Source organism: Ochotona princeps, chromosome 24 (genome assembly GCF_030435755.1).
Source record: "Ochotona princeps isolate mOchPri1 chromosome 24, mOchPri1.hap1, whole genome shotgun sequence".
In the NCBI taxonomy this organism is placed as follows: Eukaryota; Metazoa; Chordata; class Mammalia; order Lagomorpha; family Ochotonidae; genus Ochotona; species Ochotona princeps.
This window is the reverse complement of record NC_080855.1, coordinates 7,770,002-7,879,430: the sequence shown is the minus strand read 5'-3', so window position 1 is coordinate 7,879,430 and position 109,429 is coordinate 7,770,002. Positions and strand designations below refer to the sequence as shown.

The 109,429-nt window shown below is 57.6% G+C and overlaps 7 protein-coding genes and 1 non-coding gene across 15 annotated transcripts; 4 read left to right on the top strand and 4 right to left on the bottom strand.

The window, feature by feature from the left end:
* Positions 1-602: 602 nt before the first annotated feature.
* Positions 603-1,832, bottom strand: LOC101531846 (hemoglobin subunit zeta). Its single transcript, XM_004596585.2, has 3 exons — positions 1,599-1,832; positions 1,035-1,239; positions 603-935 (listed from the first exon to the last, which is right to left on the bottom strand). Exons 1-3 carry the CDS (start codon positions 1,691-1,693, stop codon positions 807-809), a joined length of 429 nt encoding a protein of 142 aa, XP_004596642.1. The 5' UTR covers positions 1,694-1,832; the 3' UTR covers positions 603-806.
* A 4,678-nt stretch (positions 1,833-6,510) lies between these two features.
* LOC118757811 (U6 spliceosomal RNA) lies at positions 6,511-6,617 on the bottom strand. The gene has a single exon (XR_004995376.2). It is a non-coding gene; the product is annotated as a U6 spliceosomal RNA (small nuclear RNA).
* A 3,149-nt stretch (positions 6,618-9,766) lies between these two features.
* NPRL3 (NPR3 like, GATOR1 complex subunit) lies at positions 9,767-37,867 on the top strand. 2 transcript variants are annotated; one of them, XM_004596583.3, is made up of 13 exons: positions 9,767-9,930; positions 12,613-12,682; positions 16,005-16,134; positions 18,195-18,269; positions 25,158-25,311; positions 26,514-26,595; positions 32,248-32,385; positions 32,712-32,868; positions 34,397-34,503; positions 34,842-34,971; positions 36,300-36,489; positions 36,917-37,109; positions 37,635-37,867. In XM_004596583.3, the coding sequence occupies exons 1-13, from the start codon at positions 9,813-9,815 to the stop codon at positions 37,798-37,800; spliced, it is 1,710 nt and encodes a 569-aa protein (XP_004596640.2). In that variant the 5' UTR covers positions 9,767-9,812; the 3' UTR covers positions 37,801-37,867. The 2 variants fall into 2 exon arrangements, with proteins under 2 accessions (XP_004596640.2, XP_058536408.1); XM_058680425.1 differs by lacking the exons at positions 9,767-9,930; positions 12,613-12,682 and adding an exon at positions 15,245-15,264.
* Positions 37,868-38,096: 229 nt separating this feature from the next.
* On the bottom strand, positions 38,097-43,472 carry MPG (N-methylpurine DNA glycosylase). Its single transcript, XM_058681042.1, has 5 exons — positions 43,228-43,472; positions 42,871-42,972; positions 39,582-40,044; positions 39,078-39,282; positions 38,097-38,529 (listed from the first exon to the last, which is right to left on the bottom strand). The coding sequence occupies exons 1-5, from the start codon at positions 43,470-43,472 to the stop codon at positions 38,147-38,149; spliced, it is 1,398 nt and encodes a 465-aa protein (XP_058537025.1). The 3' UTR covers positions 38,097-38,146.
* RHBDF1 (rhomboid 5 homolog 1) lies at positions 42,663-54,465 on the top strand. 6 transcript variants are annotated; one of them, XM_058680397.1, is made up of 19 exons: positions 42,663-43,304; positions 47,646-47,971; positions 48,041-48,168; positions 48,284-48,391; positions 48,694-48,907; positions 49,266-49,475; positions 49,551-49,673; positions 49,745-49,902; positions 50,173-50,430; positions 50,504-50,615; positions 50,691-50,765; positions 50,852-51,013; positions 52,551-52,651; positions 52,771-52,834; positions 53,076-53,170; positions 53,404-53,479; positions 53,550-53,669; positions 53,774-53,893; positions 53,973-54,465. In XM_058680397.1, exons 2-19 carry the CDS (start codon positions 47,861-47,863, stop codon positions 54,390-54,392), a joined length of 2,655 nt encoding a protein of 884 aa, XP_058536380.1. In that variant the 5' UTR covers positions 42,663-43,304; positions 47,646-47,860; the 3' UTR covers positions 54,393-54,465. The 6 variants fall into 6 exon arrangements, with proteins under 6 accessions (XP_058536380.1, XP_058536379.1, XP_058536377.1 ...); XM_058680396.1 differs by having other exon boundaries at positions 42,666-43,304; positions 48,287-48,391; positions 53,550-53,650; positions 53,740-53,893; XM_058680394.1 differs by having other exon boundaries at positions 42,666-43,304; positions 53,550-53,650; positions 53,740-53,893.
* Positions 54,466-54,826: 361 nt separating this feature from the next.
* SNRNP25 (small nuclear ribonucleoprotein U11/U12 subunit 25) lies at positions 54,827-56,551 on the bottom strand. Its single transcript, XM_004596581.2, has 5 exons — positions 56,233-56,551; positions 55,928-56,018; positions 55,660-55,765; positions 55,472-55,546; positions 54,827-55,337 (listed from the first exon to the last, which is right to left on the bottom strand). The coding sequence occupies exons 1-5, from the start codon at positions 56,536-56,538 to the stop codon at positions 55,280-55,282; spliced, it is 636 nt and encodes a 211-aa protein (XP_004596638.2). The 5' UTR covers positions 56,539-56,551; the 3' UTR covers positions 54,827-55,279.
* A 101-nt stretch (positions 56,552-56,652) lies between these two features.
* POLR3K (RNA polymerase III subunit K) lies at positions 56,653-59,725 on the top strand. The gene is made up of 3 exons (XM_004596580.3): positions 56,653-56,807; positions 57,076-57,163; positions 59,359-59,725. Exons 1-3 carry the CDS (start codon positions 56,697-56,699, stop codon positions 59,484-59,486), a joined length of 327 nt encoding a protein of 108 aa, XP_004596637.1. The 5' UTR covers positions 56,653-56,696; the 3' UTR covers positions 59,487-59,725.
* A 10,318-nt stretch (positions 59,726-70,043) lies between these two features.
* Positions 70,044-77,596, top strand: LOC101532241 (interleukin-9 receptor-like). Of its 2 annotated transcripts, XR_009247555.1 has the most exons (10): positions 70,044-70,514; positions 70,787-70,894; positions 71,118-71,316; positions 71,402-71,580; positions 71,916-72,061; positions 72,513-72,711; positions 73,154-73,259; positions 73,833-73,917; positions 75,396-76,185; positions 76,470-77,596. XR_009247555.1 is itself a non-coding variant. In XM_058680418.1 (9 exons), exons 1-9 carry the CDS (start codon positions 70,265-70,267, stop codon positions 75,876-75,878), a joined length of 1,755 nt encoding a protein of 584 aa, XP_058536401.1. In that variant the 5' UTR covers positions 70,044-70,264; the 3' UTR covers positions 75,879-76,216. The 2 variants fall into 2 exon arrangements, 1 of the variants encoding a protein (XP_058536401.1); XM_058680418.1 differs by lacking the exon at positions 76,470-77,596 and having other exon boundaries at positions 75,396-76,216.
* Positions 77,597-109,429: the final 31,833 nt, after the last annotated feature.

The window sequence follows — 109,429 nt, the reverse complement described above, 5'->3', positions numbered from 1 at the left end:
ACTCAGATTCAGGGTCCCAGGGTTTAGGGCCATCCTCTACTGCTTTCTCAGGCCACAGGCAGGGAGCTAGATGGGAAGTGGGGCTGCCCGAATTAGAACCAGCTGCCATATAGGATCCCAGTGCATGCAAGGGAAGGACTTTAGCCACTAGGCTACCGTGCCAGGCACCACCTGCCCACTCTTACACAGGGCAAATAAGGCAGGGACGAAGAGACCCTAACCTGAGTATAATAGTATCCCCCCAGGCACCCCAGGTTCGCACTTGCAGACGGCCTTCACCCTCCAGACCCCTTGTTCCTCTGCTGCTCACACAGTGGAGTGGACGCCCCATCTTGACTTTCCTGGGGCCTGGGAAGGTGCAGCTGGGGCCCCCATTCTGTTGGGGTAGAAGTGGAGAGCCACAGGGCTGGGGGTGCACCACAGCTGTCTAGATACAGAGAGGGAAGGGGTGGCCCCCACCCCTGCCTGGTGTCCCAGGTGCTGGGAGTGCCTGTTTCTGTCCAGCATGGGAGACTCCCAAGGCATGCAAGTGACCCCATGTGCCACCAAACCAAACGTTTCACAACCAGGCAGCTGCCAGCTGCGACTCTGATGGCTTAAGAGGTCAGAAGGTCCTCGGGCAAAATGGCGTGCCTTCAGACACAAGGCTGACTCCACCTAACCAAATCCCTCGCCATCCCCTTCCCTCAGCACAAAGAACTCAGGAGCCAGATCCTCCTTCCTGATCCGTTTATTGGGAAGCGCGGCCAGGGCCTGGGCTTCAGGGGCAGAGAAGGGGCCACGGGCTGTCCTGGGGCCTGCAGCACTCAGCGGTACTTCTCGGTCAACACGGCGGACACTTGGCACAGGAACTTGTCCCAGGCGGCGTGGGTCTCGGCGGTGAAGTCCGCGGGCAGGCGCACGGCCAGGCTGATGAGCAGGCAGTGGGACAGGAGCTGTGAGCAAGGAGCGGGAACAATGAGGGGCCAGGCCAGTCTTGCCCGCACGTGCTTCCCGCCCCGCCGCGCCGCGCCCACGCAGGCCCGCAAGCGCACCTTGAAGTTGACCGGGTCCACGCGCAGGACGTAGGCGTGCAGCTCGCTCAGCTTGGACAGGGCGCTGGGCAGGTTGTCCACGTTCCTGACTGCTTCGCCCACGGCGGCCGCCACCTTGGCGCCGTGGGCGCGCAGCTGCGCTGAGCCCGGGTGCAGGTCGAAGTGCGGGAAGTAGGTCTTGGTCTGCGGGTAGCTACTGAAGAGCCTGCAGGCCGGTGGCGTGGGGGGGGGGGGGCGGGGGGAAGCAGGGCGGGAGCCTGAGCTGGGCGCAGGAGCCCCCAGGCCCCGCCCTCAGGGTCAAGGACGCTTGCTTGCAACAGTCTGTGTGGACACTGAGGTGAGGGGGAATCCACAGGGAGCCCCGGTGGGATTTCAAGGAGACAGGGCAGGACAGGGGGTGGCGGGCCCAGCCTCCCTGCTCGACCTGGGCCTCCAGCTCCTTGTTCCTTGCACAGGGGCTGGGCAGCCCCATGTGCAGCAGCCTAGGCCTGGGAGGCACTGTGCCGTCCCGGGCTACTCTCCCAGCCTCTGGCCGGGCGCTGGGCTGTCCCAGGCCATACTCACCTCTCCAGAGCCTCCGTGCCAATGGCCTCGGTCTGCGAGGAGACCTTGTCCCACAGGGACATGATGATGGTCCTCTCACTCTTGGTCAGAGACATGGTGCTGGTCGTGCTGCTGGCTGCTCAGCGTGGCTGTGGTGCTGCTCAGCCTGTGGGGTCCCCTTATGTATCTGAGGCAGAAGCTAGGCAAGCCGGGCCAATCCCGGGAGGAGGGGAAGGGGCTGCAGGGTGGGGTCTGTTATCGGTTGCTGTGGCAGTGGACAGGCAGGGTCTGGTGGAAGGGGGCGGGTGAGGGGCTGTCAGTCTGGCGGGGCCTGAAGGGGCGTTGGCCGCAGCTCACCAGAGTCCGGCAGAGATAGGGGCCGGACCATCCCAGGGCTGTCCCAGCCTTGTGGTCAGCAGGCCTCTCCTTCCGATGCTGGGATGGGCCAACCCAGTGCAGGTGCTGTCAGAGTCTTCCCCATTAGTCTCTCTGACCCTGAGATTCCTCTAAGATTTTGGTTGCCATGCCAGGGCTGGGGCGAAATTGGCTTTCTTTGCCTGATGAGGCAGGCTGTGACCAAATCCTTGTTTTCACTTCATAGGGATCACACTCTCCCCTGGTATCAGTCATTGTAATGCTGGGCATTGTTCCTTTAATTTCTTAGAGATCATTTTCCTTTTTGGGAATAATATGTCAGAAGCCTGCAGTCGCCTCAGCTCGACCAGGATCAAACCAAGAACCTGGAAGGCTGTCTTTTTTTTTTTTTTTTTAAAGATTTATTTATTTATTTTTATTGGAAAGCCATATATACAGAGAGGAGGAGAGACAGAGGGAAGATCTTCCATCCGATGGCTCACTCCCCAAGTGACCACAATAACCAGAGCTGAGCCAATCCGAAGCCAGGAGCTCTTCTGGGTCTCCCACATGGGTGTAGGGTCCCAAGGCTTTGGGCCGTCCTCAACTGCTGTTCCAGGACACAAGCAGGGAGCTAGATGGGAAGCAGGGCCCCCGGGATTAGAACCGGTGACCATATGGGATCCCGGCGCATGCAAGGCGAGGACTTTAACCACTACGCTATGACGCCGGGCCCGAAGGCTGAGTCTTGTCTGCTGGAGTTGGGTTCTGGCTCCCTACTGAAGTACCTGGGGAAGCAGCAGGTGCTGCCCCAAATGTCATCACGTGGGAGGCCCCGATGCAAGCCCAAGGTTTAGGGTTCAGCCTGACCAGTGTCACATTGGGGCCATCTTGGAGGGAGCCCATTGATTGAAGATCTGTCTTGCTGTGTTTTCTGCCTTTCCTGTTAATGTACCTCTCCGTTGGCTGGTGGTGAGGAGTGTGTTTGCCTTTGCTTCTTAGCTCTGCATGTATCCTTTTTAGTGAAATATTTTTCCAGAGGATTCACTTATTTTAAAATTAACATTTTTTGATAAAAGGTGTATCTCTTTGAGAGCAGAATAGAGGAAGAGGGAAAGGGAGAGGGAGGGCGACATCTTGTATCTGCTAGTTCGCTCTCTGGGTAAGCTACACGTTGCTGTGCTGGTCAGATCAAATCCAGGATCCAGAAACTCCATCTGAGTCTCCCTCATGGGTGGCAGGGACCCATGTGTTTGGGACATTGTCTGCTGGCTTCGCAGAGATATTAGCAGGGAGCCGAGTTGCAAGCAAAGCATCTGGTATATGCGCAGGCGTTCCACTCTGAGGATCAGGCTTGTGCTGCTGCCTAAGCATAAACAGGAGGCAGGAAGCAGGATCAGACCTGGGGTTTGGTTCCAGCCTTGTCTGGGACGCCCATGCCAAGTGGCCTCCCATTTGCTGCTTCACAGCTCGGCCTCCTGCCACCAGGCCCCGGCATTCCAGCTAAAGCTAATCTTTTCATTTTTCATTGGATGATATTTCACAGAATGAAGAAGATATTTGTGAATCATATCTATGATAAAGAACTGTCCAAAAACATAAAGCAGACAGCAGAAAAACTAGGCAAATTGGAAATAGATCACAGTCTGAAGAAGAAGCACAGTGTCCAATAGGCCCTGACGTTCTCAGCGTCATCAGGGAAGGAGAGGCTCATTCTGTGTCACTGACCCTGATGTCCCAGCCCAGACAGCTGGGTCTGACTTCAGTTCTCGTCATTGCAGACCCTGGGGGACTATGGGGAGGTCTTCATGGTCGGGGTTCCTGTCTTCTAGTCCCTGATTTGGGCTTAGCCCAGCCCTGGCTGAGGCGAGCCTTTCGGGAGTGAAGCAGCAGGTGAGCCTCAGTCTGCCTGTCCCTCCCGCAAATCAATCAATCGATTGGTGTTTTTAGAAAACACACAGAGGAATATTATTTCAGAATACTGAGATGGTGTTGCCTAAAAAGAGACAGTAAAGGTGTTGGCAAGGCTGCAAAGGAACGGGCATCTGTCCACTGCAGTGGGAGGTAAAATGATGCCCAAGAGGCTGAACTTGGGGCTGGCATGGTGATCCCCAGGCAAAGATGTCACCTGTGACTGGCAACCCATCTGGGCACTAGTTTGAGTCCAGCTGCTCCACTTCCTTTTTGTTTGTTTTTAAAGATTTATTTATTTTTATTGCAAAGTCAGATGTACAGAGAGGAGGAGGGACAGAGAGGAAGATCTTCTGTCCGATGATTCACTCCCCAAGTGAGCCACAACGGCCGGTCTTCAGTGATCTGAAGCCGGGAACCTGGAATCTCTTCCGGGTCTCTCAAGTGGGTGCAGGGTCCCAAGGCTTTGGGCCGTCCTCGACTGCTTTCCCAGGCCACAAGCAGGGAGCTGGATGGGAAGCTGAGCTGCCAGGATTAGAACCGGTGCCCATATGGGATCCCGGGGCGTTCAAGGCAAGGACTTTAGCCGCTAGGCCACGCCGCCGGGCCCTCCACTGCTTTTTTGTTTGTTTTTAAAGATATATTTATTTTTATTGCAAAGTCAGATGCACAGAGAGGAGGAGAGACAGAGAGGAAGATCTTCCGTCCGATGATGATTCACTCCCCAAGTGACCACAATGACTGGAGCTGCACTGATCCGAAGCCAGGAGCCAGGAGCCTCTTTCACATCTCCCATGTGGGTGCAGGGTCCCAAGGCTTTGGACCATCCTCGATTACTTTCCCAGGCCACAAGCAGGGAGCTGGATGGGAAGTGGAGCTGTCAGGATTAGAACCAGTGCCCATATGGGATCCCGGTGTATTCAAGGCAAGGACTTTAGCCACTAGGCCACCGTTCCGGGCCCGTTGCTCCAGTTCTGATCCAGTTCCCTGCTAATGTGTCTGAGAAAGCAGGCAGGGAATGGAGTTGCCAACAGCCCCACAGCCCTGGGAGACACTGGACATGGGGACCCTGTGTGACCTGGCTGTGTGAGAGGCCAGCTACGTCAGAGGAAGCTGTGGCTGATCCGCTGTGCTGGTGGTGGGCAGCTGCCTTTTAGGAGATGGTGGATGGGGTTGTGCTTCACAGCTTGTGGTGCCCCTGCCTGCAGTTTTGCTGGGCAATGCCAGCCTGCCCCATGTCCTCCCATCTGTGCTGGACATGAGCTCTCTCCTTGGGCCTCTTAGTGTTGCTTTTTCTGGAGGGCATGTAGTTTCAGACAGGTTGCAGGGTCTGAGTTCAGATTCTCCTGCCTGGGCACTGGCCATGTGGATTTGCTCTTGGTGGGAGCATTCAGATCCTGGCCATGTTGCTGGGCATCTCCAAAAATCTTCTGGCTGTAGTTTCTTTGTATGTGTGTCTGTATTTCTCCCCTCTGTGTTTCCCTCTACCCTCTTAACCCTACCTGTGGTGGAGCAGATTTATCTATCTCTAATTTTTGTGTGCATTTGGGATGCAGGGCAGGTGTTTGGCTCAGCCATAGAGGTGTCAATTGGGTCCCTGGCACCCCCTCTTACAGTATCTCCTATGAGTCCTGTTTGCCTGTCTCTCTGAGTCCCTAGCATCCCTGGGGGCAGCTCATCTGGAATTCTGGGCTACCAGCTGCACCTGTTCTTGCCCTGCCTGTGGCAGATATCTAGGGAATAATCCAACGGGTGCAAGATTTCTGTCTGTCTGTCTTTCAAATTAAAAAAAAATAAAGTTTTTAAAAATCTGCTCTCTTGAGAGGCAGAGGGCCACAGCGATAGAGAGAGGTCCCACCTGCTGACTTCCTCTGTAAGTGTCTGAAATGGCTGAGCTGGGCCGGGCTAGGCTGACACTGAAGCCACTCCCAGGTGAGTGGCAGCAACCCTGTTACCTGAGCCATCACTGCTGCCCCCAGAAGCTGGCACCAGTAGCTAAACCCAGCTACACTGATGTACGACACAGGCATTATTCTTTAATTTGTTTATTTGAGAGAGGCAAGAGAGAAATTCCATTGACTCTACTCCCCAGATGGCTTTAATGATCAGGACTTGAAATACACACACACCCCCAGAGAGAGACAGAGACACACACAGAGACAGAGAGACACACAGACAGAAACACACACAGAGACAGACACATGGACATACATACATACATACACACCCAGAGAGAGAGACAGAAACGCACACAGAGACAGAGAGACACACACACACAGACACACACAAACACGCAGACACATAGAAGTTCCATCCATTGGTTGGTCCATCCACTCTCCAGATGGCCTCAATGATCAGGACTTGAAATACACACACACACACACACACACACATACACACACACACACACACACACACACACACACTGAGTGGGCTGCAGCTGCATCCGAACCTCCTATGTGTGTGGCAGGGGTCCAAACACTTGGGTCATCTTCCACTTCTTTTCCCAGGCTGTTAGCTGGGAGCTGGATCAGAAATGGCACAACCCAATAGGAACTGGTGCCTATATGGGATGCCAGTGTTGCAGGAAGTGGCTTAACGTGCTGTGCCACAGCTCCAGCCCCCAACACAGGCACCTTAACAAGCGTCTCAATGGCTGGGCTGCATGCTAACCCTAGAAGTCTACAATTTTTTGCGTGTCATCCTTGTGCAGGGGCCATGCTAATCTTCTCTGTATCATTCCAATTTTAGTATATGTGCTGCCGAAGCAAGCACTATATAATTTTCTAAAAAGACTTTTTTATTCATTTATTTGAAAGAGTTGCAGTGGCAGGGGAGGAGAGGAAGAGAAAGAAAAGAGAATCTTCTGTTTGCTTGGTCCCTTCCCTAAATGGCCACAGTGTCCAGAGCTGGGCCAGACCTAAGCCAGGAGGTTCTTTTCAGTTCCCCTTGTGGGTGCAGGAGCCCAAGCACTTGCGCCAGTTTTTGCTGTTTTCCCAGCCACTTTAGCAGGGAAGTGGAGCAGCTGGGGCTCGAGCCTGTACCCTTATAGGATATGGGCAATGTAGGCGGCACCTCAGGTCACTGCACTGCAACCCTGGCCCCAGAAGCATGTGATTTCAATGTAGTCAAACTAGTGATTCTTAGTTTTATTTCAAAATGTGTCCTATTCCCAAAGGGCCGACTGTGGAAACAACTCTGACGCCCGCGAGCGTCTCCACACAATGCGGCAGCTCTCGGTTCTGGGAGAGAAGTCCTCTGCCGTCATGTGGAGGGCAGTGTGGCAGCACTGGTGTGGTGACATTCTGTATGAGATCCTGTTCAAATCCTGGCAGTTCTGCTTCTGCTGCAGCTCCTTGCTGGGGCACCTGGGGAAGCAGCAGAAGACAGTCCCATCACCCACGTGGCCGGGGAGAGGAGGATGGAGCTCAAGGCCCCTGGCTCGGCCTGGACCAGTTCTGGCTGTTGTGGGCACTTGGGGAATGAGACAGTGGGTGGAAGATCTGTGTGTCTGACTTTCTCAGCCTTTCAAATAAAATGAAAATAAATAAGTAAAAAGGATTGCCATTTAAAGTTATCTTTATTAGAAACTTGAGGAGCCCATGCTGTGACATAGCAAGTAAAACTATTGCCTTTGGGGGCCCGGCGCGATAGCGTAGTGGTTAAAGTGCTCTCCTTGCACATGCTGGGATCCCATATGGTCGCCGGTTCTAATCCTGGCAGCCCTGCTTCCCATCCAGCTCCCTGCTTGTAACCTGGAAAAGCAGTCGAGGATGGCCCAAAGTCTTGGGACCCTACACCCACGTGGGAGACCCAGAAGAACTCCTGGCTCCTGGCTTCAGATTGGCTCAGCTCCAGCTGTTGCGGTCACTTGGGGAGTGAACCACCAGATGGAATATCTTCCTCTGTCTCTCCTCTATATATCCGACTTTCCAATAAATTAAGTAAATCTTTAAACACAAAAACAAAACAAAAAACTATTGCCTTTGGTGCTGGCATCTGGTTCGAGTCCTAGCTGTTCCACTTTCCATCCAGTTCCCTGTTACCCTATCTGGGAAAACAGTGAAGGATTGCCCGAGTGCTTGGGCTCTTGCACCCAAGTGGGAAACCCAGAATTAGCTCCTGGCTCCTGACTTTGGTCTGGGCCAGCTCCAGCCCTTGCACCCATCTGGGGAATGAGCAGGCAGATGGGGATCTCTGTGTCTCTCCCTAACTCTGCCTTTCAAATAAATCAATCCTTGAAATTATTCAAACGTTTCACATCTGAAATTTTCCTAGTAAATCACTCTGTACCACCTGCTCCCGCCACAACACAATCAATGTTTAAAGTAAAGTGCACTGAGGCAGATGCCGGACATCCAGTGCAGGGGTGGAGCGCAGGGTCCCGTTCCATGGAGGGAGAGCCCCTTGGGGTGATGCTGGCATCCCGTAGCCCCGATGGCTGCCTTTCAAGTGGGCCTTTCACATTATGTGTGTTTCACCTTGGTGTTGAAAGATGTCGTGTACAAACACAGCAGCTGAGAGACCAGGCAGCGGGTCCCCTGCTCGCACCCCGCCTGGCTGTGTGAGGCGTAGGTGAAGCTGTGCAGTCTGTGTGGTTTGTGCTGCACACCGTGCTGGACCCTCTCAGCCTCTGTAGGCGACAGCCTTTCTCTCATCACAGTTCTGCACTTTCTTGTCAGCTGATGAGGCATGGGAGGAGGGGAATCTGCCGTTGGGCCTGGTGACTGGCGGGAGGCTGGTCTCTCCTTTCTGGTGCTGGGAGCAGCTGACATGCAGCATGCTGGCTGTCGAGAGCCGGAAGCCCAGCAGGTCCCTCAGAGAAGCCATCCCTGAGCAGACCCAGTCTGGCCATCTTCACTTCAGTGATGGGAGCTGGAGCCACATCCACCTCAGGATTAGGATCTGTTGCTACAGGAGCCAGGCTGTGGTGACACAAGTTTAAGATGATTCCTGTGGGGCTGGGACGCTGTGCCAAGCAGGGCCCGATAGTGCCTGTGAACCCCACCCAGCCCTTGGCTGGCGGCTTGGGCCGATAAGGCTGACACCCAAGTGGCCTCCCACCCCACCCAAGGGAGATCCCAGTTGGGAAGAAGGGCAGAGCTTCAGGTTAATCCAGTGTCTAAATAAACAGATGACAAAAAGTTATTCAAACGTAGAATCAGGAGGTCTTAGCAGAAGAATCAGAGTGTGTGTGGGGAGGTGACCACTACTTTATCAGCAAATTCGGGGTCCCCACTCCTGTGACAGCAAACTCGGGGTCCCCACTGCTGTATTAGCCTCAGCCCGGTGCTCCACGTGCACCCTGTGAGCTCGGAGCATCACACACTGAGTGCTTTGCTCGTGGGGACACGGGGAGCTCCGTGTGCTCCTCCCAGGACCCCGAGAAGCGGCCTTGAGGCCCGCGGCCCCTCAGCTGCGCGACTTTGCTTGCAGCTCCCCGAGGAGCAGCACGGTCGTGCAAGGGCCCGTCCTCTCGGGAGACCCAAGCGGAGCTCCAGGGTCCCGAACCAGAGGAAGGAAGATCTGTGTGCGCGTCTCTTGCACTTTTTTTTTTTTTCAGACTCTTCTCGTCATTTTGCACTTTTTAGAATCCGAGCTTTGGACGCTCAGAACGTGCATCCCGCGCGGCGTCTTCCTCAGCGAGAGCTGCGCGTGCGCAGCCGCGCAAATGTGCCGAGGCCCCGCGCCTGCGCACGCGCGTTCCCTCAGCGCAGCTCCGTGGCTGGCTCGGGGAAATCTCGCGATGTCGGCGGCTGGCGCGAGGCCTGGGTGACTGTCGCGCTCGCTCGCCCCCCTGCTCCCCGGGACCCCCGACCCTGCTCCCCGTGACCTCTGACCCTGCTCCCGGGACCCCTGACCCCTCGGACAGCCCTGCTCCCCGGGACCCCGCGGACCCCCGACCCTGCTCCCCGGGACCTCTGACCCTGCTCCCCGGGACCCCACAAACACCCCCGGTCTCCCGGCGGCATGGGCGACAACACCAGCCCCCTCAGCGTGATTCTGGTGAGCTCGGGGAGCAGGGGCAACAAGCTGCTGTTCAGGTACCCCTTCCAGAGGAGCCAGGAGCACCCGGCGTCCCAGACGAGTAAGTGGGCCGGACGTCGCAGAGCACTCTTCCAGCCCCAACCGGCCCCAGGCGGGAGCAGCGGGGCTCGAACCGGGGGTGTGGGGCGTTGCTGCAGGCAGCTTCCGCACTGTGACACACACCTGTTCACTATCACAGATGGTACTTTGCAACTTGTGTACACAAAGGGGTCGGCGGGAGCACCTGCTGAGTCCAGCTGCCGCTCCCCCTGGCACAGTGTCCAGCCCTGGCCTGGCCCTTTGTGATGGACAATCTCTCCTCCTTTCTCTGTTGCTCTGCCTTTCAAATCAATAAATCTTAAAAAAAAAAAAAGTGTGTGTGTGTGAGGTTACAAGAACAAGGTTCCTCTGGTGGAGGATGCCTGGCCTGGTCCTTGGCCTTCCTCTTGGTTGCACGTCTGCCTCCCTGCCAGCGGATAACGCGGCAGCAGTGGGTTCTTCCTGTGTTGAGCATACTGGGAGGGAACATATTTTTCCCTTTTGTTGCCAGTTAGATTTCCTTTTCTGTGAATGACCCAATGCAACTTTTGCATATTTTCTTGGGTTGTTTGTTTTTTTTCCTTAAGGGGTTGAAGGAGCTGTTTACATGTTTGAGATTAAAACGGGGCTCTGTGGCAATGCTGCATGTACCTATTTTACTTGTGTGCACTTGTTGCCAGATAGGGTTTTGATGTATTTTTAAAACTATTTATTTATTTGGGGCCTGGTGTGTTAATGCAGTGACTAAATCCTCGCCTTGCATCTACTGAGATCCCATTGGGCGCCAGTTCGTGTCCTGGCTGCTCCACTTCCCATCCAGCTCCCTGCTTGTGGCCTGGGAAAGCAGTCGAGGACGGCCCTAAACCTTGGGACCCTGCACCCGCATGGGAGACCTGGGAGAAGCTCCTGGCTTCTGGCTTAGGATCAGCTCAGCTCCAGCTGTTGTGGCTACTTGGGCAGGGGAGTGAACCAGTGGATGGAAGATCTCTGTGTTTCCTTCTCTCTGTATCTCCTTTCTGTATATCTGCCTTTCCAATAAAAATAAAATAAATCTTAACAAAATATTTATTTATTTAAAAGGCAGAATGACGGAGAGAATCTTGCATGTGCTCGTTCACCCCTCAGATGGCTGTAATGGGTAGCGCCCTGCTGGATGGCAGCTGGGACCTGGAGCTCCATGTGGGTCCCCCAGCTGGGCAGCAGGATGCTGACCACTGGGCCTGTCCGCTGCGGCTGGGATGGCAGCACCGTGCCAGGGCGCTGCTACCATGCCTATGGGATGCTGGTGTCTCGGCGCTGACACACCCCCTGCAGCACGATGCTGCCCCGGGAGTTTTGATTTTTGAAGGGGGGAAGATTGAGCCTAACCTCGTGTTGTCTTACAGCATAGTCTGCAGTGGCAGTAGGAACTAGACAAGGCTCCTGGTGCTCTGTGCTGGCGATGCTGGCATCCCGTTGGCAGTGCTGGCTCAGGTCCCAGCTGCTCTGCCTCTGCTGCAGCTCCTGCCTTCAGCCTGTTGTGGTTTTTGGAGTCCCCCAGTCACTCTGTCGATGGATGGGCAGGAGTGTGGGCCTCAGTCCCCTGTGTGGGCAGGCAGTTGGCTACTTGAGTCATGCCTGCTGCGTCTCGAGAGGCTTGTTGGGAAGCTAGGATGGCAAATGGAGTCAGGACTTGAATCCCAGCATCTTGCTAGCACAGTGGGGTGCCGCACCAATGTCTGCCCTGCTTCTTGGCTTTCTGCTGTTATGTGTTGTGAACTAAAGGCTCTAAGCACTGGCTGAAGGGTTACTTGTGCACCCTGGGCTAGATGAAGACCAGGCCAGGGCCCTGGGCAAGTGGGCCAGTGTCTGCTGTCGACCCGGAGGTCGGATCAGAAGTGCAGAGTAGCTGAGACCTAGTTAGGTACTCGGGTGGGGTGCTGGTGGCAGTGTAATCCACTTCCCCAAGTTCCTTTATAAAAACAATTCCCGGTGCCTGGCGCCGTGGCCTAGCAGCTAAAGTCCTCGCCTTGAACGTGCCAGGATCCTGTATGGGCACTGGTTCTAATCCCGGCAGCCCCACTTCCCATCCAGCTCCCTGCTTGTGGCCTGGGAAAGCAGTCGAGGACGGCCCAAAGCCTTGGGACCCTGCACCAACGTGGGAGACCTGGAGGAAGTTCCTGACTCTTGGCTTTGGATCGGCATAGCCCTGGCCATTGTGGTTACTTGGGGAGTGAATCATCGGATGGAAGATCTTCCTCTCTGTCTCTCCTCTCTGTGATCTGACTTTGTAATAAAAATAAAATAAATAAATCTTTAGAGAAAAAGCAATTCTCCATGCTATTTCTTAGAAACCATCACCTTCTTTTTTTTTCTTTTGAAAATTTCAATTTGCCATTTCAGCTGTTATAAGGATAGAATTCAGGGATATTAATTATGCTTCTTTGTTAACCCATCAGTGGTATCTATTTCCAACACTTTTTTGTCCTCCAAATGGCTGTAACAGAGGCAATTCCATCCCCTGCTGATTTCTGTGCCAACATCTTGGTTGAATTTTGGGGTCTAGAAGTCCACTGAGGCTCAGCATGTCTCCTGGGGTATCTGACATGGCATTTGAGGGCGGAACCCCATTTGCTGTGTGGGTAGAACGGGCCTCTTGTGGCTCCGCAGGGCTCCCGAGAGACCCTGTGTTTTTAGCTGTTCTCTTCTCTCTTTTCCCTCTCAGGTCAGCCGCGGAGCAGGTATGCTGTCAACAACACCGGGGACCATGCTGACGATCAGGATGGGGACTCCAGGTTAGGACTCTGTTCCCCCAGCCTGGGCAAGGCCCTCCATCCCTGCTGACCCAAATGTGGTCTCTGGGAGACCCATGCGGTTGAGGGTCACCATGCTAGCCACATCTGCTCTGGCCGTAAATCTGAGAGAGGCTGCACAGTGTCCAGTAGGACACTTAACCTGGCCAGAGGATTGGGCACGTCTTCTGGCAGCTGTGGATGCTGAGCCACAGCAGATCTGTTCTCCCCGCTTTCCCAGGGAGTGCTATGGGGCAGAAGCTAACCTAGTGGCAACTTTTATCCAAGTCTGCTTTGCAGGCTCAGGGGGAGGAGGGAAAGTTGCAAATTACCCGCACTCAGAAGGGCCTGTGTGGGGTGAAGGGCTGGTTTTCCCTGTCCCTACAGGAAGTGTAAGGTGGTGACATCCCTTCAGTTCTCTGGGAACGCTGAGGTGTTTGTCTTGCTGTGAGAGGGGATGTGGGCCACTCTGGCATAACCAGTGACTCTCCAAGGGAAGGGGCTTGGCAGATCACCCAGCAGGTGGGGCTAAAGGGGGGTGGTGGTCAAAGTCATGGGGGGGAGGGGGCGACAGAAGCTTTTGTCCCTGTCCACTGGACAGCTGTGTCTTGTCAGCAGAGCAGGGCCGTCCCCACCCCACACATTCTCCTTCCTCTGGGATCCTTTGGACAGGCGGCTAGGGACAGGCTATGTGGGGCTTTCCTCGCCAGCACGGGGTCCCTGATGACATGAGTCTCATTGCGTGGAGAGGAGTTCTCTCTATCTCTTGTTGAGATCCACGTCATTTGAAAATCTGAACACACCTGTCGATGTTCTGCATAACACCATTTAATCTCACTGTCGATTTGCAGTTAGTTGCTCTTTGGTTTTTCCTTGTTAGAATGCTATCAGCGTGCATGCCTTTATGTTTTTTTCAGAAAGGGGTGTGTTTGGATAAAAGTTGAAGAAAATAAAATTCTCCACTGTCTAAAAAAAAAAGAAAGAAAATCTGAACACATCACAGCATGTGTCAATCCCATGCTGTCCTCAGTGCTCCATGCAGGATGTGTCGCGAAGGCATGGGCAGGGCTGTTGGCAGACATTGCAGGATGTAGAGCAGGTGTCAGCCCTGGAACTGGGGATCCTGTGGAAAACTCTGATGCTCTCGCACCTTGTTTCCGCGAGTTCTGGCCACTCTACTCCTCCTGCAGGCAGATCAGGTCCTTCCATAGTCCAGCTGGACAGGATGTTGCTGCCACAAGCTTGACATGCCTGCTGGTGACCTGGGCAGGGGCAGGGCCGGTTCCTGTGTAGGGTGGTGCTCAGAGGGAGCTGTGTTTTGGATTCTGGTCTTGGGAAGTCTATGGGTTGTCTTGGCTGTTTAATGTGAGGGTATTTCAAACACTTCATGGAAACTGTTTACAGTGCAAATTCATTCCTGTGCAGGAAATTCTGACATCTATGCACGGGTTTTCTGTGATTGGCATTTTTTTTTTTGGTTTTTCTATTTTTTAATTTTATTTCTGCCAATCTTTACATAGTTAATTAGGGCACAAAAATTCAAGGGCTACAGGAAAGTGGGTAAGACTATCATTTCCACATTTTTTTTCTATATCTGGGGTAAAGGGGGAGGTAAAGGGAGAAGCCCCACCCAGTCTCCCACCCATCCCAGGTCCCCGATGTGGGACATGCTCTGAGGGTCTTGCTCAAGTGTTTTTGATAGTTCAACAGTTCTGAATTGCTGTCAGTCTCGCCGTTCCAAGCACGATGAGGTCGCTGAGGAATCCTCTGATGGACACAGTCCACCTTAGACTCTCCATTTGCCCAGTTGCCATTGGCATCTTCCATGAACTTTCTGAAGGCCCCTGTGCTGGACTCACTACTTGACAGACTGAAGTTGGGGAGCCTGAGGGAGGTGGTTTCCCTTGTGAAGATCTGGGCAGTGTGTTTTTCTTAGACCTGTGGGAGCAGCAAGGGTAGGCATGAGCCCTGTGCGTGTAGCACAGTGGACAATGGGCATGGCAGGGCGCCCAGTCTGGGTTCAGACCTCCTTTCTGTTCCCCTGCCAGTCCCTAACAGGGGCTGTGAATTCCTAAACTCCTCTGAAGGAATCCCGGTCAGATGATGCAGAGGTCCCCAGAGTCCTGGCAGCACCAGACCTGGTGTCAAAGATAGATGATGCTGCATTCCCACAGGCTTCTGCCTGAAGGGCCACATGTGATTCTGAGCAGATGGCAGCCCTACTGTTGGAAAGATAGGGACCACGCCCAGGCTCGCCTTACCCAGCCAGCTGTGATGGGTCAGCCTGCTGTCAGTGGCATGGAGCCTCCTGCATGAGGCATGGAGCCTGCTGCTGCCAAGCCTGTGTGCTTTGAACAGGCTTATTCATGTATTGTTGTTTTGTTGAGAGAGAGAGAGAGCAAGTGCATTTTCTGTCTGTTGGTTTACTTTCCAAGGGCCCACAGTGGCTGCATCCAGGCTAGGCTGAAGCCAGGGAGCCAGGGCTGCATTCGCGACCCCCACACACATGTCAGAGCCATTCCTGCTGCCTGCCGGGGGCACGTGAGGAGGAGGCTGGATACGAAGTGGGAGTAATGCGATCCCAGGTACTCTTGCTCCTGCACCTGGCAGGAGCTGCTGTATTCACAGTGGGTCTCTATATCCCAAGTTTATTCCCAGTGAAAACTAAGACAGCGGATATGTCCAGGCTAAGGAGAGGGCTGGGCAGCTGGACAGCACACATTGCTCAGCACTGTGCCCTTGCCTTCTGTGGGCCTTGGGGTGGTTGGGAGTCTGGGGCTGAGGGGTGCAGCCCACAAACCCAAGTACAGTTGGGGAGCCCCTCCAGCTGATCCCCTTTCAGAAGAAAATGACAGCTGTTTTGTTCTTTTTTAAATTTTCTTAATTGTTGAATTTTGTGGAGCCTGGAGAATGGACAGCTTGTGCTGCTGGGTGTGCTGTACAGGCTGGTGATGTCATGGCCCTGACCTCCAGTGATGTCATTCCCCTACCTCTGGTGATGTTATGACCCTGACCTGTGGTGATGTTATTCCTCTGACCTGCAGTGATGTCACATCCTGGACCTGTGGTGACATCATGCCCTGACTTGTGCTGATGTCATGCCCCTGACCTGTGGATGCCCCTATAGCACGCATCCGAGCTATAGCGATGTCCCCCTTGACTGTGGAGCCTTCAGCAGGGACCTTCGGGAGGGACCCAGTGCAGACCTCGGTCAGCAGCCCAGAGCAGAGCAGGGGCTGAGCAGCTCCCCACCCTGGCCACCGTAGGCAGTGGTGTTACACTGCTTTGTGAACTTACTTCTGTTCTACCGTTTTTTGATTTAAAGGTTTTCAGATGTTATTCTGGCAACAATTCTGGCAACCAAATCTGAGATGTGTGGCCAAAAATTTGAGCTGAAGATTGATAATGTGCGATTTGTTGGGCATCCGACGCTGCTGCAGCATGCTCTGGGACAGGTATGGTCATCCTGGGTGGGCAGGCCTGGCTCCTTGTGGGTCTGGGGCCTTGAGACTGGCTGTGCTGTCTCTGGGAAAAGCATGTGCTCTGAGCTGTGTCTTCATACATCCTCAGGGTCCAGTAGAGAAAGAGACTTGTCTCCTTGCCCCCATGCATTGGCCCCTGCCCCCTCACTTCCAGGATGTGTCTGTTCCTAGGGTGCAGAGCCGAGCTAAGCAGTGTGTGTCAAACCCTGGGCTTACTTTTTCCTCAGTAGCCGGGGCCAGTGTCCTCCGGTATTTATATACATATACACGCTCACAGACACACACACATTGGCATTGTATTGAGCCTCTGTTCAGGTCTCTGTCTGTTTAAATGTATTTGAAAGAGATAAAGACACACAGAGAGGGCCCAGCACAGTACGTTAGTGACTAAAGTCCTCATCTTGTATGTGCCGGGATCCCATGTGGGCACCAGTTCTAATCCCGGCAGCTCCACTTCCCATCCAGCTCCCTGCTTGTGGCCTGGGAAAGCAGTCGAGGATGGCCCAAAGTTTTGGGACCCTGTGCCTATGTGGGAGAGCTGGAGGAGGCTCCTGTTCCCTGACCTTGGATCAGATCAGCCCCTAGCCATTGCAGCTGCTTGTGGAGTGAGCCAGCAGATGGAAGATCTTCCTCCCTATCTCCTCCTCTCTGTATATCTGCCTTTCCAATAAAAATAATTTTTTTTAAGATTTTAAAATTTTCCTTGCAAAGTCAGATATACAGAGAGTAGGAGAAACAGAGAGGAAGATCTTCCGTCCAATAATTCACCCCCCAAGTGAGTGCAACGGCCGGTGCTACGTCGATGCAAAGCCAGGAGCCAGGAACTTCCTCCAGGTCTCCCACGCGGGTGCAGGGTCCCAAGGCTTTGGGCCATCCTCGACTGCTTTCCCAGGTTACAAGCAGGGAGTTGGATGGGAAGTGGAGCTGCCGAGATTAGAACCAGTTCCCATATGGGATCCTGGCGCGTTCAAGGAGAGGACTTCAGCTGCTAGGCCACTGTGCTGAGCCTTTTTTTTTTTTTTTTTTTAAGACACAGAGAGTGACAGAGACAGAGAAAGAAAGATTTTCCTTCCACGTGTTCACTTCCCAAATGGCCATATTGGCTGGGCCTAGATCCAGTGGAAGCCAAAAGCCAGGAGCTTCATCCAGGTCTTCCATGAGGGTCAGTACTGAAGAGGAGTATCAGCAAGGTCCTGTTGGCTACCAAGGGCCCTGGCACCCAGATCCTGCCATTGCCTTATATTGGCACTGTCAGTGAGGGTTGTTACTCAGATTCTGAAAGGTACCATGAGACACATGGGATTGGGCCACCTGCATAGGGCCCAGAGACAACTTTCTCTTCCAGGGCAGAGGGAGGTCATGGGGCAGGGCTGGAACCTGAGTGACAGGTGGTGATGCTGGCTGGCTTTGAAGGGTTCCTAGGGTCCCTTCCACCATACATGCATCCTTTGAATGCTTTGGTGCTTTTAAGAGCTGAGGGACTTGGCTCTAGAGCGAGGCCAGCATCCTCCTCACCTGGGGCCTGTGCAGGCCTCTGTTGACTTCCTCACACGAGAGTCACATTGTCTGTGAGTTGTCCTTAGGACCTGCCATCTGTGGCTGACAGCCGGGGTGGATGCAGGCAGGCAGCAATTGGGCTGAGGGTCTGGGCCCCCTGCCACAGTAAACCCTTGATAGCCTGTCTACTCTGGAAATGGTCAGCTCCCCTCTGCCAAGCTGGATGGTGCTGTGATGCCACGTGTGTGAATGTGTGTATGAGTGTGTGTGAGAGCATGTATATGTGTGAACATGTGACTGTGAGTGTGTGATTTTATGCATGTGAGCATGTACATGTATATATTTTGTGTATGTGAATGTGAGCGTGAACATGTATAAGGTGGGGTATATGCATGTATAGGTGTGAGTGTGTGTGGGTGTGAGTCTGTACATGTGTGTGAGTGTGTTTGTGTATGTGTGTATATATGTGACTGGGTGTGGGGAGTCCATGCCGCAGGCCTCCTCAGATCTCTGTCATCCCCCTACCTCTGTTACAGATTTCCAAGACGGATCCATCCCCAAAGAGGGATGCCCCCACCATGATTCTCTTTAATGTGGTGTTTGCGCTGAAGGTAAGTATGGACATGCTTGGGTTTGAGGCAGTTGGGCGGAGTCAGTGAGTGTGCTGCGTAGTCAGCTCCCACCATCCCTGGGGCTGATGGAGCCTGTGTACTAGGCCCATGACACTGGTCCCATACACTGACCCCGTGCGCTGGTCCCATACACTGACCCCGTGTGCTGGCCCCCATGACTGGCCCCGTGTACTCAGACGGTGTTGGTCATCATCAGGTGCACAGCTGAGTGACATCTACTCTGGTCACAAGCACCATCCCTCCCGTCTTCTGTCTCTCTGCATCACTCACCACCATCTCGATCCAGCTGACGGTTGTTCTCTCGTATTCCAGCCTGTCACTGTGGCTGATCTTGCCTGTCTGGCATAGACAATGTCAGGCAGTGTGCGCTGCCGAGGTCTGACCCTGTGGGTGCACGTGTCAGCGCTGCATCTCCATGTGACGTCCAGTCACTTCCTGTGTGTGGATGGACACTGCAGCTGTTTCTGAGTTGGGACAGTTAAGAATCAGTGCCTCTGTGGGCGTTAGTGTGTGATGTTCTGGCACGTGCATGCTTTGTTGCTCTTGGATTCCTGCTGAGAGGGGAATTCTGGGCCCTGTGGCAGCTGTGTCCACCCTGCAAGAAAAGCCCAAAGCATGCTCCCCTGGGTCTACACTGTCCCTCATCTACCTCAGATTGAACATATCCTCATCAAAACTGCATAGGCTGTTTTTAAAAATGAAGTCATTGTTTTTAAAAGTTTTTTTTTTTTTAAAATATTATTTAGTTTTATTGGAAAGACAGATTTACAGAGAGGAGAGACAGAGAAAGATGTTCTGTCTGCTCTTTCACACCCCAAGCAGCCACAGCAGCTGGAGCTAAGCCAGTTTGAAACCAAGAGCCTAGAGCCTCATCTGAGTCTCCCACATGGGTGCAGGGCCCAAGGCTTTGGGTCATCCTCCACTTATTTCCCTGGCCACAAGCAGAGAGCAGGATGGGAAGTGGAGCAGCTGGGACATGAACTGGTGCCCATATGGGATCTGAGTGACTGAGCCACTGAGCCATCACACCGGGCCCTAAAAGATATTTCTTTTGACTTCTACTCTGGAGGTGCAAGGTCAAGGGCTGCCTCTTTTTTTTTTTTTTTTTTTTTTTTTTTTAGGATTGATTTTGTTTTCATTCCAAAGTTAGATACACAGAAAGCAGGAGAGACAGAGGAAGATCTTCTACCCACTGGTTCACTCCTCAAGTGGCAGCAATGGCCTGAGCTGCGATCCAAAGCCAGGAGCCCTGAGGCTCCTCTAGGTTTACTGCATGGGTGCAGGGTCTCAAGGCCTTGGGCCATCCTCCAGTGCTTTTCAAGGCCACAAGTAGGGAGCTGGATGGAAAGTGGAGCAGCTGGGATTCAAACTGCCACCCATATGGGATCCTTGCATGTAAGGTGAGGACTTTAGCCACTAGGTTACTGCACCAGGCCCTGGTGCTGCCTTCTTACTGGCAGGGGACATCATGCGGCAAGAGCCAGGAGGACTTTGTGTGTTCCCACAGGCATGTGTCTGTTCTAAGATTTTGTGTGTTTATTTATTTGAAAGGCAGAGTGACAGATAAAGGGGCAGGGCAGAAAGAGACTGCATCTGCTGGTTCACTTCCCAAGTGCCTGCAGGGCTGGGCTAGGGTGGGAGCCTAGAGCAGGGACTCTCATGTTCTGTGTTGGCAGGCAGCTGGGTTCAGCCTTGAGGGCTGTGATGGGCATGCAAGGAGCTTCATTCTCGGGCCAGATGGCTCCCCCTGGGAGGTTATTCCTTGTGGCAGTTCCCAGCTTTGTCTTAAACCTGACTTGTCATGATGTCTGTGAACCCCATCAGCCAGAACAGTTGCCCTGAGTAAGGGCTGGACTATATCATGGAAGGACCTTAACATTCCTGGGATTGGTGTGTGTATGACTGGCAGATAATGGAGTCCGCTGGAATCCTCCTCTGTATTCTGGGTGTTGGTGACCGCTACACTGGCTGGTTGTGGACATGCAGGACCGAGACAAGGTCTCAGGGCTGCCCTGAAGGGTCAAGTGCTGCTCAGCCTGGGTCAGAACTGCAGGAAGGTGATTTGGTGAGGAGACCACAAGGCTCCCTGGAAATGACTCAGAATGCAAACAGTTGTGGAGAACAGCTTGGTCTCCAACTGCCCAGGGATGGTGAAGCATTCCTGAGGCCTGTGGTTCTGGGGGTGCTGTACCCTCCTGTTGCACCTCATTACTGTCTGTATTCTTACATACCCTTGGGCTTTTATGTAATGTGAATGAGAACCAGCAAGTGAATTAGCAAACCCAGGATGAATGCTGTCCATCTGTGAGTCCTGGCCAGGCCCGGGATGGGCTCTGAGCAGCAGCTCCACCTCTCCCAGATGTTGTGAGCAGCTTCTCGGCTCATGGGTGCAGGGGGCCCTTCCCAGGTGCAGCTGGGACTCCGACTACACCCATATGAGATGCTGGTGCTGCGGCTGGCTGCTTTAGCATCTACACTACAGTGCCAGGCCCATGAAGAAACAAGGCTCAGTCTAGTTTCATTCCCCGAGTGCCTGTGTTTGACCACAGAAGAACAAGCCAGGGCTGCAGCTTGGACATAGGAACTCAGTCCATATTCCTCACACGGGCAGCAGGAGTCTGGCGGTCTGAGTCTTCACCACTGTTTCCCAGGTCTGCATTAGTGGGCAGCCGAGCCCACTGTGGGGTGTGGACACCCTGACAAGCAAGCCAAACATCTTATGATCACAGAATGTGGTGGCTCCACTGTGTGTGTGTGTGTGTGTGTGTGTGTGTGTGTGAGAGAGAGAGAGAGAGAGAGAGAGAAGGCCAGGGCCTGGATAGTGACCGGGCCAGGTAACAGGACACGGGGATACCCAGGGCCTTGGCTGCTGTGCTGCTGAGCGGGGTGAGGGGAGGGGCAATTGAGTCATGTGCAGTTAGCTCTAGGGTGGGCAGAGATTTTTGTTTTATTTTTTTGAAGAGGTATTTATTTAAAAGGTAGAATAATAAAGAGGCAGGGAGGGACGTGGACATCTTTCATCTACTGCTTCATTCCTCAAGTGGCCACAACAGACCAGAGCCAACTGCTGCTGCTGCTTTTTATTTTTTAAGATTAGTTTGTTCGGGCCCGGCACTGTGGCCTAGCAGCTAAAAGTCCTCGCCTTGAATGCGCCGGGATCCCATATGGGCGCCGGTTCTAATCCCAGCAGCTCCACTTCCCATCCAGCTCCCTGCTTGTGGCCTGGGAAAGCAGTCGAGGACGGCCCAATGCTTTGGGACCCTGCACCCGCGTGGGAGACCCGGAAGAGGTTCCTGGTTCCCGGCCTTGGATTGGCGCACACCGGCCCGTTGCTGCTCACTTGGGGAGTGAATCATCGGATGGAAGATCTTCCTCTCTGTCTCTCCTCCTCTCTGTATATCTGACTTTGTAATAAAATAAAATAAATCTTTTTTTTAAAAAAAAGATTAGTTTGTTCATTTCAGATGCAGTCAGAGAGGGAGGAGCAGGAGGAGATGGATTTCATTCCCAGTTAACTGCAGGACTGGGTCTGGGGCTAGAGGACCAAAGCCAGGAGTTTCAGCTGGGTCTCCCACGAGGGTGTCAGAGGCCCAATGACTTGGACCATCCTCCACTGCTTTCCTAGATACTGAGAGGGAACCGGATGGAAAATGAAGCAGCTAGGACTCAAACTGGTGACCTTATGGGATGCTGGCATCGCAGGTGGTGACTTAACCCATTGTGCCTCAGTGTTGGCCCTGCTTTTCTTCTTTCCAGCAGTTATTTTAAGTTTCACATGTTTTGGGGATCAGGTATTTAATGCAGTGGCTAAGGCCCCACTTGGGGTGCTGGCATTGAGTTTCAGGCTCCTGGCTCTGGCCTTGCCTAACCCTGGCTATTGCAGGTGTTTGGGGATTGCTCAGCAGGTGGAGAACACTTCTTTCTATCTGCCTTTCACACTTACAAACATTTTTGAAGAAGTTTTTCAATGTATATTTTTTCATATAACCTAAGAGAATAGTTGAGCCTCAGCGCTCTGAGGTCCCCAGTCATTACCTTTGCCCCCCGGCTCCACCTGTGTCCCGTCTGTCCACATTGCAGGGCAATAGGCTTTACAGGCCTTCCTGACTCATGCTCTGGAAGGTATGGTCCTCAAACGTGTGCCAGTGCTGGTGGAACAAGCTGGTATTGGCAACTCACCAGCTGTGGTCCCTGTCCAGGCTGGCATTGAGTCACTGGTTGGGGTGCAGCCCCTTACCACCTGTGGTGTTTCTCGGCTCTGCCAGTACCAAGCTGGTCCTCGCTCTGTCGTGTCACCTGTCCATTGTGTAGACAGTTTGTTCCTGTATTCCCTGAAGGGTCAGGTTTTGGGGTGACACCCTGGGCTTGATGCCATCTCGGAGAGTTTCACTAGGTACTCTTGTGGGGGCCCTCATCACTTTTTTTTCTTAAGATTTACTTATTTTTATTTGAGAGGCAGATTTACAAAGAGAAGAGACAGGTAAGTACTCCCATCTGCTGGTTCACTCCTCAGATGGCTACAATGGCCAGAGCTGAGGTGATCCAAAGCCAGGAGCTTTTTCCAGGTCTCCTTTTTGGGTGCAGGGGCTCCAGGGCTTTAGACTGTCCTCCACTAATTTCCCAGGCCTGAAGCAGGGAGCTGGACAGGAAGTGGAAAAGCTGGACATGAACCAGATGCCACCAGCACTGTATGTTGAGGATTAACTCGTTGAGCCACCATGGCTCTCTCTAACACCTCCTTCCCCCCAGGAAGCCCTGCATATAGCAGCATGTGGCCTCCCCTTGGAGAGACACCAGGTCCGTGCCCTGCAGGCTACTTTCTCCCTCCCTACCCACACCAGGTCTGTGCCCTGCAGGCTGCTGTCTGTCTCCCCCGCACCCCACCCCCGGGTCGTGCTCTGCAGGCTGCAGAACACCCTGCTTGTGCAAGTGGGCCTTGCCTGAGGCAGCACCAGCACATACACCTGGGAGGGTCAGGTGATGCAGTGTGGCTTGGTCACTTGAGAGTAATGGTCCAGGTCCACCATTATTGTCCTTCTCTGCTTTGGTGGCAGGAGTATTTTTACACAGATTCTTCTAAATGTGTAGTTTGGGGGCTCAGTATTGTGACATTGAGGTACTACTGCTGCTGTCTGCAGTGCAGGTGGTGTTTTATGTCCTGGTTTATATCTAGGATGCATAGGACATTAGGAACCTTCTGGCTGCTCTACTTCCCATGCAGCTCCCTGCTCCTGGCCCATCAAGGATGCACAAAACATGGATGGAGCTTCCGGCTACTGACTCTGGCCTGGCTCAGGCCTGCTTGTTGTGGCCACTTGAGCTCTCTCTCGCTCTCTCTCCCTCTCTGTCTGTGCCTGTCTCTATATATATAACTCTGACTTTCAAGTAAGTGATAAATTGTTTATAATGATTAGTAATTCACTGTATAGTTTGTAGGTGTCCTGCCAGCTGCCCTGCAGTCCCAGGGACCCTGTGGAGGGTGTATCTTCAGCTGCAGGGCACTGGTGGCAGAGCTTGCTATGCAGCTCACCCAGGATCCGCGCGTGAGTGACCACTGCATCTGCTGAGAGAACAGGAAAGCTTCAGTCCCAGGGGCATAATGTGCTCCACCCCCCAGGCCTGCATTCTGTTCAGATAAGCAGGAGGGTATCAGCTGCACCATTTGCCCTCTGCCCCTGAGGGTGAGTCAGCACCCTCTTGGCTTCCAAAAGCTCTGAGTCATGGTTGGTGCAATTATCAGCTCCCAGAGTCTCTGCAGCTGCACACTCCACTCATGGCCTGGGTGAAGGACCTGCTGGTTCCTGAGGGCCAGCTCCCTGGCTGCCCTGGGCCAGATGGACGGGTTCTAGGCCTGGAGCTGCAGGCTTCTCTTGTTAACAGGGTCTTTCTGCTCCAGAGCTTCGCAGCCCAAAGTTCAGAAAGTGCTTGGAGCTGCCCTGACACTGTGACATGTTGTTGCTGAACTCCCACTTGGAACCAGAGTAACCACACGCACTTCTGCTGGCTTTGCCCTGGTGCCTCCCTCAGGAGCATGTTCAAGTCTAACTCATTTCCTTTGCTCAGGTCTGTCCCGCACAGGGAGGGCCTCATCAGCCCTGCACGGCTCTGCCCCAAGTCCACACGTGATCTCCAGTTGGGGAGGAGGTTTGCTGGCCTGTGGCTTCAGGCCCCTCCAGGTCCCTCAAGCACACCTTGCCTCTGCACCTGTCCCTTGTGGAACGCATCAGCTGGCTGTCTGAGGCTGCTGCTGCTTGGTTTTCTAGGACCCCCACAGACCTCCCGTCCATATGAAGTGCAGCATCTCTCAGGCTCCCTGAGCCCTGTCAGCTCTCTGATAGTTCTGGCGTGTCCCCCACCATGGCACCTCCTGGGCCCATCCTGCAGGGATTGTGAGGGTCCTGGCAGCTGGCTTTACTGCTGGTGGACTGAGGAGACCAGAAGCCAGGTCCTCAGCGGCGAGGCCTTGAAGAGCGGCAGTTTCTCATAGCTGGAGTTTTGCTGTGCACACATGTGACCTCCTTTGAAACTGCACAACCACTTGTGGCCTGTGTGCCTGCCTTCTTTTTAAACAGTAGCTGCCTACTCTTTAAACTTGATTATTAATCATTTAGACGGCACAGCAACAGAGACTGACAGACTAGAGAGATCCCTCCCCGTGCCCACACCAAAACCGGAAGTCTGAAACTCAGTCTGGTCTCCCTTATGGGTAATGGAACATGGTACTTAGAGACAATGGTTGCCTCCCAGGGCTTGCTCTAGCAGGAGCTGAGGTTGCAGGGAATCTGGCATCCCATGTGCCGTCTGCAGCAGCTGAGCCAGACACGCGTTGCTGTGTGTACATGGGTCTCGGCATGCTCTCTGCTGCAGGCTAATGCTGACCCGTCAGTGATCGACTGTCTGCACAATCTGTCCCGGCGCATTGCTACGGTGCTGCAGCACGAGGAGCGCCGTTGCCAGTACCTCACGAGGGAGGCCAGGCTGATCCTGGCGCTGCAGGATGAGGTGTCCACTGTGGCAGACGGTAAGTGGGGCTGGGCTGGATCAGGCCTCCCTGTTTGAACAGCAGAGCAGCTGGCGTGGTGGTGACCTGGGCCCTGGTAATGGCGTCCCAGCAGCCCACAGGGCACACAGGTCTGGCACAAGAGCTGGAAGAGGGGCACAGCTGAGTGTCAGGCTGGTGGGGCCCTGGGCACACCCTCCTAGTGCCACTTGGGTGTTTTTTTCTTACAGATTTATTTATTTTTATTGGAAAGGCAGATAACAGAGAGGAGGAGAGACAGAGAGGAAGATCTTCCATCCGATGGTTCACTCCCCAAGTGACCACAATGGCTGGAGCTGAGCCAATCAGGAGCCAGGAGCTCTTCCAGGTCTCCCACGCGGGTACAGGGTCCCAAGGCTTTGGGCCATCCTCAACTGCTTTCCCAGGCCTCAAGCAGGGAGCTGGATGGGAAGTGGAGCCGCTGGGATTAGAACCCGTGCCCATATGGGATCCTGGAGCATTCAAGGCGAGGACCTTAACCACTATGCCATTGCGCCAGGCCCCACTTGGGTTTGTTTTTAAGTCAGAGAGAGAGAGACAAGAAAAGACAGATCTGGTTTACTCCCCAGATGACCACAGCAGCCTGGACTGGGCCATGGTAAAGTCGTGAGCTGGGAGCGTCTTCTGGGTCTCCCACACGGGTGCAGGGTCTCATGGCTTAGGGCTGTCCTCTGCTACTTTCCCAGGCCACAAGCAGGGAGCTGGAAGGGAAGTGGAGCAGCCAGGATACAAACTAGCACCTATATGAGAACCCAGTGCAAGCAAGGCAAGGACTTTAGCCACTAGGCTATTACACCAGGCCCCCTGAGTCTCATTTTTAAATGTTTGTTTCCATCTACTTGAAAGCCAGAGTGACAGAGGAGAGAGGGAGAGGGAGAGGGAGGGAGAGATCTTCCATCTTGAGACGAGTAGGCCATGCTGGAAGTGGGGGCCTGGGATTGCACATAGGTTGCTGTGTGCATGGTGGAGATCCACCCAGTCAAGCCATCACCCAGGAGGCACCAGCAGGAGGCAGCCCCTCTGATAGGTGGTGTGGATGGCCCACCCTGAGAATGATTTGTGTTCCAGTGGCAGCAGGGGGCTTTCTGCTGCTGGTTTAGAGGCCCTCACAGTTCTTCCTAGGGCAGACGTATTGAGAAATGTTGTGCCTTGTAGCTCCAAATCCCGCATTGTGGTTCTTGCAGCAGGTGAAAGTCCCCCGTCTCCGTTCCGTCACATTCTGCCCAAGTGCAAACTGGCCCGGGACCTGAAGGAGGCTTACGACAGGTAGGACAGTGTCTGGGGTCTCAGGGGCTCCTGGGTGGGTCCTGGCGAGAGAGCGTGGGTCAGGGCGGCTCTCTGACCATTTCTAGCATGCTAAGGACATCTCCAGAGTCGTTTTAAAGTGACCCTGAAGTCAGTGTCTGGAAGTCTAGTGGACTTTGGCTGAGGCATGCAATGACACACAGGCAGGTTCATGGCCTGCTAGGTGAGCGTCATCCATTCCTCTCCCGTGGAGAGGCCACAGCTCAGCAGCCCATGCTGCAGAGGCTGAGGTCTGGGCAACAGTTGAGTTGCACCAACTCTGCCAAGTATGGACAAGAAGGGGCATCCATCTGGGTGCTGGGCTGGAGCCTGGATCCAGCGCCAGCTGTGGACTGCCAGGGCTGCACCCCGCTAACTGCCCACCCCTCAGCAGCCTTGCCTGCGTGCTTGCCTGCCTGCTTGCCCCACTGCCCTCTGAAGCCCTGGAGAGGGGCACTCAGCTGGCAGCTGGTGCAGCTGGTGAAGCCTTTCCTAGGCACTCAGCAGCATGGGCCTGGCTGTCTGCCTACTTGCTCTCCACCATCCCTTCAGTTCAGCACCTCTTCCCAGGCCTCCCTCCTGGCCCTGGGCACTCCCAGCTGCAGGGAGGCCTGGCCTGGGGGCTCCATCTGCAGGGAGGCCTGGCGCTGGGCACTCCCAGCTGCAGGGAGGCCTGGCCTGGGGGCTCCAGCTGCAGGGAGGCCTGGCCTGGGGGCTCCAGCTGCAGGGAGGCCTGGCCTGGGGGCACCAGCATGCACACACATGGCTATGCATTTCCCCACACTGCTTGCTCATGAGGTATCTGGGGAATTTTTCCGAGTGTGAAGGAAGAAGGGAAACACATCCCTGTGATCACTTTAGCATTTTGGTAATTTACTTCAGTTATTTTTTTTTAAAGATGTATTTATTGGGCCCGGCGGCAGCGTGGCCTAGCAGCTGAAGTCCTCGCCTTGAACGCCCCGGGATCCCATATGGGCGCCGGTTCTAATCCCAGCAGCTCCACTTCCCATCCAGCTCCCTGCTTGTGGCCTGGGAAAGCAGTCGAGGACGGCCCAAAGCCCTGGGACCCTGCACCCGCTTGGGAGACCTGGAAGAGGTTCCTGGCTCCTGGCTTTGGATTGGCGCACACTGGCCGTTGCGCTCACTTGGGGAGTGAATCATCGGATGGAATATCTTCCTTTCTGTCTTTCCTCCTCTCTGTATATCTGACTTTGTAATAAAAATAATAAATAAATCTTAAAAAAAGAGATGTATTTATTTTTATTGGTAAGGCAGATAACAGAGAGGAGAAGAGACAGAGAGGAAGATCTTCCATCCGATGGTTCACTCCCCAAGTGACCACAATGGCTGGAGCTGAGCCAATCAGGAGCCAGGAGCTCTTCCAGGTCTCCCACGCGGGTGCAGGGTCCCAAGGCTTTGGGCCATCCTCAACTGCTTTCCCAGGCCTCAAGCAGGGAGCTAGATGGGAAGTGGGGCCGCTGGGATTAGAACCCGTGCCCATATGGGATCCTGGAGCATTCAAGGCGAGGACCTTAACCACTACACTATCGCGCCGGGCCCTACTTTGGTCATTTTAACTTCACTTTTTGAAAGGTCCCATATACATGCAGTCTGAAGATCAGTGTCCTTGGTGCAGGCAGCCCTGCTGTCCCTTGGGACAGTGTGTGCTTTGCCTGCCCTTTGTGTGAGTCAGCAGGGACTCATGCCCTGTGGCTCTGGCTGCTTCAGGCAGTCTGTGCTGCCCAGCACATTGCCCCTTTTTTCTCGGTGTGCCTGTGGTTCTGGGGGAAGTTTTTCACTGGCAGCTCCTGTCCCCTTGCTCGGCCTCCCTGGGGTTGGCGAACCATGCCAAGTGGTCACTTTGGTTGCTTGTCTCTCCTGCTTCAAGGGCCACCTTAGGCCTGACCCGGCCGGGACTTTGCAGTCTTTGTGGTGCAACCTTGCTGATGCCTCATGGCATCCTAGTGGCATTTTCTCTGTGGGAAGGTGACTGCACGCCTGTCTTGAGCTGTTGGCTGTCAGAAATTGTTGCCCTGTTGAGCCAGGACCTGCAGCCTTGACTAGGATTAGCCAGCAGGGAAATAAGCCAATGCCATTCATATTTCTGAATGAAATGGCTGGTGGTTTGCTGGGTTTGAGTCCCCTGAAAGTCGGGAGCATGCTGGGTGGCTCCAACAGGAGGCATGCCAGCGCCACCTGCTGGATGTGAGCTTCAGTGTCTGCAATCTGGGGTTTGGGCAAAGGTTTCCTGCTGTTGGCACTTGCTTGCTTCCTGAGCCCAGGATGGTGCTTCCCAGGCTGGAGGTCCAGCCCACCCGGCTTCCTGGCCGAGGAATGCTGGGAGCTGGGCTGCTCTGGCATGAAGCTAGGCAGCCCCACGCCCACACCCCTTCACTCCCCAGGAGCCTCTGGTTGCAGGCTCCTCTCTGCCCACCAATCCATGGTTGACGTGAGGGTCTGGCTCACCTCTGCCCCTGAGTGACAGGCCACAACTTTGTGCTGAGTGGGGGACACTGAACGTACCTATTGGCTAAGTGGCACAGAGCACAAGTGTGTGCCCGTGGCTTTCTGCTGGCCCTCAGTAGAGGGTGTCTCAGACTGAAAGAGCACAGTTGTGAGACTTAGCAAAGGAGATGTTCTGCATTGCTACCATATATATATTTGATGGAACTGGTACCATTGTGTAGCATGCTAATCCTCTATCTGTGGTGCCAACATCCCACATGGGTCCAATTTCAAGTCCTGGCTGCTTCACTTCCCATCCAGTTCCCTGCTTGTAACTTGAGAAAGCAGTAGAGGATGGCCCAAGGCCTTGGACCCTGCACCCATGTGGGAGAGCTTGAAGAAGCTCCTGGCTCCTGGCTTTGAACCAGCTCAGCTCTGGCCAGTATGGCCATTTGAGGAGTGGACCAGGGTGTGAGGCCTCGAGAAGCTACTGCAGCTCTCCAGCTGTCCTGGCAGCTTGTCCCTCCGGGGAGCCCATGGGTGACAGCTGCTCACTTATCCTGTGGTCATCAGGCTGTGTGCCCAGGAGGGCAAGGACATGGTTCCCTTTCTGCCAAGCCCTTGCGCTCAGTGTGGACAGGACATGACTCTGAGTTTCACAAGGCATGCCAGGCTCAGGCTCGGCTGCTGCTGAGTGTCCACTGAGGTGCTACCCCGTGTGCATACCAGCACCAGTGTCTGCAACATAGGGAGGACTTGGGTGCACAGGACACAGGTCTCCATCCCAGGAAGGAGAAGACCACTGAAGAGTGCAGAAAGGGAAGTCCCTGTTCCCAGCTTTCTCAGGAACCGGGAAGCAGGTGCATGGGGGAGATAAGGGTGGGAGCCGCCACTGCCCTTGCAGTCATGTCAGGGGGCTGAGCTGGGGGTGGGGAGCTGGAGGGGGAGCTATCTCAGGCTGCAGGCGCAGTAGTGTGAGCTGTGTGGAGCCTGGATCGCCTGGGAGGGCGGGGTGGGAGCTATCTCCGACTGCAGGCGCTGCAGTGTGAGCTGTGTGGAGGCTGGGTGACCTGGGAGGGCGTGCTGGGCCTCCAGGCTGTTTTCCTTCCTTTTCTTTTTCATAAGTTGAGGTGTGAAGAAAATGTGAACTTTTAAACAGTTTTTTATTTCCTGTGACAGCGAGATGTCCTAGTTCTCTGCCTTATTTCCCAAGTGCCCACAGCAGTCAGGAGCAGGTGGTGTCAGGAACTGACTCACTGGGTTGTGATGCTCAGCAGGAGCGAGAATCCAAGGCAGACTAGGACACAGACTCAGCACTGTGATGTGGGGTGAGGGGCTTCCCACCAGGGGCTTGCCTTGTCTTTTTCTTTTCTTTTGTAATTTTATTGATTTCAAAGGCAAAGATGGGATGGTGTTGTGGTGTGGCAGGTTAACCCATCACCAAGGGCACAAGTATCCCATGTGGGCAAAAGTTTGTGTCCCAGCTGTGCCACTTCTGATTGAGCTACCTTCTAACACCCTGGAGCAGGCAGTTGCAGGGGGGCTGGTGTGGTGGCTCAATTGGCTGATTCTGCAAACACTTGCATGTGCCAGCATTCCATATGGGCACCCGTTAGTGTCCCAGCTGCTCCCCTTCCCATCCAGTTCCTTGCTTGTGGCCTGGGAAAGCAGAGGAGGGTGGACCAAAGCCTTGGGACCTTACACCCGTGAGGGAGATCTGGAAGAAGCTCCCGGCTCTCTAGCTGCTGTGGCCAGTTGGGGAGTTGGGGAGTTGGGGAGTGACCCAGCACATGGAAGATCTTTGTCTTTCCTTCACTCTGTAAATCAAACAAATAAGTCTTAAAAAACAACAAGGTCTTGCACAGTAGCCTAGTGGCTAAAGCCTTTGTCTTGCATGTGGTAGAATCCCATACGGGCACCGGTTCATATCCCAGCTATTCCACTTCCCTTCCAGCTCTCAGCCTGTGGCCTGGGAAAGTAGTCGAGGCCCAAAGCTTTGGGACCCTGCACCCACATGGAAGACCCAGAAGCTCCTGGATCCTGGCTTCAGATTGGCTCAGTTCTGGCCATTGCAGCCACTTGGAGAGTGAACCAGTGGATAGAAGATCTTTCTCTGTAGATCTGACTGTCTGACTTTCCAAGAAAAACAAATCTTAAAAAATTGTAAAATAAAAATAAACATGCAGTGGCGTATATCCCAAGCGCCAGGGTCCCTGTCCACACATGTGGGAGACCCAGACGGAGGTCCTGGCTTTGGCCTGGTCTAACCCTGGCTGTAACAGCCATTTGGGGAGTGAGGCAATAAATGGAAGATCTCTTTCAAGTAAATCAATGAGCCTTTTTGTTTTGTTTTGAAAGGCAGAGTTACAGAGAGGAAACACAGAAAGATCTTCCATTTGCTCGTTCACGTCCCACATGGCCACAGTGGCTGGAGCTGAGCTGATCTAAAGCCAGGAGCCAGGAGCTTTTTCCTGGTCTCCCATGTGGGTACAGGGTCTAAGGCTTTGGGCCATCTTCTGCTGCTTTCCCAGGCCATAGGCAAGGAGCTGGATCAGAAATGGAACTGCTGGGACTTGAACCAAGACCCATATTGAGGGCCAGCCCCAAACAATTTTTTTTTTAAAGAAGAAGAAACAACAGCAACAAAAAAGAGAGGTAGCCTTGGCTGCTGTCCAGGTGGGGGATGTGCTAGAAGCTGGAAGAGGTGCCTGCACAGCACACTGGTATGGGGGAGTGGGGAGCAGGTAAGATGTGGGCCACCCAGCGCCACCTGGTGGACCTGAGCCTCAGCGTCTACAATCTGGGGTTTGGTGTGAAGGCAGATCTAGGCAGAGCCGGCAGATGGCACTGCTGGATGAACCAGTGCCGTGCCACTTAGGGATTGTGTGACTGAGATATCGAAACTTCTTGCCTTAGAATCTGGACCTGAATCCGTGAGGGAACAGCCAAGAAGTGCTTTTCTTCAGGGGCCTGGGATGGGTGGACCACACACATTGCCCTCAGGGCCCTCCTGGCATCTGTGGGGTGTCATGTCTCACTGCCTTCGCACCTGTATGCAGGTGTGCAGAGTAAGCCTCTTCACAGGGATGTGTGCTGGGCATGGATGAATGCCAGGACACAGACAGTCCTTGCACCAGTCCTATGGGGCCGGGCAGGGGCAGCTGCGCTAACAGCACCCTCTCTCTGCAGCCTGTGCACCTCTGGCGTGGTGCGGCTCCACATCAACAGCTGGCTGGAGGTGAGCTTCTGTTTGCCCCACAAGATCCACTATGCTGCGTCCAGCCTCATCCCCCCCGAGGCCATAGAGCGCAGCCTCAAGGCCATCCGGTGAGTGCCCAGCCCTACACACTCCCCAGAGGCTCTTCTGCCATGCTGGTTCTGGAAATTCCCTGTTCTTGCTGCTGAGTCACGCCTCAGCCTTGGGCAGTTCCCCAAACATGGCTGTCATCCATGCTCATCTCACAAGCCCTGGGCTAATGACCTTCCTCCTTCAGGTTGCCCTGGGGCTCATTATACATCTGTGCCCACACACCTGCAGGTCGGCCTGCCTTCTGTGCCCACACACCTGCAGGACGCCCCACCTGTCTGTGTGCACACACCTACAGGTTGGTCTGCTGTCTGTGTGCCTGGTAGACTTGTGACTCTCTCTGTAGCCCGTACCATGCCCTGCTGCTGCTCAGTGACGAGAAGTCCCTGCTTGGAGAGCTCCCTGTCGACTGCTCCCCAGCCCTGGTACGTGTTATCAAGACCACGTCTGCTGTGAAGAACTTGCAGCAGCTGGCCCAGGACGCTGACCTGGCTTTGCTGCAGGTATGACCCTGGGCCCTCATGGCTGGGAAGGAGGGGCCCACAGCGAAAGGGTGGTTCTGGGGCTTCAGAGATGCCTGCCACCTTGTGTGTCACACCCCGGGACCCAGTGCAGCCGAGAGCAGCTGCACAGTCTGCCATGGTCCTATGCAACTCCTGGGTTGGTGTGAGGTTTGGGGCTGGTTTGTCGAGTCGGCTGCAGGAGACAGGAAACAAGATGCCCCCAGCGTCAGGCCACAGCCCCAAGGACTGCCCAGGCCAGGAGACCAGCTTGTGGGGGCCGGAAGCTCTTACACAGACCAGTTTGGCCGGTAGCCTCACACACTGGGTATGCCTGTGGCAGCTGTGCCGTCTCATGCCAATGCCTTTCTACCTGTGGGCTGGTCAGATGCAGGGCCCCCAGCCTCACCACAGGCAGGAAGCATGGGGGCCAGGAACAGGGGCTCCTGACCCTGCAGCCTTGTCCCTGTGATGGCTAGTGATCCACGAGCCACCAGGGGCAGCAGAGGCCCAGTTCAGGGAACTGGGTCCCGCCCAGGCCGCCCCAAAGCATCTCTTCCTCTGTTCCTGTTCCTTTATCTGTCCTGGGAATAGCACTGGGCAGACTGCCCCTTGGACTGCACATGCAGTGAGGACTCCCATGTGCGGCCCGCAGCCTAGCACCACCCTGGGCAGTGGCTGTGGCCCTCTGTGCTGCCACACGCCTCACTCTAGCCTTGGTGCCCACTAATGTCGCTTTGGTGTCCCCATGCATCCCAGTCTAGCCTGGTGAGAAGGCTGTTGGCTTCCATGCGGCCTCCCTGCTGAACTTAATGCTGGACGAAGCCTGGCTCCCCGCTGCACTGACCTCCCGAGGGGACCAGGGTGGTGCTGCTGGACCAGGCAGTTGCATGTCCCTTATGTTCCAACTCAGCCAAGAGGACCAAATGTGGGAACATTTAGATACTGTTTCTTAGTTCAGGGTGCAGGAAAAGTGCCCATGATCCCCGTCCCAGAAGTGCATTTCTGGGTCATGCCCACCAGGCACCCCTACCCTTGGCAGGGCTGTATTCACAACCTTGTACCCTCTGAGTGTTGAGGTGGCAAATGCACCCTGGTGGCTGCCATGTCCCCAGGGGGCAGGGGGAGGTGACCTGTGCAACCTCCTGAGGCTCTCCTGTGGTTCTGGCCCCTGTGCTCTGGGACCTGGCCCCCTGGGGCGTGGGGTACCCCAAGGGTCCCCTGGGAACGATTCCTGGCATCTGAGGACCTGTGGAGGACAGTGGCACATTGGGGCAAATGACTTGGTGCCTTAGGGTGATGGACTCTGGTGAGTGGGCGAGTGCCTGACTCACAGCACTCCAGATGCCTTCATGTCTGGGGCCTTAGCCCCAGGACAGCATCAGTCCTACTGGAAGCTGTGGTGTCTGGCAGGCCATGCTCCCAGGCCTGGTGGGAGGGGGAAGGTGTGGCCCCAGTCGGGGCATAGGTTGTGGGGGCCTGGCTGTACACTCCGTGCTGAGAGCATCTGACCGGCTCTCCTCGGCCATAGGTGTTCCAGCTTGCGGCTCACCTGGTGTACTGGGGCAAGGCCATCATCATCTATCCGCTGTGTGAGAACAATGTGTACATGCTCTCCCCCAACGCCAGCGTGTGTCTGTGAGTGCCTGGCCTGCTGGGCGCTGCCCATACGGAGGCTCCTTCCCCACCCCAACGGCTCCTCTCCGGGCCCTAGTCTGGCTGTGTACTGCTCTGCCTTGCTGGTGTTGGAACGTCCTCCCACCTATGGGGTAGAAGTGGGTCTTCTAGTACTTGGCCCCAGAACCCACAACTGGGGCACCTGAGGATGAGAGGGTGCAGGGTAGCATGTGCTGTGGCTTCTGACAGCCCTGGAGGGAAACTACCCCGACCCTCCCCTTCAGGCCTGTGCAGTACTGGGGTGTCCCCACCCCCCTTGACCACAAGGCCTCAGCCACACTCACAGCCCCCTCCCACAGGTACTCCTCGCTGGCCGAGCAGTTCTCCTGTCAGTTCCCAGCTCATGACCTGCCGTCCATCCTCTCCAAGTTCTCCTTGCCTGTCTCCTTGTCAGAATTTAGGAACCCCTTGGCCCCCCCTGTGCAGGAGGTGAGCAGAAGGCCTGTGAGCAGGCTGTGGTGGTGCATGCTGGCTCAAGCACCAACCCAACGACCCACTTTGACCCAAAGGACACCTGCAGGCCCTTTGCCATTTACTGGTCTGTGGCGCCCTCTCGTAGGTGGCCCTTGGGTAGGTGATGCAGCGTGGCTGAGAGTCCTCTGGGCCTGGCCGGTCATGACTCCAGGACTGTCCTGGGTCATGGGTCCTCTCTTCTTGTCTGGAGGTACCCTCGTTAGAGCTGGGGGGTGAACTGGCAAGCCTGGGGCAGAAGTCACCACTGATAGTCTCATGCCAAGGCGGTAGTGAGGGCTGTGGGACCCCTCTCTTCCCGTTTGCTGAGCGCCTAGGCGTTGAACATGGCTAGATCAGTTACTGGCTGCAGGCTGGGTGTTCTCCAGTCCTGCCAGGTCTCTTGCGCATAACCAGCTGCTAAAATCAGACCCTCTCCCTTCCCTAGCTGTGCCTGAGTTGCTGGTCCCACTCCCTGGATGAGAGGGAAAGAGCCCCGGGTTCCCGGGAAGCATTCCAGTCCTGCCAGGCTGCGTCTGCCCCTCCCTTCCGTGGTCTGGCTGACAGAGTGGGTCCTCTGTGTCTGGCGAGGCCCAGCGCCATTCCTGCAGCACCAGGGGGGTGATGTCAGGGTCACAGTGTGCATATGCATTTCTGGGTCAGCGGGCTCCGATGGACCCTCCTGCAGCTGCCATCTGCACACCAAGTACCTGGTCCAGCACCGGCCCTAATTTGGGCAGGGTGCTGGGTCCCTGCTCCGGGGCACACCCAGTAAGCCTGGTCTAGCTGTGCCTCTGGTAATGGAGGACTGCCCCTCACCCACGCAGCAGGTCCTACCCCAGCTTCTGGAAGCACAGGTTCCAGGTGGGCCCAAGGATAGGCTCCTGCTCCCAGGGCCATGTCTGCCCACTCCCCCTTCCTGAACTGACTGGCTTTGCTGGCCAGGTCCAATGCAGAACCCTGTGGCTGATGGTCAGGGAGGCAGAGCCGTTGCTGCTCTGGCAACCCGTGGAGGCATAAGGGTTGCAGGTGTGCTCCTGGAGCTCTCCTGCCCCTTGACAGCCTGCCTGGGGCTCAGGACCTGGGGACACACTGGGGCTATGTGTTCCAAGGGACGACCATCGGCCTGGTCTCCAGCTTGGTCCTGCCCTGCACTCTGGGGGATGGCCAAGGGGTGCCACCCACGAGCTTTGTCCCACTGGTCCCTGGCTTGGCCCTACCCCACACCCTGGGGAATGGCTGAGGGGGATGGCTTACGGGGGACCACCTATGGGCCTTGTCCCACTGGTCCCTGGCTTGGCCTGCAGACCCAGCTCATCCAGATGGTGGTGTGGATGCTGCAGCATCGGCTGCTTATCCAGCTGCACACCTACGTCTGCCTGATGGCCTCCCCCAGCGAGGATGAGCCCCGCCCACGAGAAGACGACATGCCCTTCACGGCCCGGGTGGGCGGCCGCAGCCTCAGCACACCCAATGCCCTGAGCTTCGGCTCTCCAAGTAGGAGCCCTACCCCCACGCACCTCAGAGCAGGGTGGGGGAGGCCTGGTGTGGCCCTGCTGGGAGTGACGGGCACCTCCTGTCTGCCTGGCACAGCTGCGAGGAGGAGGCTTGTCCAGCCCACCTGTCACCGGCTTGGATTCTCTGCCCCATCACCTCCTGCAAGTGGCTGTGGCATGTGCAACTAGAAAAGGCTCTGAGCCCTCCCAGAGGGCTGGGCTTAGACCCCCACCTGTCCAGGGAGCCGTGCCCACCCCCCCCAGTGGGGTGCAGGGTTAGCAAGGCTGCTCCCATGGCAGACACTGCTCAGGGCAGCTCAGAGAGGACAGCGCGTTCCCAACGATTGCAGTGGCCATAGCTGAGGCACCCATATGGCTACTGGCTGTGCACTGCTGGTGCTGTGTTCAGCTGACTTGCTCACCCACAGCCAGCAGTGACGACATGACCCTCACCAGTCCCAGCATGGACAACTCCAGTGCAGAGCTGCTCCCTAGTGGGGACTCGCCGCTGAACAAGAGGGTGACGGAGAACCTGCTGGCCAGCCTGTCGGAGCATGAGCGGGTGGCCATCCTCAGCGTGCCTGCGGCCCAGAACCCTGAGGACCTCCGCATGTTTGCCAGGTGGGACCAGGCTGACCTCTAGCAAACCTAACCCTTGACAACTAAGTGGCAGGCATCTCCAGCCCACAAGCACCAACGCAGGGCAGCCTGTATGTCAGAGCCGGGGGTCTCCGTAGGCATGCAGGGCTGCCCGCGTGTCAGGTCCGAGGGTCCCCAGGTATCCCTGTAGGTGTGCAGGACAGCCCGTGTGTCAGACTTGGGGGTACCGGTGCTCCCCGGGATCTGCTCCCTCAGAGGCAGCACGAGGGTTTCATCAGATTCTGCCCCTTGGGGTTCAGCCCTGGGACGCCTCAATAAACCCCACTGTCAGGGCGGCTGCAAGTGGTTGAGGCCTGGTAACCAGGTTAACCCTTGTGGGAACTAACCTCCAAGAGAACCTTCCAGACAACTTCACACAGCTTCAGCTGGAGGCCTCCCCGCAGCATCCAGAGCCCCTGGGTTCCCATGCCATAGCAGTCCCTCCCCCACTGCCTGCCCACTGGGGAGCTACGCCCAGCCCCCAGCCCACACGGCCCCGCCTGGCAGGCTCCTGCACTACTTCCGTGGGCGGCACCACCTGGAGGAGATCATGTACCATGAGAACACACGGCGCTCCCAGCTGCTCATGCTCTTCGACAAGTTTCGCAGTGTGCTGGTGGTGACCACCCATGAGGACCCTGTCATCGCTGTCTTCCAGGCGCTGCTTCCGTAAGCCAGGTGAGGCCAGGGAGGCTCCCTCTCAGCCTGACCGTGTGGTGCACTTAGACCTGCTCTAGGCACTGCCCATCCTTGTCCACCACATGCTCCGTTCCTGCCGGTTTTCCATTGCTGCACCTGGCCTGGCCCTCAGCACAGCCCCAAGGCCACCAGCAGGCTTGGCCAAGCGACAAGCTGATCTTGAGGTCATGCTGATCTTGTAGGGTCGTGGATCTTGTCTACTGGGACTTCCCAGAGTGGGGCCTGGACCGCATGCTGATCACCAGAGGGCTCTGGCTGGGGCACAGCAACAGTTTTCTACAAATAAATCCTTTATTTGTTCCAAGTCCCATTAAAAAGCCTCACTCGTGTGAGCAGGCCCTTTGCTCAGCCATTCTGTCCACCACACTGACCCAGGGGCTGCCCTGAATGTAGAAGCGCAGGGGCTTCTGGGCCCACTCTCCTGCCTGGCCTATGCCCACCCGGGTTGCTGCCACCACAGTGGGCACTCCAGGCCCAGGGGTACTGCGCTCCAGCCACAGGGCCTCGTCCTGAGCTAGGTCCCGCTGGTCGAAGCTCTTGTCGATGGCTAGCGCCTGGCACAGCTTGGAGGGGCCACTGCAGAGCTCACGGTCCTTGAGGGTGCGACCGGTGGTGCCTTTGCGAAGGGCACAGCGTAGCTGCCGCATGGCATCCAGGCCTCCCAGGGGCTCTAGTGCGCGCAGCAGGACACAGGCGCCGTCCCCTGTGAGGCCGACTGCGTCAAGGTCTGGGCTCCACTGCACATCCAGGTTGGCTTGCAGCAATCACGGGCGCTAGGTGGGCTGCCCCTCATGTGGCTGGCTGGCCCTGGCCATGGCGGCCCCCTAGACATAGCCCTGCCCCTCCACAACAGAACCAAGCACCTCTCTACTGGCCCCTCCTCTGGGGTCAGGAAAGGGACAGGGGCGTCAGGAACCCACACCACCCTCAACACCTGCTCTGTGCCGCCACCAGGTAGCCACAGGTTTGGCTACTGAACGCATGCCAAACTCTGTTCCTCTTCCTGCCACCTCCCATCTGCTGCAGATACAGACTGCAGCCCTGCCTGCTTGCCACAGGCTCACCAAGGCCAGAGCGTGACCTGTAGCTGTGTCCTCCCCAGGGCGGTCAGGACCAGCTGGCCTCCCAGTGTGAGCAGCTGGCCCCTCCCAGAGCCACCTGCCAGCAGCTCTGAGTTTGGGCAGCAGTGGCGACCCTGACAGACCCCATGGCCGTTGCTGCAGGGTTCTGAAGCCCCGGCCTGGCACTCACCTCGGCTGGACACATTCATGCAGCAGTACATGCCGTAGATGATGTAGACATACAGGGTCCCTGGCCTCATGAACATGCCACGATTGCGGGGGGTCTGCCGGCCACCGCGCGAGTGGGCCGCTTCATCCTCAGGCCCCACGTACGCCTCCGTCTCCACGATGCGGCCACGGAGCTCGGTGCCATCAGCAAGCCGCCGTACCAGCACCTGTGAGTGGTCAGTCCCTGCTCAGGGCAGGAGGAGCCTCCTGGCTGCCTCTTGTTGCAAGGCAAACAGGAGCTGCTCTCTATCTGTGGGCCACAGCCCCACACCAGCACAGCTCCCCCAGGTCAGGGCCCACAAGTGGCACTGCCAGCTCACATAGCAGTGGTCACCGCCTGGGCCAGCCCCGTGGTACAGCAGGTAAAGCTGTCCCAGCTCCCTCCCTGCCAGGCATGTGGAAGGTCCAGCACCCCCATCTCTGTTGGTCGGTCTCCCTGTCAACTAGATAAATCTGGTTCCCATACCTGGCCCAGAAACGCCCGTGCCAGGGGGACGGCTGGCTGGTTGAAGAACTCTGTCCCCAGTCGGGCAGGACTGTCCTTTGGGTTCATGAAATAGATGCTGCGCTGGGGCCCGGGGCTATGGAGAGCCTCAGCCAGCGGCCTCTCCTGCAGCTCCGTGCGCCCCTCCGCCAGCCGCCGCTTCTTGCGCCCTACCTTCTGGGACAGCTGCGGGGGCAGAGGGCAAAAGGAAGAAGCATTGGGCACGGACGCTGTGGCCAGGCCAGGGAGCGCGTGCGGACCTGGGGAAGGGTCAGTGGGCAGCGTCTCGGCCAGGCTCCGGGAGTGGACGCAACCGCCCGAGAGCTGGAGGCCCATCGGGTCGTTGTCCGCGGCCACCCGGAAGACCCGGCCGCCCCGAGAGCCACGGACGCGCTCACCCGCGCCCCGCCGTGCGCCCCCATCTTCGGACGCTGCGCGCCGGCGCCTGCGCACAGGAACAGCGGGGGGCGGGGCCGCGCCTGCGCACAGGAACAGTGGGGGGGGCGGGGCCGGCAGCACGCCCCGCCCCTGGCGTGCAGGACCTGAGAAGCGCCCGGGAGGAGGGAGCATCCCCCTCAGGGCGCGCAGCGCCCCCTGCGCCCCTCACACTCCCTGCCGCCCCTCACACCCCTCACACCCCCTGCCGCCCCTCACACCCCTGCCGCCCCTCACACCCCTGCCGCCCCTCACACCCCCTGCCGCCCCTCACACCCCTGCCGCCCCTCACGCCCCCTGCCGCCCCTCACGCCCCCTGCCGCCCCTCACGCCCCCTGCCGCCCCTCACTCCCTGCCGCCCCTCGCCCCCTGCCGCCCCTCGCCCCCTGCCGCCCCTCACGCCCCCTGCCGCCCCTCACGCCCCCTGCCGCCCCTCACTCCCTGCCGCCCCTCACTCCCTGCCGCCCCTCACACCCCTGCCGCCCCTCACTCCCTGCAGCCCCTCACGCCCCTAACGCCCCTCACACTCCCTACCGCCCCTCACACTCCTTACCGCCCCTCACACTCCTTACCGCCCCTCACGCCCCCTGCCGCCCCTCACACTCCCTACCGCCCCTCACACCCCCTGCCGCCTCTCACACCCCTCACACTCCCTGCCGCCCCTCACGCTCCTTACCGCCCCTCACGCCCCCTGCCGCCCCTCACACTCCTTACCGCCCCTCACGCCCCCTGCCGCCCCTCACACTCCTTACCGCCCCTCACGCCCCCTGCCGCCCCTCACACTCCCTACCGCCCCTCACACCCCCTGCCGCCTCTCACACCCCTCACGCCCCTTGCCGCCCCTGGACCCTCTAGGGGCTGCGGCGGAGAACCTAGCCCTGGAGCCCTGGAGTCTGCCTGCGCGCCTGCCTTCCCAGCTTCACGGGCCTCCCAAGCACTTCATGGGAAGGAGGAGCAGGCGCCGCTGGAAGTGGCCCAGCTGTGTGTGTGGTGGGCGGTGGTGGTATGTCCCGGATCCAGGGCCCTTCCTCCTCCTCCACAGGCTTGGTGGGGGGGGCAGGGAGGGGCGCTGTGTGTGTTTATAGATTTTGCAAGTAGAGTTATGGGAGGAGTCTGGGTGGGCCACGCCAGGACCCCCACTTTTCCAGATGTTCTTGCACAATCTCTGCACCCCCCAACTTCCTGGCTTGTGGGAGGAGGTGCCCACCGCAGCCTGCAAATGGGCATCCCACAGCCTGCCTGGATCGGAGGAGGAGGAGCTGGGGTCGCACCAGGGGGAGCCACTTCCGGCTTATGGGTGGGGCTGAAGCTGCCCTCGGCACCCTGGAGCACAGAGGCAAGGCCCTGAGTGACCTGGGCCTGCTGGCCTCAAAGCCGGGGATTCAGCCTCAGTCTAGCTGGCCGCCGCCCAACGAGAGACCTCCCCACCCCTGCCAAGGAAGGGTGCGGGGCCGACCTCTCCTGCAGGGGCTGAGCTGCCCGTGCCCCAGCCCTTAGGGGACCCTGGGCCATGGGAAGAGGGCAGCTGTTTCTGAAATAGCCTGTGACTTCAGGCCTCTGGCCAGCCAGACTCACTTCCGCCTCCTCTGCAGGCTGCCAAGGGCTGGTCGCCCATCCCTGCATCTCTGCTCCCCAGGCAGGCCCAGCTGGTTCTCATCTCTCTCCGGCTGGCCGTGAGGGCCACCTGGGGAAAGGGGGCCTCCCGGTCAGCACCCCCACCCTCTGGTGTCCTGAGTGGAGTTCACAAGTCCCTGGCTGAGCTGGATAGATGCTTGTCCTCAGCCTGGGCCTACGCCCCAGTGCCCAGCATGCGAGGCAAGTGCACCCCCATTTACTTGGGGTGGCTGGAGGAGGAGGGGATTACTGTGTAAGGGTCTCTCACCCACAAGAGTAGGTGGTGGGAGAGGGCAGCAGTGTGGCTGCTCACCTGGCTGCGACCCCACGGACTGGGCTGGGGTGTACCGAGTGTGTACCAATGGCAGTGTTGGCTGCAGCAGCTGCCCCAGCAGGCAGCCTGGGTGGCTGAGTTGCTGGGTGGCTGCCCACCTTCCCCCACGGGGACGAGGGCCAGGGTGCATTGGATCTGGTGGTGCTTGGCAGTGTGCGTGGCAGGGAGGACCCGCTGACACCAGCCAGCCAGCTGTGGCTGGCTTTGCAGACAGGACATGGCCACTGACCCTGGCTGTCCAGGCTGGGTCTCCAGGGCCTGGCAGGGGCTGTGAGCCTGTCCTCTGGCTGGGAATCTGGGCCCGAGGGGAGTGGGGATCCCGTGTGTGTGAACTTCCCTCTCGCCTGGAGTCCAGGACTCCCTTACCCCTCTGTGTGGCTCCCACGGCAGCCCCTGGGGCAGGCACTGCCCTATCCCGTGACACAGCTGAGGCTCTGAGTGCAGCAAGCGGACAGCCTCCCTCGGCCCGGGCCCACCGCTGTACTTCTGATGGCCATTGGATGTGGCTGCCTCTTTGGGGGTCAGCAGCTCAGTTCTGGGAGGGCTGGTGCCCCTAGCCCCTGAGGATGTGTTGGGATTGCCAGGGCCTGAAGAGCAACCCGTGCAGGGTCCAGTGGGACCTGTGGGAAGCAGGGAGATGCTAGGCCACCCGCCCTCCTGGCAGCCCCCGCCCATGAATGTCGCAGGGAGTCCTTGCTGGGAGCTGGGAAGAGGCACCTAGGCGCGCGTGTACGGTTGCGTCGCTAAGCGGTGCTTGCGTGCAGCTTGCTGGACACAGGTGTGGGACATGTGGGCCTGTGTGTGGCCCAGGGCCAGGAGCGTGCACACACTGCCAACCCCGTCCTCCCCGCTGCCGCCGAGCAAAGGCAGGACAAGGCCAGGACTCACTGTGGCCCAGCAGACGCCGAGCAGCTCAGGGCGGGCGCTGCTGGCGCGCCGAAGCCACAGGTGTCCCGGTAGCTGCGCTCCGCGCCCGCGCTGCCCAGCGGCCTTCCCGGAGGAGGCGGCGTGCATTCCTGAGCCCTGAGTCAGCGCGGCCCGCCCCCGGCGCGCACGCCCCTCGCCATGGCATTCCCGGGCGGGCGGGGACTCGGGCGCCCTCCCGGCCAGAGGCGCAGCCCCTCCCCGGCTCTGGCGGCGGCGGTGAGTGAGCGCGTCCCAGGGCGCTCCGGGCCGACTCAGGCGGCCACACTTTTCTTCCCGGAGTTTGCCGAGGCGGGCCCATCCCCCGGGGTCCCCACTCACGAAGCTGCAAAAATAGCGCGTCCCGGCGGCCGACCCTGCGCACTGTCCGGAGCCTGGTGGCCCCGCAGCGTGTTCCGGTGGGTGGGGCCCGGGAGCGCTCCCGGTGGGATGGGCGGGCAGCCGGGCCGTGTCCTCGGCGAGGGCGGCGGGTGGGGCGGCCCCCGGTAGCCCCCTGCGAGGCAGCTGGGGCTGGGTGGCGGTGGGCAGGGGACTCCTGGGTGGCAGCCTGGGCCTGCGCAGGCCATGCGGGCCAGGGCGGGAGGCCTCGGCCTGCACTGGGAAAGCCCCCTGCCCCCACTGGGGACTTCCTGTGGAGTCCGGGAGAGGATTCGAGGATGAAACTGGCTTTTCAGGTTTAGCCCGGCTGGGGCCCAGCGGTCCTGGGCTGGGCTCTGGGCACCCAAGGCTAGGAGGATGCCGGGAGTCCAGCAGCACGGGGAAGGCTGAGGCCCTTGACTGAGTGCCTGGCAGGAGGCAGGGGCCTCCCACTGCAGAGCCCCCTCCCTGGGGTGCCCACATCTCTCCTTCCCACCTTGGTTTAGGGGGACCCTAGGTCTGTGGGCCTTCCTGCTCGGCGCACAGTGTCCTTTGTGACAGCTCGACTTAGCTGGCTCTTCTGCCTGTGCGATGCTTTGGCTGTGTTTGGGGGTGACTGTTCCCTCATTCTTTGGGGAGTGTGGGCTCGTGGCCTGCTGGGGCCTGACAGTCTGCTGCACCCCATGGCCAAAACTCCGGGGTTGGGGGACCTCCCCCTGCTTGCAGGAGAGTTCTGTAGTGGGGGCTAGCCAAGGCTGCAAAGACTTGAGCAGGCTGTGTGACCTGGATGGTGGCTGGCCTGAGCACCTGTAGGGTGGACGCTGAGGCCCTGTTAGGGCCTGTGGCAGCTTGGGCATCCATAAGGATCGGGCCATGCAGCTCTGTCCTCTGCCGAACTCTGGGAAGTCCATGTACGGACTGGGTCCTCACTGGACCCCAGCCTGGCCTAGTCTGCGGTCCCACTTGGTGGCCCAGATGGACCCCCAGTCTGTCACTGTTGGGCATCTGTGCCATGGTCTGTCCACCCTGCCCTCTCACCTGCCCCCACCCAGGTCACAGCCCACAGGAATCTGTGCCCCAGGCTTGGGGCGCTCCGCCCCCCACCGTGACTTCCTTGCTGGACCCTGCAGGCCTGGGGGCGGGACTGAGAAGATGTTGGGGGCGCACCAGGACAGCCACAGCAGCGGGTGAGCCCTGCCTTGGCCCACTGTGAAGCATCACGGGGGGGGGGGGGGGGGGGGGGGCGGGGAACGCCTTGAGGTTTGCAGTGTTTTGTAGCCGCGGCCCCTGCCAGGCTACACATGGTTTACAAGGACTGGGCACCGGCTTCCAGACAGCTGGCGATTCCTGCTCCCCAGGGGGCTGGGAATCCAGCCTCTGGCTCATGGTCAAACGGGAGACTGAAGGTCTGAGAACAGGGTGCACCAGGGTGCCTGTTGGGAATGCTAGAGCAGCCGGTTCCCCCAGGGGCCAGGCTCAAGACACACCTGCCCAGGTGGCCCAGATGTGGGCCTGTTTTTCCTAGGGGCTGGGCAGGTGAGAGGGCAGGGCGGACAGTGATGCAGATGTCCCAAGAGTGACGGAGGTTGGGGATCCATCTGGCCACTGGCAGAGCCAGGCCGCAGCGTTGGCTGTCCTGGCTGTGGGGGTGGCCATCTCTGGGCCCCTCTGCCAGCATGCAGAGTGTGGAGGCAGCTGCTGGTACGTTGAGCATGGCCAGCTTGGTCCTGGTTGTTTGCTGCCTCTTGGCTGTGTCTTCCGGGACCTGGTCCTTGGTAGTGTATGGTACTCAGACTGCCTGCGGCTCAGCCTCCAGTCATGCCTGCTCGGGGCGACCTATTCCCATTGTTATCGGTGTCTGTGGGACACCCCAGCCTGTCTGTCGTTGGGTGGGTGCCTGGTGATTCCCTCAGCTGTGGTTAACCTGGAGTTAACCACACGCGCTATAGCCCAGGTGTTTCTCACAACTTTCTCTGCCCCCAGGCCAGCATGACGCCTCTCCAGGTAGGAGCTAGAGTTGGGACCTGCATGCCAGGCCCGCCTGCGGCCAGGGCAGCTTCCGCAGGGCCTTGGCCATCCCAGTCTGTCCTGGCTCAGGGCTACTGCACCCAGCCCCCTTCCTGTGCCGGCATTTCCAGTGTTTGGTCTCCTGATGGTGCTGGGCCGGGGACCCGCTGATGTGGTTGGAGCTGCCAGCCAGGCAGGCCCTGAGCACTCTGCCCGTGCCGCCCCTCCCCCCGTTCCAAGGGGGCAGCGGCAGGAGTGCTGCTGGGATTTGCCCTCAAGAAACTGTCTGGGAACAAGAGCCCACTGTGTGCTGGCTACGCTGGACACTGGGCTCTGTGTCCCCTGGGCCGCCCTCCCCCACGCCTGCAGTGGGGGGTCTCTTCAGACCTCATGAACCCCGCTCTCTGGAGGCCCATAGCAGGCTGGGTTGTCACAGGAGGGGTTTAAGAGTGGGTGGGGGCCTCAGGCGAGCTGGTGTCCTGTGGCCCCTCTGACCTCCCAGCCAAGGGGCTGCTTCTTCCAGAAGCCCCCGTCAGCTTGTGCTTTCCTGAAACTACTGTCCACTGCAGCAGTGTCCTGGGCATGGGGAAGCTGCAGGGACAGGCTCCAGGATATTCTACTTGGCTAAGGGGATGCTAGGGAATGGGCGAGAAGCCCCTCCCTGAGCGAAAGATAGTGGTGTGTGAGCATGGTTGGCAAAGGGCCGAGAGAGGTGCTGGGCATGTGTGGGTGGGCCCTGGCTAGGACAGTACCAGCCATGGCCTGCAGGTTCCTGGGGTGCACCTGTCTCTCTCTCTTTGGAAAGTGTGGGGACGACAACTTCGCCAGGGATATGAGCCACCACGCCGCTACAAGCTGTGGGCATGCAGTGGAGGCTGCATAACTTGCCCTGCTTGGATGGCCAGCATCTGGTCCCTGGCCTCCTCCAAGCTCCTGCTGGGTACAGCAGCCCTGTGGGGGATCAGATCACCCCCCCAGGGCACACAGGGCACCCCACAGGCCTGGCATTACTTGAACCCCCGGTCAGTGTGTCAGGCTTGGAGGCTGCCCTACCAGCCATCTCTTCTCCAGCAACAGCATTTTTTGTAGGTTTTTTGGGGTAGCATTGTGGAGTAATGGGGTAAAGCCACCACCTGCGACTGCAGTATCCCATATGTTTGCCCACTGGAGTCTCGGGTGGGGTGGGCGAGATCCTTTATCCGCTGGCTCAATCCCCAAATGAGCTCGGCAGCCAGGGCTGGGCCAGGAACTTCACCGGGGACCCCAAAGGGGCCAGGAACCCCACAGTCTCTGGCCACCCTCCATTGCTTGCTGGGTGCAGCAGCAGAGCAGCTGGCACTGGGCTGGCATTCTGATGTGGAATTGCAGGTGGCTGCTTAGCTGTGGTGTCCACCTGTAGCAGGGGAGAGCTGACCGGTGGCACGTCTTGGCCCTGGACGGGGTGTGTGGGCTGGCCCGGGTCCTCTTAGGGCTGGTCTCAGTTCTCAGTAGGGCGCCTTCTGGTTAGTGGCTGTCTGCCTGAGGACTTGAGGCCCAGCACAGAGACACCCCCGGAGGTGGACGAGGGTGGCCTTGGGCCTGAACCTGCATGCATGCTCCATGGGTTGGGCCTGAATCCTAACCCTGGCTGAGAGCTGCACGCAGCTAGCTGACGAGAGGCACACTGTCAGAGAGGAGACTGAAGGTGCGGAGTTGGCCAGCCCGGAGGGCAGGACCGCTGGGAACTGTGGTCAGTGTCCCGGGCCTTTGCCTGCTGATGCTGCCTCAATTTCCCTTTGTCTCAGCCGTGGAGGGGAAGCGGTGCCTGGGGCCTCTGGGGTTGGTTTTGCTGTCCGCACTGCTCCCCCAGGCTCTGGCCAGAGCCTGAAGTATCTGTGTCCCACATGGAGCAGGTATACAGATGGGCCACAAAGGGGATAGGGCTTGATGTGGAGGCCATGGCTCATGTGACTTGACGCAGCGGTGGTGGCCCCAGTCCAACAATGGCCTCTGCTGTGGGGTCCTTCCACCAGGTGCTCACTGGGAGTCTTCTGAGGGGCACTGCAGAGCAGTCTGGTGTCCACAGCCACAGGTAACATTCCTGCTGGTGGCCTTTCTGTTCCCCCTGTGTGTGGTGTGTGCCATGGTGTTCCAGAGGCTGAGGTTTGCACTAAGAACAGAATGGCTAAGCCCCGAGTTCACAGACTTCGGAGTCACCTCACCCTCAGCCCTCAGCACGCACCTATCACCTGCCTTTTAGTGACTGATTCTCATGATCTGAAATGCGGAGGGAGCCTCGGATCTGAAGTCCCCACCTCTGGGTCTCCTGGCCCCAGGCACATGGCTGCAGGAGGCAGCCGTCCCGCATGCTCTTCACAGGTGCCACTCCCTCACAGGTGTTGTCGTCTGAAAGCTGAAGAAGGGAGAAACTCGTGTCCCCAGCGCTGCTGGACCGCCTCGCTACAGCTCTGAGACTGTCGGAATGAGTGGGACAGATTCCGGGTGTGGGTGCAGCTGTGCCGCGGGATTCTGCCCCTGGGAGCCCTAAGCAGCCAGCTCCGCTGCAGGGTTGGTGCACCCTGACGCTCCCTCCGGCCCCCGGCCCGCAGCCATGAGTGAGGTCCGCCGGGACAGCACAAGCAGTCTGCAGCGCAAGAAGCCCCCCTGGCTGAAGCTGGACATCCCAGCCGCAGCCCCCGCAGAGGAGCCCAGTGTCCTGCAGGTAGGCCCTGGCCTGTGTGGGCTGAGGGTGCATTCTGCACGGCCTCCTCACCATGCCCCTGTCACCCAGCCCCTGCGGCGCCAAGCTTTCCTGAGGAGCGTGAGCATGCCGGCTGAGATCCATCCCCCCTGTGTGTACCACGAGTCCCGACGGCCTGCACTGCAGCGCCAAGCCTCCATCACACAGACCATCCGCAGGTACACCCAGCCCTGGCCATGGGACCCTCGGGGGTGCACGGCCCCTCTCTGCCCCTCTCCTGGGGCTCAGTCTCTCCTTCTCTGTCTCCCTGTGTACCAATGCTCTGGCCCTCAGCAGCCGACAGGTGCGCTTTGGGTGTGTCCACACTCTGCCCCTCTTGGGTTACCAGGCTGCCCGCAGGGCCCTCCCACAGCGCCAGGCTCTTTCCTGGTCCCTGCTCAGGTATCTCATGCAGGTCATGTGTGTGCTGCTGTTCTCTGGCATGTGCATGGCATGTGGCCTTATAGGAGCTGCCCAACTGGCTGGTAGTGCCTGGAGCTCCTCCTGGGGCAGATGCTGACAATGTTTCCATTTGCATGTCCCAGGGCTGCTGCACAGCCCCAGCCCCATGGCCTGAACTGTCGGGACCCTCTCTGGTCTCGATGTCTACCCTGGAGCCCCGCCAGGGCCAGGACCAGGACAGGTAGGAAGCCCTCAGTTGGGCTAGTGGAGTGCTGCCCCTTATTGAGTCCCCCCTGTGCCAGGGGCACCGCTGACTGGTTTGGCGTGAGCAAGGACTCCGACAGCACCCAGAAGTGGCAACGCAAGAGCATCCGTCATTGCAGCCAGCGCTATGGGAAGCTGAAGCCCCAGGTCATCCGGGAGCTGGACCTGCCCAGCCAGGACAACGTGTCGCTGGCCAGCACTGAGACCCCTCCTCCACTCTACGTGGGGCCATGCCAACTGGGCATGCAGAGGGTACGCTTGCTGCCACATCCTGCAGCCCCTCCTCCTCCTGGGGGCTGGGCTGGGAGCCTTGCCAGCTTCAGCAGGGCTGGGCCCTCTGGAGCAGATCTGGTGGTTTGAGAAGGCAGTTTGGGTGGTCGCTGGGAGAGGGATCCCAGGTCCCAGGGAGCAGACAGCCTGAGGTTGCCTGGGGGTGTCAGCAATGGGTGGGCAGGTGTCTTAAGCTGCCCAGGTGGGAAAAGGATTCTGGAGGTGTCGGAGCTGCCCAGGAGTGGTGGGCACCTGTGTGGCTGGGGGAGCTAGCAGCCCTAGAGCCCTAGCATCCTCTTCCCAGCACCCCAGCGCTGCATGTGGCCTCTCGCTCCCCTAGATCATAGACCCCTTGGCCCGTGGCCGGGCTTTCCGTGTGGCCGATGACACTGCCGATGGCCTGAGTGCCCCGCACACCCCCATCACGCCGGGGGCCGCCTCCCTCTGCTCCTTCTCCAGCTCCCGCTCCGGGTTCAACCGGCTCCCGCGGCGGCGCAAGCGTGAGTCGGTGGCCAAGATGAGCTTCCGGGCGGCTGCAGCCCTGGTGAAGGTGGGTGCCTGCCGGGGCAGGGCAGGGTCAGGGACCAGGGCCAGCCGGTCTGTGTTACCTCCTCCTCTTGTTCAGGGCCGCTCTGGGAGGGACGGCACCCTGCGGCGGGCCCAGCGCCGGAGCTTTACGCCAGCCAGCTTCCTGGAAGAGGACACAACCGACTTCCCTGACGAGTTGGATACATCCTTCTTTGCCCGGGTAAGTGGAGGTTGGGTGGCAGCTTCTGACCCTCTTGTCTGTGTGCAGCCTGACCTCTCATGTTTGTTCAGGAAGGGGTCCTCCACGAGGAGCTGTCCACCTATCCGGACGAGGTATTCGAGTCCCCATCGGAGGCAGCGCTGGCTGACTGGGAGAAAGCCGCGGAGCAGGCCGAGCTTACTGGGGGCGCCCTGGGCCGCAGCGAGCTGGAGCGCAGTCACCTGATGCTGTGAGTGGGGTGGCCAGGCAGCAGGGGACCAAGGGTGGGCCGCTCCGGGGTCAGACCACCCACCCATAAGGAGTGACTGTGGTCCTAGGGTTTGGCTGGGATCAATAGGAAAGCAGCAAGTGCCATGGTTACTTCCTGGGGTGCAGAGCCCCTCCTGGGTCCTGCCTCTTTAAACAACTGCTCTGCCCCAAATCCTCGCAGCTGGGCTGGGGACAGGATGGGCGGGGCAGGGACCCTGGGCCAGAAGGTAATGTATGGCCTCCCCTCCAGGCCCTTGGAACGCGGGTGGCGGAAGCAGAGGGATGGCGGCTCTGGAACCGCACAACCAAAAGTGCGGCTTCGGCAGGAGGTAGTAAGCCCACCAGGGCCCAGGCGGGGCCAGCGCATCGCTGTGCCTGTGCGTAAGCTCTTCGCCAGGGAGAAGCGACCCTATGGCCTCGGCATGGTGGGGCGGCTCACTAACCGCACCTATCGGAAGCGCATCGACAGTTATGTCAAGCGGCAGATTGAGGACATGGATGACCACAGGTGGGCCTGGGGGCTGTGGGAGGTGCTGGGCAGGAGGGCAGGGCCCCTGCTGACACTCACTGCCTCTGCACAGGCCCTTCTTCACCTACTGGCTCACCTTCGTGCACTCTCTGGTCACCATTCTTGCTGTGTGCATCTACGGCATCGCGCCTGTTGGTTTCTCCCAGCATGAGACCGTTGACTCGGTGAGCCATACCACCCTGCCGGCCTCAGACCCCCGCCGCCCCATCTACCTCTAAGCTGCTTCTCCTGCGGTGCAGGTGCTGCGGAATCGGGGCGTCTATGAGAATGTGAAGTACGTGCAGCAGGAAAACTTCTGGATTGGGCCCAGCTCGGTGAGGGCACGGCCTGCAGAAGGGCCCAGGAACTGCGGGTGGTGTGTGCCCTGGCACCCATGGTTTCACATGTCTCTCTCCCACAGGAGGCCCTCATTCACTTGGGCGCCAAGTTCTCACCCTGCATGCGCCAGGACCCACAGGTGCACAGCTTTATTCGCGCTGCGCGGGAGCGTGAGAAGCACTCAGCGTGCTGTGTGCGCAACGACCGCTCGGGCTGCGTGCAGACTTCAGAGGAAGAGTGCTCGGTGTGTCCCTGGTCCCCACAGGGCTCCCTAAGTTCAGACCGTGATAGACCCACCTGAGTTAGCCTGCACTGGACCTGTCACACAAATCCCTGTGGATTGCTGTGGGAGAGCAGAGGGGTCCTGCCACTCCCCAAATGGTCACAGCACAGGAGCTGGGGACTTGGTTGGTGTCTCCCATGTGGGTGTGCCATCTTGCTCTGCTTTCCCAGGCTGGAATGGGAGCAGAGCTGCAGAAGTTTGAGCTGGTGCTCCGACGTGGGTTACTGACTCAGCTGGCTGTGCACGCCGCCAGCCTGACTTGGGTTTTGGTTTTCCTACGTTGGCATACTCTGGGTGCTTCCTGTTTGCGTGTGTGTCTTCGCATTGCCTTTTTTTTTTTTTTTTAAAGATTTTTTTGTTTTGATTGGAAAGTCAAAAGTTTGTAGAAAGTAGATTAAGATCTTCCATCTGCTGGCTCATCCCCAACTAGCTGCTGTACCAGGGGCAGGGCTAGGCTGAAGCCAGGAGCTGGGCCCTAAGAGGGAGTGAGAACTCACCCCAGTGCTGGGAAATGGGGTTAGGATTAGGGTATTACGCGCAGCCTAACACCCTGTGCCACAATGCTCATCCCCAAAAAGCTTCATAGAAGATTCAGCTAGGTTTTTTTTTTAAGATTCATTTCTTTTTATTGGAAAGGCAGATACAGAGAGAAGGAGAGGGAAAAATCTTCCATCTGCTGGTTCACTCCCCAAATGGTTGCAGTGGCTGGAGCTCAGCTGATCTGAAGCCAAGAGCTTCTTCCAGGTCTTCCATGCGGCGCAGGGTCCCGGGCTTTGGGCTGTCTTCCATTGCTTTCCCAGGCCATAGGCAGGGAGCTGGATGGGAAGAGGAGCAGCTGGGACATGAACTAGTACACATGAGATCCTGGCAGATGCAAGGCTAGGAGTTAGCTGCTAGGCCACCGTGCCAGGCCCACACCCAAGCTTTTATCACATCAGCACACAGGGCACTTAATGAATTAATGGAAACGTAAGAGATCTTTTTGGTGCAAAAAATTGGAAAATGGCAAAAATAGTTTTTTTTTTAATTTACTTGAAAAACAGTTATCTTCCATTCTCTTGTTCACTCCCTAAGTGGCTCCACAGCAACAGCCAGTGCTGGACCAGGCCGAGGCCAAGAGCCAGGAACTTCATCCTGGTCTTCCATTGTGCCAAGCAGTTGGACCATCCTCTACTGCCTTCCCAGGGGCATTGGTAGAGAGCTGGGTGGGAAGCGGAGCAGCTGGGCAGGACTGGATCTGCTGCTGGCATTCCAGGTGGCAGCTCAGCACGCTGTGCCACAACCCAGCCCAGGCCCTTTTTATAACATAAACCTCCCAGGGACCTAGAGGATTCATCTGCAGCTTCATGAATAGGAATTGTGCTGCTCAGCCCCTGGTTCCAGGATCTCCCACACCACACAGGCCCTCTAGGGTTGTCCACCCAGAGGGAGATTGTCTGCACTCTGTCCTGGGCCCAATGTTGCAAGGGCTGGGCTCTGAACCCTAGTCTCCCCACAGTCCACCCTGGCCGTATGGGTGAAGTGGCCTGTTCATCCCAGTGCACCTGACCTTGCTGGCCACAAGAGGCTGTTTGGTTCTGTCTGCCACCAGGACCCCAGGTGGGTCTATTGGGCTCTTGCTGGGGGCTTGCTGGGGAGGCTGCAGGGTTCCCCCTGTTGTGGTGGGTTGGGAGGGAGGGGGCAATGACAGGGTCTGACCACACGCTAGCCTCATGCAGGGTGTGTGATGAGCCCTCCTCTGAGGACCCCCACGAGTGGCCAGAAGATATCACCAAATGGCCGGTGAGCTGGGGTGCTGGCTGTGGGGAGGAAGCTGTATGCCGCCAGTTCATGGCAGAGACTGCCCCCTCAGGTCTCTGTGCTCTAGGAGGTCTGAGGCTGACTCCATGCTGACAAGCAGCCCGGGCGAGGCTCAGGGGTGGGGGTCAGGGACACCTTATTTCTCCCTACTTGCCCACACACATGTGGTGAGGCCATGGTTTAAGGGAGCCCCTGACCTAGCTTACTCCTATCTCTGACCCAGATCTGCACCAAGAGCAGTGCGGGCAACCACACCAACCACCCCCACATGGACTGTGTTCTAACAGGCCGGCCCTGCTGCATCGGTACCAAGGGCAGGTGAGTGTTTGTGTGTGTGTGTGTGTGTGCACACCAAGGGCAGGTGTGTATATGTGGGGAGGGTTGTGCACCTTGGGCTTTCAAGGTCATTGCACACTCTCCTCCCAATCCCGAGACCATCCTGGATAGCACAGGATATGGGCCAGGAGTCCAGACTGCTCTCAGGGCTGCAGCCAGGCCTGGCTGCCCCAACATGGGGCTCACCTTACCCCAGACCCTGGCCTGACCTCCAGGTGCGAGATCACCTCCCGAGAGTACTGTGACTTCATGAGGGGCTACTTTCACGAGGAGGCCACACTGTGCTCCCAGGTAGGCCCAGGGAGTGCCCAGAGAGCGCCCCGCCTCCCCGCCCCTGGGCACCGACAGTCACTCTCTGCAGGTGCACTGCATGGACGACGTGTGTGGGCTCCTCCCCTTCCTGAACCCCGAGGTGCCCGACCAGTTCTACCGGCTGTGGCTGTCCCTCTTTCTGCACGCTGGGCAAGTGATGTTGGGCCAAGTGGGTGGTCCTGGACCCCAAGAGCGGGTGGCTGCCTCCCTGCTGAGTGCTCCCTCCCCACCCCCCACAGGATCCTGCACTGCCTGGTGTCTGTCTGCTTCCAGATGACAGTCCTGCGGGACCTAGAGAAGCTGGCGGGCTGGCACCGCATCGCCATCATCTACTTACTGAGTGGCATCACTGGCAACCTGGCCAGTGCCATCTTCCTGCCGTACAGGGCAGAGGTAAGCTGCCCTCCCCACAGCCCCGGGTTGGGCTGGGGCCGCTGCCCTGTGGGCTCATGGGCCCTGTCCCTGCCCCCAGGTGGGCCCGGCCGGCTCCCAGTTTGGCATCCTGGCCTGCCTCTTCGTGGAGCTCTTCCAGAGCTGGCAGATCCTGGCGCGGCCCTGGCGGGCTTTCTTCAAGCTTTTGGCCGTGGTGCTCTTCCTCTTCGCCTTCGGGCTGCTGCCCTGGATTGACAACTTCGCCCACATCTCAGGCTTCATCAGCGGCCTCTTCCTCTCCTTTGCCTTCCTGCCTTACATCAGTTTCGGCAAGTTTGACCTGTACCGCAAGCGCTGCCAGATCATCATCTTCCAGGCCGTGTTCCTGGGGCTCCTGGCCGGCCTGGTAGTTCTCTTCTACGTCTACCCAGTGCGCTGTGAGTGGTGCGAGGCCCTCACCTGCATCCCCTTCACCGACAAGTTCTGCGAGAAGTATGAGCTGGACGCACAGCTGCACTGACTGCTGGAACCCGCGGCAGCATAGTCTGTGTGGCCAATAAATGTACCGGGAGCGTTTTAGCTGCCACCAACTCAACCCCCACTGTCTCCTTCCGGGTTCCTGGGCAGGACCGTGGGAGCCTCCTGCAAGGCCCTGGCCTCACTCCATACCCAGAATGGGCAGCCAGTCACCTCTCAGTGATGCCCTCAGCACCCACTCCTTGGAGGGACTGGGGCTTTAACCCGGCAGCTTGGGCTTCTACCCGCTGCTGCTTCTCCCTGACAGAGGAAGGGTCCAGCGATAGCCATGTGGCCTCTCCCCTACACACTCAGGAGGCAAATGCAGCTGGCTGCTGTGGAGACAGGGGCGACAGGATTGGCCAGTAGCAGCTTTTTGCTTTCAGCTCCCGCTGAGGGGTGCACCTACTTCCCTAACCACAGGGCTGTGGCTTCTCACCTTCTTTTTCAAAATATTTATTTTATTTTGAATAGCATAGTTACAAAGTGAGAGAGAGAATTCTGTGTGCCAGTTCACTTCCCAAATCCAAAGTAGCTATGATGGCTGCACCCGAGCTGATCAGGAGCCAGGAGCTCTGGGTCTCCCACATGGGTGCAGGGTCCAAAGGTTTTAGGCCGTCCTCTATTGCTTTCCCAGGCCACAAGCAGGGAGCTGGATGGGCAGTGGAGCAGCCAGGACTTGAACTAGTACCCACATGGGATGCTGGTACCACAAGTGGATTATCAGTGTGCTATGCCACGACGCTGGTCAAGGCTTTTCACATCCTAAATGCCACAGCAAACGGCCAGGACCTACAGCCCCGGGGGTCCCTGCTGTGCGACTGGGCACAGCTCCACGAGGCCACGGCACAGCCTCTCGACCAGCGAATGGGGAGGTCTCTGTGTTGAGGCTCACTTCTGCCTCAGCTTCTTGATGAAGGACACCTCATCCCGGTTGCGGATGCCATAGCTGAAAGTGGAACAGGAGCAGTACCTGGCACCCCGCCCAAGGCGTGCATGAGGGTGGAGGTGGGTGAAAACCAGCGGGGCCCCCTCACCCTTGGGACCCCCCAGAGCTTCCTGCAGGATGGGAAGCAGGCTTACTCGCGGAGCTTCTTTTGGTCCTCTGCGAGCTTCTCCCCTGCGGAGGTCAGGTGGTACGTCCTCCACACGTAGGACCTGCAGCAGGGAACAGGGTGCTAGGGGAGCTACCTACCCGGAGAGGCCACAGGGCCTGGGGCAGCGTCTCCCCATGGGCTCTAGGGACCAGCAGCTGGTGGGAGCCCGCTCACCAGCTGATGTGCTGGACGCCCCCTTCGCGCTCTTGCTTGAGCTGCACGTGTCTCTGGATGGCCTTCTTGAGGTCGAGGACAGTGGCGTTCTGCACCACAACCACAGCTGCAGGCGACACAGGCTGTGGTGGGATACCCCTCCAACACCACACTCCTTGTACCCCAACCCCACCCCCGGGATGCTCCCTAAGCCCAAACACCCCACCCCCTGCACGCTCCCTGCACCCCCAACAGCCTGGTCACAGCCCGGCCCGCTGGTAGCACTCACGCATGACCTCGCCATCCATCTTACACACTCGGACTGTCATTGCTTGGCCATATTCCAGGGCAATCTGGGAATTGACCTCCTCCAGAGTTACCTAGCAACCACCGGGGGATGTGTGTGAGGGCCTGGCCTGCCTCCGCCCTCTGTAGGAAAGGGGCATGTGGGCAGGGGCACGGGGCATGTAGGCAGGGGCACTGGGCAGGTGGGCAGAGGCAGGTGGGCTCAGCCCTCGGAGGCTGCCAGGCTGACCCGCGGCCCCGGCGGCTCTCTGATCGGTGCCCAGGGCCGTCTGACGCTCCCGGCCTGACCTGGATCGGCAGGTCGCAGAGCAGCGGGTCCTGCACCACCATGGCCAGGCCCTCCTGGAACACGTCCATCGCCTCCGAATGCGGCAGCGCCTCCTCCTCGTCCTCGTCCTCGACCTCGGGCCCCGCGGCCGCCGGCGCCTCCAGGGTTACGGATGGGGTCGCGGGCTTAGGGTGAAAGGTTACGGATGGGGTCGCGGGCTTAAGGTGAAGGGTCACCGGTAGTTTAGGGTCTCCAGCCGCCGCCGCCACTCCATGCCTGGGAAGAGGGACGCGCTCAGGCGCGTCTGCATGAGGGCGCCCAGCCATTGGCGCTTCGGGGGGAGGGACAGCTGCGGCGGCCAATGAGAAATGCGAGCCGGTCGGCCGCAGGGCCGCCTGCGCGCGCAAGGTCGGGTCTGTGGATTGGCGGCTGCCGGCGCGAAGGGCTTCCGGCAGGGGAGGGGGAGCTTCCGGCGGCCGGCGTCATGCTGCTGTTCTGCCCGGGCTGCGGGAACGGGCTCATCGTGGAGGAGGGACAGCACTGCCACCGCTTTGCCTGCAACACCTGCCCCTACGTGCACAACATCACGCGCAAGGTGGGCCCCTTGTTCCGGGGGCGCCCTGGTTCTCGCCTGGGGGAGCGTCCCGTCCTCGGCTGCGCCCTGCGGAGCTGTGACCCGGTCCCCGGTCCCTGGTCCGGGATCCGCTGCTCGGGGTCCCCGGTCCTGCTGCTCGGGGTCCCCTGTCCTGATCTCTGGGTCCCCTGTCCTCTCGGGGTCCCCGGTCCAGGATCCCTGAGCCCGGGAGGCCCCGGGGCAGTGCTGTGCACCTGTTCGAAGCTGAGAATTTGTGTGTGTCTGCCAGGTGACCAGTCGGAAGTACCCGAAGCTGAAAGAAGTGGACGATGTGCTCGGGGGGGCCGCTGCCTGGGAGAACGTGGACTCCACAGCAGGTGAGGGGTGGCCTGGGCTGACGGGTCGGCTCGGGGGTGTCCGCCAGTGTTCTCTGGACGCCCTGAGGAGCAGGGCTCTGCTTCTGGTTGGGGACCTTGGCAGAGTTAGAGGGAGACGTAGAGAGACCCAGAGTCTGGGTCACTCCCCAAGTGCCCCCGAGCCCGGGGCTGGACAGGCCATCTGGGGGCCCGCCACGTACCCCTCCTCTGGGACGTGTCAGCAGATGGGCCCCAGTGTGGGGTGCCGGTGCCCACCAGAGGCTGCTACCCTGTGTTGCAGCGAGGTCCCCCAGGAGCAGACCTTCATGGAAGTGAGCCTGTGGGCCTAGCTGCCGGTCATGTAGCACCAGGCAGGAAGGCTGAGGCCAAGGCCCTCAGCGCAGTCACAGGGGTCAAGTTCACAGAACTATGGAGAAACAGTTAGTAGAGTCTATTTTAGTACATTTTTTTTAGCAGTATGTGGGACTGCATATTATATGTGAAAAATGCATAGATTTGATGATTCTTTTTGGTACTGAACTCAAATTTTTTTAAAGATTTATTTTATTTATTGTACAGTCAAATATACAGAGAGGAGAGACAGAGAGGAAGATCTTCTGTCTGATGGTTCACTCCCCAAGCAGCCACAAAGGCTGGAGCTGAGCCAATCCGAAGCCATGAGCCAGGAGCTCTTCCGGGTCTCCCACACAGGTGCAGCGTCCCAAGGCTTAGGGCCGTCCTCGACTGCTTTCCCAGGCCACAAGCAGGGAGCTGGATGGGAGGTGGAGCTGCCGGGATTAGAACTGGTGCCCATATAGGATTTTGGCACGTTCAAGGCGAGGACTTCAACCGCTATGCTATTGCACTGGGCCCTAAACTGATAATTTTAAGATTTATGTATGTGAAAGACAGGCAGGGAGAGAAAGGGAGCTGTTTGCTGTGCTTGCTCACTCCACCAAAGGATGCAGTGTGTGGAGCTGGGCTGGTCCAAAGTCAGGAGTCAGGAGCTTCTTCAGATGTCCCACGTGGGTGCAGGGGTGCTTGGCTGTCCTCCATCGCTTCTTAAGGAGCTGCATCCGAGGAGGTGCAGCCAGGACTCGAACCAGCCCCCATGTGGGAGGCTTAGCATGCTATGGCCCCTGTTGCACGCTGTTACATTTAGAAGCAGTGATGCAGCAGCCTCACACTCTGCCAAGTCATTCTGTCTCCAGAAGCCCTGATTTCCGAGGCTAGCCCTCACCGTCCGTGTTGGCACTAGCTTTCTCTGCTTAAGAGTTCTTGGGCTCGGCGGCATGGCCTAGTGGCTAGGGTCCTCGCCTTGATCCCATATGGCCGCTGGTTCTAATCCCGGCAGCTCCACTTCCTCTCTGTCTCTCCTCCTCTCAGTATATCTGACTTTGTAATACAAATAAAATAAATCTTAAAAAAAAAAAAAAAAAATTAAAGTGGAAACATTTAAAAAAAAAAAAAAAAGAGTTCTTGAGAAGGTATGGGGGAGGGGTGTGGGTTGCGTGTGCCAGTCATGGTCACCCGCCCGGGAGACCTGGGTGAGCCTTGGGCTTCTGGGCACTTGAGGAGGGAACTAAACGGATGGAGGAGCTCCAGGATTTTGTACATTTCACATAATAACAGAAAATAATTTCATTGAACACAAAATTTTTGGAAATGTATATGGAGAAATGGAATTAAAAAATAAGTTGATTCAGATGGAAAAAGTTTGAATGTCTTGTGTAGTTTTTTCATAATGAAGACTCTGCAGTAAAGCTGCTGAGGACTGCTTACCTTGTCTCAAGTGTTACAGCCATGAAACTCCATTAGAGATTAGCTTGTATGTTATTTCTCTGATCAGAGGAAAGTGGAAGCCAGAGGGCAGGAGGAGTGTTCCAGGTCACACTCGGCCAGTCCTTTTGCTGTGAAGGAAACCACTTACTAAGTGTCTCCAAGTGACTTATTCATTTGAAAGTGTGCTGGGTGGGGGTGGGGTGCAGCTGAGATGGGAGACTCCTCCATCCGCTGGTTCTTTCACCAAACTGCTGTGGCAGCCAAGGCTGGGCCAGGCCAAAGCCAGGACCTGGATCTCCACCCGGTCTTCCACACATGCCCAGATGCTCACAGCGTTCTCTCGGCTCCTGGGCACACCTCAGGGAGCTGGGGCACAGCTGGAAGCAGCACTCATTATGTAATGTGGTTCACTTGTTGGTTGTTCTTCTTGCCAGAGCCGTGTCCAAAGTGTGAGCATCCTCGTGCTTACTTCATGCAAATTCAGACGCGCTCCGCCGATGAGCCAATGACGACCTTCTACAAGTGCTGCAGTGCCCAGTGCGGGCACCGCTGGAGGGACTAGGCCGTGCTGCTGTCGCTGGACTGCTAGCCGGGAATGCCGGTGTGGCGGGCGCCCTTGTGTGAGAGCAGGACCCCAGCTCTTGCTGTTAGCTTTGTCTGTCCTGCAGCACGCTCCTTAGCATAGTGTCACATGTTAGATTCCAAGCGTATTTAATCAAGATTTATTTGGCATCTTTCTCAGAAAAGGGAAGTCTAAAACTGCCTTTCCACAAAGCTTAAGCAAGAGCAGTCACCTTGTCTGACCGTGTGAACAGCATGAACTCCAAGTTCTTCATTTCTGTTCTTATTTTTGACCCTTCCTCAGTTGCAATAAATGTATTAGGTTCCATGTGTATTTATACTTTTTGTGTCAATAGCTTAATATTTATTTGGTCATTTGTTTGTTTGTTAATCTTTTCTTTTTTTTTTTTTTAAAGATTTATTTTATTACAAAGTCACATATACAGAGAGGAGGAGAGACAGAGAGGAAGATCTTCCATCCAATGTTTCACTCCCCAAGTGAGCACAATGGCCGGTGCTATGCCAATCCGAAGCCAGGAACCAGGAACCTCTTCCAGGTCTCCCACGCGGGTGCAGGGTCCCAGGGCTTTGGGCCGTCCTCGACTGCTTTCCCAGGCCACAAGCAGGGAGCTGGATGGGAAGTGGAGCTGTCAGGATTAGAACTGGTGCCCATATAGGATCCTGGCGCATTCAAGGCGGGGACTTTAGCTACTAGGCCACGCCGCCGGGCCCCTGTTTGTTTGAAAGACAGAGAGGGAGATGGGAGGTGGCTGCAGCAGCCAAGTTTGGGTCGGCGGAGGCCAGATTCCATCGTAATCTCCCATGTGGAGGCAGGACTGTGGTTTCTTGGGCTGTGTTTTGCTGCCATCACAGCTAACAGGAAGCTAAATCTGAGGCATAGCAATTGGGGCTTGAAGTGGCACTTGTGCCAGAAGCTGTAGCTTAACCAACTGTGCCCCCACACAGGTCCTGGGGACACAGGTGTTGGGGACGGCCAGTGGGGTGGATGTCAGTTCGAGTTCCAGCTCCCTGCTTGTGGCCCGGGAAAGCAGTGGAGGACAGCCCAAAGCCTGGGACCCTGCACCGCGTGGAAGACCCAGAAGAAACTCCTGGCTTAGCAGGAAGCTCCAACAGTGGAGACTGCGAGCCGGTGCCGGTCCTATGGCAGGCATTTGGGGTGTGATTCAGCAGGTGGAGGATCTTTATCTTTCTCTCTCTCTGACTCTCTTGCGCAAAATAAATAAATCTTAGAAAAATAAAAGAGCACTTAGAGTAACTAGGGACCATTACTGTACATAACTCGTTACCCCCTGGTGTGTCGGGGAAGTTGACTCTCAGGCTCAGGTCTCTGTAGTTCACTGGCTTGGAGGGGAGTATCTGGTGTCACACAAGGCCCAGGCAGAAGCTTTGCCTGATGCCTTACCTTACCTACCCTGTACATCCCTTCAGGAATGAATTTTCACTTTCTGCTTTGCTGCAGGTTTTACTGCAACTCAGGGTAGCCGATTGCTCTGAGTCAGTTGTTCTGTGGAGACTGCCTGGAGGGGAATTGTGGATCACATCCCGGCTCAGCATGTGCAAGCAGCAGGCTCCTTGCAACTTGGCGCAGGCTCAGCTGAAACCTGTTGGAAGAGTGAGCGTTGCTGCCGGGGGCTGCTGTGGCTGTCATCGGCCTCTGTGGTGCCTCAGGTGCCTGAAGGCTGCATTCCTTCCCAGGTGGTCTTTGGTTCTGTCCTTGTTTGCTTCACCTGAAGCACTTGAGCAAGTCTCAGTCGTGTCTGGTCCGCATTGTATCTGAATCTGTTAGGTGCTTTCTGCGGGCTCGACTCCACCTCTACCCAAAGACCAGGGCAGCTCTGGCCTCTGGAGCCTTTGCCCCTGTGTCTGTGTGTCCTATGGCCGGCAGGTGGCAAGGGCCCCTGTGGGGGTTTCCCTGGAGGCCCAGTGCCCCTGGTGGGGTGTGGAGCTGTGTGGAGCACGCATCTCCTGGGCGCCTCTGCCCTCTGCATCTTTCTGTAGCTTTTTGTTTGTTTCTTGTTTTAGATTCTTACTTATTTACTTGAAAGAGTTACGGAGACAGGAAGGCTCTCTTTGTCTCTGTAAATTTGTGTTTCCCAAAATAATAAAATAAGTCTTAGGGACTAGGCCCAGCATCATGGCTCAATTTGCTAATACTCCCTTTTTAGCCACTGAGATTCCATTTGGGCTCTGGTTCATGTCCCTGCGGCCCCACTTCCCATCCAGCTCACTGCTTGTGGCTTGAGGTAGCGGTCGAAGACGGTCTACCCCCATAGCGTGGGAGACCCAGAAGCTCCTAGCTCCTGGCTTCAGATTGGCTAGGCTCCGGCCGTTGCAGCCTCATGGTTAGTGAGTCAGCAGATGGAAGATCTTCCTCTCTGTCTCTCCCCCTTCTGTATATTTGTCTTTCCAATAAAAATGAATAAATCTTAAAAAAAAAAAAAAGCATGGGCCGCTGCACCTGCATGGGAGACCTTGAGGAAGCTCCTGACTTTGAATTGATTTCCCTGTGAACATTTGGGGAATAAACCAGTGACTGGAAGATCTTCCTGTCTCTCAGTATTCCTTTCCAATAAATAGAGAAAGACCTGTCATCTGGTTCACTCCCCAAGTGGCCACGGTAGACAGGTCTAGGCCCTGAGTTTTCTGCTGTCTTCCATGCCAGTGCAGGGGCCCAAGCTCCTGAGCCATCTGCTGCTTGTCGCAGGCTGTTAGTGGGGAGCCGGGTCAGAAGCTGAGCAGCAGGACACAGACCAGTGATGGACTGGGTGGTGACAGCAGAGCCCATGCCTGTTCCAGCTCCACCATAATGCTGGCCCCACGAGGCTGCCACAGCCTGAAGCCAGGATGCAGGCACTCTGGCTCTCCGACAAGCGTGGGTGGTGTCCTAGTGCTTGGGCCCTGCTTCTCTGGCCTCTAGGCTGTGTTAGTAGGGAGCCTGACCCTGGGATGCCCACTTCATAATGGTGGCCTGTGCCGGAGTGCTGGCCCCTGTGCTGTGCACTCTAGCTGGCCATTTGTCATGCATTGAGCCTGGAATTCCTGCATTTAAGCGTGACAACAAAACTAGCATGAATTTCCTCTTTATTTTATTATATTTTTTTAAAGATTTATTTATTTTTATTGGAAGTCAGATATACAGAGAGGAGGAGAGACAGAGGAAGATCTCCGGTCCAAAGTCACTGCAATGGCCGGAGCTGAGCTGATCCAAAGCCAGGAGCCAGGAGCCTCCTCAGGGCTTGCAGGATCCCAAGGCTTTGAGCCGTCCTCGACTGCTTTCCTGGGCCACAAGCAGGGAGCTGGAAGTGAAGCAGGGCAGGACATGAACTGGCACCCATATGGGAACCTAACACATACAAGGCAAGGATTTAGCCACTATGCTATCATACTAAGCTCTACTTTTAATTTTAATTTTTTTTGACATTTTAACTGAGAAAGCTTATTTTTTTAAAGATTTATTTGAGATACAGAGTTATAAAGGGAGAGGCAGATCTATACTATGATTGCCCAGACAGCTGGCTGCAGTGGCTGGGGCTGGACCAGGCGGGACCCTTGCGCCTCCGGCTTCTCAGGTCCCCCCTTTGGTGGTTGAGCCCTGGGGCTGACAGCTGCTCTGCTGGGTGAGTTAGCAGGGAGTGGGCTCAGCAGTGCAGGAGCTGGGTCTTGAACTGGTGCTATCAGGATGCCAGCACTGCAGGCAGTGGCTTAAGCTGATGCACAGCACCATACATCTTGGCTTATCGTGTCAGATGGCAACACTGTATTCTGACACACTTTGTGTTCATGCATGTGAAGAAGCTTCCAGGCTGCTGGAGAGTGGGCTGTGTTAGCCTGCTTCTTGATACATTAGCCAATAACTCCCAGTTTGGAGCTTGGAGGGTTGGGGCCACAGTGTGAGCCCCTGTCCAGTGGTGTGGGAGGTGTGCCCTTGGGACAGCACTCTGTCTGTTTGCACTGAGCTGCTGGCAGCTGACTGACCTTGGCTGCACCTGTTTATGGTTCCCAGGTCATCTGGAGTAGCGGTGAGGCACCAGGGTTGTCCACACAAGTGTATGCCGTGTTGTCCACTCCTGGGTGGTGTTACAAGCAGTGGTCGGGCCTGGCAGCGTGGCCTAGTGGCTAAAAGTCCCCGCCTTGAACGTCCCGGGATCCCATATGGGCGCTGGTTCTAATCCCGGCAGCTCCACTTCCCATCCAGCTCCCTGCTTGTGGCCTGGGAAAGCAGTTGAGGACGGCCCAATGCATTGGGACCCTGCACCTGCGTGGGGGACCTGGAGGAGGTTCCAGGTTCCCGGCTTTGGATTGGCGCGCACTGGCCCGTTGCGGCTCACTTGGGGAGTGAATCATCAGACGGAAGATCTTCCTCTCTGTCTCTCCCCCTCTCTGTATATCTGACTTTGTAATAAAATAAAATAAATCTTTTTTTTAAAAAAAAGCAGTGGTCTACTGCTTTTAACTTAGCAATGTTGGCGTCCATAGTGTGGATGGTGAGGATAGCAGGGAAGGGTAACTCCACTGAGCGCACAAGTGTGTGCGTATGATGGTTTAGGTGAGGCCAAGCTGATGAAAATGGATGTAAAACACTTGCTTGAAAGGAGGAGTGAGAGGGAGGGAGGTGGATTAAGCAAGTGACCGTTTGCTGGGTCACTCCCCAGAGGCCAGAGTGTCTGGGGCCCGTGTGACCCAAAGCTCAGAGCCCAGGCCTCCATTCGCGTCTCCCTCTCAATCTTGGGCACATTCCAGACACATTCTGGGCATATCAGCCTTACTTAAAGACAGAGAAATAGACAGAGAGCTTCCATTGGTTAGTTCACTCTCACAAATTTCTGCAACAGGCAGAGCTGGGCCAGCCCAAGCCAGGAGCCAGAAGTGCAAATCGGGTTTCCCAGTGCGTGAGGAATGCAGGTACCTGACTCTCAGCTGGTCTCCCACATAGTGCCAGGACCCAGACTGCCTGTGGGAAGGTGGACTCAGGAAGGGAGCAGGTTTGGACCCTGGCCCTCCGGTGTGGGATGTATGCCTCCCAAGTGATGTCCCCATGCTGTGCCATGTTGCTGTCTGTAATTAGAAGGAATAGGTTGACCCTGCTCATTGCTTGAGGAGTGGCTTCGTTTCTTCATGGTCCCTGTTGTTATCACATGCCAGGGAGCACAGCATACCCCGAATAGCAACTGCATGCTGTTGGACCCACAGGTTCACACACATACTGAAATATGCCCTTATTTGGTTTACATATGTAAAAAGATGCTTATCTTGGCTAATAATCAAGGAAGTGCAAATTAAAATAGCCCTGAAACAGATAGGCAGAGATGAAAAGGAGTGATAGTGTTGGCTGCTGGTGAGAACGAGGGCCCCTCTGTGACTGTTCTCAGGGCTCCAGGGCACAGTGCTGGTCAAGGCCTCCCCCTGTACCCTGTAACCCTTTCCACAGAGGCCAGAGGGCGATGCTTGTTATGGGGCTTGGGAGTGTCTGTGCCAATCTACAGAGCTGTCACACACAGGCAGAGGCTGCAGAGCCAATGGCACAGCTGGGTCCATTCAAAGCATGCGCTGGTTTGAAGGAGCTTCAGAAGTGGCCTGTGGTCGGGTGTTGCCTGCGTCCTGTGCTGGACTTCCTGTTGGAGTGTTGGCCACCCCAGCTGCTCAGCTTGCGGGCCAGCTCCCTGTGCCTGGGTGATGGTGCATGTGCTTCAGAGGCGGAAAACTCAGATACATCTGTTGATTTATTTGATAGGTAAAAAGACACAGAAATCTTGCATGTTCTGGTTCACTCACTAAATGTTTGCAAAAGCTGGAGCTGGGACATGCAAAAACCAGGAGCCAGCAGCTTCCTCTGGGTCTCCCACGTGGGTGCAGAGGCCCGAGGACTTGGGTTGTCCCTGCTGTTTTCCCAGGCCATCCACAGGGAGCTGGATCGTAAGTGGAGCATCTGGGGCTGGAACTGGTGCCCATATGGGATGCTGGCATGGGCATTAGGTGGTGGCTTAACCTGATATGCCACAATAGCAGTGCCTCAAGTGGAGTTCTTTGTTCCTTGTTGTGGCCTGGCCTGGCTAGTGTGGCCATTTGGTGAGTGAATCAGTGGATGGAAGATCTCTCGCTGCCCTCTCTCTGGCTTCTTCCTGCCTGTGTCTCCCGTCTCCCCTTTCTCTCTTCTCTACTGCTCTCTGTAACTCTGCCTTTAATTAAAAAAAAAAAAAAAGATTTATTTTTAGTGGAAAAGCAGATTAGATTTATGGACAGGATAGGCAGATCGTCCATTTGGTGGTTCACTCCCCACATGGCCACAACTTCCAGAGCTGAGCTGATCCAAAGCCAGGAGCTTCTCCAAGGTCACCCATGTGGGTGGAGGCTCCCAAGGCTTTGGGCCGTCCTCTACTGCTTTCCTGGGCCACAAGCAGGAAGCTGGATGGGAAGTGGAGTTGCCGGGACTTCCCATGCCCATATGGGATCCCAGTGTTCGCAAGGTAAGGATTTAGCCACTGAGTCATTGTGCTAATTCATCAGTTAAAATCATTTGCCTGGGAGAAGTGGTGCCTCATTTCTCATGGAAACTACAGTAGACCAATGTGGCTTTTGGTGGCTTCTATTTAGAACATTTCCTCTGTGTTGTTTTTGAGTTTAACTCAGCTGACAGTAGGAGAACCTGCACCCATGGCCTTGGAAGAGTCCTGCCCAGCATGCCCCTGCCCAAGGGCCTGGGGTCCCGGGCTCATAGTGCATGCCGGTGAGTATGATGGGGAATGCGCATCCTTCCACTACATAGTTCCCTGCTGACGGTTGGTGCTAAGCTCCCCACCAAGAGCAGCCATGTGAGGCGCTTGTGGTTTCAGCTGTGGGCGCCCGAGCCTTCCCTGCAGAGCTCACGTCACTGCCTGCTCTGTTATCTCCTGGATCAGCCCCCAGGTCTTTGCCGTGCAGACTGTCTCCTGTTCAGGAGTGCCTCGATGGGAGCTGCGGATGCATCCGGAAGGTGAGTCTGCTGTGGGCTTCCTGCCATCTGCTCTGCACGGGACTTGAGGCGGCAGAAGCATCCTACGGAGGGCTAGACAGCATCTGGATCTCATCTCGCCTGATGTCCCACCTTTGGGCGTCTCAGAGATGGCAGGACTTTGAGTGTTACCTGCAGGGCTATGGGTGCGCTGTGGCCAGGGTGGCCTGCTCCGCCTGGTCGCAGGGAGAGCACTGAGCCAGTGAGGTAGGCCCCGCCTCTCTCCATGACTTCGTGGGGACACCAGTGAACGGGTCTTCTTGGCTGTGACCAACATGAGGTGGAGCCCCTAGGCCCTGGCTACGGGCCAAGCCCCTCCGAGTCCCCAGGTGTCTGGGGGCGCTCCAGGGCAGAAGAGGAGCTGGGAGAAAGGACATCACCCATTGGAGTTGTGGGTGGGAATCCAAAATGGAGAATCAACTCAACCAGGCTGGGGCAGGAATGTCACCCTCTCAGGGTCCCGGGATCTGCTCCTGAGGGTGAGGGCTCCCCTCCCTGGCCCTGTTCCCTCTTCCTGTGACTCATGCAGTTGTGGGCCCAGACATTAGCTAAGCCACAGGCGGTCAAGGGTAAGTATTCTCCCAGGCCCCTGTGGGAGCATTGACACCATCCAGAGGCAGGGTGCCCGTGTGGGGAGGCCAGTGGGGTGGAGGCTGGGAAGGCAAGGAGCACAGTGCCAGGCAGGCAGTGAGCCCCCATCATCATCAGATGAAAGTGTTCCTGTGTGGGGAGGCCTGAGGGTTGGGGATGCAGTGCCAGGCAGGCAGTGACCCCCAACATCACCGGCTGCAAGGGTGCCTATGTGGGGAGGCCTGGGTGTGTGTGTGGGGTACGCTGCGCCAGGCAGGCAGTGACCCCCAACATCACCGGCTGCAAGGGTGCCTGTGTTGGGAGGCCTAGGTGTGTGTGTGGGGGGTACGCTGCGCCAGGCAGGCAGTGACCCCCAACATCACCGGCTGCAAGGGTGCCTATGTGGGGAGGCCTGGGGGTGTGTGTGGGGGGTATGCTGCACCAGGCAGGCAGTGACCCCCAACATCACCGGCTGCAAGGGTGCCTGTGTGGGGAGGCCTAGGTGTATGTGTGGGGGGTACGCTGCACCAGGCAGGCAGTGAGCCCCCAGCATCACTGACTGTAAGGGTGCTTGTGTGGGGAAGCCTGAGGGTTGGGGGTGCAGTGCCAGGCAGGCACTGACCCCTATTGTCATCAGCTGCAATGGGCAACAGGAGCAGCAGGACCATTGCCCTGTTTGACCCCTAGCCTCCAGTCACCAGAGATGTGTGTCTACATTGTTATTCCAGCCCCTTGGCGCCTTCCCTGGTGCTGACGATTCAGGTATTCTATGGGGTGTGGTGGTACGAAGGTGCCTGGGGCCAAAGCATGAAGGGACAAGCCACCAGACTGAGAGGGCCATGTGGAAACGGCAGGCGTGTAGCAGAGTTGTTGGGGTCCTTGCTGGGGAGGGGATCCCTGGGCTGCTTTCCATCCTCCCTTCTTTGAGCTTGTCCACTGGACACATCTGTCTTGCTGACCCGTCACTAGCTCCAGCCTACGTCCCCGGGGTTCTCGCAGACTGAGTGCCCTAACCCTGGCAGTCACCTGCTCTGGCCTCGTGCTGTGCTAGGTATCAGGTGAGTGGGTGAGGGGCCCTGTGCCCTGTGGGTCTGTCAGAACCTGTGATCCCACACAGAGGTCCAAGGCCTCTTCCGTGGAGGAGCTGGGCAGCCCATGTGGCCAGGGTTGAAGTGCATGTCCACAACCCCTGGAGCGAGCAGAGTGGCTGGGTTCATAGCAGGAATGGGGGGCGTGTGGCAGGAAGTTGCCCCCCTCTTAGGGTGGCACACGGTGATGTTGTCTCCTGCGCCCTGGTGACATCTGGAAGGAGGCTCCTGATGTCGTCTGGTGTACCTCCCAGGGTGAAGGTGTGCACTGCCTGACTGCCTGGCCCTGTGTCTGCAGGCAGGTGCAGTGGTGACCCTGTTTGGTCGTGCCTGAGGAGCCCTGCAGAAAAAGGGTGGCTTGGGTTCTGCCTATGCCTTCACCTCATTTGTAAAGATTAGTGCTGTCTTTTTCAGGCATGGTATGGGAGTGGCCACGAATCAGAAGCCAGGATCGGGAGAGGTGCTTGTTTTTCTGTCAGGAATGACTCTGCTCCTGCCAGCTGCTTGGTGTGGGCAGTGTGCTATGTCAATGGAAAAGCAGGGACCTTGCCTCTGGCCACCCGTGCCCTGCAGTTGCACCCTGCTGCCTGGTGCTTTGCTGGGCTGTGTCCTTTCCCTTTCTTACCTAGACTGGGGACTTGGGAGCTTGTAGCTACTTTCCTGTTTGTCCTTCAACCATCTCGCTCCATTCTGCACCCAAGTGTTCTTCCTAGGCTCGGAGGGAGCTGCTGGGCCTGAGCTTGCCTGGGTTCTGGTTCCTGGTGCTCACTGTCCGTCTTTAGGCTGCTTTCCTAGCCCCCTTCCTGGGGCCAGCTGAGCCCAGCCTGTCGTGCTGTGGTTGCATGCTCCATGCTGAGTCCTTATCGCCCATCGGGCTTGTATAGGCAGCTGACCCAGCTTCCTGCGTGGGGGTCATGCTGTGCCGTCGGAGCTGCAGATGCGGTGATAGGCACTTCCTGAGACCCAGCCCTCTATCCCCAGGCAGCCTCTGGTTCCTGGAGTGCCATGTCCTTGCTGATACTCCACAGAACCCCTGGGAGCCCTAAAGAGGTTAGGGAGTGTGCCTGCTACAGGCGTCCCCTCCCTAGTCCTCAGGGAGATCCCTGGGATATCTTTGATGCAAGTGACCAGGATGGAGGTATGTGGCTGTGTCCTCCTTGTTGAACAGGGTCAACCCACCCCACCTGCCATGAGCACTGAGCTAGCAAAAGTGTGTGGAGTAGAAACTTGTGGGCTAGCAGGGGACATACTCATTCAGTGTCCAGCACCCCCAAAAGCTGGCCCCAGGCAGGATACGCTCATATCATCCTCCTCTAAAGCAGCTCATTCAGTGTCCAGCCTGGCTCCCCTGCCATAACCTGGCCCTGGACAGGGAGGAAGGTTGTCAGGAGATGCCCATTCCCCCACCCTGGCAGCCCATTTAGTGCCCAACACCTCTCAGGAGTCTGCATTTGTAAGTGTGCACTATAGCCACCAGTCTTTGGTCAGGTAAAATGAATTTTGTGAGCTATTTGAAAATTTTACTTTTTTCTTTTTTTTTTTATCTTTGTTTTAAAGATTTATTTTTTTATTTTTATTGGAAAGTCAGATATACAGAGAGGAGGAGAGACAGTGAGAAAGATCTTCTGTCCGATGATTCACTCCCCAAGTGAGTGCAACGGCCGAATCTATGCCGGTCTGAAGCCGGGATCCAGGAACTTCTTCCAGGTCTCCCACACAGGTGCAGAGTCCCAAGGCCTTGGGCCGTCCTCAACTGCTTTCCCAGGCCACAAGCAGGGAGCTGGATGGCAAGCGGGGCCGCCGGGACTAGAACTGGCGCCCATATGGGATCCTGGCGCATTCAAGGCGAGGACTTTAGCTGCTAGGCCATGCCGCCGAGCCCTACTTTTTTCATTTTTTGTTTTATTTGAAATGTGCTTGACTCACTCACCCAGTGTCATTCCCAGCTGGGCTGGGAGCTCTGTCAGTTGGTTATGTGGGTCACTGCAGCCTCTCAGGGTGTTAGCTTGAAGCTGGAGAGGAGGCAGGGCTGAGCCTTGATGGATGAATGGATGGATGGATGGATGGATGGATGGATGGATGGATGGATTTTGAATGATTGGTTTATTCTGAATGGAAAGGCAGATTTGCAGAGAGAAGGAAAGATCATCTATCCACTGGCTCACTCCCCAAGTGGCCACAACAGCTGGAGCTGAGCTGATCCAAAGCCAGGAGCTTCTTCTGGGTGTCCCACGCAGGTGCAGGGTCCCAAGGCTTTGGGCCGTCCTCTACTGCTTTTCCGGGCCACAAGCAGGGAGCTGGATGGGAAGTGGAGCAGCTGGGACATGGACCGGTGCCCATACGGGACTCCAGCACTTGCAAGGTGAGGATTTAGTCACTAAACCATCACACTGGGCCCAGGACTGGGCCTTCAATGTGGGCGTATAGTGTGGATGCAGACCATGCCAAATGTCTGCTCCCGAGCTTCTGCTTTTAAATCAAATCAGCAAAGCTTACATAGTGCCTGGGTGCTGGCCTCTTTTGAGAGCAGCCCAGAGAGCCCTTGGAGGGCCAGGACCTCAGGCAGGGCCCCTCCCAGAGTGCTGCCTCACTCAGGTTTCCCCCTACCCTGATCCTTAGCTCAGTCCCTTGCAGGTGCGACCTCAATGTGCAAGGCCCTGATACCCGGCATGGGTACTTGGCTTCTGACCTGTGCCTGTGTCTTCATCTGCTTGGAAATCTCTGTATGCAAAGCTGGAGGAGGTGAGGGCTGGCAGCACAGCTTCTGTGAGGTGACTGGGTAGAGACCCCCTTTGGAATAGCTGGGGTCAGCTTGGGCCTCCGTCCCACTGACCCTGCTAACCCTTCACATACCTTCCTGATGCCGCTCTAAGCCGGCCTGCCCAGCATGCCCAGGCTCACCTCTGGCCTCCCAGCCCTGTCCATGCCGATTCTCCTAATGGTGTTTTTACTGGTGTCTTGCTAGGGGGTCCGCTGTCAGGTCCTCCCCACCATGACCCTTGGCTCTGCCCTGTTACTCCCACTGTGGGCTCCCAGCGGTCACTGTCCCTGGGACCAAGGGTCGGGACTTTGACCTGCCTCAACAACAACATTCTGAGGATTGACTGCAACTGGGCTGCCCCGGAATTGGACCAGGGCTCCAGTCCCTGGCTGCTCTTCAGCAGGTGAGGGAGGAACCGCGCCTGCCGGGCTGGGAACAGATGCTGGAAGGGCTGGTGCTGGGGCAGTGCTGATGTTGACTCTTTACAGCAACCAGGAGCCTGGCAGCCAGCATAGGTGTGTGTTTCGGGGCAGTGTATGCACCGTGCTGCTGCCGTCCTACGAGGTGCTAGTGCCCTCCGACAACTTCACCATCACTTTGCACCAGTGTGTGGCTGGGAAGGAGCAGGTCCGCCTGGTGGACCAGCAGTACCTGCCCCGGAAAAATGGTGAGCAGGGGGTGCCTCGAGCCTGGGGTGGGGCCTGCTTGGGAAGGTACTGGCCCAGGACTCAGGCAGAGAGGCTGCAGCACCTGCTTGGGGGTCTCCAGGTAGGGCAGAAAGTGCAGCATGAGCTGTGGCAGCGACTAGGAGGAATTCTCTACCACCAGGTTGTGGTGAGGAGGGAAAGCAGGCACTGAAGGAGCCTGGGCAGCTCCCACCCCATCCTCTGTGAGGCTCTTGTGAGGCTGTCTGCACCAAGACCTCTGGCTTGAGGGGGCCTTGACCATGCTGCTCAGGAGACTCACTGAGGGGTTCGCATCATGGGTGGCCCTGTGTTGCAGTGAAGCTGGACCCGCCCTCCAACCTGCAGAGCAACATCAGTGCGGACTCCTGGGTCCTGACCTGGAGTCTGAATCTCGCTCTGGAGCCCATGGCGTCGCTTCTCAGCTATGAGCTGGCGTTCAAGAGGCGGGAGCAGGCCTGGCAGGTAATGCTGCCTAGCAGGCTGGAATGATGAGGAGGGAGATCTGAACTAGGTGTGTCCATGCACACATGTGACAGCCCGCACATGGCTCTGTGTGTGTGTACACACAGCTGTGTTTCTATGTCTGTGTATGTTTGTAACTAGTGGGTGTGGCTGTGTGTGTGCATGTGAGTTTGTGGATGTGTGTTTGCGTACACATAGATGTGTTTCTGTGAGTGTGTGTGACTGGAGTGAGTATGCCTGTGTCTGTGTTTGCACGTGTGTTTCTGTGTATGTGTGTGCATGCGAGTATGCGTGTTTGCATGCACACAAACATGTTTCTGTGAGTGTGTGTGCAAGTGTCTTTATGGGTGTCTGTGACTAGTGACTAATGCTGTGGTTCTGTGTGTCCGGGTCAATGAATGCATGTGTCCATCACCCCTGTCAGCTCCTTCTAACTGCCTCCAACCCACAGTTTGCCCAGCACAAGGACCACATTGTTGGGGTGACCAGAGTCACCATCGAAGCCACCGAGCTGGACCCTGGCTCTGCCTATGAGGCCAGGCTGCGTGTGCAGATGGCCACACTGGAGGGTGATGATGAGGAGGAACGCTACGAAGGCCAGTGGAGCGAGTGGAGCCTGCCTGTGTGTTTCCGCTCTCCCCAGAGACAAGGTGCCTACTGTCCTCCAGACTGGGCTGGGACCTATCTCTGCTCGTGCACCTGTGCCCCCTGCCAGGGCCCCCTCCTTGAGGCCATACTGTCCCAGCTGAGTCTGCTCTTGAAGGCTGACGATGGCACGAGGGCACAGACCCTGGGCTTCCTGGCTTTGTGCGGTCGTCTGGAGGCAGTGGGGTCCAGGGCCACCCCCAGGCTGCATGCAGCCATGGCCTCCTTGTGAGGGCTGGGCTGACCCTTGATGCGGTGGCCCTGGGGGAGCCCATGGCCTGACCCCAGCTGAATGGCAGCTGAGGAGGCGGAGGCTGGGCTGTGACCCCAGCAGGCTTGCCACAAGCTCTGCACGGGCCCAGTGTTCTGGCACGGCTTGTTGCTCTGGGGGAGGAGAGCTTCCTGGCCAGGAGTCTGCTCACAGTCTTGGGACCTGCTTGCTCACAGGTCTGCCGATCCCACCATGGGGGCAGCCGGACAGCGCCCTTGTTGCTGTATCCATCTTTGTCCTCCTGAGTGGCCTCATCTATCTTCTGTTCAAGCTGTCACCTAGGTAGGAAGACAGCCTGTGTGTGTGCATGTGCGGGTTTCTGGGGGGAGTAGGGCATTGGGGGCCTCCCCTCTTCTCCCACCTCTCCCTCTCTGACCTGGATCACACAGGGTCTTCCAGTGTGTCTCCCATCCCTGCCAGACTAGTGGGGGAGGGGTTCCCATGTCACAGGAGAGTGAAGGAAAGGTGGTTCTGTGGCAGAGGTTCAATGATGGCATCACCTTGACTCTGAGCAGCTAAGGTATGACCCAATGACACTGTGGCCCGGGCACCTGCTGTTTTCCTTTGTTCACACATCTCTGAAAAAGCACTTTTGGGTTGTGGTGTTCTCACTATGGACCCCTGTCCTAATGGATGCCTCCTTGGATACGCCATCAAGCCTCAGGAACATGGTGGTTACGGGGCCCGGGGACCGTGTTTCGAAGGAGACTGGCAAGGAGAGAGCGCAAGAGGCAGTGCACAGAGGATGTGGGGAGAGTGGTGCTTGGTGGGGTCCAGGAAAGCCCTGGAAGCCCTGTGCCTGGGCACAGCCCCATCACAGGTTCCCAATGGTCTGACTATCCTCTCTGGCCTCAGGGTAAAGCGAAGCTTTGCTCAGGATGTGCCCAGTCCAGCTGTGTTCTTCCGGCCTCTCTACAGTGTGCACAATGGGAACTTCCAGGTATGTGCAGGGGCGCTGGGGTGAGGGTGCAGGTGTGGCTCAGAGGTCTGGCCTGCTCAGCATGTATGCTTGGGGGAGGGTTGGGGATGGCATGGGAGTCCTGTCCAGAGCTCTGAGCCTTTGTATGAATATGCATGTGTCTGTGTATTTATATGCATGCACTCACATGTACACAGGCATGTATATGTGTGTGTGTATGTATTGGTATATAATTATGTGTATGGATATATCTTTGTGTATGTATGCATGTAGTATATATTCACTGTGGCATTCCATGCTGCACTGTCTGAATTGGACCAAGAACCATGACTGATCTCCTACCCATTGCTCTTTTCTTGGTTCTGTCCTGCTCTACTGCCCAGGGAAATGCTTATTGCAAGATGCAGAAGCTGGATCCTCTTATCCCTTCCTCCTCCTCTTTTTCCCCTAGAGTACTGTGTCCTGTGGCCTTAGGGGGGCCTCTGGGCTTGTGTCCTGTGGCCGTAGAGGAGGGCCTCCAGACTTGTGCAGCCTCTGGCTTCAGACTGTGGTGGCTGCTCTGTGGACTCTGGTCCCTCCTGGTCCCCCCAGGAGTTCCATGACATCAAGACCCTTGGGTGGATTCTGTGTCTGTCCCTTGGCAGGGCATCTTGGGCTTCCATAGGCCACATGCAGTGGTTAGCCCTCAGCGCTTGTCCTACCTGGGCTTTGAGGAGAAGCTCCCTGGGTACAGGGAAGGGAAGTGGGCTGGGCACCTCCCCGGTCTCAGGCCAAGCTGGCCCTGCTCTTCCCCACGCAGGTGGGATGTCTGTTGCCACTCTTCTCTGCTCAGGGGAGGCCTTGGCCTCAGGATTGTTGTCCAATGGCGCAGCATGAAGCCTAGAACTGAGGGCTTGGTCAAGAGCCAGGGCAGCCAAGGGCCAAGGCTTGGGAGTGGCCCCGACCATTGTTTTTCTGCAGAGCTGGGGCACCTTTGTCAGTGGTGTGTGCTGTGGCCTGGGATTCCAGGGAGCGGTGGGTGGGCAGGGTGAGGCACAGAGGCAGTACTTGGGAGAGGCTCATGGTCCCATCAAGAGACCAGAATCCTTTTGGAGGCATGGCCTTTTGCAGCCCCTCTGCAGTGCCCAGGGCTGCTGGCCTGGGCCCAGTCTTTTGACAAGCACCTGTGTTAACTGTGGGTTTGGGTTGAGGCACTAGTCTCTGTGGCCTGCTGCAGGGAGTTTGCTGTGCCTTTGGCACCTGCCTCTGTCTCGTGTGTGCCTCAGGCTCCTGTGCAGGTCAAACCCTGGGTGAGGGAAGAGTGAGGGACTTGGAAGGGCTCAGGGTCCCATGGGGAAGACAGTGCTTCAGTACAGGCCCTCTTTGGCCTCTGGGCGTGGTTGATAGGACAGCTCCCTGCAGGACCGGGAGGCTGGGACTGCTAAGGAGGAGGCCGCTGTTCCCAGCTGGAGTCCTGAACGTGACCCAGCATCCTTTGCTTCTCCTATGCTCTGTTCCAGACCTGGACAGGGGCCCCCAGAACAAGCTGGCAGCTGAGCCAGGACTGTGTCAACACGTTGCAAGGAACCTCGGGCTCCAGTGTCTGGGAGGTCACCACTCTGCTCATGGACAGCCAGAAACAGCCCTGGCAGTCGGTGGGCCTGCAGAGGGAGGAAGGCTCTGGCATTGGCCTTCTGGGGACCCCAAGCTCAGAGGAGGCGCTACCAGCACAGTGTGTGGGGTGGAGGGCATGGCCACCTGTATACCTGCCACAGGAGGACTGGACCCCTGGACCCCCCACTGGGCTGGTGGCCCCAGAGTCAGGGGGAGGAAGTGAGTACTGTGCTGTGGGCTGCTCTGGCAACTGCTGTCCCACAGTCCTTGTGGGGGACACTCAGAGCTCTGAGCCTGTGGCAGCTGAGGCCTGCAACCTTTCCTGGGACCCGCAGGGCTCGGATCCGGATCCGCAGCCAGGGTTCCTGTGTGGGAGCCGGTTGGAGTGAGGGTAAGACCCTGGCACAGGGCGGCACCTCAGTACCTGAGGCTGCTCTGCGACCTGCCTGGTTCCAGGAAATGGGGTTCAGTCCTGGAGTCCCGGCTCTGCCTACTGCATTGTGGTGACAGACTCTGCCTTTCGTGACAGAAGTGGGCTCGAGTCTCTAGAGCTAATTCCTGCTGAGGCCTGGATCTTCGAGCACAGGCACCTGTGCAGGGATCAGAAGGCTTGTCTGGACCCAGGCAGGAGGTGCTTCCCCATCCCCTCTGCCCAGGTCTTGTGGGGAGGGCCTCCACCCTCAGACACTCCCTCAGGTCCTATGGGAGGGGGCCTCCACCCTCAGATACTCCTTCAGATCCTCTGGGAAGGGCCTCCACCCTTAGACACTCCCTCAGGTCCTATGGGAAGGGCCTCCACCCTCAGATATTCCCTCAGGTCCTCTGGGAAGGGCTTCCACCCTTAGACACTCCCTCAGGTCCTATGGGAGGGGGTTTCCGCCCTCAGACACTCCCTCAGGTCCTATGGGAGGAGGCCTCCACCCTCAGATACTCCCTCAGGTCCTATGGGAGGGGGCTTCCGCCCTCAAACACTCCCTCAGGTCCTATGGGAGGGGGTTTCCACCCTCAGACACTCCTCCTCACCCCTCTACTCCAGTCTTGTGCGGGTCTCCCCACTCAGCATGGACAACCAGCCTCCCTGTACCCTCCCCTCTCTAAGGAGGCAGTGTGGCCTCCTGAGGTGTTGTGCCCCAACCTCTCACTGGACCGGCCTCGGCTCCATGAACACAGGGAGATTCCCTGAGCAGGTGGAGACCTCTCTGCCTTTCCTGCCTAGACCACAGTGACACTGAAGCTGTTCCAAACTGCAGCTGGTTGGGAGGGCCCAGCCTGGCTTTCCTGGGTGTCTCTGGGCACAGCAGGACAAAGGCCAGTGAGCAGCTGGCCTTCACAGCAGTCGACACAGTTGGCTCCTGGAAGCTGAGCGCTGAGGTCACACCTCCCAGTTGGTCAGAACAATAGGGGCAGCCTCTGAGGGCCCGGCTTCTGCGCCTCACCCTCTCCAGGGATGGTCTGGGCCAAGAGAAGCTGAGGGAGAAGAATGCACCCATGGCTGCTGGCGCCAAGTAACATAAGCTGACCCACTTGGAGCCTGCCAAGGACTGCCAGCACTGGGCGCCACAGCTGGCCAGCTTGGAACGTGCCAAGGGTTGCTGGCACCAGGTGCCACAGCTGGCTGGCTCAAAACGCACCAAGGGTTGCCATCATCAGAGGATACAGCTGTCCAGCTCAGAGCCAGAGATTGTTGTCTTCCAGCTCTGCAGCGGTCAAGTCTGGAAGAGAGGTGTCAGCAGCGCCGGGCTGTTTCTGATGGCGCTGGGCAAGGCTTGGTCCTGGGGTCAGCAGCCTCTGTGGTTTCTGGGCTGTGACAGCAGACACAAGCTTCCCAATGTCTTCCTCGTTCCTTCCTTCCCCAGGGACACAGTAACAGCAGGCTGAGCCTGGGCCTCATGAGTTCGTCTTAAGCTGATGGATCTCTGCATCTGAGGGGGAGGTCACACTCACAGGTACAGGCGTGAGGACTTCTGCATAGAAATTCAGGGCTTGGGCCTGACACAGTAGCCTAGTGGCTTAAGTCCTCACCTTGCATGCGCTGGGATCCCATATGGGCGCCAGTTCGTATCCCAGCTGCTCATCCAGCTCCCTGCTTGTGGCCTGGGAAAGCAATGGAGGATAGCTCAAAGCCTTGGGACTCTGCACCCATGTGGGAGACCCAGAGAAGACTCCTGGTTCTTGGCTTCAGATCAGCTCAGCTCCGGCTGTTGTGGCCACTTCAGGAGTGAACCAGTGGATGGAAGATCTTTCTGTCTGTCTCTCCTTCTCTCTGTAAATCTGACTTTCCAATAAAATAATCTTTAAAAAAAAAATTCAGAGCTTTATAGGGTCCCTACTTCTGCCTGTGGCTCCAGCTCTCTGAGGGCCCCAGGCATTTCAGACCTTCCCAGAGACCCCAGTTTCCTTCCTGGGTGCCCGCAGCAGACCCCACCAGGACCTGGCACTTGACCTGGGGTGGCCTAGATGAGGTGACCTGGGTCATCTGCCTGGTGAGGGTCCGAAGGTGGGATGAAGTGGAGCTGCTCTCCTTTTAGGTGCTGAGCCTTCTGGGCATTCCCATGTTACCTGAGACCTGGGCAGAAGGGATTACTGATGGCCCTTGACTCCCAAAGGCGAGCACTGCTGGCTCAGTGGTCACCTGCAGAGCCCCTGAGGTTTTGTGGGGCTTGTATGAAGCCTGACCCTGGCCCGTAGGGGTGAGGCAGCTCTAGAGTGTGTCGTTAGCATCCAGAGAGTATGGGTGGAAGTGAGGGGCAGGCATCCCCTGCTCTAACCAAATGTAAAAATACCAGCATGAATCTACTTCCTGGAGCCGGCCTCTAGGTAGCCCAGGCTGGTGTATTTATACCTCTGCGTGGCTTCATGAGGGGCCTGGGCCTTTCCCCAAATCTGACAGGTGGCCCCCAGAGCTGAGATGTGTCCTCTGGCCCCAAGTTCCCCTCTGGGCAGCAGGGCTATGGCTCAGGGCTGGAGCCTGAATGTGAAGGTCCGTTCAGGCATAACTCTTCTCTGCACACACAATTCACCCTCCTCCTGGCAGAACAGCTGTGTGTTAATCTGAGCAGGATGTCTCCTCAGGGCCATTGTCAGCCAGGGCTTGCGGCTCCTTGCTGGGTGGGATGATCTTGGAAACCCCTGCTGAAGTCTGGGTTACAGCAGGGCTGGGTCCGGAGACCCTGGGACCTGCGAGGCCCTGCGAGGCCCTGCTGGTCACTGGGCATCTGAAGGGGTTTCACCTGGATCTTACATGTGGTGTGGCTCTGGGTGTCAGCATCGTGGCTTAGTGCATTTGGCCACTGTGTGTGGCACCAGCATCCCTTGAGAGCACTGGGTATCTGACACTTACCAGCATATGAGAGAACCAGGTCCAGGGGCAGGTTCTGTGGGAGATATGTGGGCCCATCCCTGTGATCTGCAAATCTGCTGGTTTGCTTAAGAACTGGGGGTGGTGATGGGCTGAGTTAGGCATCACCATGGAACCCTCTGATACTCATGGGTGGTGGAGTTGGGCAGATTGGGCTAGTCCAGGGCACCGGTTCATGTCTTGGCTGCTCCACTTTCCATCCAGGTCCCTGCCTGTGGCCTGGGAAAGCAGTAGAAGACAGCCCAAAGCCTTGGGACCCTGCGCCGCGTGGCAGACTCGAAAGAGGTTCCTGGCTCCTTCTTGTGTCTCGGTTAAGCTCTGGCCATTGCAGCCACGTAGAGACTGAACCAGTAGACACAAGATCTTTCTGTCTCTCCTTCGCTCTGTAAATCTTACTTTCCAGGGCCCAGCGGCGTGGCCTAGCAGCTAAGGTCCTCGCCTTGAAAGCCCCGGGATCCCATATGGGCGCCAGTTCTAATCCCGGCAGCTCCACTTCCCATCCAGCTCCCTGCTTGTGGCCTGGGAAAGCAGGAGAGGACGGCCCAAAGCTTTGGGACCCTGTACCCTCGTGGGAGACCCGGAAGAGGTTCCTGGTCCTGGCATCGGATTGGCGTGTACCGGCCCGTTGCGGCTCACTTGGGGAGTGAAACATCGGATGGAAGATCTTCCTCTCTGTCTCTCCTCCTCTCTGTATATCCGGCTTTCCAATAATAATAAAATCTTTAAAAAAAAATTAAAAAAATCTCACTTTCCAATAGAAATAAATAAATGTATAAGAAGTCATGTATTTCTGTATCTGTACACATGTCCACAAATGCATATGGCAAGACCTCTCCTGAGCTCCTAGAAGAGTCTGTGAATCGGTTTCAGTAGAAACAGGACAGTGCTATTTTTAAATGCCAACAATTAATATTGACTGATATCTAAAACTGTTTGTAGGTGCATATGCTTTTAAAGATTGTGAAAGGTTATTATTTCTGAAACCATAGAAGCAGAAGTTTGACTTGTATGATTGTGAGCTGGACTAAGTGTGGACAGTGGTTTCCAGTAGGGCACCTGCTGGCATCCACCTGCTGGCACTGTCCTTTACCACGTGTCTGCCCGGCAGAATTTTGAAATCAGTGTTGTGTTTATAGTTAATGAATAATTTTAAAGCTTATGTTTTTTTAAAAGATTTATTTATTTTTATTGGAAGTCAGACATACAGAGAGGAGGAAAGACAGGAAGATCTTCCGTCTGATGATTCACTCCCCAAGCGACTGCAACAGCCAAAGCTATGCTGAAAGTCAGGCGCTTCCTCCAGGTCTCCCATGTGGGTACAGGGTCCCAAGGTTTTTGGCCGTCCTCGACTGCTTTCTCAGGCCACAAGCCGGGAGCTGGATGGGAAGCGGGGCAGCCAGGATTAGAACCAGTGCCCATATGGGATCCTGGCACATGTAAGGTGAGGACCTTAGCTACTAGGCTACTGTGCCGGGCCCTTAAAGCTTATGTTTTTTTTTTTTTTAAAGATTTATTCATTTTTTATTACAGCCAGATATACACAGAGGAGTAGAGACAGAGAGGAAGATCTTCCATCCGATGATTCACTCCCCAAGTGAGCTGCAACGGGCCGATGTGCGCCGACCTGAAGCCAGGAACCTGGAACCTCCTCCGGGTCTCCCATGCGGGTGCAGTGTCCCAATGCATTGGGCCGTCCTCAACTGCTTTCCCAGGCCACAAGCAGGGAGCTGGATGGGAAGTGGAGCTGCCGGGATTAGAACCAGCGCCCATATGGGTTCCCGGTGCTTTCAAGGCGAGGACTTTAGCTGCTAGGCCACGCCGCCCAGCCCAAAGCTTATGTTTTAAACTAACTAGTCCATTCATGCGAGAGAAACGAAATAGGGAATGGACTTCTTTTCCACTTTCATTTCCAATCTGTGACCCTGAATGGTCATCAGCACTGGGCTGAATCTCAGTTACTTCCTAGGGACCCTAGGAGGGGATGCGAATTGCGAGCTGAATTCCAGCAGTGGCGGCAGTGCCCAAGCCTGCCCTTTCTGACTGGCTTCAGCCTGCGAGGGAGTCCACCCCACAAGAGCACCGGTTCAAGTCCCATTCGGATCCCTGCTAGTGGCCTAGAAATAAGGCCAAAGAAAATAGGAAGCAGGGAGGCGGGCAGAAAGAAGACAGAAAGCTGCTGGCCTCCTGGGAGTGTGCTGTGCTCTGGCTCTAGACTGCTTTTTTTCTGCCAATGCAGACCCCAGTGCGTGTTTGGGGCTTCCATCCTGGGTTAGTCCTTGAGAGGTAACGCCTCTTTGGCCTGCGCTTCCCTGGATTTGGCGGGAGAGCCCGGGGAGCGTCCTGCAGTGAGTGCTGGTGGCCACGAGAGGGCGCGCAAAGCTGCCCTTTTTTTTTTTTTTTTTTTTTTTTTTTTTTAGCAGATCTATTTATTTCATTACAAAGTCAGATATACAGAGAGGAGAAGAGACAGAGAGGAAGATCTTCCGTCTGATGATTCACTCCCCAACGGAGCCGCAACGGCCGGTGCGTGCCGATCCAAAGCCGGGAACCTGGAACTTCTTCTGGGTCTCCCACGAGGGTGCAGGGTCCCAAAGCTTTGGGCCGTCCTCGACTGCTTTCCCAGGCCACAAGCAGGGAGCTGGATGGGAAGTGGAGCCGCCGCCGGGATTAGAACCGGTGCCCATATGGGATCCCAGTGCGTTCAAGTTGAGGACTTTAGCCGCTAGGCTACGGCGCCGGGCCCCAAGCTGCCCTTTCTACCCCTGGTCGGCTCAGGCCCTCTGAGCTCTAGACAGCCCAACCCGAGCCATCCTAGCGTCGTGTGGGGGTCCCGGACAGTATTCCGGGGCACGTGTTGTTGGAAGATCAGGGCTCCAATGCTGAACAGCCCACATACCAAGGCCTGGGAGGGGAGGAGGTAGATTGGGGCCTAGCATCAGCGTGGGCCTGTGAGATAGGAAGTGTCAGGGTGCCTTTAATAGCAGGGTACTTAAAGAAGCCTGGGAGGTGGAATACCACGTCAGCGTGCCCACAGGCCCTCTGGGCTCTGGCTTCCTACGTCAGCGTGCCCCAGAGGCCCTCTGGGAGTTGGAGTCCTACGTCAGCGTCCCCAGAGGCCCTCTGGGAGTTGGAGTCCTACGTCAGCGTCCCCAGAGGCCCTCTGGGAGTTGGAGTCCTACGTCAACGTACCCAGAGGCCCTCTGGGAGTTGGAGTCCCACGCCTGCGTCCCCAGAGGCCCTCTGGGAGCTGGTGTTACACAAGCCAACTGGGGTTGTACTTTGCCAGATCAGGTCCCGGGAAACCTTACCGCCACCCCCATTCCTCGAAGAACACCCTGAGATGCAGGCTCCGGGAGTTCTTTGGCAAGTGGAGCAGCTCCCCGATGGGCTGCCAAGGGGGCTTCATGGATTTTTTTTTTTTTATTTCAAAGTCAGATATACAGAGAGGAGGAGAGACAGAGAGGAAGATCTTCCATCTGATGATTCACTCCCCAACTGAGCCCCAACGGCCGGTGCGTGCCGATCCAAAGCCGGGAACCCGGGACCTCTTCTGGGTCTCCCACGAGGGTGCAGGGTCCCAAAGCTTTGGGCCGTCCTCGACTGCTTTCCCAGGCCACAAGCAGGGAGCTGGATGGGAAGTGGAGCCGCCGCCGGGATTAGAACCGGTGCCCATATGGGATCCCAGTGCGTTCAAGTTGAGGACTTTAGCCGCTAGGCTACGGCGCCGGGCCCCAAGCTGCCCTTTCTACCCCTGGTCGGCTCAGGCCTTCTGAGCTCTAGACAGCCCAACCCGAGCCATCCTAGCGTCGTGTGGGGGTCCCGGACAGTATTCCGGGGCATGTGTTGTTGGAAGATCAGGGCTCCAAGGCCGAACAGCCGCTAGGCCACGCTGATGGGCCCCGGCTCCATGTATTTTTGCATGTGTGGGGTGGCGGTTAGGGTGATGTGATACACTACTCGGCCTTCCTCGGCCTAGCTGGGTGGTGTTTGGGCATGTGGGCTCCTAAGGCAGGAGCAGGTGGATGGAGAAGTAGGCACCAGAGGTCAGCAGCCGTCTGCAATAGGAAGTCCCAGGCCCCAGCTGCTGCGGAGAGCACCCTGCACCATGCAGCCCTGCTGCCCAGCACATCTGATGATGGCCGGCGAGCCACCAAGCCACCAAGGCCCGCACAAGGGAGGGCTTTCAGGGCCTGTGCTGCCTGCACACGACAGGGTGCACAAAGCTGCCCTTTCTACCTCCAGCTAGCACTTGAGGGGTCAGCCATCCCTGTCATGTGCTTTGGAGGCAGGAATTTGGCCTCACAGCCTCCAGCCAGATGCTGCTGCCCTCTTGTTCACCAGGGAGTACTTCACCCTCCTCCAGGGATCCTTCTGGATTCAAGACTCTTTCTCCTGCTGGTCAGCTGTGGACCGTCGGCTGCCGCTGATGTGCCACCTTCCACAAGACATCCCAACAGCTGACGTCTGTTTTTCACAGAGGTCCTTCTCCCCAGGACAGGTAGAGTAGCAACATGCCTGGATCCCTCGTCTGTAGCGGCCGTTCTCACAGCACGCAACGGCATAAGTTGTGCAAGCCAGGGGGACAGGCACCTTCAGCAGCCTGGTGAAGGAGCTGCTGAAGGGTCCAGCAAGGGTTGGTGTGGTGTGGTGTGGTGTGGTGTGGTGTTGTGTGGCGTGTTGGTGCGGGGTATTGTCCGAATGGGTCAAGCCTCAGCCTGAGAGGCGGATGGCCCGTATGGGTACTGCTTCGAATCCTGGGTGCTTCCCCTGCAGTCCAGCTCCCTGCCGATCCTCCTGGGAGAGCAGCGGAGGATGCTGCCAGGGCTTGTGCCCCTTTGCCGCTGTACCCCTGTGGCCCTGTGGCCCTGTGGGAGATCTGGAGGAAGCTCCTGGTTCCTGGGCTTGTCCTGACGCAGCCACAGCTGTCTCTGGTGGTGGTCCTTGGGGAAGTGAGCCAGCAGATGCCAGAAAGCTTGCTGTCTCTCCCTCTCTGTTCCTGTGCGCTTCCAAGCAAAGGGGGCAGAGGGAGGCAGGAGGGAGGAAGGAAAAGACAGAAAGCTGCCGGCCTCCTGCGAGGGAGCATGCTGTGTGCTGTGTGCTGTGTGCTGTGCTGTGGCTCTAGACTGCTTTTGTCTGTCAATGCAGACCGCCAGGGCGTGCGTAGGGTTTCCGGTCATGGGTCTTGTGTGCAAGCTCTAAAAAGAGTGTCCTTGAGAGCGAATGCCTCTCTGAGCTGGAGCTGGGCTGCTTCCCTTGATTTGGCAGGAGAGCCTGGGATGAGCGTCCTGCAGTGAGTGCTGGTGGCCACGAGAGGGCGCGCAAAGCTGCCCTTTTTTTTTTTTTTTTTTTTTTTTTTTTTAGCAGATTTATTTATTTCATTACAAAGTCAGATATACAGAGAGGAGAAGAGACAGAGAGGAAGATCTTCCATCTGATGATTCACTCCCCAACGGAGCCGCAACGGCCGGTGCGTGCCGATCCAAAGCCGGGAACCTGGAACTTCTTCTGGGTCTCCCACGAGGGTGCAGGGTCCCAAAGCTTTGGGCCGTCCTCGACTGCTTTCCCAGGCCACAAGCAGGGAGCTGGATGGGAAGTGGAGCCGCCGCCGGGATTAGAACCGGTGCCCATATGGGATCCCAGTGCGTTCAAGTTGAGGACTTTAGCCGCTAGGCTACGGCGCCGGGCCCCAAGCTGCCCTTTCTACCCCTGGTCGGCTCAGGCCCTCTGAGCTCTAGACAGCCCAACCCGAGCCATCCTAGCGTCGTGTGGGGGTCCCGGACAGTATTCCGGGGCACGTGTTGTTGGAAGATCAGGGCTCCAATGCTGAACAGCCCACATACCAAGGCCTGGGAGGGGAGGAGGTAGATTGGGGCCTAGCATCAGCGTGGGCCTGTGAGATAGGAAGTGTCAGGGTGCCTTTAATAGCAGGGTACTTAAAGAAGCCTGGGAGGTGGAATACCACGTCAGCGTGCCCACAGGCCCTCTGGGCTCTGGCTTCCTACGTCAGCGTGCCCCAGAGGCCCTCTGGGAGTTGGAGTCCTACGTCAGCGTCCCCAGAGGCCCTCTGGGAGTTGGAGTCCTACGTCAGCGTCCCCAGAGGCCCTCTGGGAGTTGGAGTCCTACGTCAACGTACCCAGAGGCCCTCTGGGAGTTGGAGTCCCACGCCTGCGTCCCCAGAGGCCCTCTGGGAGCTGGTGTTACACAAGCCAACTGGGGTTGTACTTTGCCAGATCAGGTCCCGGGAAACCTTACCGCCACCCCCATTCCTCGAAGAACACCCTGAGATGCAGGCTCCGGGAGTTCTTTGGCAAGTGGAGCAGCTCCCCGATGGGCTGCCAAGGGGGCTTCATGGATTTTTTTTTTTTTATTTCAAAGTCAGATATACAGAGAGGAGGAGAGACAGAGAGGAAGATCTTCCATCTGATGATTCACTCCCCAACTGAGCCCCAACGGCCGGTGCGTGCCGATCCAAAGCCGGGAACCCGGGACCTCTTCTGGGTCTCCCACGAGGGTGCAGGGTCCCAAAGCTTTGGGCCGTCCTCGACTGCTTTAACAGGCCACAAGCAGGGAGCTGGATGGGAAGTGGAGCCGCCGCCGGGATTAGAACCGGTGCCCATATGGGATCCCAGTGCGTTCAAGGTGAGGACTTTAGCCGCTAGGCTACGGCGTCGGGTCCCAAGCTGCCCTTTCTACCCCTGGTCGGCTCAGGCCTTCTGAGCTCTAGACAGCCCAACCCGAGCCATCCTAGCGTCGTGTGGGGGTCCCGGACAGTATTCCGGGGCATGTGTTGTTGGAAGATCAGGGCTCCAAGGCCGAACAGCCGCTAGGCCACGCTGATGGGCCCCGGCTCCATGTATTTTTGCATGTGTGGGGTGGCGGTTAGGGTGATGTGATACACTACTCGGCCTTCCTCGGCCTAGCTGGGTGGTGTCTGGGCATGTGGGCTCCTAAGGCAGGAGCAGGTGGATGGAGAAGTAGGCACCAGAGGTCAGCAGCCATCTGCAATAGGAAGTCCCAGGCCCCAGCTGCTGCGGAGAGCACCCTGCAACATGCAGCCCTGCTGCCCAGCACATCTGATGATGGCCGGCGAGCCACCAAGCCACCAAGGCCCGCACAAGGGAGGGCTTTCAGGGCCTGTGCTGCCTGCACACGACAGGGTGCACAAAGCTGCCCTTTCTACCTCCAGCTAGCACTTGAGGGGTCAGCCATCCCTGTCATGTGCTTTGGAGGCAGGAATTTGGCCTCACAGCCTCCAGCCAGATGCTGCTGCCCTCTTGTTCACCAGGGAGTACTTCACCCTCCTCCAGGGATCCTTCTGGATTCAAGACTCTTTCTCCTGCTGGTCAGCTGTAGACCGTCGGCTGCCGCTGATGTGCCACCTTCCACAAGACATCCCAACAGCTGACGTCTGTTTTTCACAGAGGTCCTTCTCCCCAGGACAGGTAGAGTAGCAACATGCCTGGATCCCTCGTCTGTAGCGGCCGTTCTCACAGCACGCAACGGCATAAGTTGTGCAAGCCAGGGGGACAGGCACCTTCAGCAGCCTGGTGAAGGAGCTGCTGAAGGGTCCAGCAAGGGTTGGTGTGGTGTGGTGTGGTGTGGTGTGGTGTTGTGTGGCGTGTTGGTGCGGGGTATTGTCCGAATGGGTCAAGCCTCAGCCTGAGAGGCGGATGGCCCGTATGGGTACTGCTTCGAATCCTGGGTGCTTCCCCTGCAGTCCAGCTCCCTGCCGATCCTCCTGGGAGAGCAGCGGAGGATGCTGCCAGGGCTTGTGCCCCTTTGCCGCTGTACCCCTGTGGCCCTGTGGCCCTGTGGGAGATCTGGAGGAAGCTCCTGGTTCCTGGGCTTGTCCTGACGCAGCCACAGCTGTCTCTGGTGGTGGTCCTTGGGGAAGTGAGCCAGCAGATGCCAGAAAGCTTGCTGTCTCTCCCTCTCTGTTCCTGTGCGCTTCCAAGCAAAGGGGGCAGAGGGAGGCAGGAGGGAGGAAGGAAAAGACAGAAAGCTGCCGGCCTCCTGCGAGGGAGCATGCTGTGTGCTGTGTGCTGTGTGCTGTGCTGTGGCTCTAGACTGCTTTTGTCTGTCAATGCAGACCGCCAGGGCGTGCGTAGGGTTTCCGGTCATGGGTCTTGTGTGCAAGCTCTAAAAAGAGTGTCCTTGAGAGCGAATGCCTCTCTGAGCTGGAGCTGGGCTGCTTCCCTTGATTTGGCAGGAGAGCCTGGGATGAGCGTCCTGCAGTGAGTGCTGGTGGCCACGAGAGGGCGCGCAAAGCTGCCCTTTTTTTTTTTTTTTTTTTTTTTTTTTTTAGCAGATTTATTTATTTCATTACAAAGTCAGATATACAGAGAGGAGAAGAGACAGAGAGGAAGATCTTCCATCTGATGATTCACTCCCCAACGGAGCCGCAACGGCCGGTGCGTGCCGATCCAAAGCCGGGAACCTGGAACTTCTTCTGGGTCTCCCACGAGGGTGCAGGGTCCCAAAGCTTTGGGCCGTCCTCGACTGCTTTCCCAGGCCACAAGCAGGGAGCTGGATGGGAAGTGGAGCCGCCGCCGGGATTAGAACCGGTGCCCATATGGGATCCCAGTGCGTTCAAGTTGAGGACTTTAGCCGCTAGGCTACGGCGCCGGGCCCCAAGCTGCCCTTTCTACCCCTGGTCGGCTCAGGCCCTCTGAGCTCTAGACAGCCCAACCCGAGCCATCCTAGCATCGTGTGGGGGTCCCGGACAGTATTCCGGGGCACGTGTTGTTGGAAGATCAGGGCTCCAATGCTGAACAGCCCACATACCAAGGCCTGGGAGGGGAGGAGGTAGATTGGGGCCTAGCATCAGCGTGGGCCTGTGAGATAGGAAGTGTCAGGGTGCCTTTAATAGCAGGGTACTTAAAGAAGCCTGGGAGGTGGAATACCACGTCAGCGTGCCCACAGGCCCTCTGGGCTCTGGCTTCCTACGTCAGCGTGCCCCAGAGGCCCTCTGGGAGTTGGAGTCCTACGTCAGCGTCCCCAGAGGCCCTCTGGGAGTTGGAGTCCTACGTCAACGTACCCAGAGGCCCTCTGGGAGTTGGAGTCCCACGCCTGCGTCCCCAGAGGCCCTCTGGGAGCTGGTGTTACACAAGCCAACTGGGGTTGTACTTTGCCAGATCAGGTCCCGGGAAACCTTACCGCCACCCCCATTCCTCGAAGAACACCCTGAGATGCAGGCTCCGGGAGTTCTTTGGCAAGTGGAGCAGCTCCCCGATGGGCTGCCAAGAGGGCTTCATGGATTTTTTTTTTTTTATTTCAAAGTCAGATATACAGAGAGGAGGAGAGACAGAGAGGAAGATCTTCCATCTGATGATTCACTCCCCAACTGAGCCCCAACGGCCGGTGCGTGCCGAATCAAAGCCGGGAACCCGGAACCTCTTCTGGGTCTCCCACGAGGGTGCAGGGTCCCAAAGCTTTGGGCCGTCCTCGACTGCTTTCCCAGGCCACAAGCAGGGAGCTGGATGGGAAGTGGAGCCGCCGCCGGGATTAGAACCGGTGCCCATATGGGATCCCAGTGCGTTCAAGTTGAGGACTTTAGCCGCTAGGCTACGGCGCCGGGCCCCAAGCTGCCCTTTCTACCCCTGGTCGGCTCAGGCCTTCTGAGCTCTAGACAGCCCAACCCGAGCCATCCTAGCGTCGTGTGGGGGTCCCGGACAGTATTCCGGGGCATGTGTTGTTGGAAGATCAGGGCTCCAAGGCCGAACAGCCGCTAGGCCACGCTGATGGGCCCCGGCTCCATGTATTTTTGCATGTGTGGGGTGGCGGTTAGGGTGATGTGATACACTACTCGGCCTTCCTCGGCCTAGCTGGGTGGTGTCTGGGCATGTGGGCTCCTAAGGCAGGAGCAGGTGGATGGAGAAGTAGGCACCAGAGGTCAGCAGCCATCTGCAATAGGAAGTCCCAGGCCCCAGCTGCTGCGGAGAGCACCCTGCACCATGCAGCCCTGCTGCCCAGCACATCTGATGATGGCCGGCGAGCCACCAAGCCACCAAGGCCCGCACAAGGGAGGGCTTTCAGGGCCTGTGCTGCCTGCACACGACAGGGTGCACAAAGCTGCCCTTTCTACCTCCAGCTAGCACTTGAGGGGTCAGCCATCCCTGTCATGTGCTTTGGAGGCAGGAATTTGGCCTCACAGCCTCCAGCCAGATGCTGCTGCCCTCTTGTTCACCAGGGAGTACTTCACCCTCCTCCAGGGATCCTTCTGGATTCAAGACTCTTTCTCCTGCTGGTCAGCTGTGGACCGTCGGCTGCCGCTGATGTGCCACCTTCCACAAGACATCCCAACAGCTGACGTCTGTTTTTCACAGAGGTCCTTCTCCCCAGGACAGGTAGAGTAGCAACATGCCTGGATCCCTCGTCTGTAGCGGCCGTTCTCACAGCACGCAACGGCATAAGTTGTGCAAGCCAGGGGGACAGGCACCTTCAGCAGCCTGGTGAAGGAGCTGCTGAAGGGTCCAGCAAGGGTTGGTGTGGTGTGGTGTGGTGTGGTGTGGTGTTGTGTGGCGTGTTGGTGCGGGGTATTGTCCGAATGGGTCAAGCCTCAGCCTGAGAGGCGGATGGCCCGTATGGGTACTGCTTCGAATCCTGGGTGCTTCCCCTGCAGTCCAGCTCCCTGCCGATCCTCCTGGGAGAGCAGCGGAGGATGCTGCCAGGGCTTGTGCCCCTTTGCCGCTGTACCCCTGTGGCCCTGTGGCCCTGTGGGAGATCTGGAGGAAGCTCCTGGTTCCTGGGCTTGTCCTGACGCAGCCACAGCTGTCTCTGGTGGTGGTCCTTGGGGAAGTGAGCCAGCAGATGCCAGAAAGCTTGCTGTCTCTCCCTCTCTGTTCCTGTGCGCTTCCAAGCAAAGGGGGCAGAGGGAGGCAGGAGGGAGGAAGGAAAAGACAGAAAGCTGCCGGCCTCCTGCGAGGGAGCATGCTGTGTGCTGTGTGCTGTGTGCTGTGCTGTGGCTCTAGACTGCTTTTGTCTGTCAATGCAGACCGCCAGGGCGTGCGTAGGGCTTCCGGTCATGGGTCTTGTGTGCAAGCTCTAAAAAGAGTGTCCTTGAGAGCGAATGCCTCTCTGAGCTGGAGCTGGGCTGCTTCCCTTGATTTGGCAGGAGAGCCTGGGATGAGCGTCCTGCAGTGAGTGCTGGTGGCCACGAGAGGGCGCGCAAAGCTGCCCTTTTTTTTTTTTTTAGCAGATTTATTTATTTCATTACAAAGTCAGATATACAGAGAGGAGAAGAGACAGAGAGGAAGATCTTCCATCTGATGATTCACTCCCCAACGGAGCCGCAACGGCCGGTGCGTGCCGATCCAAAGCCGGGAACCTGGAACTTCTTCTGGGTCTCCCACGAGGGTGCAGGGTCCCAAAGCTTTGGGCCGTCCTCGACTGCTTTAACAGGCCACAAGCAGGGAGCTGGATGGGAAGTGGAGCCGCCGCCGGGATTAGAACCGGTGCCCATATGGGATCCCAGTGCGTTCAAGTTGAGGACTTTAGCCGCTAGGCTACGGCGCCGGGCCCCAAGCTGCCCTTTCTACCCCTGGTCGGCTCAGGCCCTCTGAGCTCTAGACAGCCCAACCCGAGCCATCCTAGCGTCGTGTGGGGGTCCCGGACAGTATTCCGGGGCACGTGTTGTTGGAAGATCAGGGCTCCAATGCTGAACAGCCCACATACCAAGGCCTGGGAGGGGAGGAGGTAGATTGGGGCCTAGCATCAGCGTGGGCCTGTGAGATAGGAAGTGTCAGGGTGCCTTTAATAGCAGGGTGCTTAAAGAAGCCTGGGAGGTGGAATACCACGTCAGCGTGCCCACAGGCCCTCTGGGCTCTGGCTTCCTACGTCAGCGTGCCCCAGAGGCCCTCTGGGAGTTGGAGTCCTACGTCAGCGTCCCCAGAGGCCCTCTGGGAGTTGGAGTCCTACGTCAGCATCCCCAGAGGCCCTCTGGGAGTTGGAGTCCTACGTCAACGTACCCAGAGGCCCTCTGGGAGTTGGAGTCCCACGCCTGCGTCCCCAGAGGCCCTCTGGGAGCTGGTGTTACACAAGCCAACTGGGGTTGTACTTTGCCAGATCAGGTCCCGGGAAACCTTACCGCCACCCCCATTCCTCGAAGAACACCCTGAGATGCAGGCTCCGGGAGTTCTTTGGCAAGTGGAGCAGCTCCCCGATGGGCTGCCAAGAGGGCTTCATGGATTTTTTTTTTTTATTTCAAAGTCAGATATACAGAGAGGAGGAGAGACAGAGAGGAAGATCTTCCATCTGATGATTCACTCCCCAACTGAGCCCCAACGGCCGGTGCGTGCCGAATCAAAGCCGGGAACCCGGAACCTCTTCTGGGTCTCCCACGAGGGTGCAGGGTCCCAAAGCTTTGGGCCGTCCTCGACTGCTTTCCCAGGCCACAAGCAGGGAGCTGGATGAGAAGTGGAGCCGCCGGGAGTAGAACCGGTGCCCATATGGGATCCTGGTGCGTTCAAGGCGAGGACTTTAGCCGCTAGTCTATGGCGCCGGGCCCAGGTGCCTGTTCCTGACAGCGCACTGTGGCCAGATGGTCTTGACTGTCTCGTGCAAGGCTGTGTCCTCAGTGTTGGTTGATTTTTACGCATCACATGAAAATCCTGTAGCCAGAGTTGTGTGAGCTCGACGGGTGTTGTGCAAACCCCATCCCACTATCGGGGCGTTGCTGTCGGCCCTGTCCTCTGTGATTGGGGGAGGCTCAGGCCGGATGTGGGCAAAGGGCGGTGTGACGGGTCATGGGTGGTGTCAGTGTTTGTGTGTGTCTGTGCTGGGCACGCCCAGGGGCGTTGCCACGTCAGCATGAAGTCACCCTGCCTGCAAGGACCTCCGCAAGTTCAAGCCCCACGTTGGCCGACTCGCTGGTGCAAATGGCTGGAGACCCGGGCACATGACAAGGTAAGTGGGTTCTGGGATGGCGGGTGGGTGTGCGCTATTTAGGGGTTAGGGTTTAGCTAAGCATTTTATTGGTTAAATTTTAGTATAGGATTTAGAGTTTGGTAATATGTCTGGGTCTTGGTTAGGGTCTTGGTTAGGGTTAGGGGTTCTGGTCTTGGTTAGAGGCTTGTGCCCCTGTGCCCCTGTGCCCCTGTGGGAGATCTGGAGGAAGGTCCTGGTTCCTAGGCTTGTCCTGGCCCAGCCTCAGCTGGCTCTGGTGGTGGTCCTTGGGGAAGTGAGCCAGCAGATGCCAGAAAAATTGCTGTCTCTCCCTCTCTGTTCCTCTGTGCTTCCAAGCAAATAGGACAGAGAGAGACAGGCAGGCAGGTAGTAAGAGAAAGAAAGAAAGAGAAAGCTGCCGGCCTCCTGCGAGGGAGCGTGCTGTGTGCTGTGTGCTGTGCTGTGCTGTGCCTCTGGACTGCTTTGTCTGCCCATGCAGACCGCCAGGGCATGGGTAGGGTTTCCGTAATGGGACTCGTGTGCAAGCTCTAAAAAGTGTGTTCTTGAGAGAGAATGCCTCTCTGGGCCTGGCTGCTTCCCTTGATTTTGAAAGTCTGGATGAGCGTCCTGCAGTGAGTGCTGGTGGCCACAAGACGGCGCCACCTTTGATGGTTTAGGCCTTTGAGCTCAAGGCAGCCCAGCCTCAGCCATCCTAGCGTCAAAGGGGTTTCCCTGTCAGTGATCCTGGACACGTGTGGTTGGAAGATCAGGGCTCCAAGGCCGGACGGCCGCATACCAAGGCCCGGGAGGGAAGGAGGACCCTTGGGACCGAGCATCGGCCTGGGCTTCTGTGATAGGAATTGTCAGGGTGCCTTTAAGAGCAGGGCACAATGTCAGGGAACCGAAAGAACCCTGGGAGTTTAAGTCCCAAGTCAATATTCCCACAGGCCCTCTGGGAGCTGGAGTTACACACCGGATGACTAGCACTGATATTCTGCAGATGAGGTCTCCGGAAACCTTTCCACTAGGCCCCCGTTCCTCACAGAGCCCCTGAGGGGCAGGGCCTGGGCTTTGTTTACCCAGTGGAACAGCTCACCCAGTGGAGAGGCCTCCATGTATTTCTGCATGTGTGGGGTGGCAGTTAGGGTGATACAGCACTCGGCCTTCCTCTGCCGTCCTGGGAGGCGTCTGGGCAGGTACGCACAGCCGAGCAGAGCCGAGCAGAGATGAGCAGAGACCTGCAGGGCCGAGCACTGCCGAGCACAGCCGAGCAGAGACGAGCAGAGACAAGCACAGCTGAGCAGAGACAAGCAGACACAAGCAGAGACCAGGCAGTGCCGAGCAGAGACTAGTACAGCCGAGCAGAGACGAGCAGAGACAAGCAGAGACAAGCAGAGACCCAGCAGGGCCGAGCAGAGACGAGTACAGCCGAGCAGAGACGAGTACAGCCGAGCAGAGACGAGTACAGCCGAGCAGAGACGAGCGCAGCCGAGCACAGCTGAGCAGAGACAAGCGGAGATAAGCAGGCACAGCTGAGCCGGCTGGCAGTGCTATGTCCGTGTTGCAGTACGAGGAGGTGGTCCGGCTTTTGGAGCACACTTGGGAACTTGGGACATTGTACTGCAGGAGGCAGAAGTCATGAGCAGGTAAGACAGAGGCCGGGGGTCCTCTGAGGCCCGTGACAGGGGCCGGGGAGCTTCTGAGGCCCGTGACGGGGGTTGGGGAGCCTCTGAGGCCCGTGACGGGGGCCGGGGAGCCTCTGAGGCCCGTGACGGGGGTTGGGGAGCCTCTGAGGCCTGTGACGGGGGCCGGGGAGCCTCTGAGGCCCGTGACGGGGGTTAGGGAGTCTCTGAGGCCCGTGACGGGGGTTGGGCAGCCTCTGAGGCCCGTGACGGGGGTTGGGGAGCCTGTAGGCCCGTGACGGGGGCCGGAGAGCCTCTGAGGCCTGTGACGGGGGTTGGGGAGCCTCTAGGCCTGTGATGGGGGCGCCGGGGAGCCTCTAGGCCTGTGATGGGGGTCGGGGAGCCTCTAGGCCTGGGGTAGCAGGTCCCTTGAATTGGCGGGATTGTGGAGGTCAGGGTTGCTCTCCTAGCCTTCCACTTGCCCTCTTCACCCCCGCAGACTCTGCCTGGCTGCTCTGAGCCCGGGCCTGTGTGTGTTGCTGCTTCTGCTTCACCTGCTTACCCCAGCTCAGGGCCTGGGTTTGCAAGGCTCGCCTCCTGGATCCCGTGTCTGGCCTTTCAAGGGTGCCTGAACAAATTACACGTGTGCACAGCCACATGGGCTGAGGCTCTTGGCTTGGGAGAGCATTTAGAACCTAGAGAGAAGTTGCAAGGTGAGTAGCAGACCTGGAACGCCACGCCCCAGCCCGAGCTGCAGTTACTGTGTTTCTATGTGTGCTTTTTATGTTTTTTTTTCTCCCCTCGACCTTTTGAGATTGCTAGCTTGCTCCCTCCTGCCCTCTCCCACGACCCTCTGTAGAATTCATCTTGGTTTTTTTCCCCTTTCTTTAAGGATTTTGCTCCCCAAGAAAGCTGGGTTGGAAACAGCAGCGATGGCCTCTTTGCAGCACCCCAAACCCGCATCCCCTCCTCAGGCAGAGGGGCACCAGATGAGGGGCGGGGGAGGCTCCTTTAGCCCAGGGTGGTGAGAACAGGCCTTAGAGTCTCCCCAACTCCTGTCACAGGCCCCGGGGAGCCTCTAGGCCTGTGAGGGAGACGGGGGAGCCTGCGGGGCCTGTGACGGGGGTTGGGGAGCCTCCTGTCCCCCTACGCCTTGTCCCGCTTTTGGCCTCCTCATTTCTGACTCAGCCATCTTTTTCCAGTTCATTTTCTTGTGTTTTGTGATTGACTTATGGCTTGGGCTGAACCTTCATGCCACGTTCCTGTTTTTCTTTTATTTTTTAAAGATTTATTTATTTTTATTACAAAGTCAGATATACAGAGACAAGGAGAGACAGAGAGAGGAAGAACTTCCATCCGATGATTCACTCCCCAACTGAGCCACAACGGCTGGAGCTGAGCCGATCCGAAGCCAAGAACCAGGAACCTCCTTCAGGTCTCCCATGTGGGTGCAGGGTCCCAAGGTTTTGGGCCGTCCTCGACTGCTTTCCCAGGCCACAAGCAGGGAGCTGGATGGGAAGTGGACCCGCAGGGATTAGAACCGGTGCCCATATGGGATCCTGGTGCATTCAAGGCAAGGACTTTAGCCGCTAGGCTATGGCACCGGGCACAGGTGCCTGTTCCTGCCATCGCACTGTGGCCAGATGGTCTTGACTGTCTCGTGCTGGGCTGTGTCCTCAGTGTTGGTTGATTTTTACGCATCACGTGAAAACCCCGTAGCTGGAGCTGTGTGAGCTCGATGGGTGTTGTTCAAACCCCATGCCACTATTGGGGCGTTGTTGTGGTGTGTGGTGTGGTGTGTTGGTGAGGGGTATTGTCCCAGTGGGTCAAGCCTCAGCCTGCCAGGCGGATGGCCTGTATGGGTGCTGCTTGAAATCCTGGCTGCTTCCCCTGCAGTCCAGCTCCCTGCCGATCCTCCTGGGAGAGCAGCGGAGGATGCTGCCAGGGCTTGTGGCCCTGTGGCCCTGTGGGAGATCTGGAGGAAGCTCCTGGTTCCTGGGCTTGTCCTGACCCAGCCTCGGCTGGCTCTGGTGGTGGTCCTTGGGGAAGTGAGCCAGCAGGTGCAAGAAAGCTTGCTGTCTCTCCATCTCTGTTCCTCTGTGCTTCCAAGTAAAGAGGGCAGAGGGAGGCAGGAGGGAGGGAGGAAGGAAAAGACAGAAAGCTGCCGGCCTCCTGCGAGGGAGCATGCTGTGTGCTGTGTGCTGTGCTGTGGCTCTAGACTGCTTTTGTCTGTCAATGCAGACCGCCAGGGCGTGCGTAGGGCTTCCGTCCTGGGTCTCATGTGCAAGCTCTAAAAAGAGTGTCCTTGAGAGAGAATGCCTCTCTGAGCTGGTGGGCTGCTTCCCTTGATTTTGAAAGAGCCTTGGATGAGCGTCCTGCAGTGAGTGCTGGTGGCCACGAGAGGGCGCACAAAGCTGCCTTTTTTTTTTTTTTTAACAGATTTATTTATTTTATTCCAAAGTCAGGTATACAGAGAGGAGAAGAGACAGAGAGGAAGATCTTCCATCTGATGATTCACTTTCCAACTGAGCCGCAACGGCCAGTGCACGCCAATCCAAAGCCGGGAACCTGGAACCTCTTCCAGGTCTCCCACGAGGGTACAGGGTCCCAAAGCTTTGGGCCGTCCTCGACTGCTTTCCCAGGCCACAAGCAGGGAGCTGGATGGGAAGTGGAGCCGCCGCCGGGATTAGAACCGGTGCCCATATGGGATCCCAGTGCGTTCAAGTTGAGGACTTTAGCCGCTAGGCTACGGCGCCGGGCCCCAAGCTGCCCTTTCTACCCCTGGTCGGCTCAGGCCTTCTGAGCTCTAGACAGCCCAACCCGAGCCATCCTAGCGTCGTGTGGGGGTCCCGGACAGTATTCCGGGGCATGTGTTGTTGGAAGATCAGGGCTCCAAGGCCGAACAGCCGCTAGGCCACGCTGATGGGCCCCGGCTCCATGTATTTTTGCATGTGTGGGGTGGCGGTTAGGGTGATGTGATACACTACTCGGCCTTCCTCGGCCTAGCTGGGTGGTGTTTGGGCATGTGGGCTCCTAAGGCAGGAGCAGGTGGATGGAGAAGTAGGCACCAGAGGTCAGCAGCCGTCTGCAATAGGAAGTCCCAGGCCCCAGCTGCTGCGGAGAGCACCCTGCACCATGCAGCCCTGCTGCCCAGCACATCTGATGATGGCCGGCGAGCCACCAAGCCACCAAGGCCCGCACAAGGGAGGGCTTTCAGGGCCTGTGCTGCCTGCACACGACAGGGTGCACAAAGCTGCCCTTTCTACCTCCAGCTAGCACTTGAGGGGTCAGCCATCCCTGTCATGTGCTTTGGAGGCAGGAATTTGGCCTCACAGCCTCCAGCCAGATGCTGCTGCCCTCTTGTTCACCAGGGAGTACTTCACCCTCCTCCAGGGATCCTTCTGGATTCAAGACTCTTTCTCCTGCTGGTCAGCTGTGGACCGTCGGCTGCCGCTGATGTGCCACCTTCCACAAGACATCCCAACAGCTGACGTCTGTTTTTCACAGAGGTCCTTCTCCCCAGGACAGGTAGAGTAGCAACATGCCTGGATCCCTCGTCTGTAGCGGCCGTTCTCACAGCACGCAACGGCATAAGTTGTGCAAGCCAGGGGGACAGGCACCTTCAGCAGCCTGGTGAAGGAGCTGCTGAAGGGTCCAGCAAGGGTTGGTGTGGTGTGGTGTGGTGTGGTGTGGTGTTGTGTGGCGTGTTGGTGCGGGGTATTGTCCGAATGGGTCAAGCCTCAGCCTGAGAGGCGGATGGCCCGTATGGGTACTGCTTCGAATCCTGGGTGCTTCCCCTGCAGTCCAGCTCCCTGCCGATCCTCCTGGGAGAGCAGCGGAGGATGCTGCCAGGGCTTGTGCCCCTTTGCCGCTGTACCCCTGTGGCCCTGTGGCCCTGTGGGAGATCTGGAGGAAGCTCCTGGTTCCTGGGCTTGTCCTGACGCAGCCACAGCTGTCTCTGGTGGTGGTCCTTGGGGAAGTGAGCCAGCAGATGCCAGAAAGCTTGCTGTCTCTCCCTCTCTGTTCCTGTGCGCTTCCAAGCAAAGGGGGCAGAGGGAGGCAGGAGGGAGGAAGGAAAAGACAGAAAGCTGCCGGCCTCCTGCGAGGGAGCATGCTGTGTGCTGTGTGCTGTGTGCTGTGCTGTGGCTCTAGACTGCTTTTGTCTGTCAATGCAGACCGCCAGGGCGTGCGTAGGGTTTCCGGTCATGGGTCTTGTGTGCAAGCTCTAAAAAGAGTGTCCTTGAGAGCGAATGCCTCTCTGAGCTGGAGCTGGGCTGCTTCCCTTGATTTGGCAGGAGAGCCTGGGATGAGCGTCCTGCAGTGAGTGCTGGTGGCCACGAGAGGGCGCGCAAAGCTGCCCTTTTTTTTTTTTTTTTTTTTTTTTTTTTTAGCAGATTTATTTATTTCATTACAAAGTCAGATATACAGAGAGGAGAAGAGACAGAGAGGAAGATCTTCCATCTGATGATTCACTCCCCAACGGAGCCGCAACGGCCGGTGCGTGCCGATCCAAAGCCGGGAACCTGGAACTTCTTCTGGGTCTCCCACGAGGGTGCAGGGTCCCAAAGCTTTGGGCCGTCCTCGACTGCTTTCCCAGGCCACAAGCAGGGAGCTGGATGGGAAGTGGAGCCGCCGCCGGGATTAGAACCGGTGCCCATATGGGATCCCAGTGCGTTCAAGTTGAGGACTTTAGCCGCTAGGCTACGGCGCCGGGCCCCAAGCTGCCCTTTCTACCCCTGGTCGGCTCAGGCCCTCTGAGCTCTAGACAGCCCAACCCGAGCCATCCTAGCGTCGTGTGGGGGTCCCGGACAGTATTCCGGGGCACGTGTTGTTGGAAGATCAGGGCTCCAATGCTGAACAGCCCACATACCAAGGCCTGGGAGGGGAGGAGGTAGATTGGGGCCTAGCATCAGCGTGGGCCTGTGAGATAGGAAGTGTCAGGGTGCCTTTAATAGCAGGGTACTTAAAGAAGCCTGGGAGGTGGAATACCACGTCAGCGTGCCCACAGGCCCTCTGGGCTCTGGCTTCCTACGTCAGCGTGCCCCAGAGGCCCTCTGGGAGTTGGAGTCCTACGTCAGCGTCCCCAGAGGCCCTCTGGGAGTTGGAGTCCTACGTCAGCGTCCCCAGAGGCCCTCTGGGAGTTGGAGTCCTACGTCAACGTACCCAGAGGCCCTCTGGGAGTTGGAGTCCCACGCCTGCGTCCCCAGAGGCCCTCTGGGAGCTGGTGTTACACAAGCCAACTGGGGTTGTACTTTGCCAGATCAGGTCCCGGGAAACCTTACCGCCACCCCCATTCCTCGAAGAACACCCTGAGATGCAGGCTCCGGGAGTTCTTTGGCAAGTGGAGCAGCTCCCCGATGGGCTGCCAAGGGGGCTTCATGGATTTTTTTTTTTTTATTTCAAAGTCAGATATACAGAGAGGAGGAGAGACAGAGAGGAAGATCTTCCATCTGATGATTCACTCCCCAACTGAGCCCCAACGGCCGGTGCGTGCCGATCCAAAGCCGGGAACCCGGGACCTCTTCTGGGTCTCCCACGAGGGTGCAGGGTCCCAAAGCTTTGGGCCGTCCTCGACTGCTTTAACAGGCCACAAGCAGGGAGCTGGATGGGAAGTGGAGCCGCCGCCGGGATTAGAACCGGTGCCCATATGGGATCCCAGTGCGTTCAAGGTGAGGACTTTAGCCGCTAGGCTACGGCGTCGGGTCCCAAGCTGCCCTTTCTACCCCTGGTCGGCTCAGGCCTTCTGAGCTCTAGACAGCCCAACCCGAGCCATCCTAGCGTCGTGTGGGGGTCCCGGACAGTATTCCGGGGCATGTGTTGTTGGAAGATCAGGGCTCCAAGGCCGAACAGCCGCTAGGCCACGCTGATGGGCCCCGGCTCCATGTATTTTTGCATGTGTGGGGTGGCGGTTAGGGTGATGTGATACACTACTCGGCCTTCCTCGGCCTAGCTGGGTGGTGTCTGGGCATGTGGGCTCCTAAGGCAGGAGCAGGTGGATGGAGAAGTAGGCACCAGAGGTCAGCAGCCATCTGCAATAGGAAGTCCCAGGCCCCAGCTGCTGCGGAGAGCACCCTGCAACATGCAGCCCTGCTGCCCAGCACATCTGATGATGGCCGGCGAGCCACCAAGCCACCAAGGCCCGCACAAGGGAGGGCTTTCAGGGCCTGTGCTGCCTGCACACGACAGGGTGCACAAAGCTGCCCTTTCTACCTCCAGCTAGCACTTGAGGGGTCAGCCATCCCTGTCATGTGCTTTGGAGGCAGGAATTTGGCCTCACAGCCTCCAGCCAGATGCTGCTGCCCTCTTGTTCACCAGGGAGTACTTCACCCTCCTCCAGGGATCCTTCTGGATTCAAGACTCTTTCTCCTGCTGGTCAGCTGTAGACCGTCGGCTGCCGCTGATGTGCCACCTTCCACAAGACATCCCAACAGCTGACGTCTGTTTTTCACAGAGGTCCTTCTCCCCAGGACAGGTAGAGTAGCAACATGCCTGGATCCCTCGTCTGTAGCGGCCGTTCTCACAGCACGCAACGGCATAAGTTGTGCAAGCCAGGGGGACAGGCACCTTCAGCAGCCTGGTGAAGGAGCTGCTGAAGGGTCCAGCAAGGGTTGGTGTGGTGTGGTGTGGTGTGGTGTGGTGTTGTGTGGCGTGTTGGTGCGGGGTATTGTCCGAATGGGTCAAGCCTCAGCCTGAGAGGCGGATGGCCCGTATGGGTACTGCTTCGAATCCTGGGTGCTTCCCCTGCAGTCCAGCTCCCTGCCGATCCTCCTGGGAGAGCAGCGGAGGATGCTGCCAGGGCTTGTGCCCCTTTGCCGCTGTACCCCTGTGGCCCTGTGGCCCTGTGGGAGATCTGGAGGAAGCTCCTGGTTCCTGGGCTTGTCCTGACGCAGCCACAGCTGTCTCTGGTGGTGGTCCTTGGGGAAGTGAGCCAGCAGATGCCAGAAAGCTTGCTGTCTCTCCCTCTCTGTTCCTGTGCGCTTCCAAGCAAAGGGGGCAGAGGGAGGCAGGAGGGAGGAAGGAAAAGACAGAAAGCTGCCGGCCTCCTGCGAGGGAGCATGCTGTGTGCTGTGTGCTGTGTGCTGTGCTGTGGCTCTAGACTGCTTTTGTCTGTCAATGCAGACCGCCAGGGCGTGCGTAGGGTTTCCGGTCATGGGTCTTGTGTGCAAGCTCTAAAAAGAGTGTCCTTGAGAGCGAATGCCTCTCTGAGCTGGAGCTGGGCTGCTTCCCTTGATTTGGCAGGAGAGCCTGGGATGAGCGTCCTGCAGTGAGTGCTGGTGGCCACGAGAGGGCGCGCAAAGCTGCCCTTTTTTTTTTTTTTTTTTTTTTTTTTTTAGCAGATTTATTTATTTCATTACAAAGTCAGATATACAGAGAGGAGAAGAGACAGAGAGGAAGATCTTCCATCTGATGATTCACTCCCCAACGGAGCCGCAACGGCCGGTGCGTGCCGATCCAAAGCCGGGAACCTGGAACTTCTTCTGGGTCTCCCACGAGGGTGCAGGGTCCCAAAGCTTTGGGCCGTCCTCGACTGCTTTCCCAGGCCACAAGCAGGGAGCTGGATGGGAAGTGGAGCCGCCGCCGGGATTAGAACCGGTGCCCATATGGGATCCCAGTGCGTTCAAGTTGAGGACTTTAGCCGCTAGGCTACGGCGCCGGGCCCCAAGCTGCCCTTTCTACCCCTGGTCGGCTCAGGCCCTCTGAGCTCTAGACAGCCCAACCCGAGCCATCCTAGCATCGTGTGGGGGTCCCGGACAGTATTCCGGGGCACGTGTTGTTGGAAGATCAGGGCTCCAATGCTGAACAGCCCACATACCAAGGCCTGGGAGGGGAGGAGGTAGATTGGGGCCTAGCATCAGCGTGGGCCTGTGAGATAGGAAGTGTCAGGGTGCCTTTAATAGCAGGGTACTTAAAGAAGCCTGGGAGGTGGAATACCACGTCAGCGTGCCCACAGGCCCTCTGGGCTCTGGCTTCCTACGTCAGCGTGCCCCAGAGGCCCTCTGGGAGTTGGAGTCCTACGTCAGCGTCCCCAGAGGCCCTCTGGGAGTTGGAGTCCTACGTCAACGTACCCAGAGGCCCTCTGGGAGTTGGAGTCCCACGCCTGCGTCCCCAGAGGCCCTCTGGGAGCTGGTGTTACACAAGCCAACTGGGGTTGTACTTTGCCAGATCAGGTCCCGGGAAACCTTACCGCCACCCCCATTCCTCGAAGAACACCCTGAGATGCAGGCTCCGGGAGTTCTTTGGCAAGTGGAGCAGCTCCCCGATGGGCTGCCAAGAGGGCTTCATGGATTTTTTTTTTTTTATTTCAAAGTCAGATATACAGAGAGGAGGAGAGACAGAGAGGAAGATCTTCCATCTGATGATTCACTCCCCAACTGAGCCCCAACGGCCGGTGCGTGCCGAATCAAAGCCGGGAACCCGGAACCTCTTCTGGGTCTCCCACGAGGGTGCAGGGTCCCAAAGCTTTGGGCCGTCCTCGACTGCTTTCCCAGGCCACAAGCAGGGAGCTGGATGGGAAGTGGAGCCGCCGCCGGGATTAGAACCGGTGCCCATATGGGATCCCAGTGCGTTCAAGTTGAGGACTTTAGCCGCTAGGCTACGGCGCCGGGCCCCAAGCTGCCCTTTCTACCCCTGGTCGGCTCAGGCCTTCTGAGCTCTAGACAGCCCAACCCGAGCCATCCTAGCGTCGTGTGGGGGTCCCGGACAGTATTCCGGGGCATGTGTTGTTGGAAGATCAGGGCTCCAAGGCCGAACAGCCGCTAGGCCACGCTGATGGGCCCCGGCTCCATGTATTTTTGCATGTGTGGGGTGGCGGTTAGGGTGATGTGATACACTACTCGGCCTTCCTCGGCCTAGCTGGGTGGTGTCTGGGCATGTGGGCTCCTAAGGCAGGAGCAGGTGGATGGAGAAGTAGGCACCAGAGGTCAGCAGCCATCTGCAATAGGAAGTCCCAGGCCCCAGCTGCTGCGGAGAGCACCCTGCACCATGCAGCCCTGCTGCCCAGCACATCTGATGATGGCCGGCGAGCCACCAAGCCACCAAGGCCCGCACAAGGGAGGGCTTTCAGGGCCTGTGCTGCCTGCACACGACAGGGTGCACAAAGCTGCCCTTTCTACCTCCAGCTAGCACTTGAGGGGTCAGCCATCCCTGTCATGTGCTTTGGAGGCAGGAATTTGGCCTCACAGCCTCCAGCCAGATGCTGCTGCCCTCTTGTTCACCAGGGAGTACTTCACCCTCCTCCAGGGATCCTTCTGGATTCAAGACTCTTTCTCCTGCTGGTCAGCTGTGGACCGTCGGCTGCCGCTGATGTGCCACCTTCCACAAGACATCCCAACAGCTGACGTCTGTTTTTCACAGAGGTCCTTCTCCCCAGGACAGGTAGAGTAGCAACATGCCTGGATCCCTCGTCTGTAGCGGCCGTTCTCACAGCACGCAACGGCATAAGTTGTGCAAGCCAGGGGGACAGGCACCTTCAGCAGCCTGGTGAAGGAGCTGCTGAAGGGTCCAGCAAGGGTTGGTGTGGTGTGGTGTGGTGTGGTGTGGTGTTGTGTGGCGTGTTGGTGCGGGGTATTGTCCGAATGGGTCAAGCCTCAGCCTGAGAGGCGGATGGCCCGTATGGGTACTGCTTCGAATCCTGGGTGCTTCCCCTGCAGTCCAGCTCCCTGCCGATCCTCCTGGGAGAGCAGCGGAGGATGCTGCCAGGGCTTGTGCCCCTTTGCCGCTGTACCCCTGTACCCCTGTGGCCCTGTGGGAGATCTGGAGGAAGCTCCTGGTTCCTGGGCTTGTCCTGACGCAGCCACAGCTGTCTCTGGTGGTGGTCCTTGGGGAAGTGAGCCAGCAGATGCCAGAAAGCTTGCTGTCTCTCCCTCTCTGTTCCTGTGCGCTTCCAAGCAAAGGGGGCAGAGGGAGGCAGGAGGGAGGAAGGAAAAGACAGAAAGCTGCCGGCCTCCTGCGAGGGAGCATGCTGTGTGCTGTGTGCTGTGTGCTGTGCTGTGGCTCTAGACTGCTTTTGTCTGTCAATGCAGACCGCCAGGGCGTGCGTAGGGTTTCCGGTCATGGGTCTTGTGTGCAAGCTCTAAAAAGAGTGTCCTTGAGAGCGAATGCCTCTCTGAGCTGGAGCTGGGCTGCTTCCCTTGATTTGGCAGGAGAGCCTGGGATGAGCGTCCTGCAGTGAGTGCTGGTGGCCACGAGAGGGCGCGCAAAGCTGCCCTTTTTTTTTTTTTTTTTTTTTTTTTTTTTTTTAGCAGATTTATTTATTTCATTACAAAGTCAGATATACAGAGAGGAGAAGAGACAGAGAGGAAGATCTTCCATCTGATGATTCACTCCCCAACGGAGCCGCAACGGCCGGTGCGTGCCGATCCAAAGCCGGGAACCTGGAACTTCTTCTGGGTCTCCCACGAGGGTGCAGGGTCCCAAAGCTTTGGGCCGTCCTCGACTGCTTTCCCAGGCCACAAGCAGGGAGCTGGATGGGAAGTGGAGCCGCCGCCGGGATTAGAACCGGTGCCCATATGGGATCCCAGTGCGTTCAAGTTGAGGACTTTAGCCGCTAGGCTACGGCGCCGGGCCCCAAGCTGCCCTTTCTACCCCTGGTCGGCTCAGGCCCTCTGAGCTCTAGACAGCCCAACCCGAGCCATCCTAGCATCGTGTGGGGGTCCCGGACAGTATTCCGGGGCACGTGTTGTTGGAAGATCAGGGCTCCAATGCTGAACAGCCCACATACCAAGGCCTGGGAGGGGAGGAGGTAGATTGGGGCCTAGCATCAGCGTGGGCCTGTGAGATAGGAAGTGTCAGGGTGCCTTTAATAGCAGGGTACTTAAAGAAGCCTGGGAGGTGGAATACCACGTCAGCGTGCCCACAGGCCCTCTGGGCTCTGGCTTCCTACGTCAGCGTGCCCCAGAGGCCCTCTGGGAGTTGGAGTCCTACGTCAGCGTCCCCAGAGGCCCTCTGGGAGTTGGAGTCCTACGTCAGCGTCCCCAGAGGCCCTCTGGGAGTTGGAGTCCTACGTCAACGTACCCAGAGGCCCTCTGGGAGTTGGAGTCCCACGCCTGCGTCCCCAGAGGCCCTCTGGGAGCTGGTGTTACACAAGCCAACTGGGGTTGTACTTTGCCAGATCAGGTCCCGGGAAACCTTACCGCCACCCCCATTCCTCGAAGAACACCCTGAGATGCAGGCTCCGGGAGTTCTTTGGCAAGTGGAGCAGCTCCCCGATGGGCTGCCAAGAGGGCTTCATGGATTTTTTTTTTTTTATTTCAAAGTCAGATATACAGAGAGGAGGAGAGACAGAGAGGAAGATCTTCCATCTGATGATTCACTCCCCAACTGAGCCCCAACGGCCGGTGCGTGCCGAATCAAAGCCGGGAACCCGGAACCTCTTCTGGGTCTCCCACGAGGGTGCAGGGTCCCAAAGCTTTGGGCCGTCCTCGACTGCTTTCCCAGGCCACAAGCAGGGAGCTGGATGGGAAGTGGAGCCGCCGCCGGGATTAGAACCGGTGCCCATATGGGATCCCAGTGCGTTCAAGTTGAGGACTTTAGCCGCTAGGCTACGGCGCCGGGCCCCAAGCTGCCCTTTCTACCCCTGGTCGGCTCAGGCCTTCTGAGCTCTAGACAGCCCAACCCGAGCCATCCTAGCGTCGTGTGGGGGTCCCGGACAGTATTCCGGGGCATGTGTTGTTGGAAGATCAGGGCTCCAAGGCCGAACAGCCGCTAGGCCACGCTGATGGGCCCCGGCTCCATGTATTTTTGCATGTGTGGGGTGGCGGTTAGGGTGATGTGATACACTACTCGGCCTTCCTCGGCCTAGCTGGGTGGTGTCTGGGCATGTGGGCTCCTAAGGCAGGAGCAGGTGGATGGAGAAGTAGGCACCAGAGGTCAGCAGCCATCTGCAATAGGAAGTCCCAGGCCCCAGCTGCTGCGGAGAGCACCCTGCACCATGCAGCCCTGCTGCCCAGCACATCTGATGATGGCCGGCGAGCCACCAAGCCACCAAGGCCCGCACAAGGGAGGGCTTTCAGGGCCTGTGCTGCCTGCACACGACAGGGTGCACAAAGCTGCCCTTTCTACCTCCAGCTAGCACTTGAGGGGTCAGCCATCCCTGTCATGTGCTTTGGAGGCAGGAATTTGGCCTCACAGCCTCCAGCCAGATGCTGCTGCCCTCTTGTTCACCAGGGAGTACTTCACCCTCCTCCAGGGATCCTTCTGGATTCAAGACTCTTTCTCCTGCTGGTCAGCTGTGGACCGTCGGCTGCCGCTGATGTGCCACCTTCCACAAGACATCCCAACAGCTGACGTCTGTTTTTCACAGAGGTCCTTCTCCCCAGGACAGGTAGAGTAGCAACATGCCTGGATCCCTCGTCTGTAGCGGCCGTTCTCACAGCACGCAACGGCATAAGTTGTGCAAGCCAGGGGGACAGGCACCTTCAGCAGCCTGGTGAAGGAGCTGCTGAAGGGTCCAGCAAGGGTTGGTGTGGTGTGGTGTGGTGTGGTGTGGTGTTGTGTGGCGTGTTGGTGCGGGGTATTGTCCGAATGGGTCAAGCCTCAGCCTGAGAGGCGGATGGCCCGTATGGGTACTGCTTCGAATCCTGGGTGCTTCCCCTGCAGTCCAGCTCCCTGCCGATCCTCCTGGGAGAGCAGCGGAGGATGCTGCCAGGGCTTGTGCCCCTTTGCCGCTGTACCCCTGTGGCCCTGTGGCCCTGTGGGAGATCTGGAGGAAGCTCCTGGTTCCTGGGCTTGTCCTGACGCAGCCACAGCTGTCTCTGGTGGTGGTCCTTGGGGAAGTGAGCCAGCAGATGCCAGAAAGCTTGCTGTCTCTCCCTCTCTGTTCCTGTGCGCTTCCAAGCAAAGGGGGCAGAGGGAGGCAGGAGGGAGGAAGGAAAAGACAGAAAGCTGCCGGCCTCCTGCGAGGGAGCATGCTGTGTGCTGTGTGCTGTGTGCTGTGCTGTGGCTCTAGACTGCTTTTGTCTGTCAATGCAGACCGCCAGGGCGTGCGTAGGGCTTCCGGTCATGGGTCTTGTGTGCAAGCTCTAAAAAGAGTGTCCTTGAGAGCGAATGCCTCTCTGAGCTGGAGCTGGGCTGCTTCCCTTGATTTGGCAGGAGAGCCTGGGATGAGCGTCCTGCAGTGAGTGCTGGTGGCCACGAGAGGGCGCGCAAAGCTGCCCTTTTTTTTTTTTTTAGCAGATTTATTTATTTCATTACAAAGTCAGATATACAGAGAGGAGAAGAGACAGAGAGGAAGATCTTCCATCTGATGATTCACTCCCCAACGGAGCCGCAACGGCCGGTGCGTGCCGATCCAAAGCCGGGAACCTGGAACTTCTTCTGGGTCTCCCACGAGGGTGCAGGGTCCCAAAGCTTTGGGCCGTCCTCGACTGCTTTAACAGGCCACAAGCAGGGAGCTGGATGGGAAGTGGAGCCGCCGCCGGGATTAGAACCGGTGCCCATATGGGATCCCAGTGCGTTCAAGTTGAGGACTTTAGCCGCTAGGCTACGGCGCCGGGCCCCAAGCTGCCCTTTCTACCCCTGGTCGGCTCAGGCCCTCTGAGCTCTAGACAGCCCAACCCGAGCCATCCTAGCGTCGTGTGGGGGTCCCGGACAGTATTCCGGGGCACGTGTTGTTGGAAGATCAGGGCTCCAATGCTGAACAGCCCACATACCAAGGCCTGGGAGGGGAGGAGGTAGATTGGGGCCTAGCATCAGCGTGGGCCTGTGAGATAGGAAGTGTCAGGGTGCCTTTAATAGCAGGGTGCTTAAAGAAGCCTGGGAGGTGGAATACCACGTCAGCGTGCCCACAGGCCCTCTGGGCTCTGGCTTCCTACGTCAGCGTGCCCCAGAGGCCCTCTGGGAGTTGGAGTCCTACGTCAGCGTCCCCAGAGGCCCTCTGGGAGTTGGAGTCCTACGTCAGCATCCCCAGAGGCCCTCTGGGAGTTGGAGTCCTACGTCAACGTACCCAGAGGCCCTCTGGGAGTTGGAGTCCCACGCCTGCGTCCCCAGAGGCCCTCTGGGAGCTGGTGTTACACAAGCCAACTGGGGTTGTACTTTGCCAGATCAGGTCCCGGGAAACCTTACCGCCACCCCCATTCCTCGAAGAACACCCTGAGATGCAGGCTCCGGGAGTTCTTTGGCAAGTGGAGCAGCTCCCCGATGGGCTGCCAAGAGGGCTTCATGGATTTTTTTTTTTTATTTCAAAGTCAGATATACAGAGAGGAGGAGAGACAGAGAGGAAGATCTTCCATCTGATGATTCACTCCCCAACTGAGCCCCAACGGCCGGTGCGTGCCGAATCAAAGCCGGGAACCCGGAACCTCTTCTGGGTCTCCCACGAGGGTGCAGGGTCCCAAAGCTTTGGGCCGTCCTCGACTGCTTTCCCAGGCCACAAGCAGGGAGCTGGATGAGAAGTGGAGCCGCCGGGAGTAGAACCGGTGCCCATATGGGATCCTGGTGCGTTCAAGGCGAGGACTTTAGCCGCTAGTCTATGGCGCCGGGCCCAGGTGCCTGTTCCTGACAGCGCACTGTGGCCAGATGGTCTTGACTGTCTCGTGCAAGGCTGTGTCCTCAGTGTTGGTTGATTTTTACGCATCACATGAAAATCCTGTAGCCAGAGTTGTGTGAGCTCGACGGGTGTTGTGCAAACCCCATCCCACTATCGGGGCGTTGCTGTCGGCCCTGTCCTCTGTGATTGGGGGAGGCTCAGGCCGGATGTGGGCAAAGGGCGGTGTGACGGGTCATGGGTGGTGTCAGTGTTTGTGTGTGTCTGTGCTGGGCACGCCCAGGGGCGTTGCCACGTCAGCATGAAGTCACCCTGCCTGCAAGGACCTCCGCAAGTTCAAGCCCCACGTTGGCCGACTCGCTGGTGCAAATGGCTGGAGACCCGGGCACATGACAAGGTAAGTGGGTTCTGGGATGGCGGGTGGGTGTGCGCTATTTAGGGGTTAGGGTTTAGCTAAGCATTTTATTGGTTAAATTTTAGTATAGGATTTAGAGTTTGGTAATATGTCTGGGTCTTGGTTAGGGTCTTGGTTAGGGTTAGGGGTTCTGGTCTTGGTTAGAGGCTTGTGCCCCTGTGCCCCTGTGCCCCTGTGGGAGATCTGGAGGAAGGTCCTGGTTCCTAGGCTTGTCCTGGCCCAGCCTCAGCTGGCTCTGGTGGTGGTCCTTGGGGAAGTGAGCCAGCAGATGCCAGAAAAATTGCTGTCTCTCCCTCTCTGTTCCTCTGTGCTTCCAAGCAAATAGGACAGAGAGAGACAGGCAGGCAGGTAGTAAGAGAAAGAAAGAAAGAGAAAGCTGCCGGCCTCCTGCGAGGGAGCGTGCTGTGTGCTGTGTGCTGTGCTGTGCTGTGCCTCTGGACTGCTTTGTCTGCCCATGCAGACCGCCAGGGCATGGGTAGGGTTTCCGTAATGGGACTCGTGTGCAAGCTCTAAAAAGTGTGTTCTTGAGAGAGAATGCCTCTCTGGGCCTGGCTGCTTCCCTTGATTTTGAAAGTCTGGATGAGCGTCCTGCAGTGAGTGCTGGTGGCCACAAGACGGCGCCACCTTTGATGGTTTAGGCCTTTGAGCTCAAGGCAGCCCAGCCTCAGCCATCCTAGCGTCAAAGGGGTTTCCCTGTCAGTGATCCTGGACACGTGTGGTTGGAAGATCAGGGCTCCAAGGCCGGACGGCCGCATACCAAGGCCCGGGAGGGAAGGAGGACCCTTGGGACCGAGCATCGGCCTGGGCTTCTGTGATAGGAATTGTCAGGGTGCCTTTAAGAGCAGGGCACAATGTCAGGGAACCGAAAGAACCCTGGGAGTTTAAGTCCCAAGTCAATATTCCCACAGGCCCTCTGGGAGCTGGAGTTACACACCGGATGACTAGCACTGATATTCTGCAGATGAGGTCTCCGGAAACCTTTCCACTAGGCCCCCGTTCCTCACAGAGCCCCTGAGGGGCAGGGCCTGGGCTTTGTTTACCCAGTGGAACAGCTCACCCAGTGGAGAGGCCTCCATGTATTTCTGCATGTGTGGGGTGGCAGTTAGGGTGATACAGCACTCGGCCTTCCTCTGCCGTCCTGGGAGGCGTCTGGGCAGGTACGCACAGCCGAGCAGAGCCGA

Coding starts and splice junctions, on each gene's coding strand:
- LOC101531846 (XM_004596585.2), bottom strand. CDS start 1,693: ATGTCTCTGACCAAGAGTGAGAGGACCATCATCATGTCCCTGTGGGAC. Junction 1,240..1,598: donor GGCACGGAGGCTCTGGAGAG/GTGAGTATGGCC, acceptor ACCGGCCTGCAG/GCTCTTCAGTAGCTACCCGC. Junction 936..1,034: donor TGGACCCGGTCAACTTCAAG/GTGCGCTTGCGG, acceptor CCTTGCTCACAG/CTCCTGTCCCACTGCCTGCT.
- NPRL3 (XM_004596583.3), top strand. CDS start 9,813: ATGGGCGACAACACCAGCCCCCTCAGCGTGATTCTGGTGAGCTCGGGG. Junction 16,135..18,194: donor TGCAGCATGCTCTGGGACAG/GTATGGTCATCC, acceptor CCTCTGTTACAG/ATTTCCAAGACGGATCCATC. Junction 34,972..36,299: donor TGGCCCCCCCTGTGCAGGAG/GTGAGCAGAAGG, acceptor CTTGGCCTGCAG/ACCCAGCTCATCCAGATGGT.
- MPG (XM_058681042.1), bottom strand. CDS start 43,472: ATGGCCTGCGCAGGCCCAGGCTGCCACCCAGGAGTCCCCTGCCCACCG. Junction 42,973..43,227: donor CGCGCTATTTTTGCAGCTTC/GTGAGTGGGGAC, acceptor TCCTCCGGGAAG/GCCGCTGGGCAGCGCGGGCG. Junction 40,045..42,870: donor TCGGCGTCTGCTGGGCCACA/GTGAGTCCTGGC, acceptor TCCTGTGCGCAG/GCGCCGGCGCGCAGCGTCCG.
- RHBDF1 (XM_058680394.1), top strand. CDS start 47,861: ATGAGTGAGGTCCGCCGGGACAGCACAAGCAGTCTGCAGCGCAAGAAG. Junction 49,476..49,550: donor CGGCTGCAGCCCTGGTGAAG/GTGGGTGCCTGC, acceptor CCTCTTGTTCAG/GGCCGCTCTGGGAGGGACGG. Junction 53,171..53,403: donor TGCATCGGTACCAAGGGCAG/GTGAGTGTTTGT, acceptor CCTGACCTCCAG/GTGCGAGATCACCTCCCGAG.
- SNRNP25 (XM_004596581.2), bottom strand. CDS start 56,538: ATGGCTGGGCGCCCTCATGCAGACGCGCCTGAGCGCGTCCCTCTTCCC. Junction 55,547..55,659: donor GGCGTCCAGCACATCAGCTG/GTGAGCGGGCTC, acceptor TCCCTGCTGCAG/GTCCTACGTGTGGAGGACGT. Junction 55,338..55,471: donor GACCAAAAGAAGCTCCGCGA/GTAAGCCTGCTT, acceptor TTCCACTTTCAG/CTATGGCATCCGCAACCGGG.
- POLR3K (XM_004596580.3), top strand. CDS start 56,697: ATGCTGCTGTTCTGCCCGGGCTGCGGGAACGGGCTCATCGTGGAGGAG. Junction 56,808..57,075: donor TGCACAACATCACGCGCAAG/GTGGGCCCCTTG, acceptor TGTGTCTGCCAG/GTGACCAGTCGGAAGTACCC. Junction 57,164..59,358: donor GAACGTGGACTCCACAGCAG/GTGAGGGGTGGC, acceptor TCTTCTTGCCAG/AGCCGTGTCCAAAGTGTGAG.
- LOC101532241 (XM_058680418.1), top strand. CDS start 70,265: ATGGAAAGGCAGATTTGCAGAGAGAAGGAAAGATCATCTATCCACTGG. Junction 70,895..71,117: donor TGTATGCAAAGCTGGAGGAG/GTGAGGGCTGGC, acceptor GTGTCTTGCTAG/GGGGTCCGCTGTCAGGTCCT. Junction 71,317..71,401: donor CCCTGGCTGCTCTTCAGCAG/GTGAGGGAGGAA, acceptor GACTCTTTACAG/CAACCAGGAGCCTGGCAGCC.